Raw genomic sequence first — 143204 nt, 5'->3', positions numbered from 1 at the left:
ACAGCTGGGTCAGTCCTGATCCTACATACATAGGAGCCAACTCCAAGAGGCCAATGTCCCTTTGGCCCACCCAATAAAATATTTGAGGGGCTGTGCCCCCCCCCAAGTTGATGGGCGTTGCCTTTCAAATGGTGTGTGCACACTGTGTTAATTATGTGGGGTGGGGCTTACCTGCCCCCTCAAGTTGGCACCCTTGCTTGCAAGTGATGGTGTCTGAAGAGAAGGTCCCTTAATATTTATGTGTGGTGACAGCGTGGAAGAAACAAACCCTCTGCTCACTTGTTTTATTCCCTCTAACTGTGAGGCTTAGTCATGGCTCTGTTTGTGACAAGATAAGCAAACTGCCTGAAGTGATTTTGAGAATTCTGCCTTTCATGGACTGTGTGGATCAGGCACAGGGCATTGCAGCTGAGCCTGCAAACTCTGCCTAAGTAAACCTTGGATGACACTGCAGGTGCTTCTAGATGCAGTTTGACAGCAGTCTGCTTTGCTGCTTGAGAATCTCTGAGGTCTTTTTTAACTATATGGTGGGGCTCAAGACATTTATTTATTTATATTCATGAAACTGATATCCTGCCCTTCCAGCCAAAGGGGGCCAGGGCAGCAAGGGACACCAATACACCAAAACCAGCCCCTTAACCTTAGCCCAGTAGCTGACTGGCAGCCAGTGCAATTCTTTCAACAGTGGGGTGACCTGTTGGCAATATCTTGCCAGCTGCAGCTTCTGGACCCACCTCAAGGGCAGCCCCACAAAGAGCACATTGCAGTAATCCAGCCTGGATGTTACCAGCACATGGATGACAGCTGTCAGGCTATACCAATCCAGAAACTCCCACATCTGTCCTGTTAACTGAAGCTGGTAGTTGAAGCACACCTAGCCGCCAAGGTCACTTGGGCCTCTAGCAACAAAGATGAGTCCATGAGCCACTACGAGCTTGCTCTTTGGGGAAAGTTCAGCCCTGTCCAGAGCAGGCAATTGACCAATTATCTAGGGTTGTGAACCACCCACTCACAGTGCCTCTGTCTTGCCAGGATTCAGTTTTTTGGCTCACCACAGAGTCTAGGCATCGGCCCAGGACTTGCAAGGCCTCTCCTTTTTCGGATGTTACAGAGGAGGTGTCCTCAGCATATAGGCATGCTTAAATATAAAAATCTGTCCTGGGTTCCAGCAGTTTTGAAAGCTAATGTTTATTGAGCTAATGTTTGTAATTAGGTCTTCTTATTTTATTTATTTTTTATGTATTAGATTTATATACCGCCCTTCATCGAAGGATCTTGGGGCAGTTCACAAGATAAATGCACAAATAAATAGTTAAAATAAAAACAACAAAATGATGACCATCACCCTACAAACACATTTAAAAGGCTGTAGAAAATTAATCATCCAAAGGCCTGGTTGAATAGAAACGCTTTCCCCTGGCATCTAACGATATACTGTGAAAGTGCTAGATGAACCTCCCTGGGGAGAGCATTCTACAGATGGGGAGCCACTGCAGAAAAGGCCCCGTTCTCATATTGCCACATGGAGGGCGCACACAAATGAGGGCCTCCCTGGGTCCACCATATATGGTGAGAGAATGACTTTAGGAGAAATCCTTTTGATTTGTTACTTATTTGATTTATTAATTATTATGTTTTGTCATTCATAAGTTATAATTACCTGGCAAGAAAAACCTATGTATCTTTGAGCCGGGGAGAAGACTGGTTAGCTGTGGTTATCAGCTAGTGCAATATTTGTGGAGAAAGAAACCTGCAAGTGGCCGTAATTTGAAGAAGAGGGAAAGCAGGTGGTGGGAGGAATAGGCAGGTATGTGTCACAGATACACACCCCTGTGGCATCTTAGCTCAGGGCCCCCTTTTTAAGATAAAAGGTGTTGGGGTTTTCTTACAGACTGTTGTGTGTAATGTGTAGTCTTCTTCAAACCATGCTGGCTAGAACAACATGAAAAAAGGATGTAGGTTTTATCCAGCAATCAACTTTTCCAGGTGCGTGTCTGCCATCACTGCACACAAATATTGATTTTTATTTGTGCAGGGGTCTTAAAAGTCTAGTCTTTTTATTTGTGGAGACTGTTTTTCCAGGATTTCCAGAAGCCTATGGAGCATTTTTTTGCATCCTGCCCCTTTCTAGCACATTAAAAAACCCAGTATTGCAAATTTGATTTTTTTCAGGCACCAGGGAGGTGTTTTTTTGTTTTGGTCAGTAGGACAATGATGCTATTTTCTTTCTGCGTGCAAAAATGTTATGGCCCAAATGTGGTGGCTTTCAAGAATATTTCTCAAGAGCATGTGGATTGCATGCATCTGTGACCTGGAATGTTTGAGCTATACAGACGCCATGTGGCTCCACCATCTCTTGAGCGATGCCTATTCCACAGTGGTGCTCTTAGCCCCCAGGCTAACAATTTATTGGAATACATTTACTTATTAACATTTAACTTGGATTCCAGCAAGTAGTAGCCAGTGATTTAGCTGCAGTTTAGTGCTTTCTAATTTTAATATGCTTTCATTTCATCACATTCATGCTAATGCCTACCAGTCCTAGCTCTCTGTTTAAGTCCCTGGTGTGTTCAGCTTACTAGCCATGACAGAAGTTGTTCCTGGGCTTGGCACTCTTTCTCTCCTTCTCTGTTTTCTTTCTTTTTAGCATCCAGCCAGCATGTCTGATTGTGTCAATATGCCTGCTTCCCCACTGCTTTCAAGAGGAGGAGACTCCCAACTATAACTAGGATGCATTTATATCTCCTTACTTTTTCCTTAGTCTGAGCTGAGGTCTGCCCTAGTTTTGCACTCATGAAATTTCACTATGTAATTGCTTCAGTTTCCATTTGTAGATGGAAACTGAAACACAGAGTTAAATTCCTTGCCTTCACAGGTAGCGAGTCCATCTGGAAAGATGGACTGCTGTTTACATAATTATTCTGAAGCTGAAAGTACAATGGGCAAAATGCATCCGTATTGTGAGGCCGGGAGTGGGGTTGGTAACAGTCTTAAATTTTGCTCCTGGTCAGTATGCTGCTTGAAAAGTAGGTGCTATTTCACTGTTGCGGGACTGCAAGATTTCAAATGGGGGAGTTGCAAGGACAATGCATAGTTTGGCATAGACCTGTGAACATGGCCCTGTAGGATAAAGGGTAATTGATTATCAATCATATTGCATGTAACTATTTTTCCTGCCCCCATACAACAGTTTGGACATCTTGGTCCTTTAGAGCCATGACTGCCGTGAAGAGGAAACACAAGTGGCAAGAGGGCTGCAAGTCCTTCAGTCCTGGCGCTGTCCTTGCACAGCTCTTTCTTCTTGCTCTGACATTCAGCTGCTACATCTGAAACAGGAAGCCTCCGGTACTTGTGGATGCTCCTCATCTTCCAGGCAGTGTTAGCCAGGGGCATTTTGCGACTGGCGCTGGTTCAGTTGTGACCATGTGGAGATCTCTGGATGCTGGGTTGGCGACTGACATCTCCACCCAGAGCCCCCTCTAGCTTTCTTAGCAGGTGAGCAGAAGAGCTCGTTTATTGCAGTCCTATCGCACCTTTTTCTCCAGGGAATACACGGATCACCCACCTTCTCAGTCAATCCCTACAGCAACCCGGCAAGGTAGGCGAAGAGGTCATTCAGTGACCTCCATGACCGAGTGGGGATTTGAACCCTGAGCTCCCAGGTCCTAGTCTGACACTCTAATAATCACAACACCACACTGGCTCCCTAGAGTCTTTCTGCTAAGGGCAGCTCTATAAATTAAGTAGGTAGGTAGGTAGGTAGGTAGGTAGGTAAGTAAGTAAGTAAGTAAGTAAGTAAGTAAGTAAATAAATAAATAAATAAATAAATAAATAAATAAATATGGGAAAAGCAAAACGTCACTTAGAGAAAGATCTGAAATATTTTCCTTGAAGCTTGCAATTGCTTTATTCCGGATTGCTTTATTTGATGTTTTAATGTGTCATGAACTGCTTTGAGATTATTCTTTAAAATATAAAGCTGTGTAGAAATGCAATGAAAAATATTTTTTGCAAAACAATAAATTTCATTGCAAAAAATGACACCTAGACATTGCATTGTGGCAACCGTAACCCAGGTTTAAGGTGCCATTTGGCAATTAGCTTGTATATCTCATTTGCTAACACTGGTAGAAGTTAAAACTGCCTATTTATCCCACATGTCTGACTTTCAAATACAGGAAAGGCTGGTAGTAATGTCAGCAGTGTTGCAAAATGGTGTCCCTATGCTATCTTTCAAATCCCTTCAGCATTTTGTGAAGCAGGAATTATGTATAATCCGGACATGAGATCTGCAATCACAAATGGTGACCAAATAGATTCCATTTGGTTTTTTGTGTTATGCCCTAAATCCGAAAGCAACTAGAACGAAGTTTCAGAATAGCTCTTGGATCTTGGCTTGGCTTTCGGAGACTGATCAATTGGGAGGCTGGAGGGGGGGGTGGGGAGGGGGAAGGGAGGCTTAGAGCCACAAGTTCCCCATCCTCTGGACTCGGATCCTCATTTTTAAGTGGCTTTCCATAGCCTTAAGTGATCATCTATGTCAAGTCTTATAAGATAAAGTTAAGTATGCAACTACAATAGCAAATAGTATTAAGTCATCATGCTGAAAGGAAGTAGTAAGGAAAAGATAGCTGTCCATTCTGCTGGCAATCGCAGTGTAAGTGCAGCTCATTTTGTGGGGCATAAAGTTTCAATCCCTGAATAAAAATATATTGCTTGATTCCATTCTTTCTCCAAACACTGGAGTCTTCTGCAGGATCTTAATTTTCTGCAGCACAGAATTATTATGCATAATTTAATCAGATTTCACCAATAGACAAGTTCTGCATTTTGGTCTTTTTGACACATTAGAATCAATTTTTCCCTTCCCCTTTTCTCTCTCTTGGCTGCCATATGTCCTCTTTTTTTCCAGGACGTGCCCTCTTTCTCAGGGGTAAAATTTGTGTCTGGTCGGATTTTTTGAATTTTCTAAAATGTCCGGGAGTGGGCTACTCTTTATGTTGCCTACGCAGTACTAAAGAACCAAGTGCAAAACATATACATGCTGTGTGAGTCTTGCATGATGCAGCAAAGGACCAGGTCCTTGTTTTTGTATATTTTGAAGGGGCATTGTAGAATGTGCCCACTCCCGCATAAACGCTGACAAATGTGTCCTCTTTTTCTCTCTTCAAAATATGGCAAACCTGCTTTTGGGGTGACACCAGATTTTGAGTGTGTGGCTGATATGGTCTAGCTGCTGCTACACTGTAAAACTTTAGTCTGACTACCCATCTATAGCAGTGTTGGGAGATTAAAGGTGGTGGAGTTGGAACCAGTCTGTCTCTGAGATCAGCCCTCCGTAATAATGCCACAGAAATCTAGAAACCGCTAATTCATATATGGATTGATTTCCCCCGTGCAGCTGAATTGAAACTAAATGTGTTCAAATACTCCAGCAATGTGTTTTGCACAGGATTAGAACATTGATTGGAAGTTAGTTTATATTTAAAGGTTACCAACCATGTTTGGAATAGTAACTGCAGCACCTGAGCCTCCGAGAGCACACCTCTTTGCCAAATAAAATGAGCAGGGAACTGCCAGAAGCAGAACGTTTTAAAGTAGCTTCTTCAGGCTTCTAGAATGGTGGCAGTTTTGGGGGTGAATCCAGCATTGCAGGCTGCCTTATCTGCTCCAGCTACCTTAACAGAACTGTAGGGAAACACAATATGTATACTACTGAGGTGATGAAAGAATCCATTTATTGCTTCTAACTTATTTTATTTGTTATAGTTCTTAAAAATGTCACACCATTAGAGTTGTGTTTTCTGCCCTGGGCCACTCCCTGCGCTTTGTGAAGTACATTGCCATCTGTGGAAATCATCAAAGTGTGCTAGACACCTAAGCCATTTTGCAGGTGAAATACTCTAGGATAGGGATTTGTAACTAAATCCTGTGTAATCTAGTTAGCAGAGCTGCCCTCTAGTGCAGTGCAATCTCTTATTCTGCAAGTAGGAGGGGAAACATGATTTCTTCACTGCTTTCCAAATCTGCCCTGAGGAGAGAGAACCATTTCCAAAAAGATAAGGACATAAATCAGCCAAAGTTAGTCGTCATGACCAAGAGCCACTGACTGGTAGCAGCACTGGTAGTTACGTGGTCACAAGTCAATCACATATCGCTGCTTCCAGTGGGGTTTAATCATGGGTAAAATTTGCTGGGTGGGGGGGCCTGACATTTTGAGCATTTGTTCAAAAAAAAGTTCAAGGCCGTCGTCCTCTGTTCTTTCTTTTTTAAAATGGCTATTGCTGCCCCTCCTCCTCCACTCTTTGTGGTAGCAGGACATGCTCTCAATTCTCCCTTGTTGACCAAGTTCTGCTTGCACTTGATTTTTATTGTCACAAATTTGGGGCTGCTAGCAGATTTCATTAGAAGTCTGAGGAGCTGCCCAGGCAGGCAATGTCTTGAGAGGAAGGGTTAAGGCAGGTTTCCCAAACTTGGGTCTCCAGCTGTTCTTGGACTACAACTCCTATTATCCCTAGCTAGCAGGACCAGTGGTCAGGGATGATGGGAACTGTAGTGTAAAAGCAGCTGGAGACCCAAGGCTGGGAAACTCTGGGTTAAAGGACAGTGACAGCAAGCCTCTGTATGGCATGTTTAGGAAGGCAGGGAGGCTTGAGGACTGTGGCTGGCCTGGGGGGTATGCTGAGAGCGGCCAGCCTGTTTCTGTAGCCTGCTATGGGTAGGAAAAATGGTGACGCAGTGAGACTGTAGCAACCCTCCACCCTTGCAAAGACAACCAGGAGAACAATTCACCCCAGCGGGAGCAGAGCAAAGGTCTAGCTCATCCAGGGTCTTCTTTCTTACAGTGACTGACTGCAGTCAGCCAGGTGTTCACAGAGGAGACGGTGGGGCAGCCAACCAACATTGGGTGAAGCAAACCATGGTTTCTTTGCTAATCTGCAAGACAGATTGTGTCCTGTTCAACAGTGTATAGAACAAGCTATAGCTGTGCCATCATGTCTGAGTGTGGCTCTGGTGTCCTTGCATAGCATGTTAAGCCTGGTACAGTGGAACCTCAGTTGTTGAACATAATCCGTTCTGGAAGACCATTCAACTTCCGAAGCGTTCGACAACCGAGGTTCCACTGTATTGTTCGTTTGGTGGATGGTCCTGGAGACAACTAAAATAAATGGATAAGCATTAGAGGACATTTCTATGTTTCAGTCAGTGTGTGTTTCTTGGACAGTGTTAGGAAAACAGCAGTAGCTCTAGGCTTGAGAGTGTGTGAGGACAGCCTAAGTTTGCAGGGGGGACCTTTGTGTGCAAGCCGTAGCAAGATTCAAGAAGCAGCTGTGTCCCCTGCTGCCCCATGAGTGTGGTTGGCCCTCAGTGACCGCCGACCAAGCAAGCTGCTCATTTTCAGAAGTGCTTTTTCCATAGCAGCATAAAGGAAAGCTGGCTTGGCAAAGAACCAGATCATTCTTCTAATGTTTTGTCACTATCCCCTTGGGGACTATTCTTAGTTTTCTGTTACGTAACGCTCTTCGCCATGCCATTCTTTAGCGATGAAAGGGAAAAGAATTTATATACAGTGGTATCCTGCAGAATTAAAGTTCTCTGCAGGATACTGTAAGCCAAACAACCTATTTTTGGTTGTTGTTTTTTATTTCAAAGGTATATTGTCAAGCATCTGCGTGAGGAGGGAAAGCCTGTGGATATCACAATAAATATATGTGGTTGAGATCTTTCCCCTCAACAACAGTTTTCAAAGAATATACATTTCTACTGACTTTGGATTGATACAAATCTCCCCTTTTGATCCTCTTTTCATCTCTATTTGCTTTTTGTAGCTTCCAAACTCTTTGCACTGTTGTGAACTACAGTTGTCAATCATCAACTGAGGTTGGGAGTTGGGAAGAAAGGGTTAGCCGCTCTTACTAACAGTTTGTCTTAACTCTGTCAGTACAAGAGGCTTCTCTTAAGCCCGCCTTTAATTCAAAGTGCATTTGACATACGGTGCCTATTATTTATTTATTTCATAAAATTCATATTTCCATAAAGGGAAAAAAACCTTTCAAAGTGGTTTTCAAAAGATAAAAACAGTCAAATCAAGAAAAAAATTACAACCTCACTTTAAAGCATATAAAAGTGAAAATGCTAAAAAACAGATTTAAATTACATTCAGTTCCTAAGCATCCGGGTAGGCTTGTCTAAACAGGAATGTTTTTAGTAGGGACCAAAGGGAGTGCAGCGAAGGCACCTGCTTGATTCCAGTAGGCAGGGAGTTCGAAAGTGCAGGTGCTGCTACACTAAACAGCCAAGCAGAACGGGTATTTTGTGGCACTTGCAGTAGTGCCAATTCTGTTGAAGTGGTCAAGTGGGCATGTGTAGGGTAAGGCGACCTTGTTAGGGCTCTGTATACTAAGAGTAACACTTTGAACCCGGCCCAGTAGCAAATAAACAACCAGTTCAGACCTCTGAGCCTCACTCCTGTCAGCAATTGTGCCGCAGCATTCTGCACTAACTGCAGCTTCCAGATCAAGCACAAGGGAAGCCCTACATAGAGCACATTGCAGTAATCCAACTGCAATGGTTAGAGCATGGTGCTGATAACGCCAAGGTCATGGGTTTCATCCACATATGGGTGCATATTCCTGCATCTCAGGGGGTTGGACTAGATGGTCCAGGGACCCTTCCATGATTCTATGATTAGGCCCACCTTTTAAATATATCGTTTATGGCTCTTCCTGTTCATTGTGTGACTGTGCTGTTTTGGGATTGCTTGACTTCACAATAGTACAAATCCTGCCAAACATTCTGTTTTGTTCTGTTAAAGTCAGTCTTGGAAGATGATAAGCAGCCCAGCTGCATCTGAGCATCAGTGCTTTTTAAAATATTCATCATAATTTCCAAAATTTCTAAGAAGTAAAGCATAAACGCAAATGACTGTACACAGAGTATGCAAGAAAATTGAGTGTTTCATTTGGCAGTATGATACAGACAAAAGTGGAACCATTTTTAGCTCCCATGGATTGAAATCAGGGGTTGAAGTTAGCTTGTTATGAAACTTGCCAGGGTTTGTTTTAAACCAGGATCTTGAGTTCATATGTTAACATTCACACACACACACACACACACACACACACACACACACTTTGTTGCTTTCAAACAAAAACAAAAACATTACAGGCACTTGGCAGTGTAAAAACATTGCTGGGAATGAGCGCGTTACATCATAAATTCATTTGGGATGTAAATCAGTGTCCAAGCTTGTCTCTCCATGTGTGGCCAGTGGTTGTTGCCTCTTTCAATGAATGGAATAAAAGGATACCAAATGATGGAAATAGTCTCTTTTGTGCTTTTCTAAGCTGACAAGTTTATTTTTCAGCTAAGCAAGAGGCCAGACTCGACCATGTGTTCAGGAAAAGTCCCTGTTAATACGTCCCACTTCTAGGCGCAACACTTTCCCAATGTTAACATTAAGCAGCCAGGGAGAATCTTGAAAAGTGAAGCTAACTGCAAAAGTTGTTCTTTTAGCCACTGGTGGAGGAGCAAGGTGGAGCACGATAGTCCAATGGCGCTTTGTTCGGGCACAGTTTAGCTTTGTGTGCAATCCTCTTTGCAATATTATCACCCCATGTTATAAATAAGGTCTGGGTCTGATAGATAGAGAGAGAGGTATGTCACCTAGTAGATGTATGGTTATAGTGAGGTTTGAACTAGTGGCGTTCTGTTTCTTGGTAAAACATCTTTTCTGTCTGTTGGTCTAAGACAGAACAAAGAAATTGAGCTTGTCAGTAATGCAACCCAAAACTGAGCAAAACATCACAAGGGCATCCAATAGGATTTAAACAAAAGCTTGCTGATGTGGTGAGATTAAATGTTACCAATTGTGAGTGGGAAAGCAGAACTAGGAAGAGGTGATGGGAGCACTGAAAGTTGTGCTCATCTCATGGCAGGCTGGCTGCAGACTTTGCTTCTGGTGTAACAGTAGGAAGAACCTTCTGCTGAAAGTGTTCAAGGCTATGCAGTGTGTCACTTCTCTCCTTAGACAGAAATACCCACCTACTAGTTGGAGGAGCCAAAGCAGCAATTTCCAGGTCCAGCCTCTCTACGCTGTTGGCCTTCTCTTCCAGTTTTGTGGTCACTTGGGAAAGGGGGGTGAGTATATCTTTGAGCACTGGAAGAGCTTGTCATGCAGCCAGCACATTAATTCTGCAGGGTATAGCATGGTTAAATCAACACAAACCTGGCAGATTTCATGCTGTGTGTGTGTGTGCTTTATAATTATGTTCATGCAAATATGCATCCTCATAATTGCACAAAGGGGCTTGGTGGATCCAGGCCTTTTATTGACTGTATGATTCTGCTAGATGAGTGCATAAGCAAATACTACCAACAATTAAACTTTCAACATTGATAAATGGATTTTGTTGCTCTGCTTCAATGGCTGTATCAGAAACAAGAGCTACGAGTATGATTGCCTTGCACAGATTGTGGATATGCAGCATTTATTGCATGAACTGCTAGGTTGTAAACAATACTCTCATCCCCCACCCCCTTCCTTTCTTCATTGACGTTCTCTGACCTGTATCAACTAGCAGAATACAGTGAATCAGGAATGGCAAAAGAGCTTTGATGAAGCTATGCTATCCTTGGGCCAGAGGTTTCTCTTGAAGAATCTGAAGCCATAAAACAAGCTTCTACGGTCCTAGCTTTACTCCCTGCGTGGCTTCCAGTCCCTGAGATATAGCGAACTCTTTCTCCTCATTCTGACTGGCTTGAGAAGTTCTGTAAGTGCAGAGGAGAGTTATGTTTCCCACAGGATCCTATCTACGGTAAATGCAGATCACTAAGAGTTATCTTGTCTAGCTGTGTCAAATCCAGTACAGTATGTTACAGTTAGATTTGTAGCCTGTTAAAGAAAGGTTGTAGCTGAGCAAAGACATTCTGGGAGGTTAAAGATTTTTCAGCAGAGCAAGTTTTTGTGTGTTTACCACTTCATTACTTGATATCTGACTGGCTGCTATTTTTTCTGCCAATTGAGACATTGGCATTGCAGCTCTGCATTGCCCATGGCTCTCCTTCACCAGGCAATGCTCCCTAGCAATCTTACAATGGCACTTTGTGCATGGAGCCAGCTGCACAGTTGAACAGGGTACAGTTGCATAAGCCGTGTTGAGAAGCTTGTGAAAGAGCTCCCAGATGCTATTGGGTCCAGTGAGAGTGCTTCTCCATTTACTCCCATCTATCTGTGGAAGAAATGAATGACAGACTAAGAAATCCAGGGCAGTAACGGAGAATAGAAAAAGTATTTTACTCAATAGAAAACTGCTTGGTCTGGAATTTTGTTCTCCACAGAGAGTGAAATGGGTCTAGCCAAAGATGTAACGTCTCTTATTTCTGGGAGCCTTGTGAACCTTCCCTAAATTTGTGGTAAAAAGTGAGTGTAAATCCTTCAGAGTAATCTGGCAACGAACAAATTAGCACAGAATCTCTATAAAATGTGCGCTTAAAAGTCAGTTTCTAACGTGGCAGCATCAGCAGCACTGGTGGTTGCTAGTGGGCCTTAGTACTTGACTGATCCCGCCACAGAACTTGAAGTACGCCTGTGGCATTATTTCAACAGTTTCCGTGTGGCAACTACACATGGAGTTATACAAAACTGTTAAGTCTTTTTTTTTAATAATTAATTTTTATTCAGTTTCCAATATACATTCCATCCATGTTTAACATCCACTTCTAACATATACATCTTTTAGACTTCCCTCAGCCTATCTGACAATTTTCCATATTATCACAATTACTCACATTTCTTAAATTTATATTGCGCTTTAACAATCTTAATCTTATCATATCTTTTAAGCAACATTTCTATCAATCATTTTCACAGAGCTTCTTGAAAGCCAACAAGCATTAATTGCTCCTCACATACATTTTTGATATACTCTGTAAATTTATTCCAGTCCTCGGTGAATCTCTGATCGCGTTGGTTCCAAATTTTCCCCTTTAATTTGTCCATTTCTGCATATTCTATCAGTTTCATTCTCCATTCTTCCCTCGTCGTCATTTCTTCCTGTTTCCATTTCTGGGCCATCAAAATTCTATCTGCTGTCACTGCATACCTAAATAATTTCACATCATTCTTTTTAAACTGTTAAGTCTTGAGTGAAAGTGACAATAGAACATTTCGTAGCTGCAGTAGTTTGTCTCGCCATGTTGTAGGGATGATCAAAGTAGCAGCTGTGAAGGCAGAGGAACACCATTAATGACAAGACACTGATGACCCCTTTACTGTGATGCATAGTCCTGTTTACTGTTGCACTCCCCATGTGTTTACTGTAATTCTTAAAAGCCCGTGTGGTGTGTACTGTAGCTCATTCTCCTACTTGTCACTGGGATGAATGAGCAGTATGCTATCTATCCTATGGTCTTCCTTGATAGCAATTTTTGTGTATGTGTGCCTGTTCCACCAGGAACTGATCTGAACAAGCAGGATTTCAAACCAGTTCAACTCGGTTAAATTTCAGAGGAAAAGCAGTTTTAAAGGGTTAGAACAGGGTCTGATACAGGCCACCTTCATACAGGGGATCCAACTAGATGATCCTCATGGTTCCTTCCAACTCTGATTCTATGAAATGCAATTTTAAAGGGTTTAGATTGAAGCAGAAGGGGGCGGGGAATGAGTTAGATTTCTTGTTGAAGTATACTCCTCATGAAGAAAACTAACACAATCATCACCATTCTATCATTTATTCAATTTGTATCCTGCTCCTAAAGGAGTCTGGGATGTGGAGGACACATGAATCTGCATCTTCTCTGAAACACGGCATCATACCAAAGAGACCCAATTCACATTGCGCAAGATGCAGTCAGAATTGACTCAGCTTTTTCCAGGCAATGGTTAATGTTTTGCTAGTTAAAGGAAAACCATTTGTTACTGCAAGAATTTGAGATAATATGTAATGGCCTTTTCAACCATTGCTTAAAAGTATTGAAATCTGTATCCAAAGTTCCCAGTCTTGTGACCTGGCTCGCTGCCTCAGCTTGTCTGGAACACTCCTTCATTCAGGAAACTTCCCAAAGACTCGCAAATTTCCTTGGGAAACTTTACTGTTGCTCTGATTAACTGCACCTGAGAGACCTGCAGGACTGTAAAGCATTCCTACATTGCTGGAGTCCTAGACCTTCGACTAATTAAACGGTCTATGGCCTTGAAAACTGTGGAGGTATTGTTTTTGTTTGCTATTATGGCATGCATTTTGTGTTTTTACATTGAAAATCACCCTGTGATCTTCAGATGTATAGAAGTTTAATAAATGATAATGGTAAGGTGCAAGGTTTCAGGTTCAATACTTGTCACCCCCAGTTAGAAAGTTCTCAAACACTGCCTGAGACTTTGGTGGGCCAGTCGGAGAGGTGTCCTTGTTTAGATGGGCCAGTCCTAAGTCTGCTTCCTAAACAGAACCCTCTACTTTTGCACTGAATGAAGCTCTTTGCATTTCTGGAAGGGAAAAGGAGTCTCCTCTTCTTTATAGGACCAGGTTATCATCTGACAATTGATAACTGCAAGCTCTACACAAGAGTAGTGGCCACTTTATGACACCATGATGAACCATTTCTCTTTTTTCTTTAAATTCTGTGGTGTTCTGTTTCAGAGTAAGGGCTGCTTCTGAGTGTTTCCTTGCAAGAGTCTTATCTTTGTCTTGTGATGACACACATTTTATGTCAGCAGTGCCGGAAAGTAAATATTTTCTTCTCAAGCTCATTACCTCCAACATTTGTTTAAAAAGATTGACTCCTTTTGATATTTATTTGATGTAAATGTTCTTCTAAATAAACTTTTTCTTTTAGCCAATTAGCAGAAACAGTGATTTTTTTAAAAAGTGTCTATATGATACTAAGAGATTTATATCTCTTCCAAAAATGCACAATGTCCCATTCAAGCAGGCTGCCCATATACTGTTCCCCACCCTAGTAGATTTGGTTTGGACAAGGGAGCTATCATTATATTATTTTATTTTATTGCATCCTGAGTGCAACTTGTTAGAGTAAGTCTGCAGTCTCTGCCATCTGAAGACGGTAATTAAATGCAGGCTTTGTGGCCTCGACATCATTTTCACCCATCTCCTCCTTTCCCATTTTGCTTAACATCCAGCCCGATGAAGAGTTGTGGAGAACTCAAAGGCTTACTCATTTGTTTCCTGATATTTTGGCTGATCCTAATAGTGGAATTTCCAAATGATGGGCTTTTGGATTTTTCTGCACTCTGCTCTCTCTGTTTCTTGTATGCCACATCAATATGACCTGTTAGGCTTCAGACCACACTAACCTGTTTGATGCTGTGGTCTGATCAGTTTGCTTGATGTTCTGCCGAAATGTAAGGAAAGGATTCTAATATGACTGGCAACTATCTCAACAAAAGGCATTGGTCTGGGATGCATGGGCTCAGGAGAATTTGTTGCATTATGTTGTCCTGTCTTAAAAGACACAGAGTCATAGAATTGTAGAGTTGGAAGGGAAGGGACCTCAGGGTCATCTAGTCCAACCCCTGCAATGCATGTTAACCCATCTATCTTTCCAAACAGAATGTTGTTTCTGAGGACAGTCACCCAATTTAAGATGAGAACTCTAACCCCCGCCCTGCCCCTCAGAGTATTATAGTTATTGACATTCACCACTAAGGATAATCTGTTGTAGTATAATGGATTATTAACTACGGCTCAGGCTCAGATCTCCCCTCTAGCCACAAACTCAGCAGGTGCCAAGTGGCCTTCAATCTGACACCTTACGTGTCTGAATCTTATTTGCACATTTAATAATATCCCAGGCAAGTTTTAATAACTGTAATTTAATTAATGCAGCTGATTAAGAACAGTACCTGACTAAAACGCTGATCTATTTTTCTTCACCCTCTGCTCTGTGATCCCTGTACTAGTTCATATCAGGCCATGGCCAAGAGCAAAATGTGTACAAGTGGTGCAAATTCTGGATTGTTTCAATATATATCAACTGCTGTGGGGGGAGCTAGTTATGCAATTCGAGATGTAAGAATGCCGTTTTCCTTCCCGCTGCAGCAGTACCTGTTTATTGACTTGCACTGGCATGCTTTCGAACTGCTAGGTTAGCAGAAGCTGGGGCACAGCAACGGAAGCTCACCCCGTCACACAGATTTGAACCTTACCTTTAGTAGATAGCTCTTTACAAAGACTAATCCATTCTCATTTCATATCCATCACAGTCAGCTGTGTCATTAATTGGAGTAATCTGTGTTTCGGTTTGTTCTGGCTTGGCTTTCTCTGTAGATGAGACTTGGACTGCTCTTTGCAGTGAAACTCTTTAGCCTTCTTGTGCCAGTGCGAAGAGCAGGCTCTGGCTCCCTGCTACCCACAGTTAAGAGATGGGGGCCCAAGGGCCACACTCTTGTTTCTCTGGCGCTGCCACAGTAACAGGCATCTCTGCCATGTGAGCGAATTGGTGAAACGTGTAGAGTCAGCTTCCATTTGGGTGTTTGGGAAGCACCATGCAATGAACTTTGACAGGTTCACCCAGCATCATTGACACCAGGTGATTGACAAATGTGTTGTCCCACCCACCTGTCAAAACTGATCTACAGGGTGCAATGAGATAAAGATATGTTTTCCCAACCAACCAGCCCCCCCCCCCCCGCACATGGGTTTTACTTCCTCCCCCTTCTTAGTTATTTGGGGGAGAGGAAACAGTTCAAAATGAGAGTTTTAAACTGTCCTTGAGGAATCATGAAACAGTTTCTAAGCAACTATGGGGTTTAAGTGATCTCTGCTTCCAGGGCAAAAGTCCCAACCCTTCTCATGCTATAAATGAAGCCTTGCTCACTTTTAGAAATGGTCTTCAGGTTGATATGTTGTAGCTTAGTGTTCCTGCTTAGCTCTGAAATCTTGATTCTGTTCTACTGTTTTGGTAACAACCAGGTTCCTTTGAAGGCCTCTTGGTGGAGGGTTATTGGTGATGTGCTTCCGCTGCCCTGGACTTCTTGCCTGTCTCAAGCAGAGTACAGTGGTACCTCGCGCTAAGTACTTAATTTGTTCCGGAGGTCCGTTCTTAACCTGAAACTCTTCTGAACCTGAAGCACCACTTTAGCTAATGGGGCCTCCTGCTGCTTCCGCGCCGCCGGAGCATGATTTCTGTTCTCATCCTGAAGCAAAGTCTGTAACCTGAAGCGTATGTAACCTGAAGCGTATGTAACCCAAGGTACCACTGTAACTCTGAAAGGAATGGAGAAGTCCCTGACATTTAGCAGACATAAATCTCTCTTAATTTTTTAACATAAAAATTGAATGATTATCAATACGTTGAATATTTAATGTGGAAGTCAAAGCTACTGGCTCTAAATTGTTGCACATAAGATCATGGTTCTGCAGCCTGAAACTTGTGGGATGGGCTGCCAAATCTTATTTTTTTTTAATACACACCTGTACTGAGAGGAGAACACCCAGGAAAACTGGAAAATTTTGGGTGGGGAAAGTTTTTTTCTAAATAGAAAAACTGGAAATTTGGGGAAAATACAAAACCAGAACCTCTTTATGTGGTACTTGGTCTTTTAGAGTGAGTGATTTATGTATTTTATTAGAGTAGTGGCTTAAAATAATCCTGCTACAAAACTTGAAAACATGGTTTCAGGTTTGCTTCTTTTGAACGCAGCTTGTCAATTCAGATGAAATAAACACGCGGAAAACTCACATCTGAAATGGCAATGTCCAGAAACCAGCAGGGAAACATTTCAGCCTGCCAGGTCACTCTGAAAAAAGGAGCTTTGAAGGGAGACTCCGGCATGAAACTGCTGAATTGCCTTTTGAACAGAAACTCAATTCTAGCACCTGCAACTTGAAATGACAAGATTTTTTATTATCCTTCATGTGTTAATTAGCTTACCAATGCCAGGATGTGTGTCTTAACACCAACGCAGCCTTGTTAATCATTGCTGTAACTTGCTTTTACATAATTATTCTTTTCTGTCCTTTTTGCATTTTGTTTTCTTCTGACGTCAACTCCATTTCTTCCTCCCACCTATCCATGCAAACACTGTGTGTGCATCTATGCCTGCCAATTTATTGCAGTCTGCAGACGAGGACTAGGCCATGTGAAGAATAAATGTGAGATTTTAGCTGCAGTTCATTCATTATCAGCGTTGTATTTTTGCAGGGGTGAAACTGGGCTTTCTTTCACCCTGACACACACCTGTGCGGACACACCCACCCTTCAACACATTTGTTCTTAAAGGTGCATATTGCATAAAAAGTAGGCAATATATTGTTTGACGCTGTGTCTGTTATGGCATGGGCAGCTGCCAGAGGCTTCAGCGGAACTCAAGATTTGCACTCTAAGGTTTAGAAATATTAAGAAAAACTTTTGCCATAAATTTTGAAGCTTAAAAGTTCCCCCATGTTTAACTTGTCTTTAAAAGTAACATCCTGACCTCCGCAGCCTAAAACACGGCCAATTCTGAGAAAGGAGGGAAAAAAGGGTGTGCTAATGTTTGTTGTTTGAAAGAGGCTGGGGAAAAGTTAGTATCTCCAAATAATAATAAAATAAGAGAGAGAGAGAGAGAGAGAGAGAGAGAGAGAGTGTAGATCTCCTCAGAGAGTAATAGCTCATTTGAGGAATCGTAAGAACTCTTATGACTGTATGACCAAAGAGAAAATGACCGTCCCTTCCAATAAAAGTAAATTGTTTGTCAAAAGTAGAGCTTCCTTGTACAGCAATTGTCTATCTGAGGTTGGGTTTTGACTTGGATTTATTTAGTCAAAGGATCATTAAAAGGCTGTATTTCCATAAGATCAACCAAGACCTTCTGGTTCCCATTTAAAATGTTTTGGGGTTTGTTTGTTTTTCTGTATCTTTGAGGATTCCTTTTAATTTTATTTTTGTTTGATTAGTCATTTCAGGAGATGATGCTTTCCTACATATTAAAAAATAAAGTTTTTTTAAAAAACATTTAAAGGAAGCCATCTCTCCCATTCTTATTTCAGACATCGTGATATATTGGTATATCACGATGTTTAGCTGGTGATATATTGCGGTGTTGAAAACCAGATATCACCCAGCCCTAGTTGGCACTTTGCAAAATAAACTGGAAACATCAGCAAACTATTAATAAAAGAAACCCCCGTCTTGGAACCGAGAGAGACCCCATGCATGTGGGAGACATCTTCACTCTCATGATAGTGTAAGGAACTCCAACCTGAACCCAAAGATGTGCCCCAGTTACTGCTGTGGAATTTCCCTGCCCAATAGCAATAGTTTAACAGTGCCAGCATGCCTTTAATAGCACTGACCAATGCTTCTTCGCTTCTGCTTGCAATTCTTTGGATCCAACTCGTTACCTTTAGTCATTAATACACATCTAATGTCATTGTTACTTAACTGAAACAGGAGTTGAATGTTCCTATTCATAAACAAGGACTTAAGTGGAATAATTTTTGTTAAGATATTTCATTGCTGATAGTGGTTAAAGGTTTTGACCAGGGGCATCATCACAGCAGTTACTAGGCATAAAAGTAATTGTTTCTACATTTTGTGCCCCTGTTGGTACTAGGATAGTAAATGTGGGAAACATTTAGTCAAGCACTCTGGCTGAGAAGCACTGGTGGAATAACTACTTTGGGAGTGGCTGTCCACTTGGCTACATAGCTGGTTAACTGTTCACACCCTGGACAAGTTGCTGGAAAATGTGACCATCTATATTTCCTTGTGTTTTCACCTGATGAATTGCATTTCTCCTTTGGATTTTATCTATGCTAAATCTGAGCAGTGGTCCAAGCCAAATTGCTGGAAAGACTGATTCAGTAGTGTGAAAAGTATGTGTGTTCATGAGAATCTTGCCGAACACCCAAAAGAAATATATCCCATTGGTGGGCTGGTTATTTTGAACTAGGTAGAGTACAGAGAAGGTCCTCTCTAAGGAGGAGATCTCTGTGTCAACGTAACCTAGATTCTTGTAGCCCAAACTTACTCTGCTTAGTTCAGTGCAGTCTTGGCCATCTTGAGCACCAGCCAGCAGGATCAGTGGTCAAGGATGAGAGGTGTGGAAGGCCAGCAAGTTCTGGATTGTTCTACCCTGGCCAAAAGAAAACAGATTGAATAGGAACCATTATGTTGCTTTTGAAAGGTCTACTGGTCAAAACCGAAGTCTGCCTCTGGTCGTACTGGATATATATGGGACAGAAAACCTTCTGTACTAGAGTGACTTGAGCAGGTGTTGTAAAGAAACTTACCCCTCCTTTAACATATTTTAAAGTAAGCAATATGGTACTTTGCAGTGGGGAAACAGGATCCTATAGCCCCCTCCCAGCTTTTGCCTGATGGCTACATGAATAGCCAAAAGTAGATTATTTGAGTTTCCCCCACCCTTTCTTTGATTATTTGTTGTAGTAAAATAATACACTCAGATGTGTTTTTCGGACTATAAACTTGAGAGTGGAGAAGGAGAAGTTTTCTACAACAGACTCTCATGTCAAAGTTGGAAATGCTTAAGAGAAACCATGTTGTAACTCTTTCACTCTTTTTCTTTTCAGATTTGTCTCAAGTTGTTAAAAAAACCACCCTCCCCCCAAAAAACAAACAGCACTCTAAACGCATTGTAGCTTAAAGCTTCTGAAGAAAAATGGCACAACTCTTGTAGAGAAGATGGCCCACTAGATTCTCAGGGAAGGGCACAAATCTCAAGATGGCAGCCCAGAGGATTCGTGCTGCCAATGCCAGCGGGCTCCCACGGTGCAGATCTGAGGGGACACTGATTGACCTGAGTGAAGAATTTTCTGAAACCAGCTTCAGTTCCGTCAAAGGTGAGCGGATTTTTTGTATGTAAGTTGGAGCACCAAAACTGAAGTGCCTACAAGAGAAGGGAGTCTGTATACACCATCACAGTAAAGTCACCAAACTAACTCAGTAGTCGCCAGTCTTTTCAGACCAGTGGGCATATTTCAAATTGTGAGAGAGCACTGGCAGCACCAGTCACAAACTAGCAGCTATGGGGCAGGGAGCATGGTATAATACAAAACGGCTACCATGGGGAGCATGACATAACACCACATCAGAAAGACAGCCAGCCCTGATGACCTTTTGCGCATGCACACCCACCAATGTTGTTGCTGTGTAACGGCAACAGGGAGCATTCCACAGTACCTGGAAAAACATGCAAGGCAGCCACACCACACTGACTCTCATTTCATAGAAATTGCTTAGTAGGTTTCTGTGCATTTTGCCCCATAACTTTATGGAAGGACTAGACACTTGTTTTTTCTTCTTAAAAAATGAAAGCTTAAGAGTTTGGGACCCTTCCCAGGGAGCAGCAGTGGAAATCTTCAGTGGGGTTGGTGACCCCTGCCCAAGCTCATGCTTTTTGCTCTTGTAGCTTTGTCTTCCAGATGTGCAGCAGGCAAAGCATGGTGGGCGGGATAAGTGTAAAAGGCCTGTTTCTGGTCACTACAAGCCATGTAGCATAAGCTATGGTTTGCAAACTCATGGCTTCTGACTCTGATTTGCCAGACTATTGGAAGCAATAATTTGTCAATCACACACCACACCAAACCATAGTTACGCTTCCTTAACTGGGATTTGATGCATTGTCTGAATGTGCCTTAAAGTGTCACATGATCCTATTTCTTGATCATGCTACTTACATAATACTTCAAAGTATTGTTTTGGAATGAAAAGATTTCTGCATAAATGCTCTTCTAAAAAGTTTCCCGAGAGTTAACACCTTATGTTTAGAATAACTAAGTGTGGCATGGCTTGAAGAAGAAATTTCAGGAGCATCAGCACATTTAGCTGAATTTTTAAATTCCTCATAGGAAATGCTATGCCAGGCAGATTACGATGAAAGTATTGTGTATAGTTTCGGCAGCTATATTTGCTGCATGATTCTGCTTTGGAATTCAGTCAGTGGATACAAGATTGAGATTGACTTAATGGTTACTGAAAATAACCTTGATCCAGAGATGGAAAACTTTGGTTTAGTGAAGCGGCTTTCCTTAGCCACCTGTCCCTGGGGTGGGCAGAGGTGGGCTCTGCTACTGTGTTCGGTTTGTCTTCCCCTCTATCCACAAGAGTGGAAAGAGGATGAATAACTTCACATTACCAGGAGAAGAGATCACCCTGGCATCCTCCTTCACTCAGCATGGAGCACACCCGTTTGTTTCCCTTCTGTGTGCTTTAAATGTCTCCAACACAAAATACACTTTTTTAGCCCCTCCTGCATTTGCCCCATTAAGGCTCCATCTGCAAAACCTGCCGCTTCACGTATGTGCAGTCCCCAAGACCTAATTCTCGCTGAGGCTGCGCCATTTTAGAGTACGGGGCTTTCGTGATGACTGAATATTCTGAACAAGCAGCAGACGGGCATCTCTTTGAGAGGCCAGTTTCAGAGACTGCAGTCAAACTCTTTGGTTGGTTGCTATCTGCCTGACTTCAGGGGCAGGGTGGCTGGAGAAGACAGCCTGGTCTCATAATATGGGAAAGGTGAGCCTTCACTCACCCAGGTCACAAACCATTAGAGAGTTATGAACACAACCTTTTGCATTATGCCTGAGAAAATACTGGCAATCAGTGTAGTTGTTCACCTTTTTCACCAGCCAGGTTTTTCTGATGGGGATGGGGTGGTAAACAGCTGTTTTGTCTATACTGTCGGTGATTATTAACCTACAGGAAGTAGTAATATGCTAAGATTTTTGCCTTAGAAAGAGGCATTTCCTTTTCATCTACCAACGCCTGATGCACATTTGGTAGGAATGCAAAAGAGGGTCAGTGGAACCCCTTACCCAGAGAAGCCTGGCTAGCTCCTTCTCTGATAATGTTCTGCTGACAACAGATGGGCATTTTTATTTAAACAGAGTGCAGGCCTCTTAACTGGTTTTGATTTTTACTGGTGCCCTGCAAGCTTTGGTTTATTATTATTATTATTATTATTATTATTATTATTATTATTACCACCTTCTATACCACCTGAGGGATGCGGGGTGGTGCTGTGGGTTAAACCACAGAGCATAGGGCTTGCCGATCAGAAGGTCGGCGGTTCGAATCCCCGTGACGGGGTGAGCTCCCATTGCTCCGTCCCTGCTCCTGCCAACCTAGTTGTTCGAAAGCACGTCAAAGTGCAAGTAGATAAATAGGTCCCTCTCCAGCGGGAAGGTAAACGGCGTTTCCGTGCGCTGCTCTGGTTCACCAGAAGCGGCTTAGTCCTGCTGGCCACATGACCCGGAAGCTGTATGCCGGCTCCCTCGGCCAGTAAAGCGAGATGAGTGCCGCAACCCCAGGGTCGTCCGCGACTGGACCTAATGGTCAGGGGTCCCTTTACATTTACCTTTATACCACCTGAGGATCGCCAGGCAGTTTACAATATAAAAGTACAAAAATGCATAACGTAGTAACAAACAGAAAAAACAGTGCCCCCCCATATATGCCCCCCCCCAATGTCTGAGTGGGTATCCAAACAAAGTTGGTGTTTATATGAAGTTTGTTCAATTCCAGGAAGGGCATTAAGGTCTTCAAAGCATTGCATAATAGATGTTGAACATTTATCCTTCCATGCCTGGAGCGGAGGGTGTGTGTGATCCTACACATGTGCACAAATGAGCATTAGGATGCTATTTATGTGGCTTCCCAAAGCCAGCACACTGCATGGGCATGCAAGGATTGACATATGTCCAGGGTCATCACACACAATGCTCTTTAAGCCAGCAATACTTTTAATTCCACCATGAGGAGCCTTCTGTATAGGATGTGATGTGTGAATTGGCCTTAAGTTCTGGTTTTCTTTGAAACTGGACCCTACATTCAGCCACATATGAGAGTGTTTCCTTGCTGATTTATTGTATTGTGTCCGTATTGTTGTGGTTGGCCACCTTGAATGTTATCTGGTGGAAAGTTGGGATAGAGATTTAATATATAAACAAATGTGGACATTTGGACTGGGTGACTTTAGGGTTCCTTTAGGCCCTAAGATTAATGCGCTGTCTCCTTTAATATGCTCAGACGGTGATTATCTAGTAACCCAGATTTGTGTGCATTAAGACCTCTAAGCTTCTCAGCCGCAGATTAGTATCTTCATTTCTCCCTACTCATTTACATCAGCTCTGCTTTGGTTTGCCCTGCTCAGCAGTTATCTTCCTTAAGAATAATGGATGCGAAGCATTCCTTAAGTGTGGCTTTCCTCCTTGTCTAAGTTACCTTGAAGCATTAACGTTCTTATCATGCAGCAGCTTCCTCCCATTGTACGTGGTGTTCTGAGCCGCCTTCTGCAATGATATAACACTTTGCCTCTTTGCTATAAGATTTAATTCCACTTAAGATTCAGCAACGCGGAATCTCATATTTTGTTTTTCCTTTGAATTTATTACTGTGAGCCTTTGAGATCAGGCCACCTCACTACTTAATGTGTAAGCCTTCCTGCATGGACAAATTATCTTCCATGACTTGGATATAATTTGCACGACCATTAAGACTCTTTCCATTAGACTATTAACTCTTTCCAACCGGGAGCAACCTGCATTTCAGTACTGGAGAATGTGAAAGAATGTGAAAGTGGATGGGTCCCTCAGATTTCTGCCAGACCTTCACCTATGCAGCTGTTTGTTTAGATTTGGCTCTTTCTAGCCTGGAATTGGATTTGTAAGTTAATGAGGCAGTTGTTTAAAAAAATAACTATCTGATACAGGAGTAACTTGATGCTTGCAAATGCTTGTACAACAAAAGCCTCGTATAAGAAAGCTGAATCAGTTCATGGCCAATGTCATTCTCAATCAACTTCTTTTTCCATTGTTGTGTGCTACAGCCCACATTTAGCACAGCGTCTCCTTGTGGATCTAGTGATGAATTTGCCCACACATTAATCTCCAAATCTGCAAGTAGTTAACTCAACCATATCACACCCTTTCCCCAACAGAGATATACAGTGCAATGTATGCACATCTATTCATGTCTACTCAGAAATGAGCCCTATTGAGTTCCACAAGGCTTACTCCTAGGTAAACTTGGTATAAGATTGCAGCCTTAGTCTCTAATAATGCAGAATCCATTAATCTCTTAAAGGATCTCTTGAAAAATAATGTGTGTGTGCGCGCACACACATTTGTGTGTTTATGCATGCAAATATCCTGATTCAGAATACAAGCAAAGGAGCTACAGTATAATTATGCAATGCTGGTAGATGGTTGTTATCACCTGCAGCTGCTCACTACGTTCTGCTTTTTGATTTGCAGTGCCTTCTCCTAGTGCCTTGATGATAGACAATCCTACGTCATTTGGAAATGCAAAGGAAGTTGTAGCAATTAAAGACTACTGCCCCAACAATTTCACCACCTTGAAGTTCTCCAAGGGTGACCACCTTTATGTCTTAGATACCTCAGGAGGTGAGTGGTGGTATGCTCACAATACCACAGAGATGGGCTACATCCCATCCTCCTACGTTCAGCCTGTAAACTACCGGAACTCTTCATTAACGGACAGTGGAATGATAGACCATCTGCTTGAAAGCTCCGATGAGGGAGCCAAAGAGCTGGACCTGCTTGGAGACTGGACAGATTTAAACCTGAGCTTAGCCAAAAACAACCCTTTTATGAATAACATGCAGACTAACCCTTTTCTGAATGGGAATTTGCAGATCATGCCTGATAGGAACAAGGATTGCTCCCACCAAACCACTGTGGATTTGTTGCTGTTTGACACAGGGGTGCCCACCTTTACAGGGTCCAGTTCTGCAACTGACAGCAGTCTAGGTAACCATCTTGATGAGGGTCCATCAATGAATGGATTTGAGTTTGAGCAGCCAAGCAGGCGGGACAATCCTTTTTTCAGAAGCAAGCGCTCCTACAGTTTATCGGAGCTCTCCGTGCTCCAGGCAAAGTCAGAAAACCCAGAATCCTCAGGCTTCTTCACAGGGTTGAAATCTCCTACCCCAGAGGAATTCCAGAGTAGAGAAGACTTCAGAGCTGCATGGCTGAACCATCGAAAATTAGCAAGGTCTTGCCATGACCTGGATCTCTTGGGCCAGAACCCTGGTTGGGGTCAGACGCAGCCTGTGGAGACAAACATAGTTTGCAAGCTAGATAGTTCTGGGGGAGCAGTTCAGCTTCCAGATACAAATATTAATATGCGTCTTCCTGAAGGGCATGTGGGTGCTGGCGACACACAACAAATCTCCATGAAGGCTCTTTTGGATCCTCCTCTTGAGCTCAACAGTGACAAATGCAGCACCATCAGCCCTGTGCTAGAGATTAAGCTGAGCAACATGGAAACCAGAACCCCCATCCTGCTGGAGATGAAAATTTCAGCGGAAGTGAAGAATGACCCCGTCAGCAAGAGTTTGGTGGGAGTGCACTGCCTGCGCAGCGACATGAAGGACGGTCCATACACACCGGTGCGACTTGGCTGCTGCTATGGAGACACCATCCAGGTTCAGCTGGAAAACCTGGAGCCTTGCATGTACATAGCCATTGTGGCCCAGGGACAGAACATTCCATATCCTTACACTGTCTGGGATTACATTAGTAAAAAAATCACAATTGGAGTCTATGGGCCAAAGCACATACACCCGTCTTTTAAAACTGTGGTGGCCATCTTTGGACATGATTGTGCCCCCAAGACTCTGTTGGTGAATGAAGTTACACGTCATGCACATTGTACATCGGCAGTGGCGCTGCAGTTGTGGGGGAAGCACCAGTTCACCTTAGCGAGGCCACAAGACCTAAAGCTGTGCATGTTTTCAAACATGACTAACTATGAGGTCAGAGCCAGTGAGCAGGCAAAGATCGTGAGGGGCTTCCAGATGAAACTGGGCAAAGTCAGCCGCCTCATATTCCCCATCATGTCCCATGATCCCAACGAACTGTATGACTTCACCCTGAGAATACAAGTCAAGGATGCTAAGGATGCCATATTGACTCAGTTCTGTGTTCAGACACCACAGCCTCCTCCCAAAAGTGCTATCAGGTCAACTGGGCAGCGAAGGTTCCTGAAAAAAAATGAAGTGGGGAAAATAATCCTGTCTCCTCTTGCAACCACCAGCAAATACCCTGTCTTCCAGGATCGGATAGTGGCAAGCTTAAAATATGGGAAACTACTGAAAACTGTAGTGCGGCAAAACAAAAACCATTATCTCTTGGAATATAAGAAAGGGGATGCCATAGCCTTGCTAAGTGAGGAGAAAATCAAGTTGAAAGGTCAACTCTGGACAAAGGAATGGTACATTGGTTACTATCAGGGTAAAATTGGCCTTGTCCATACCAAAAATGTTTTAGTGGTTGGGAAAGCCAAGCCGAACTATTTCTCTGGGCCCGAGCTCACCACGAGTATGTTGCTGGAGCAAATCCTGCGGCCTTGTAAGTTTCTCACCTATATCTATGCTTCAGTAAGGACTTTGCTCATGGAAAACATTAGCAGCTGGCGTGCATTTGCAGATGCTCTGGGATACAGCAACTTGCCACTTGTTTTCTTCTGTCGAGCAGAGCTGGACAGTGAGCCAGAATGTGTGGCTTCCGTGTTGGAGAAATTGAAAGAAGACTGTAATAATTCCGACAGTAAGGATAGGAAGTCTTTCCAGAAGGAACTGATGTCAGTAAGTATTCTGGTTATTGGAAGTGTTAAATCCAGGAATGGTCACCTGGTTTCCAGCATTCTGTTGTGTTAAGAGCTCCCCTGAACAGGCTGCGGGGAAAATAACAAAGGCTGTGAAAGCTGCTGCTTGTTTCTAGCACAACTGAGCACCCAAACCAGCTCTTCTTCACTGTTGCCATATATTTAAGGACCACCCAGGTGCTCTCAAGAAACCAGGGTGCCTGAGGTAATGACTGAGCACCCCCTTGTACATTACTAACATTACACCTATTGATAGCACAATCCTACTTAGAAGTAAGTTATGATGAATTCAACAGAACTTACTTCCAGGTAAGTAAGTTTAGGATTGCAGCCTTGATTGTGTTAGGCTGCAGACCTAAACTTGGAAGTAGCTACCATTAAGATAAAGGGGGCTTACTTAGGAGTAATCATAATTAGTATTGGGCTGCTATCCATTCTGTTTTCAATGACTGAAGTGCAAATGCATGGCATTGTACAATGTGCATTTCCTTGCCATTTTTATAAACGTGTCTCAGGTGATTAAATCAAGAGACAATCACAGAAAAATCTTTGACTGGATCCCTTCCCCAGCTCAGAGGTGCATTTTTAGGATTAAGTAACCGCAGGTAAATTTCATCTTTGGGTTGTATCTCCCTCTGAAATTGCTCATTAAAACTTTGCTTCAGTGAGCAAGGAAGTGCACTGCAACCGACAAATTGAAAGCCAGGTCTCTCGGGATTTGGGCCTTCTTAATAAAAGTGCTACTTTTTTCATTACGTAAAAATGACCTTCCAGAAATCCATCTTGTGGAACCAGCTATATAATTATTTTACTTCTTCCTCAAGAGTATAGAAAACTCTGTGTGCTCAGGGAAGTGTTATACAGTAGTTACCCCCGTTTAAAGCTGCAATCAAGCTGCCCCCTTTTTTAAAAAAAGAATGTTTAAAGGAAACTGAATTGAACACTCAGCGTCTGCACAACAGATGTCATATACACAATACATGTTGATTGGTTTAATTCTTACAAGAATTCTACCTTAATGATGAAAGCTCTTTTAGAAGATGCTAAAAAGTGGTGGTTGCCTGAAGGGGAATCCTCAGGTTAAGCTGCTGTGTTACAGAATGATGAGGAAGGAAGGAAGTGGGCAAAGGACAGGAGGAAGCTCTGCTTTGCCAGCGGGAGTAGTGCAAAAGTTTGCAAAGGCATGATGGTTGTGTAGCGCCATCAACGCAAATGAATTATCAGATTACCTGGATATTCTCCTTGATTTGGCAGGATGTTAAGAAGTGTACAAATAGGGGTTGTAAACTGGAAGATACTACTCTCTTCCTGTTGGGAAATCAGCTGTTGGAGTTCATGGGGGAGGAAATGCTCTAGAGAGTCAGAAGATGAGTCGGTTGCCCATGTCCTATAGGCCTGTGAAGCAGAGCAAGAGCAGGGCAAACTCTTTCAATGGAGTTAGGGGACCCCCCCCCCCCGATATAGGGCTCATTTCAGGCTTGGTTTTGGAGATTGGGGGAACACGTAGGAGGCAGCAGGTCTGCCTTAATAAGATTAACTTCCAGCTCCCATAATTTCATACTGAGACATAAGTGTGTGGTGCCCTGACTATCACCCAGCTTTTAATGGCAGTGGTCCTACCATGGTCCTACCATGCCTAATATGTCCATACCAAAAAAAAAAAAAAGTTCCTTGGTGCAGAAACTTGCTATCACTCCACTACCTATAAGCTACTTAATATCCAATCAGCTATTTGGAAATGAAAGTTTGCCCACTTTTGAGGCATTATCTAAATATTGAAGAGTACATACCGTATTTTTCGCTCCATAAGACACACTTTTCCCCTCTTAAAATCTAAGGGGAAATGTCTGTGCGTCTTATGGAGCAAATGTGTGGTCCCTGGGGCTGGGGGCGGGGGACCTGGGCTTCTCCCACCAGCCCCAACAGGCTCAGGGAGCAGCGGGAAGGCTGCGCACAGCCTTTCCGCTGCTCCCCGACCTGCTCTTTGGGGCTGGTGGTGGGGGAAAGCCGGGTTGCCCCACCAACCCTGCCAAGCTCCTGAGCAGCTCTGGGGTAGCCCGTGAAGCCTCTGCAGGGCAGCGGGGAGCCTTCATCCTGCTGCCCTGGGGAGGCTTCGCGCGGCTATCCCTGGCTTTTGCGGGAGGTGGGGGAAGGGACAGAGCAAGGCTCTCTCACTTCCCCCACCTCCCACAAAAGCCCCCAAGAGCCGCATATTTTTTTCCTTGAATTCCCCCCCCCCCAAAAAAAAAGTAGGTGTGCCTTATGGTCGGGTGCGCCTTATGGAGCGAAAAATACGGTACATTTGAATTACATTCTTCCGGCACTTCGTTTGAAGTGTGACTTTTGAATTTAAAGTATTCTTTGGTATGCTGCCTGCTGCTTTGGTGTAAAGCAGGAACTTCAGTAAATGCTAAGGAAGAGCATTGTTACTACTGTGAAGTAATAGCCAAGTGCCAGGCAAGTGGTCACTTTAGAGCACACAGATGAGATCCACAGCCTCTTTCCCCCCAGAAATTGAAATAGTACAATTAGGAGGAATTAAAACTCCTGTTGTCAAATTTGCTAATCCCAGCAGGAGTGTAGTAATCACTTTTAAGAGCATGTGGGCTATAATGTAATTAATGCACATTATTGAAGGCCAGACCACAGGGATTCTCCTGTCTATGCTGCATATCCTGATGCATAAGCTAGTTTTGCAGTGCCTTTGCACACACATAATTAAAATAGGATATTTACATTTAATTTAATGGAATAGCAAGATCCTAGAATAGAATATCAGAATATCAGAATTGATAGAATAGAATATCAGAAAATTTGTTGAATATCTGGAGAGTATAAGTGAAGGTCAAATAACGCTAGAGGGCTTTAAAGGAGCACTGTGAAAACGTGAGAGGTATTGTTAAAAGGAAATAAAGGAAAAAGATTTAAATAATGACAATATAAAAAAAAGGAAATGCGTAAATTAATAATGACTACGAAAGATTTACGGAAAAGCTGAAGGAAGTCCAAAAAGAAAGATTTGGAAAAATTTGAATGTGAAAACAATGTATGTTTTGTTTTGTTGTAAATTAATAACAATTATTATTATTTTTTAAAAAAGAATGTCAGAATTGTAGAGTTGAAAGGGACTCTGAGGGTCATCTAGTCCAACCCCTGGAATGCAGGAATCTCAGTTAAACCATCCATGACAGATGACCATCCAACCTCTGCCTAAAAACCTCCAGTGAAGGAGAGTCTGTTCCACTGTGCATCAGCTCTTACCATCAGCGGTTCAGTTGGAATCTCCTTTCTTGTAACTTGAAGCCATTGGTTCAGGTTCTACCATCTGGAGCAGAAGAAAACAAGCTTGCTCCATCTTCCATGTGACAGCCATTTGAAGATGGCTATCATATCTGTTTGACAGTGGAACAGACTCCCTCAAGTGGTTATGGACTCTTATTCATTGAAGGTTTTTAAGCAGAGGTTGTATACCATCTGTCGTGGATGTTTAGTTGAGATTCTTGCATTGCAGGAGATGGACTAGACGATGCTTGGGGCTTTCCAACTCTCTGATTCTGTCTTCTCTCAGTCCCCCGTTTTCCAGGCTAAACACACTCAACTCCCTCAACTGTTCCTCATAAGGCTTGGTTTCCAGACCTTTGAACATCTTGGACAAATTAGTTACACACTTCTATTTTGCTTGGCTTGAGAACTAAGCATTACCTGAACGTACTCCTGTTTGGAGTATCTATATAACCAGACAGAGAGGGGAATATAAATATAAAATAGTAGTGGTTTTTCTCTATCTTCTGATCTCCTACAGAAATGGCCTGATGCTCCAGTGAGGTTGGGTGTCCATGGTTAACTTGACTTGTTCTGCATTCCTTCAGGCCTTGCTGAAAATGGACTGCCAGGGCTTGGTTGTGAGGCTAATTCAGGATTTTGTGCTTCTGACTACGGCTGTGGAAGTGGCCCAGCGCTGGAGAGAGCTTGCTGAGAAATTGGCCAAGGTCTCCAAGCAACAGATGGATGCTTATGAAGCCCCCCATCGAGACAAGAACGGAGCTGTAGATAGTGAGGTAAGAAAGCTTTCATGTAATGCATTCTGGGTTTTGCTGGATGGCTCACTCAGCGCTGTAGGTTGGAAAAACAGTTTGCTATTATGTCCAGCTCCCTTTTTGATCTTGAATGATGACAAAAGTGCACAGCAGTTTTTGTTGCATGGTTGTTGTGGTGAAAAAAGTGGCCACACAGGAAGAAATGCTTCCAGCCTTGAGTGTTATTCCTCTTCCATGGTCTTGCAGTTGTTGTATTTATTGCAAAAAGGCATCAAAGTGAAATGGCTCGCCCTTCCTAGTACTTACAATCTGAATGCTGGCCACCCTCAGATTTAATCTGTTTTCCATGTTCACATTTAGCTGGAGTGGTTCAACAGAACAGGGAAAGTTGGCACAGACAGCACTGGGTGTTTCTTTCCATCCAGCTAACTATTGCCTCTATTTGTAATGTTGAAAGAGTTATTGAAAACCCCTCAATACTTACAAGAATACCGAGCCATTTGTCAGCTGAAAATTTGAGTTAGACCCAAATTTGCAGCACACGAAGCATCTAATTTGACAGCAGGACTTAGTGTGCTGTGTCTGAGACCTCTTCCTTATTCTGTCCTCTAGCGTTTGGTTTTGTGGGAAACCCTTTAATAAAAAGAAATGTAGCTTAGCCTACTGCAGTATTTCTCATAAATTTGTTCTGATATGGTTTATTCTAGGACTGAAATTCCTGCCTTTCTTTTGGTCTAGTTCTCATTGAAGTCACAGCTGGTGTCAAGGCTGTGCCACTTCAGCCTGTATGTGTTGATTCACATGGATGAATATCTTAGGTATATATTTCAGGATTTTTATCCCACGTGTGGCCCAGTCAAAAAGTGTTATAAGAATGAGGCAGCCCTTGCTCTTGGGTCTGCAAGAGACGGTGTACACAAGATGGTTTGGTTTGGCTGACATAAATCCTCATGGCAGAGGGGTCTTGTATACTGTGTTAATGCTGGTTTCTTGTCTTTGGCAGGCAATGTGGAAACCAGCGTATGACTTTATGCTCACGTGGAGCAATCAGATGGGAGACAGTTACCGCGATGTGACACAAGAGCTGCACATTGGCCTTGACAAGATGAAAAACCCCATCACAAAACGCTGGAAGCATCTCACTGGAACACTCATTTTAGTCAACTCCCTGGAGATATTGAGGGCATCTGCCTTCAGCCCACAAGACCATGATGATTATGCTATATGAAGGGGAGCCCTAACTTCTCGATGCTTCTGATTTGTATGTTTTTAACTAAAACACAGTGGGAAGGACACTTCTGCAAAGCCAAAGTTTTGAGCAATAGTTTCTGTGCTCAGACTGCGAACTTCTTACTGTTGCCTCTCCCTGGTGCAGAAGACACTCAAGACTCTTGTTTTCTATGCTCTGTGGTTGACAGCTTTTCTTAATTCGTAACATTTAAAATGGAACTTTTTTAGGCATTTGCAGATATCAGCCTTGAAAGTTGAGATTACTTTGGAGAGCTACCATTTCTGTGTAACATGAAACAGATTTTTGCCCCCTTTAAAACTATCATTCCTCAATGAGTCATTGATATGCATTAAAGTGAAGCACAGTCAGCATTTGCAATTTCTAATGTGCCGCTCAGAAAACAGTTTATACATTAGTGTGCTAACACGCCACCCGCCATCCAGTGATCCTATCGGTCTTATAACGACTCTCCATGGTTCGCTTTTACGTACACCTTTTTGTAAGGAAGAAAAAGCACACTTCCTCCCCCACCCCCACTGAAGTGATTTTGTTACCTAAAATTTAGGACTGTGTGCTAGTCCCAAGCTGCTTCAGATCCATGATTAGAAATAACTAGAAACATTTTCAGATTATAGGACTGATCCATCCCCTTTCACATTTTAGAAAATTGTAATGGGTACCACTTATGGTCAAATAGCATTTCACAGGTTCATCCTCTAACAGTAGTGTCTTGACCATCTCTGCTGGCAGGTGACTGTCACCAGAAGTTCACATTGTATTATTTTAAATGCAGAAACAAGTATTCGGTAGTGGTTCTTAAGTGTGCCATTGTTTAAGCTGAAGTTTTAGGATTAGTTCTTTCGAGGGTCATTGCCCTGTGTTGAGGCTGCACCACCTGAAACTCACATGACCAAATGTGTCTCTATTCCTCTATTCCAGTTTTCTCTGGATGCAGAAAACTGGCTCCTCAAAGGGAAGCCTATAGTCCGCTCCCCCCCCCAAATAACACATAGAGCAGCCGTCTGCAACCTCCAAAGGTTCTTGAGCTCCATCAGCCTTAGTGCGCATAGGGATGGTGGCAGTATAGCCTCAAACATCTGGAGGACCACAAGTTGTGAAGAGCATACTTACCATGTGAGGCCCTGCATGCAGTCTGAAGTATTTTCAGCCTAGACACATTTTCCACCTTAAGTAAGAACTAGACCTACCTCTGATCAGGTGCCTAGTTGGTCACTCAGAAATGCTTGACTTGACAGCACTATCTCATTGTGTTCCCAAGGGTATTCTGTTCATTTATTAACCCTTAGGTCACTGGGATTCACCTTATGTGCTGTATGAGCATTCAAGAGCCGATGATGTCATGTACCATATAAAGCTATAGAAAGAAGTCTAGTTGTACAACTTTCAAATGAAGGTTTTTGTGAAGCCCTTTAAGTCTACCTCTTGATTCCAAAATACTTCATGTGGGAAGTGTTTTCATTTTTTCTAGTGTGTGAATTGGTTTTTTGCAAAAGAGATTTTCATAACACATTTACTAAATTTCCAAAAGGCACTGTTGAATATTAAAGGGAACATGATCACTATTAGTAATGTTTTAAACCTGTTTTCCCATTTTAGAAACGTCACAGCTTTGTTCTTTGGAACAAGCTGACCTTTTAAGCAACTTGGGTTATACAACACAACTTTCCTATCAACGGTTCCAGAATTTGAAGAAAGCATGATCCAAGCTTGTTGGAAAGGTGTTTCTATTGTTTGCGTACATCTTTAATTAATGAGGAAAGTGCTTGTCATTTATTTGCTTTCTTAGCCGGCTCCTTTTAAATGTCCTCCCTACGTACTTTCCTACTCTGTCTAATGAAAAGCACCTTAAACTTGGGGTTTTGTTGCAAGAGATTGAAGCAGATTCCTATGCAAGTGTTCACCTCACATGTTTGAAGTTGGTTAGGCTAGTGGTATTATCCCGTGCTCATGGAAGTCATTTTTCCAAAGCATGCCTGTTTTTCTCTCTTGACAAAACCAGAATCTGCACATGATCCCGAGTAGCATGTTTGAGTGTAGGGAAGGAAAAACAACCCCCTTGTATTGTGGGCCATACAAAAATATGATGCAAGATGGCAAGCCAGAGCAGTTAAGAGTAAAATATTTTTAATTGGGCTGGGGGGTGGGGCTTCTCTTTCATTGTGATACTTTTCAGAAATAAAACAAGTCCGTGGAATGGTTAGTCTCTCTCTAGATACACGGAAACCTGAGGGGAATATATTGCACATGATAGTCTAGGCTCCCCACAGATGGATGGGGATGTGAGAATGCAGGCCCCCTCCTGTGCATAAATGTTCTCACTGTATGTGCGCAATCACTGAGCTAATGATAATGTGTTCAAGGTAGCCTTATTCTGCACCTGCCTCTGTGCCAGACGCGTTTCACCCGTGAAACTTGGTTACAGTGATTGTGGACTCTACAGATTCAGTCACAGTTAGTTTGTACGCCTGTGTCTTGTAAGAGCAGAATCAAGCCACAGCAATGAGATTTTAATCAATTTTAACAGTGGGCGTTTAAAGCTGGCTATTGGCGGAGATTTCATTTCCATAAATTGGATGAAATATTCCACGATATATATATTTTTTGGGGGGGGGAGGCAGGGAAATGGTCTGGTTTGCCTTTTTCTGCCATTTTTATCAAACTACCTCAGGTCTTACACACTTTTTCATGTTTTGACTTAAGTCTAAAAGCTCCCCTGGATGATTACTACACACCACCAACACTACACTATGGAGAACTATCAAATCACAACAGCAGCTTCTCTAGATTAGTTTGATGCAATTGCTGCATGACTGATTTTCTGTTTTGACTGAAAAAAAAGGTCAGGTCCTAGCACATAGTTGGAGTGGTTTGTATGTTCAGCCAAATGCCTTTCACTCAAAGTATGTCCTTACATTGTAAGCTTGCTTTGGATTTTACATTAATACACTGTACAAGTAGTTTGTTGTACATTTTTTTAAATAAAAAAAAAACTTGTCAAAACTACAATTAAAGCAGATATTTGAACACTGCTTTGTTTCAGTGTGATTCATTTTGCGGGAGCTTGACTCAGACTTTTGTGCGTTTGTGCTTTGAAGCAATGACCACTCTGCATATTCTCATTGAACTGTCACATCGGATGTAGATTTTAGTCATTGTGAAGGCTGGAATAAAAACTATTGCAGAGACCCTTTCTGGGGTGGTGTCAGGTTCTCACCAGAACTGAATGGGCTCAGATGTTCCAATTCCCACCTGAAAGCTTTCTTCCCATAGCATCAAGGAATATACCCAAGAAGTATGACTTAAACCAATAGGAACAAACTTTCATTGGACAGGTAATTTCCTCTGTGTCAGGCGCAGCAGTTCAGCGCCACTGCTTACAACTTTGAGCTCATTTCCAAAAACAAGGCATGCCAGACGAATCTCATTTCCTTTTTTGATAAGAGTTACAAGCTTGGTGGGTGTGGGGAATGCTGTGGGCATGGTTATCTTGATTTCAGTAAGGCTTTTGACAAAATCCTGTATGATATTCTTGCAGAGAAGCTGGTAAGATGTGGACTGGACGAGAGAACGGTTAGGTGGATTGTAGCTGTTGACTGACCACCCAAAGAGTGACAACTCTCATCCTGGGAAAGTGACAAGTGGTGTGTCACAGGTTCTGTCCTGGGCCCCTTTTTGTTCAACGGCTTTATAAATGACTCTGATGAAGGTCTTGAGAGGAGGCTCATTCCATCTGCAGATGACACCAAACTGGGAGGAGTAGCCAATGCCGCTGAAGACAGAATCTGAATTCAAGATGACCATGAGAGATTAGAGAACTGGGTCAAATCTAACAAAATGAATTTCAATATGCATAAATGTAAGGCAGGAAAAACCAGCTGCACAAATGGGGGACGCCTGGCTTACTGGTACTACATATGAAAAGGATCTATGGACCAGAAACTGAACATGAGTCAACAGTATGATGCAGCAGCAAAAAAAGCTAATGCTATTCTAGGCTGCATCAACAGAAGTCTAGCATCCAGATCAAGGGAAGTAATAGTCCCACTCTATTCTGCCTTTGTCAGATCACACTTGGAGTACTGTATCCAGTTCTGGGTGCCTCAGTTTAAGGAGGATATTGACAAGCTGGAGCATATGCAGAGGAAGGTGATCAAGATGATCAAGGATCTGGAAACCAAGTCTTATGAGGAATGAGGGAGCTGGGTAAATTTAGCCTGGAAAAGAGGGGACTGAGAGGAGATATGATAGCCATCTTCAAATATCTTAAGGGCTGTCATATGCTTGTTTTCTCCTGCTCTGGACAGTAGGACTTGAACCAATGGCTTCAAGTTACAAGAAAGGAGAGTCAGACTAAATATCTGGAAGAACTTTCTGACAGAGAGAGCTGATGGACAGTGGAACGATCACCCTTGGGAGGTGATTGGAGGCTTTTAAGCAGAGGTTGAATAACTAACTGTCATGGATGCTTTAGTTGAGATCCCTGAATTTCAGGAGGTGGTACTAGATGGCTCTTGGTGGCCTGGGCGCCCTGTGGTTCACTCTAGGAGCAAAGAGACCTGGATTCAATTACCCACTCAGCCATGAAGGTTGTTGGTGATCTTTGATGAGTCACTATGTCTCCTCCCACAGGCTTGTTTTGAGGATAAAGTGGGCAAAGGGCACACTGGTCTGAATCTGCAGAAGTAGAAAATTAATTGAAAGCAGTTGTCATCTGTGGTGCACTAGGTGGCTCTCTGATGCAACCTACCTGCCACTTACCATGAGGATGGGCAACCTGTGGCCCTTCAGCTGCACTGGGGCTCCCAAATCCCTTTAGCCCAGCAGCCAGCGATGATAAAAACTGTAGCGCTGACAACATAGAGAGGCACAAAGCTTCCCATTCCCTAGCGGGCTCACACAGTTCAATAAAACTGGTGTGTCTGTCCTATAGATGGTCTTGAATGCTGGCATCCATAGCCCAGTCACAGAGCACACCTTTGACATGTTCATAATGCAGTTCCACAGGTAGGTACCTGTGTTGCGATGCGCTCAAGGGAACGGGGGCAATTGGCAGGCCCACCTGGTTCCAGCCCACCGGCCGGTTGCTGGTTGAACTCCAGTCCTTGGTTCTGCATCAAAACTGTGACTCAGAGCTTCACAAGCCTTTCAGAAGCTGAGCACGCAAGCCGGCAGAGATAACAATCTCTTCGCGACGGAAGGGCAGACAGAGGCATATGTAAAGCATATTTACGAGCAGTTTATTCAGCATAGATCAAGACAAAGAAAACATGGCCGCTCTCCTTCATGTCGAAGGGCAAGAAGCATAAGGCAAAAGCTATACACAAACGGAAGTTCCCAGCAAGCTGTGCTGGAATGTAAACAGACATGTGACATGCAACAGCTCCACACATCTGTTTAGGTGAAATGGAACATCAATATCCTAGCAACCTGCACCTGTCTTTGTCTTGGGTTCAGCATTTCGCTTACAACTAACGCCACCTCTGCTTCTGTTTCCCAACAAGGGAGCAGTCCTGACAGAAAGATAGCAGGTAGATGCAACTTCTGTAAGCAGAAAATAACATTCTACAGTCATGATCTTTTTTTTTAATGCCTGCCTTTTCTCGTTAGAATATAAGACCTGGACAATGCTTCAGGGGGCAGTATTAAACTACTGTGTCTGGTCATTGCAAGGAGGCTCTCTGTGCCCTGTGTGTGCCCTGTGCTCTCTCCAAATCCACTCCAGAGTTTAGAGGGCTGGGTGGGAACCCCAAACAGACTTTGGGGAAACTGTGGGATGAGAGGAAGTCCTGTTGTGCAAGTGAAAATCCTTGCAATGAAGGGTCCTACATTGGGTTCCACCCACCATATTTTAGTTCCCAGAAAATCTTGAGGATAGTTATGGGGCTATCCAGTCCGCGTTATCATACATGTAGACCTTTGTATTCTGAGCTGTTTGTTAGTGTACGTGCTGGAGATGTGTGTGAAAGCTGTCAGGGCTTTGTGGCTTATTTTCTGTATGTGGATAGCTTACTTATGAAAAATGATTAATTAGGGTTAGGAACTGAATCCTGGATTACAGCAAGAATCCATAAGCTTCTTTTGTAATGCATTGTATTGCATTGCAATCCTTTAATCCATAATTAAAATTAACAATTGGATATGTTGGACATAAACCACGAATCAAAATTAAGCCACATTATCCGTATTGCTCTAAAGATTTGCTCTTGGGGCTTTTATGCTGAAAGAATTATATTATTACCCTTCTTTGCTGGTATAGTCACTATGGCTTTTTCTCTTGCTCCACATGGACTTGAGCTGCTGCTTTCTGGGGGCGGCAGGAGGGGGAGGAGTTGTGAATGTGATCTTGTCACAGTGACAAGTACCCAATCTGACTTGACATGGCAATGCCCCCTGAAGGGGCAAGGGTAGACAGTTCCTGAATTGCACTGCCCTCACTCTGGGTGGGGAGGAACAGAAATGCAGCTACTCTTGTGCTGCTGTCACCTTCTAACTAAAAGGGGTAAAACTTCACAGCTCTGTTTGAAGCCTTCCCTCAATGCTCCTTTCTTTGGTTGCCTGATAAGAGACTGCAGCTCTGAGGGCCTGGCCCTGCTGATTGCAAATAATGGATTCATCACATTTTCTTTAACCAAAATAACTGACTCCTTATTTGCTTTTAGGGACCCGGGTAGCGCTGTGGGTTAAACCACAGAGCCTAGGACTTGCCGATCGGAAGGTTGGCGGTTCGAATCCCCTCGACGGGGTGAGCTCTCATTGCTCGGTCCCTGCTCCTGCCAACCCAGCAGTTCAAAAGCACGTCAAAGTGCAAGTAGATAAATAGGTACCACTCTGGCGGGAAGGTAAACAGCGTTTCCGTGCGCTGCTCTGGTTCGCCAGAAGCGGCTTAGTCATGCTGGCCACATGACCCGGAAGCTGTACGCCGGCTCCCTCGGCCAATAAAGCAAGATGAGCGCCGCAACCCCAGAGTCAGTCACAACTAGACCTAATGGTCAGGGGGCCCTTTACCTATTTGCTTTTAAGTCCAGGCAGTCGAGGTAGTTGTAGCATAAATGAAATGCAAGAGTGTTCCTTGGTTTGATGAGGGCTGGGTGTTTGTCCTTGGCATGAAACCATGTGGTGTTCCACAGGAGCACCCACATTTTTAACCTGACATGCCAGAAGACTTAAGAGAGGCTGGGTTTGCATATAATGGAGCATTCCACTTGCCCCTGTTGTCTACAAGGAGGATTGCAAAGGTACTGGAAGGATGCAGCAAGGGGATGTAAATAGTTACGCATGTACACACTGGGAAACACACTGAAAAGGGTGATGGAATAGAAGTTTCTATAGTCATGGATTTTGTTAACAAAGAGAAATCAAATGAGCATGAGAAACTAAAAAACATGTTTTTTATGCTCTTGAGTTTTAATGTGCTCTCACTGTGTAGCCAATGGGACTGTAAACCTTTTCTCTGCACTTTCATGCCTGGCTGATTATTATGGTTTGCCCTTTGCTGGCATACAGTGTACCTTCTGTGGTCTTTAAAAATGCTATTCTTTCCAATGAATCATCATGCGTATTTCAGCCAAACTTCAAGGACCATTTAAAGCCATTTGATTTTATTGTATATTCGGAGCCGTAACTGAAGGGAAAATGCTGCAGTTGAGCTCACCTTGGAAGTAGATATCTTCACTTTCCTCCTGCATTTTGAAACTAAAGTGTTCTTGTACTGTAATACTTCTAATTACCATTTTTACTGAAAAAATCTGCATCTCATTAAATGTTTCTTCCCCCACCAGAAAAGCAGGTGATGAGCATTGAGCTCAGGATGCAGATTCAAACTTAGACTTCCATCCCATATCACGCTGAAATCACCAAAATTAATTAATTAATTTTGTATACCGCCCTGTACCTGCCAGTCTCAAGGCAGCTCACAGGATAAAATCACAACATAAAAACACAAAATACACAATGAAAACAAAAACAACTCAATAACACCCCTCAACACATTTTAAAAGGGCATTGGATTTACCAGTCTGGTATTAGAAATGACAATATAGAAAAGCCAGGGGGGGAACATTTCACCTCCCAGGACAATCTCTAATGAACCTTAAAGTTCCTTTCATTGAACAAAGAATCAATTGAATTACAATGCATTACATGCAAGAGGTTTGATACTATCACTGGTGGACTAAATTCATATAATTGATTTCTATTGTGCTGCACTCAATCATTTACTTTGTTGTCACAATCCAAAAGGCCTTCTTTGTGGGCATTTTGGGACCAATTCCTGCTTCAGAACTCTTGCAATGCATTTCCATGATTCACAGGAATCAACTGATGCTAGAATTGGAATATTAGGAGCAAGCTTTTAAAATCCATTGGATGTTATAGGTGCTGACGGAGCAAATTAATTTTGGATGTTTTCACAAAAGAAGCATTTGACCTGGATTTCTGAGGCCAGATAAAGTCAATGAACCAAGGCAAGCAAGGAAATTGAAGCAAATTCTTTTTGCATACCAGATGTCAGGACCTTATCAAGGTTGCTTAAAAACCTGATAAGGGGTTTGAGAAGGATTTGGAAGGTAGAGAAACAGGCTTAATGATTTCTCTTTACCTTCTGTCTGCAGTTTCATCTGTGTTTCTTGCTTTCTTGATAAGATCATGGAGCTTACGAGAACCACTGTGGTGTGCAGGTGGTTAGAGTCTGAGGACTTTCATCTGGGATAGTAAAATTTATTTATCTACCCAATGAGGTGATTTCAGGCAAATACTGCTTTTGTAGATTCTGTTCTCTGTGGCAATAGGACTTGCTTCCAGCACAATGGTCTTGTTATGCTGCTGCAGATTCATTGTGTTGGTGTATTGTTTTGTTCCTCCACTGGCACATGGGAAGTTGGCAGAGGTGACCCTATTTTGCCCATCCAGCATAAACACAAAGATAGACTTGCTCTTTAAGAACATCGAGGGAATCTGTGGTTGAGTGCCGTTTGAACCCCACTTTTCAAACCCCAATACGCAGGGGCAATACGCAACCTGATAGCTGCTCCAGTCATCAGTCATAAGCCCTTCTCCTTAGCAGTGGTGGAGCTTCATGCTTCAGCACCAGGGGTGAGGGTGGTGGTGGAGAGCAGGCGTGGGCGGGGCTGGCATGCCGCTTGCAGGGGTGTGGTGTGTGTTCTGGGGCCTGATGTGCATCCTGGGGGTGTAGCATGCCGCCTGCAGTGGCGTGGCGCCCAGCATGGGAGGGGGGGCAGCCACGATGGCACCCCACCGGGATCGCGCTGCTGGGGGCGGTGTGCTACTCCCACACTCCTCTTCCTCCGCCAGTGCTCCTTAGTTCATAAGAACATCTAGTATCTTGGTTCTCGAACTCAATCTGTTCTGGAAGTCCGTTTGACTTCCAAAACGTTTGCAAACCAAGGCATGGCTTCTGGTTGGCTCATTGGCCCTGGAAACAATGCCGACAGCCGAAACAGATGTTCGGCTTCCAAAAATTGTTCACAAACCGGAACACTTACTTCCAGGTTTGTGGCATTCAGGAGCCAATTTGTTCGGGGGCCAAGTTGTTCGGGAACCAAGGTACCACTGTATTGTCAACTCACACCTCAGCCTACTTGCATAACCTGGTAATAATGTGGTTATTATTACCCCATTAAGTGGAAATATTAAGTCGGTCCCTTAGAGTGGAAGGAGGGGCACAAGTGATTTGCTCAGCTAAAACAGTTTTTGATGCCTAGGGTGGGCAAGGTTAAGAAAGAATGAAAAGAGAGGAGAAATAGGGAAGGGCACAAACAAGGCACATAAACACACAAAACATTGCATCATGTTCAGTCACTTTCCAAGAAGAAGATTCACCTTTTAGAAGCAGGAGCCTCACAGGTTTCTGCCATGTTAACTCTTGAAAATAATCGGGAACCAGGAACCAGGACAGAAATCTAGAGCAGGAGCCATGGGCAGCTGTCCAATCCCTGTGGATGAACCACAATCTCCTGATCCCCAGATTTCATTTTAATTATTTTTAGGAGTATTTCTAGCATTTATAGAACCTGAGATATGAGGTGTCATTCTTCTCATTCCTTCTTTTGTCACCCCCATGGGACAGCGGAGGGTAGAGGGGGACGGCTTCCCTTCCTGGGACCTCCTGAGCAGGGATGGAGGAGCCAAGGACCAGCTCTCTTTCCCTCCCCAATTGCTCCCAGGTGTGCCAAAGAACCGCCTCACGGGCAGCTGCTCTAACCAGGGATCAGTTGCAAGACAGGCAGGCTTGCTCAAGCAACAGCAGAAAGCAGCTTCACAATCTTCCACAGTCTTTAGCATTTAATTGGCCTAGGAATCGTACCCCATATTCAGTATCTCTTTGCTGATAGTTAATTATGCATTTCCTGTAATTTTGTCCTGACCGTCCCTGCATACCAGCTGAGTCTCCGGGCAAAATAAATGAACCACAGACGGTTGCTAGGCAACAGAACCTCAGGCTGAACCAGTGGATGTCAGGAGGTTTCTGCTGGCTCAGTCTCTGGCACTGAGGGAAATGTGAGAGGAAAACCACCATGCAGGCCACAGGCTTGGTCTAGTCCATCCCAGATCCTTTGCATGACCACCCTGGCGTTCCTTTCTTTCCCCCACCCTTCATGAAGGATAAGTTGTCATTTGCAGGACCTTTTTCACAGCCACCCACTTCAATTCCAGAAGGCTAGAAGGCAACAAAAGACCATCTCCCTACTGCAAATGAGGCCCTCTGCCCAATTACCAGATTTTTTTCAAGGAATCTAGGGACACTCCTCAGTTAATTTCATGCTTTATTATTTTAGGAAAGGGTTGCCCAGAGTTCTTGACCTTTTTAGGGGCAGACCCCCAAAGTTGTTGGGCGCGCACCTCGACACAAGGCCATCTACAAACACACAAACACAAAAAGAGGTTGTTGGTGGTGGGGAGAGACGTTGAGTAAAGGCCCTCGCTGGTCTTGGGAAATCGCGCATGAAAACACACACACAAGGCACCGGCTCCCGTAACCCAGAGACCGCTGGAGGGCGAGTGCAGTCTCTATGGAGATTGAACTGGTGGTGGTGGTGTCTCGTTACCAGAGGTGGACAAACAGCGGACTCACACACAACCCTCCTGAACTATACTCGGAGTCGAGAGTGGATTTCATGCTCTTTATTCAGCTCATAGTGGTGAGGAGGAACGTCTGCTTTATATACATTATTTACACAATGGGCCCCACGTGATTGGCTAATTCCGGGATTCTCCTGTAGGCCAATCAGGTTGCGGATTCACTTCCACCTGGAGCTGGATTGGGTGGCTCCTGTGGACCAATCAGACTGCGGCAATCTGGGTCCTATTGTTCTAGGACCAATCAGACTGCGGCAATCTGGGTCCTATTGTTCTAGGACCAATCAGACTGCTGCAGTCTGGGTCCTATTGTTCTAGGACCAATCAGACTGCGGCAATCTGGGTCCTATTGTTCTAGGACCAATCAGACTGCTGCAGTCTGGGTCCTATTGTTCTAGGACCAATCAGACTGCGGCAATCTGGGTCCTATTGTTCTCGGACCAACCAGACTGCTGCATTTGGATCCTATTCAACTCAGTACATAACACCTCCCCACAAGAGAGGCTGCTGGTGCCGGAGGAGGTGCCCCACTCCCTGGGGGAAGGCAGCGCAGCACCACCGGGGACAAGGGGCGCTGCAGCTCATTTCTATGCTTCTCCTCCTCTTCTTCACCGCCTCAGAGTCTTGCTCGCCCCTCCCCCAAGTCAGGCCCGCAGAGCCCACAGCAGAAGTTCAGGGTGAGTGTTGTTCGAGGAAACGAGCCAGAAGGAAGCTCCCTGGCTTGCGCCTCGGTTTAAATAGCCCCCCCACCAGTGGATTGGTTGGCTGGAACTTTGACATGGCTGGGACCTCCGGTGCTGCTCACCATGTTGCCTCGCCAGAAGTCCCCAGGCATAAATCCAGGGACGTTAATTAAAATCCAGGGACAGATTTTGTCCGGGGACAGATTGGTGAATCCGGGAACTTATGGGGAAGGGTCTGCCACTCTGTGGTGGCACCTCTGCTTTACATACAAACGGTTCAAGTTTCAAGCCTTGACCTCTCTGGCCAGGGCTGAGAAAAATTCCTTTACTCCTCTCTTCTTTAGTGACGGGTGAGGAGACCTGTGCTAAAACAGCAGGTCAAGGGGGCAGATTTCCTGAGCAAAATTCTCTCCCTGCTTTGTAATCTTATCACAGGTGGGGGGGGGGGCTTCCTCTGCCACTGAGGGGGTTGGTAGAAGATAAGCAAGAGATTCTAGGAAGGGTAACAAAATAATCTGAAAAATCTCAGCATGCAGAATCCTTTCACAAACTTGCTGTTTATTCTGAATTACCAACACTTTCTTCGTTTTTTTTTACAGGCTGCTGTCTACATGATGAAATAATTTACCTGTGGCTATGTATTTATTTTTGTACACATACACTATTACATTTTTTTGTTTGTGCCATTTTAGCAGCATGGTTTTTTATAATCAGTCTTTAATTTGCACTAAAGTCTGTGTGAGTTTCTGCAATTGAAAAGGGGTTTCAGTGCAAGGCTGTTGCTTTTTAAGCCATCTTTCCAGTCAACCTTTTAGTTAGTAACAAAACCAAAACAGTTTTAAGCACAGTTTTTACACAAGAGTGCCTTAAAATGCTTTAGCACAAATTAAATTAGTGAGCTTTTAAAAATTGATCAAAAATGGATTTTTAAATTGGCATGTTCAGAATTGGGTATTTCCTTCCAACTCAACAAGAGTGATATGCCACAATCACCAGTGTGGACAGAATATGGAATGTGTGGAAGGTCAACTGCAGTGCCAGATGCAGTTTAGAGCAACAGCTAATTTGGTATCACCAAGAGCCACCAGTCTGCACGTTCAGATAGTGAAAGCCTCCTTAGTGACATCCCACCTGGCAGCTCCTGAAGTTCCCACTTAGCCAGCTCAGTTCTGCTGCCTCTCCCTGCTGCCTGCTGGGTCCAGGAATAGTGACTATGGGCCTGTGCCGGCAGAGCTATGCCAACACACATCATTCTCACCCTGCTGAGGTTATTTTAGCATGTGCTAGAATAGAGAAAATTAGGTTTGCAGGTAGACACAGAAGGAAACCATTGGAAAAGACCCTCTTGTAGCCTTCTGCTCCCCGATTCAAACATCTCACTTAAGAAGGTTGGGGCTCTCTGTGTTGCATTTCAGATCTGTCAGCATAAAATATGCAGGGTGCTCATCAATGGTTCCTCTTCATCCTGGAGAAGAGTGACTAGTGGGGTGCCACAGGGTTCTGTCTTGGGCCCGGTCTTATTCAACATCTTTATCAACGACTTGGATGATGGACTCAAGGGCATCCTGATCAAATTTGCAGATGACACCCAACTGGGAGGGGTGGCTAACACCCCAGAGGACAGGATCACACTTCAAAACGACCTTGACAGATTAGAGAACTGGGCCAAAACAAACAAGATGAATTTTAACAGGGAGAAATGTAAAGTATTGCACTTGGGCAAAAAAAATGAGAGGCACAAATACAAGATGGGTGACACCTGGCTTGAGAGCAGTACATGTGAAAAGGATCTAGGAGTCTTGGTTGACCACAAACTTGACATGAGCCAACAGTGTGATGCGGCAGCTAAAAAAGCCAATGCAATTCTGGGCTGCATCAATAGGAGTATAGCATCTAGATCAAGGGAATTTATAGTGCCACTGTATTCTGCTCTGGTCAGACCTCACCTGGAGTACTGTGTCCAGTTCTGGGCACCACAGTTCAAGAAGGACACTGACAAACTGGAACGTGTCCAGAGGAGGGCAACCAAAATGGTCAAAGGCCTGGAAACGATGCCTTATGAGGAACGGCTAAGGGAGCTGGGCATGTTTAGCCTGGAGAAGAGGAGGTTAAGGGGTGATATGATAGCCATGTTCAAATATATAAAAGGATGTCACATAGAGGAGGGAGAAAGGTTGTTTTCTGCTGCTCCAGAGAAGCGGACACGGAGCAATGGATCCAAACTACAAGAAAGAAGATTCCACCTAAACATTAGGAAGAACTTCCTGACAGTAAGAGCTGTTTGACAGTGGAATTTGCTGCCAAGGAGTGTGGTGGAGTCTCCTTCTTTGGAGGTCTTTAAGCAGAGGCTTGACAACCATATGTCAGGAGTGCTCTGATGGTGTTTCCTGCTTGGCAGGGGGTTGGACTCGATGACCCTTGTGGTCTCTTCCAACTCTATGATTCTATGATTCTATGAAATATGGTGGGAATCTGGAGAAAGTTGGCATTCTTGATTATCCCAACCACTCTTTCAACCTGGAGCATTTCCAGAAAACCTGTTTATTGAGTATCCATCCTGATTTGTTTGCAGGGAGGCTAGATTATATTTCTGTGGCTGGGATAGCTCAGTTAAATGGGCAGCATATAAACTTCTTCTTCTTCTTCTTCTTCTTCTTCTTCTTCTTCTTCTTATCATCATTATCATTATTATTATTTTGTGGGGAGGTTCGGTGGTGCTGGATCAAGGCAAGTCATCCCAATCCTAGGTGTTCTCTAAGAGTACACCCTGATTACTCCATGGAGAAGGAGATGTCCTGAGTTCACACATGTCTAAAGGGGCACCTTATTATTTGCTATTACCACTCATGTTCCACTGCCAAATCTTGTCAGGTAAGTTTGGGGACTGAATGTCAGCCTTCAGGAGTATTAATAAAAAACTGATAAAGGAAGAATCAAGGATGTATGGTTCCAACACAGATAAAATGTATCTAAGGTTTTCACCATCATGATACCAGGGGTGGCCCATTCTGGTTCGCCATCACAGGCACACACACACCTGCCCAAACCTTGCTTATTATGGTTGCACCACTGCCGTGGCTTTCCACAGAGCTCACAAGATCTTGGCAGAAACCACCATGCAGCTCAGTGGCAGCCAGGCAGGCTGACCGTGGGATTCTGCCACTCCAGGGGGCTGCTTCAGTCTGCCTCCTGGGGGGGCCAGCCCTGGTGATACCAACATGTAGAAAGGTGCTACTTTGCGCACACAGAAAAAACAGCCAATTTTTCTATCTTTATGAGAGGTTAAGGCTATGTGCAACTCTCTATTTTCTACCTCCATAAAGAGTAAATTCTGCTAAGGGGACATAAAGATTGGCCTACTCCTTGCCGGTTTCAAAAGAATGCCAGAAATGTTCCTATCTCCTGAGGAATGCTGGCGCTGGATGGAAGTCAAGAGGTGTACATAGAATATGCTTTGATCTGAGTACAAAATATCTCCAGAGGTGCCCAAGGTTGTTTTGCCAGTTCCCAAATCCAAAACTTATAACTATTTCCAACTTGCTCTTAACCGGTTTTCTACCCCTTCCTTCACGAGCGCTGTGCTCTAGGGAAAGATGTAGCACATCAATATTTTGACGAAGTCCATAGGCCCTGACCAGCACACGAGAACCAGAGAGCCTCTTGCCTTCACAAAGATAAAAACTACCATGCAGAAGCCGACTGACATCTGTGGCAGGTCTGGTTTAGATCTCAGAAGGAGCACTGTGACCTAGAAAAAGAGAAAAGTGATCTTTAAATACCTCTGCTGACTCACCAGCCAGCACTGCACAACACAGATGTCACTGAGACAGAGGGCGGGTGTGAAAAAGGCAAGCTACAATTCTTAGGGAAAGACTTCAAATGAAATGCCAAGATTAATTTATTTGGACCAATTATCTTTACTCGCCCCCCTCCAATTTCTATAATGTGCATCTATGAAATTGGCTGAATACAGTTGTAATGAATGTTTGGAGCAAATGTATCTCACAATTTTTGTATTTTCAGTTGAGTATAACATTTGCAAATTCATTGCTAGGTTGCAGAGACCTTCCTGACAAATACTTCAAATCAAGCAGATAAGATCTATGAATTGCACCTGAGTTGAAGGTTGCTATTATATCACTTTTGGATGAAATCTGCAGGTGGGAGGACAGGAATATTTATCTTCTTTCTTGTTCATATTCTTCTCAAGACCGGATATCGGGGACGTCTGTTGCTGTGGAACTAGAAGCTGCTGCTGCTGCTGCAATGCCAGCAATGTGTCAGATGTTTATCTGTGTCTCAGCTGTTACCAGGAAACAAAATGTTGACCAAAGAGTTTGGCAGGGATGAGAGAGAAAAGAAATCAAGTGACAACTGTTTGCTTTAAGGAAACTGGAATGTTCTCTGCAAAAAACCAAAACCAAACAAAAGCCCTGGCAAAGTGAGGCAGGATCTGTGTCAGGTAAGAAGAAAGTAGTGGTGTGACTGGTGTTATTAACTCTTCTTGTGCTGTAGATACACTTCTAGGATGACCAATTAGCCAGCAGCAGCTGGGTTAAAAGTTGGCAACCCTAGGCTATGTGCCACATGGCATCGTGTTTTTAATATTCAGTTGGGAGCCGCTCAGAGTGTCTGGGGAAACGTAGTCAGATGAGCAGGGTATGTATGTATGTATGTATGTATGTATAAATAAATGAATAAAATTATTATTATTATTATTATTATTATTATTAGTTGAGTGGCCCCCCGCTGACAGAATTCCTGTGTCTTTAACAGCAACATATTAGGCATCTTTTCAATGGGCACAACTGTTTATACAAAAAAAAAAAAATCCTCAAAGCAACTTAATAATAAAGTAAAGTACAAAGAGGTAAGTTAAAGCCAAATTTTAAAAAAAGAAAAGAGCAACATACAAAGAAACCTCCTAAAAGATGGACTTAGTAGTGATTGTCACTTCACTTGCCAAGCTCATTTAGCCACCAACCCTCATCTTATCAACCCCCTTGCCCCTCCCTTTACACTTCACACCCCCAACACCCCCGACTTTGCCTACCTCTGCAGTTTGCTTGGACTGCTTGCCTACTAACCTGTCCGCACCTCCCTCCTCAGCTTCCCCCCTCCTTGCCTCACCTGGGCCACCCACTTGCTGACCTGCCCATCTCCATCCTGTGGCTCTCTTCGCTCCTCGCCTCTCATGGTCCAGCATCTCCACCCACCCCTTGCATCCCTCCTCCTAGCTTGAGCCAGCTGGCTGCTCAACAGCCTCGCTGCTCTTTCCACTGCAGGTCACAGCGCCCCCTCTCTGCAGTTGCTGTCCCTGCTCACATTGCTCACCACACCTGCTCTCCACCCCCTTGACAAACACTCTCCTCCCCCAACTCCTTCCAACCCCAACCATCCCAGCTTATCTGCCACTCCCATCCCATCCCCAATTCCCATCCTCTCAGAGTTTGTCCCAAACTCCCCTCTCCCCATCCCCCCTCAGCTTGCTCTAATCTAGGGGTCTGCAACCTTTTTCAGCCGTGGGCCGGTCCAGCATCCCTCAGACCATGTGGCGGGCTGGACTATATTTGGGGGGGGGGGGGGAAATAGGAACGAATTCCTATGCCCCACAAATAACCCAGAGATGCATTTTAAATAAAAGGACACATTCGACTCATGTAAAAACACGCTGATTCCCAGACCATCTGCGGGCCGGATTGAGAAGGCGATTGGGCCAGATCCGCACCAGGCCTTAGTTTGCCTACCCATGGCCTAGATGAACTCAGTTGTGTTTTTACTATTGTGAACAAAAGCCGATTGTCATCCGTGACTTCTTTTCCTGACCTGTGGATGAACCTGCATTCCTGACAGTCCCTGGATAGTATGAATGCCAAAATTTGGGATTCCCTCCAACCCGTGCCAATGTTTTGCAGCCATTTTGCAGCCCCCCCCAACAGAAATTGATCCATCAAACCAGGGTTCGTAGTTAACACCCCAAAACCCAACAGCGTCCAAATCACTTCAAACCAGGGCCAAAGTTTGGCAACAGTTTTGCCACAAAAACTCCACAATTTTCAGCCCCCCCCAAGTGAGTAATTTAAACTGAAACTGAAGGTCATAGGTATCACCCCCAAACCCAACGTTGTCTGATTCACTCCAAGCTATTAGCCAGTAGTCCAATAGCAGTGTTTTTCAGCAAATACCCTAAGTTTGCAGAGCCCCACCAATCTTAGTAATTGATACTCAGACTTGAGGGTCATCGGTATCAAGCCAAAGCCCAACACTGTCTGGTTCTTGTAAAAACATGCTGACTCCTGGACCGTCTGTGGACCGGATTGGGAAGGCGATTGGGCCGTATCCGGACCATGGGCCTTAGGTTGCCTACCCCTGTGTCTAATCCCACGATCCGCCGCTGCTCACTCTGCCTGCTCATGCTGCCAGGCTGCCTGCTTTGCACAGTTGCTCTGCCTGCTATTGTCATGCTGCAGTTTGCATAGTCACCCATGAGAAGTGCAACATGGTGACACCTGACATTTCTATGTACAGTGGTGCCCCGCAAGACGAAATTAATTCGTTCTGCGAGTTTTTTCGTTATGTGAGTTTTTTCGTCTTGCAAAGCACCACTGTGTATTGACGGTTTCCCATAGGAATGCATTGGAAGTTTTTTAAAAAAGGTGCAAGATGTTTTCATCTTGCGAAGCAAGCCCATAGGGAAATCCGTCTTGCGAAGCAACTCAGAAAACGGAAAACTCTTTCGTCTTGCGAGTTTTTCGTCTTCCAAGGCATTCGTCTTGCGGGGCACCACTGTATATAGAAATGTATATAGAAAGTTGTAATTACACACACACACACACACAAATTCACACACACATCTATATTTCTTAGTTCCCTATATATATAAGGTACATGGAGACTAATAATAATAACTCTGGGCGGCTTCCAACAAAAGATTAAAAATGCATTAAAGCAGTGGTGTGTAGAAGGTGACTGTGTTCCAATATGTCCCACAGGGCTCACACATATTTAACTTGAAAGGGAAATTTATTGCTGTAGCTTGTGAAGTTGCAGCATATTGGTTACAAAATGTAGTCATATGCCAGGCTTATGAAGGGTTCACATAGGTATGAATGGTTTTTATTTTTCTAAGCAAACATGAGAAGGGCCCTGATCCTCTCTCAGTCATTGCAAACAAATATTTTGAGTGAGTGGGGCAGGGTGATGGGGGGAACTCATACAAGTAACAAAACCCTGTGGCCTTCATAACTGATGCATGAGTCCAGGAAAGCTTTTGCAACAATAACACTCCATTGCGTTATCTTTCTTGCGATTGAGATCCCAGAACAGTTTTCTATGTCTATGTAGTCTGAACCACTGTAGAGTGAACTGGAAATTGAAAAGATTCTTTGACCTTTCCTAGGATAGCAGAATGCATTGTTTCACTGCTTCAGATGGAAGTCAAATGGGATACTGAACCTGAACCAATTGTGGATTGATTAGCAATGTTAAGAGTTGGTTTACTTTGCTTTCACTCATGCTTAACAATCCAATTTCTTGACAGACCTATCAGACCTATCAGAAAGTATGTTCTTACATGTTTATCTAATGTACACATAGATACTTTTTTTTAGTTATAAATAACTAGATTTGATGTGCTCTGTCTGGGAGCTAGCCTAGACAGCTCAGTTGTGACATGCTGCACACTTTTTAGCACATTTATCCACAGCAATCCTCACTGAGGTCAGTTTCAGACAGTCTGTTGACTGAGCATTCATCCTGATATGTTGTCTAACCTCCCTGCAAACACATCAAGCAATTGTCTCAAACTTTACAGTGCATTTTCCTGTCACTTTCCTTGCTACAAAAGTCTGGGGTTTTGTTTTGTTTTTTGTTGGAAGGTGGTTTGTAGCTCAAGAGCTCCAAATTCAATTGAACTGTGCAACCTCAGTTTGCCAGTGTGATTGAAACCCACCCACAAAATAGGAACAGTCTCTAAGTACCATGAGTTACAGGGAGCTTACTCCCAAAGTAAAAACACAATTTACCAAAGCTGTTTTTAACCGAAAAGAAAACTAAGGGCCATGTCAAACATGAAAATAATTTCACTACTTGGAAAGCAGGAAAAGGTGGGCAAACCACATGTAGTTCAGCACCTGTGATGATCAAGGCACATCAGTTTTGCTATGTGTACATGTACAGCTTGTATACAGGCAGAGAACAGACATATACCAACATTATGCGTGGTGCGTGGTATGTTCATGCTTTTCCCTACACCTAAGTATTTTGAGGAAGCCTTGCTTGTTTTTAAAGCCACATTTTGCAAAACTGGGAAAAGCAGTGTGCAACTGCATACCTGAATTTTTTTAAAAAATTACCTCTACCACCACCTACTGGACATAGTAAATAGTGTAGCATTATTCTTCAACGACAAATGCATCCACCAGAGCAACTTTTTCATTTTCCACATAGATATCTCTCTCTCTCTCTCTCTCTCTCTCTCTCTCTCTCTCTCACACACACACACACACACACATATATACACACACACACACACACACACACATGGTCTTGGTCCATGGGAGTGATCCGGCCCATGGCCACTAAACCTTGCTGACCCCTGGTATAGCTCCTACAATTGAAGGGCAATCAAGACCTTGTCCTTTTCAAGGGACCAATAGTTAACTGCAGGAAATGGAGAATGACTGTTCATACTGGGGGAAGGGGCTATAATACTGGATCGGGGTGCATAGTATATAACCAAATAAAGAAAGGAAAAGGTAAACTTAAAAAATGTTCTTTTCCTGCAACAGATGAATTAGTGGAAGTAAAAGCATTTGTGCTCCCTGCAACAATTGAAAAAGATACACATGCATTATAGAAGCTGTTCCTTTGGCAATCTGTGCTTCTATTGTGTTCTGACTGGATATCAGATCTGTCACTACCAATCCATACATGCTCCCAGCCACCATATTTCAAGCATTCAACATGAATGATCTGTCATGCACGCTTCAACTTAAGGAAAGAAGAACTACACAATATTATTTGAGATTTATTTGCAGAACAGCAGTCACAGAGATCAGCAGAGTTTAATTAATTAGCATGGCACAGTGATTTCAAATGGGGGAGAAACTCTCACTTTGAAGGTATGTTAAATACAGTTAGGAGACTGATTTATCTGAATAATACTTGCATTTGGTCATTTTTCTTCCAGGTGACCTAGCCAAGGTGCAACTGCTGGCCTAATTAGAGTTTCACCTGGCTTGCTAGTCATATATATGAAAAGGATCTTGGGGTCTTAGAGGACCACAAGCTTAACATGAGTCAACAGTGTGATACAGCAGGGGGGAAAAGCTAGTGCTATTCAAGGCTGCATCAACAGAAGTATAGTGTTCAAATCAAGGGAAGTAAGAGTACCACTCTATTTTGCCTTGGTCAGACCACACCTGTGCCACAATTTAAGAAGGATATTGACAAGCTGGAACATGTGCAGAGGAGGACAACCAAGATGATCAAGGGTCTGGAAACCAAGCCTTATGAGAAACGGTTGAAGGAGCTGGGTATGTTCAGCTTAGTAAAGAGGAGACTGAGAGGAGATATGATAGCCATCTTCAAATATCAAGAGCTGTCACATGGAAGATGAAGCAAGCTTGTTTTCTCCTGATCCAGAGAGTAGGACTCAAACCAATGGCTTCAGGACACAATAAAGGAGATTCCAACTAAACATCACAGATTCTTAGAGTTGGAAGGGACCCCAAGGGTAATCTAATCTAACCTCCTGCAATGCAAGAATCTCACAAAATTATTGTTCCAAGTTTCTGAATATCTGTCTCTGTCTCATAAGACTAGACATAATGGACACCTAATGAAGCCAAATGTTGGAAGATTCAGGGCAGATAAAGTATTTGTTCTCACAGCTCATAGTTAAAGTATGGAATTCCCTCCCCCAAGAGGCAGTGCGGCCACCAACCTGGATGGCTTTAGAAGAGGATCAAACATGTTCATGGAGGAGGAGGAGGAGACTCCCAATGGCCACTAGCCATAATGGCCCTGCTCTGTCTCCATGGGTGGAAGCTGTAATAATTCTGAATACCAGTTGCTGGAACCCACAGGAGGGGAGAGGGCACTTGGGCTTGGGTCCTGGCTTGCCAGTTTCCCACGGGTATCCAAAGTGACCACCATGAAAACAGAATGCTGGATTAAACAGACCACTGGCCTTATGTTTCTATGTACAGGAGGTTTCTGAAAAGGGCCCCTTATAGACAGCCAAACCGGCAGTATTAGTAAGGTGCTCACAAGGATGTTCACTGTCTTCTTAATATTACAGGAGATGCACAACAACATTTCTGAAGTAGGAGGGGAAACAGGAGTTTGTTCTAATGTTCTAATTAACACTTGCAGCCAACAAACATGGCTGTGCTGCCATTTCAAAGGGAGAGGGTCGTCTGTGACGGCATTTATGTTTTGAAAGTGCTTGGACTTGGATTGACTTTAGACACCAGTAACCCACTCAACAAGGGATGCAGGTGGCCCTGTGGGTTAAACCACAGAGCCTAGGACTTGCCGATCAGAAGGTTGGCGGTTCGAATCCCTGTGATGGGGTGAGCTCCTGTTGCTTGGTCCCTGCTCCTGCCAACCTAGCAGTTCGAAAGCACCTCAGAGTGCAAGAAGATAAGTAGGTACCGCTCCAGCGGGAAGGTAAACGGTGTTTCCGTGCGCTGCTCTGGTTCGCCAGAAGCGGCTTAGTCATGCTAGCCACATGACCCGGAAGCTGTACGCTGGCTCCCTCAGCCAGTAAAGCGAGATGAGCGCCGCAACCCCAGAGTCGGTCACGATGGGACCTAATGGTCAGGGGTCCCTTTACCTTTACCTTTAACCCACTCAACTAACACGGGAACGGCTCATGTATGCCATTAATAGCCAACCTTCTCAGGTCCACCAGCAAAGCAGGTTCCACTTTAAATATATTGCATATGCCTGTCCTCCTTCTCCTTATATTTAGTGGCATTATAAGGCCATACCTTGTTCTTCTCTTTCCAGGATGAGGGGGCAGGGGGTTCCTATGGAAGGCGGCATTCCCATAAGCAGCTTTTATCAACACAGCGCTCCACTTGTCAGAGTCCACTCTCTCACTCAATTGTTAAAGGTAGCCCAGCTTCCTTTCTCTGCTATCTGAACATTGTGTTTTCCATCTCTCTCTCCCTGTTAAAATAAACCTCCCTCAAAAACACTGGTGGCACCACTGACCCCATGTGTGGACCTCGACCCATCAGTTCAAGATAAGTTATGCAAACAATTGATTCCCCAACAGATCAATTGACTACAGAACTGTGGGATTTGTATGGAAGTTCACAGGTCCCTTGGCTATCAGATTGCTTGTTCATTGACTAAAATAGTTTGAATTCATATATAGGCATGGAAGTGACATTGCAAATCATCATGTTTGTGTTTTTAAGAGCTCCTGAAAATTGGGAGGGGTAGACAACACAGTGCCTGCCAGATATTTTGTACCACAGCTCCTGTCATCTCTGACCATGCTAGCTAGGTCTGATGGGAGTTGTAATCCAAAACCTCTGGAGGACATCATGTTGGCTACCTCTGCCTTCTGAACCCCAAGAGCAGGACCCAGTTTCTTCTGTTCCTCTTCATCTTACATGCTCCACCCCATTTCAGTGTGATTTTGATTTGCTTTTCTTGCTCATCCTTCCACTTTTACAGCAACACTTTCTGCAGCAAAACAGGCAGCACTTCAGTGAGATAAATAGGGCAAGGAGTACAACAGCCAGGAGGAAGGCAACGACGTCAATAGAGTGATACTGGATCCAGTTGAGGTCATGTGCTGCCGGCCTCAAGTGGGGAGCCCCCTTGTGCTTCATCACAAACTCCACCCAATGCACCGCAAGGTCAAGAGGTTCAATGGGCCTGTCCAGGTGGAGAGCTGAGAGACGCTGGATGTTCTCTTTATACCTAAAAGAAAAGAACCTCTTTAGGAAATAAATATTACAGGGAAATAAAACACACAGCATATAGGAGCAGATTTCCAAAGCATTTGAAATCCAAGTGGGGTTGATACTCTTCTGAGAGACTGGGGACCTGGGATGCAAACCCCTCCCCCGTTCCTGTGGGTGCAGATGCACACACTTCGGGATATTCTGTATGCAGCTTATACAGGGTGACTGAGGCCAGAGTTCCAATGCTTTTAGTAGCTGAACCCTAATTTTTCTCTGGTGGATCTTTCACATAGCTGATCTGTCTCCAACGTGACAGCTGCTGCTAATCACAGGTCCTTGGAGATAAAAATGGAGAATGATGCCGTGTCCAGGAACTTCTGTGGGGCAACTGATGATCCTGGTGACCACCAGCAGGTGGCAGTTGGAGGAGGGATGATCTCAGTCAGTGTCTCTTAAAGATAGAATGTGGCCCGCTGAGGGAAGCAGGAGCTGGTAGGTAGTCAAGAACAGGGCCACTTCCCAAGGTGGAGGGAGATGCCCCCTGCCTTCACTGCTGCTTCCTGACATTTCCTCCAAGGCCATCCTTTTCCAGTCCCTTCAGTTGCCCCACAGTGACTGTGTAAACTGGAAATAGGATGGTATGAATCAGCAGAGGGTATAATAACAAACAGCAGATTTGCTGGCTACCCTTGGCAGAAACAGCATTGCCAAGGAGCAGAGATGGAATATTGTGCAGGACAGTGGTTTGCGACGGATGTGGAATGTGGAATGCTTTCCAGATCAACCTGTCTGTGAAGGAACCCCTGGAAACTCCTGCGCATTATGGAGGATTTTGGAGAATACTCCAGGGCACTTGGCTCACCTGGAGCACTGGCGCGGCTTCTTGGCCCTCCCCCCTGCCCCCACTTATTGCCCCCTTGGGGGAGCTAGCACTACGCGTTAGAAGATACTCCAAACTCCCTTGCCGCTGCTCATTGTAGGGAAAGCTTTCTTTTACGGAACCTTGCCGTTACTTAACTTTTCTTTGATAATGCTCTGATTAGCTTCTGAAAATGCCACGGTCTGACAGAATACATTTTTAAAACCACTACTGTAGAGGACCCAGAGTCCCAATAAAGAATCAAAGCAGTAAAAACAGAGGGGTTGTTTAGAAGAGACTTTCTTCTTCACCTGTCACCAGCAGCCGTGTAGCGACCCCCGCTGATTTCAAGCAGTGGCTCTGCCCCCTTGCAGGGCCCGAATCACCAAGCAACCGCGGTGCTGCCCTCAAGCTCCCATCCCACCAGGAAGTCCACCCCCAGCAGCCACCCTTTAGACCCCCGTGGCATCCTACAACCCCCCCCCCCACGCCCGGTGCAGAACGCTCCCCCCGTCCCTGCCTAGCTACACTCCTGGTCACCAGACATTATTTTATTTCCTCTGAATAACCAACAACTGCCAGTGAGAAAGACAACAATGCACTGAAGCAAAGAAGAAAGTAAATTTCCATGGTATACTTCCTTGAAAATTCTGATTTTAAATGTACTTTGGGCCAACCCTAAAATGAGTTTTGTACCACTCATTTTGTACCACTCATTACTCACTTTTTATCATAAATAACAGCCTTCAGTGCATCAGATAAATCCTTGGAAGTCATTTCCACTACATTCAGAGTCACTCCTGCTCCTCGAGATTCCATCCGCTTTGCATTGTCCATCTGATCTCCAAAAAGCGGCATCAGCACCATTGGTACTGCATTGCAGATTCCCTCATAGACCCCGTGGGAGCCAGCATGAGTGATAAAGGCTCTGGCCTTTGGATGAGCTGTTGAGGAAAGAGCAGGAGGTGGAGAAATAACAACAGGTTTATCATTCTGCTAATGACAACGTATCTAGGCCAAGTTTTAAAATTGCATTTTTACGGAAGCAGCCAACTGAAGTTCAAATTAAACAGCCACATGATTAAGCTGATCTCCTTGGACAGTTATGTACAGTCTAGCAAAATGTCTTTCAGAAGGATGGTACAGAACTGTGGAGGAGAGAAGTGGCCCCCTTCTAGGCCATCTAGGCCAGAGGTGGGGACCCTCTGTCAGCCAAAGGGTCACCTTCCTTCATGGACAGCCTTCTAGGACTCCAGACCAGTGATGGGTCCTGCCACTCTCCATCCAGGCAAGGAAGAGGTGCTATCACAGTTCAAGGGCCCAGTCCAGGCAGGTAGGGTGCAGAGTAGGGCCAGTGAAGGATGTGGCCTAGGGGGCATGGCCTGTGCTGAGTCCTGAAGGTCAGATAAAGAGGCCTGGGTTCTCCATCCCTGATCCCTCAATTCAATACAAAGGGTGGAGACCCTTTGGCCTGAGAGCCAGAATTGACCCACCAGATTTGGCCCGTGAGGCTGTTTTCTTCAAACCACACCCACCTGCCCCATATTTGACACCACATGTAATGTCAGATGTGGGACACTGAACATCAAGTGATGGACAGGGAGTCCTGTCCTCTTGGGACCAAGCGTGCACCTGTAGAAAGCAGGATATCAGCTGCCTCCAGTATCCTGTCTAGTTTAGTGCTAAATTCCATTAAAGCCAATGGTACTTTGGTCAGTCATTGTTTTCAACAGAACTGAATGCAATTTTCACTCCAGCAAGTGGGTGTGGGTAAGGATGAGCAAATCAGTCAGTTTTGGTTTCTCCCAGTTTCTCATCTTACCAGTCTTATGTTCAGTTCTCCATACTTCTACGCCAGTTTGCAATTATTATTATTATTATTAGTTACCACGAAAACTTGCCAAAGTTTTAGTGTGAATTTCTCCTAATATAATGGATTCCTGTAGGTTATTTTTACTACTTTCAGCATTTTTATGCATGCCTCACCATAGTATATACATTTTGTACATTACCTGCATTGCAGAATACAGAGCCGTGTGAATTTTGAAGGACGGCTGTGATTCAGTTCCCAGATTGTTTTGGATAGTGCGAATGAAGTAAGCTTGCCTTTAAATGCGAACTGAATGAAATTTCCCCCTCACCCCTATTTCATGGCTCACATTTTGGCATCTGTGCCCACTGTCCTTTCAACCATTTCCTTAGTTTTTTATGCACACTATGAGCATAAAGCGCCAGGCAGGGTTTTCTTTTCCTAGCCCACCTTTTGCAGCTACAGGGCTTTGCTATGAGTGTACATGACCAAGAGCAATGTCCACCCAACATCACATTACTTTACACTTTGCTAAACAGTATTTAGATACACTCTCTCATGGTATTGTTAAGAGGCTAATGGCATTGAAGCAGCACTAAGGGCTGGTTATAGACAGCAACGTAATTCCTGTCCCAGACATACCAAGCAGATCATTTTGTGGCAGCCACTTCACAAGCTTTGTGTTCTTTGCAAGATTCGGGGGTGTTTCTCCTGTATATCTCCATAGCACCTTCACGAGGAAGGAAACACATAGATTAGGAAATGTATCTTTTCACTTCGCTTACAAAAACTTCAAATTGCACTTGAGCAAGCATTCTCTCATATCTCTTACGTAAGGTGCAATGCCTCTTCAAAGAGCCCCATTAGTTGGAAAGGTGGGATATTGGTTAACAACAAATAAATAAGGTACTGCCTGTATGTAAAAGAATGAAAGTGCACTTGTATATAAATTCATCAGCTTACCCAAGGTGCTGGAGGGATGTTCAGAAATTGGGTCATACATCCACCTATGGCGGGGTTGTGTTAGAGTGCAAGAATTTTCAGCAACAGCATTCAGAGAAATGGATAAGATCTTAAACCGCCACATTATCCTAACATCTCAATTAGCCCTTTTATTTTTACCCTTATATTTGAGGGTAATCAAAATTTACACCATTTGCACAAAGTTCTGATAGTACAGCTGCTTATTGCCGCTAGAATGACCATTACAGTTTGGGGGGGAAATAGATGGAGCCAATCTTACTGTGTGATGTTGCGCTGCTAGAAAAACTAACCAATAAGCTGAGAGTCCTTAGGGGCCAAAGAAAGAAGGAAGATTTTGTATTTGTTTAGTTTGACTTCATTTCAGTTGCAAGCAAAGAGAAACATGGCCAAGGACACCCTCAGCCTAGAAATGAATATGGCTCAGTGACTCAGGGCATTTGAATATTTTAATCACTTTCCCTTGGTATAACAGGGTCTACGTTTTGTAACTTTCTCTTGTTTAACCATTATGTCTGTGCTATAAAGAGCTCCAGTCACTACCTCCCACACATTCACTTACCTGTAGTTTATTTATTTTGGTTTTATTTTATGTTGGTTTTTGTCCAACAGTGATCTATGATTTTATAAAGAATTTGTATATTTTCATCAGATCCTGTTTGGTAACACTGTATTTTGTAGAATTTTGTAAAACATTTCTTTCCTTTTCTTTTGAAACTTAACAAAAAATTAAATAATAAATAATAATAAATAAATAAATAAATAAATAAATAAATAAATAATCCAGGCACTGAGAGAGCCTATTTTTATATTACCACGGCAACATGGTTTCTTCCACACCACCGCGATGCCCTCCAGCTGTTCTGAACTACAGCTCCCATCTTCCCTGACCACTGGCCACGCTGGCTGGGGCAGATGGGAACTGTAGTCAAAGGCATCTGGAAGGCACCAGGTTTAGGAAGTCTGAGAAAGGGCAACATGATGGAGGCCGCTAAAGCAGCGATTTCTTACTTCCAAGAAGGATGAGGAAAGCTTGGGAAATCTATTTACTATTGACTCCTTTCACTTCTTAGCAGCGAAGGAGCTGTATTCTCAGAGGAATGAGAAAAGAAGTCTCATGTTATGGTAGCAAAAAATGCAGAGGAGGCAAAATTTCACCAGTTTCTGGACTGGTAATTGATTAGCTGACATGGCTATACTACAATCTATCATCACTAAAACTTTTTCCAACAGATGTCTCTAGCCTCTGGATTTGAGGTGGTGTGCATGGATAATCTTTTAGCCCACCCTCCCCACTTAAAGAAACAAGACCTAGTCCATATGATCTGAAATTTAGTTGCAGAATGTTGGTTATGAAGATCAGCAGGGTTTTCTGCATTGTTCCACTTGCGGTTGCTGTACAATTAGGGGAACCCGCCGAGGGCTCAACTCTGGCAGCTTTATCTGGAATGCAGCCAAACGTGACAACTGTCAGGGAACTATTCACATCTTGTTCCCCTGTTGTCTTCTTGCAGCAATATCAGCTGTAGCTTTTGAGCAGGGTCTGAGCCAGCAGCTGGCATCTAAATTACCATGGCAATATTTCTAAAGAGCTGTATGTGAACAGCTTCCCAGTTCATGCTGTGTCAAGCTGCAAGATTGCTTGTTGGACTGAGGCAAAGGGTTGTGTGTCAACTTCAGCTTCGGAGCCACTTTTAAAGCAGACAGCAAAATGAACCAAAATATTTAACATCCTACGTGAATACCATTTTTCCTTCTTACCGTCTGAGGTATTGTTCCAAACGCTTCAGCAATTTCCATAGCTTTTTTCATTGGAATTTCAGAAACCATTGAACCCAAGGAAAACACCACAATGCCATGTTCACCAGAACTGTTTACGATGGCTTCAAATTCCTAGGCAAAACAAACAAAGAAACTTTTGGTCAGAATTCTGCGTCACGTGGGAATATTTTCATCTCTCCCAAAAAGCTAAATGAAAAAGTAACCTTTGCTGGGTAAATGTGTGTGTGCGTGTGTGAACATTAGACCATTTCTAGGACCAGATCTGTTGGGGGGGGGGGGCAGTGTCGGATCCAGAACAAATCCTTCTGTGTAGGCCCTCCAGTTGCCCCCATTTCTCTGCCCCTCCCCAGCAGGGACTCTTCCTCTCCCTTCCCCTTACTTTTGCTGTTGTTGTTTTGCACTACTGTAATAGTGGCAGCCTCTCCTCTTCCTCCTCCTCCTCCTCCTCCTCTCTCCTCTGCCCTGGCTTACATTTTTCTTTTGCCCCTGAGAAGAATTGTCCTAGACCAGCCTAATGGTCTACCTGCCCTCACATTCAGTCTTAGACATTGGTCAGGATATTGAACTTCAGGAATCTCTGTAACAACATATCATATGCGTTCATTCATTTAGGATATTTCTAAATTGCTCTTCATCCCAGAAGTCATCACAGAGCAGGTTACAACAGAAAACACAAATGCAATAAGTACAGCAACCAATAAAAATCATACACAATAAAGTTTTCCACATCAGCAAAGCAAGTTAGCAGACTGACATAAATATGATATAATAAGGCGGTTCGCTAAACTCAGCTAAGGTATTAGGCATTAGGATTTATAAGCCCAGGGCCTGTGTGCATATTATTTTAAATCTGCTGCTTGGTAATTGCATTGTGCCTCTTGATTCCAATATTAAGTCTCCCTTCAAGTACTAACCAGGTCTGACCCTGCTTAGCTTCTGAGTCCAGACAAGATCGGGCGTGTTCAGGGTAGTATGGCTGCAGACATTATGATATTATGTCAAAATGGCACCATGCTATTAACTTTTCCAATCTACTGAAATATCTTAGTCCTAATCCCTTTCTCAGCCTCCATTTTTAAACTTTTGAACCGTCTCAGTAAGGGGGAGTGGAGAGGTGGATTCCGACCTGAGTTAGTGGATTTTCCTTTGCACAGTTTATACCCCCAATGAAGACCATGTTGGGCATGATAGGCCTGGGATATTCAAAAACAAAGTCATAGCGCAGAAGCCAGATTGACGCTTGACTATAAAGGTCTGTTACTGTCATATCTTGGTGCAGGAATTCCTTGTTCAGTGTTCCATAGGGTGAATAAAGAAATTGGCATATCATGAATTCCAGCGAGCCGATTAAAAAATTCTTCACTCTCTGTTTAAAGTTCATGTGATCTGTATTGCCCGAGAAAAATTTTGGGACATAAGAATGTGGGTTTGGACACTGTGTTGCCACAAAGTCTAAACCACATGGAATTCCCCGCAAGTAGTAAACAGAAGGAAGGGATAAATACTCAGCCAAGATCTGCCCACATGGAAACACTGGATCCATAAGTACAACGTTGAATTTGGTTTCTTTAAGGTAAGAAATCAGCTCTTTGTTGTATAAAAGCTGCTTGCAATTATTATGTAGAAGCATTGTAATATTTCTTATTCTTGAAAATGTCCCAGTCATTCTTTCCAGGAAAGGCTGACGTGCAAAAATCCTGTGACCAAGCTTTTGGAATTCTGCTTTCAAGTATTCCTTTGAGTAGGGCACGGCAAATGTTTTCAATGTATAATGTACAGATGACTTTATCCATAAGTTCGTCTCAGGAGCAACGACAACTACTTGGTGTCCTCTCTGCTGAAGATGTTCCATAACTGGATGGATACTGAGCCAGTGACTGCCATCGTGGGGTATTACCAACACCTTTCCTCCATCCGTAAGGCTCCAGAAAAAGAGAGTAAGCAAAACAGAAATGCCTTGACGCATAGAAATCTTCTTGCTGCTTGCATTGTGGCATAATTCTAACCCGAAATGAAATGAAGGTAAAAAAACCATGGCGAACAGCACAGGAAACAAAGCCTCTTGTGAGCCTTTAGCCCGATCTTCTTCTGCAAATATTTATTTTCTGTGACACATTTATTAAGGCAGTGTGGAATGTTTAAATCTTGGTCAAAGGTCGGTTTTGCAAACCAACCTGGATTGGGTGATAAGGAGTCTGCAGGCTAGCCTGTTGCATAAGCGTCTCTACTGCCACTTCTGTACTCAGCCAGTGACTTCCATCCTGTGGCATCACCAACAGATTCCCACTTCCAGCACAACGCCACAAACAGAACCAAAAGGCAAGGCCAGCAGCAGCTGGATCAGACCTTGAATTCATCCTTACAGACTCCGCGAACCCAGAAATAGTGCTTCAGGTTAAGCACTTTGCTTCAGGATGAGAACAGAAATTGTGCTCCGGCGGCGCGGCGGCAGCAGGAGGCCCCATTAGCTAAAGTGGTGCTTCAGGTTAAGAACAGTTTCAGGTTACGTACGGACCTCCGGAACGAATTAAGTACTTAACCCGAGGTACCACTGTACTCAAACTAAAAAAATACTAAGAATAAGCAGTACAATCCAGAGATCATTTGGGAAATACTCAAACAAGGAATGCTCCACACAGGAGTTTACTGTCAATTTTCTGTTAGTCATGTGTATTAGTAGAGTTTTTTGCAATCTCCATTTGACATCATTCTGAGCCAAATCCAGCACCATCCCCCCAATTTCCATTTAATCTAGATTTCCCACTTCCTAAATAATTGGATAAGTAAAAATGACCAAGTACTAAACCACAGTTGCTGACGGCGTGGAAGCTCCTTACTGCACTTGGGTGGTTTCCTTATCACTGCTCACCTGAACAATTCTTGGGTTTCAAATAATGATGACTACGGTTCTTGAAGGTAGATTAGCAAAGATACCATACATATGTTTCGCCTCTTGCAGATTGGATGACCTTCCTCACTATCTGTTCAGTTGTATACAGTAAGTCCACAGTTTACGCAGGGGTTATGACTCTCAGAAAGAAAGAAAGAAAGAAAGAAAGAAAGAAAGAAAGAAAGAAAGAAAGAAAGAAAGAAAAAAAATACCTGCATCACTGTAAGCAATGCTAGGCTAGCATTTCTGCTTCTACCTTTGCATCTAAGCAACAGCTCAAAACTCCTTCTAGCAATGTGGGGGACTGTTTCTCCTATCCAAACTCACTTTCTGTTTTTCTCACAGCAGATTTCATGAACCTTCAGCTTGCTGCATGGCGTTTTCAGCAGTTAGGTAGGTGATCAGTACAGCAAAGGACAGTACCATAGCTCAGGGGCAGAACAGATACCTGATGGGGAACATGTCTCCGGCTCAGTCCGTGGCGGTTAGGGGGTAGAACTCAGCTGTAAAAGTACCAGCCTAACCAGTTTCTTCCTTGGGCCCTTCAGGCGCAATTCCCTTCCCCTGCAGGTCTGAAGCAACATGGACACTCAAGAAAGCAGTAAAGCTAACAGGCTTTTCAGTTCTGAACAATTAATTGGAACAACAGAGTTTTTGGTGCATGAACGAAAAGGAAAGTGCCTTAGCTCTTCTCTAAAATTATTATTGCTGGAATCTACCACTTCATTTGCACTAAAGAGTTGGTGGTAATGAAGAAAAAAAAGCTTTGTTCCATCAATGGAGCAACTAGGATGTCTATGTCCTAACACTTAAGTAGATGCACAATAGGAAATATCATTCATGAAGGATAAGGCAAGTGCCAGTAGGTCACGAAAGGCAGCAAATAAACAACAATTTCACCATAAAGAATTGCAAACCTTGGATAATGGCTTCTTCTGGGCACAGTTAATCCCTCCAATGAAGACCATGTTGGGCATCACCGGTCTGGGGTAATCAAATGCAAAGTCTTGTCTAATTAGCCAAATGGATGCCTTACCAAAAAGTTCTAAGAGTGTAATTTTCCTTGGCAGAAATTCAGTTGCCAGATGTTCGTATTTTCCATAATATGAGTAACAATATAAAGAAGCTAACATCGACATTAAAACATTCTTCACACGCTCAATAAATGTCATATGATCCGAGTAAGTTGTAAAACCCTCTGGGATGTAAGAGATGGGGCTTGGACACTGAGCAGCTTGGAAGTCCAAATGACATGGAAGTCCACGCAAGAAGTAGACTGTAGGCAAAGAAAGATATTCAGCAAGGATTGGAGCGCAAGGCAGCACCGGATCAGAAAACACAGCATCAAAGTCGCTCTGCTGGAGGAACTGGATGAGTTCTTTGTCGTATAAAAGATGCTGACAAGCAGAAACAAACATGGTAGTAACTTGAGATATGTTTATATACAACTGTACCACGTTCTCTAGGAAATTCAGATTCTTAAGAGCATGCTCCGTCATCGAACTCAGAAGTTCATTCAGCTTCTCCTGGGTGTAAGGCACGGAATGTGTTCTTACAGTAAAATGCTCAGAAGACGTTTGCATGACCAAAGTGTTTTCTGGCATCACAACCACAACCTCATGTCCTTTTTGTGCAAGAATCTCCACTACCACTTGCATGCTCAGCCAGTGACTTCCATCTTGAGGCAACACCAACAGCTTCCCACTTTCGGCACAATGCCACAAAGAGAACCAAAAGGCAACTCCAGCAACCAGTTGAGACCTTGAGTTCAGCCTGGCCATCGTGATATCAAGAAGTCCTGACTTCCTTACACGCTTTGTGCCTGATATATGAAAGCAGATGTTGCAAGTATAACGTTGGTGCAGCCAATGGACTCACTCATACTAAGCATCAAGTAAATGTTTAATGTGTGACCTCCACTGACGCGACTTTTATCAGGACCAAAGGCTGCGCATGAAATAATATTGAACAGATAAGAACAGGGCCAACCAAGTTCATGTTGTACGTTGACAACAACAAAAAAGAAAACTATTCAGCCACAAGAGTTGTAGAAGATGATTTAGCACAATTATGTGGTGTGCTCTGTAACCCTCAGATTTTAAAATGTTAACTAGAATAAGCAATGATGATCTACCAGTCAAGTTGGAACATGTCCAGACAAATAAAGGGCTTCTCCCCATGTCCGTTTACTGTGCATTTGCTCTTAGTTATGTGAGCAAGGTTTTTCAATGTGTACACATCATCCTTAACAAAATGGCAGCCCCAAATTCCTACACATTTAATCCAGATTTTCCCAATCCATGGATAATCCACCGAGGAAAAATGGCCCAGTACAAAAATGTAGTCACTGCTGACAGGGAAGCTTCTTTGGTGGAATCTGCACACATATAAAAACTGTTCTGAAAATGCTTTTTGAAAAGTTTTTTATAAAATACATTGAATTTTCCATAAGGCTCACTATTGCCATCTAGTGTGACATTGTATATTACACTTAAAACACACTTAAACATTTTATTTGCAGCTGTATAGCTGAGTCTTTGGTGCACTTTATTTTGGGGGGAAGGTAGTTTGTCATGTACCCCTGTGGGTAGGAGGGGCTTTTATTTTCATACCCCTGTATATGCTGCTCAGCTGAATACAAACTAGCCATTTCATTTCCAGTGACCAAAATGCTGCTGCACACTGAAGGCACAACACAACACATCTAAAGGCTATAACTACTGTAACAATATTCAACAACAACAATAAGAGCACGGAGGTCTTGTGCAGGCCTGCCCTGGCACAGGAAGCCAGTGTTAATTCTGTTTAAAAATATACACCATGTCTCTGCAAAAAGAAAAGAAAAACACCCCACAAGCCTCTATTTTGCCCATCATCAATTGGCTTGAGTTGGTATTTATCTGCCCCCCCCCCCAGTTTAGCCATCTGTCCCCTCCCCCCTTTGCAGCCACCACAAATCAAGAGCTCTGTGACTTTGCTGCTGCCACTCTCTGTTCCACCTCCATTCCGCTGAGCAGCAGCACTGCCACTGCTGGGAGGGCACTCCCCCCCCCCCAACACAACACACACAGCAAAATAAAAAAATTCCTTCCAGTAGCACCTCAGAGACCAACTAAGTTTGTTACTCGCATTCTGAACCAGGTAACTACATTATCACTAATTTCAAAAGTTATAGCAACCAGTTAGTAGACATGTTTGTTAAAAAAAAAAAGTTGGATTTTCAGATCGTCAATTTGTTGTAATTGTTTAAGCTGGTCATCTCTGTGATTTTTTTTTTAATTGCTTTGATTTAAACCAGTCCCCTCTGCATTCAGGTCGGTAGTTCAAGTTTGTGAATAGCTATGTGAGAAGGAAGCAATCCTCCCCATCAAAATTATCCACCTATAAGCAATTGTCCTGAAGCAAAATATTTGGTTGATGAATTCAAATAAATCTTTAATGCATGTCTTCCTGAGATCCCTGCCCAATTCTGTGGGTTTCCTGCAACATTTCCCTTTTGTATCCAAAAGGGATGTTGAATCCTCCACTGATTCAGAATCCTAGAGCTCCTGCTCCGTGGCCTCAGGAGCGCCACCTTGCCTCCCACATGGAGGGGGCCCAGTGTTTTGTGATGTCACGTCATGCCCCCCTCTGCGTGTCCCACAAGTGCTCGCCTGGAGGTGAAGAACAGAGGGCACAGAGGGCAATCTTCACCCTCTGTGCGACCCCCCCCCCAGCACTGTTTTGTCTAGAAAAAAAGAACTGCATAGGAATCTCGATTTACTGAGTAAGACCTCGGTTCTGTGTAGCTCAGTATATTCTGCATGGATTGGAAGCTGCTCTCCTGGGCTTCAGAAAGGGGTCTTTTCCTGCCCTACCTGGAGATGCTCCAGGGGACCTGGAATCTTCTAATGGAAAGCTCTACCACTGAGCTACAATAAATTGCTGTAGTTGACATACAGAAAGACAGAGGGCGTAACACCAATAAAATAACTTCAAATGTCTTGATAAAGTGTTACAAACCTTGGATAATGGCTTCTTCTGGGCACAATTAATCCCTCCAATAAAGACCATGTTGGGCATCACAGGTCTGGGGTAATCAAATGCAAAGTCATACCTCAGCAACCAAAGGGATGTTTTACTAAAAAGTTCCAAGACTGTAATCTTCCTCTGCAGAAACTCAGTAGCAAGCTGTTCATATTTTTCATAAAATAAGTAGCAAACTAAAGAATTGAACTGAGTCATTAAAACATTCTTCACACGCTCAGTAAAGGTCATATGATCCGAGTAAGTTGTAAAACTCTCTGGGATGTAAGAGATGGGGCTTGGACACTGAGCAGCTTGGAAGTCCAAATGACATGGAAGTCCACGCAAGAAGTAGACTGTAGGCAAGGAAAGATATTCAGCAAGGATTGAAGCGCAAGGCAGCACCGGATCAGAAAACACAGCATCAAAGTCGCTCTCCTGGAGGAACTGGATGAGTTCTTTGTCGTATAAAAGATGCCGACAAGCAGAAACAAACATGGAAACACTATGAGATATATTTCTATAGATTTGAACAACCTTCTCCAGGAGGTGAGCATTATTAAAAATATTCTCACCTATTGCCCTGTAAAATTCATCCAACTGCTCCTGGGTGTAAGGCACGGAATGTGTTCTTACAGTAAAATGCTCAGAAGACGTTTGCATGACCAAAGTGTTTTCTGGCATCACAACCACAACCTCATGTCCTTTTTGCGCAAGAATCTCCACTACCACTTGCATGCTCAGCCAGTGACTCCCATCTTGAGGCAACACCAACAGCCTCCCACTTTCGGCACAATGCCACAAAGAGAACCAAAAGGCAACTCCAGCAACCAGTTGAGACCTTGAGTTCAGCCTGGCCATCGTGGTATCAAGAAGTCCTGACTTCCTTACACGCTTTGTGCCTGATATATGAAAGCAGATGTTGCAAGTATAACGTTGGTGCAGCCAATGGACTCACTCATACTAAGCATCAAGTAAATGTTTAATGTGTGACCTCCACTGACGCGACTTTTATCAGGACCAAAGGCTGCGCATGAAATAATATTGAACAGATAAGAACAGGGCCAACCAAGTTCATGTTGTACGTTAACAACAACAAAAAAGAAAACTCTTCAGCAGCAAGAGTTGTAAAAGATGATTTAGCACAATTATGTGGTGTGCTCTGTAACCCTCAGATTTTAAAATGTTAACTAGAACAAGCAACACAGAACAAAAAGGCAAGGCCAGTGGCTCATTGAGACCTTGAATTCCTCGTTCCTGTCATGGCAACAAGAAGCCCTGACTTTGATATACTGTATGCCTAACAAGAAACCACAGAGCCTAGGACTTGCCGATCAGAAGGTCGGCGGTTCGAATCCCTGCGATGGGGTGAGCTCCCGTTGCTCGGTCCCTGCTCCTGCCAACCTAGCAATTCGAAAGCACGTCGAAGTGCAAGTAGATAAATAGGTACTGCTCCAGCGAGAAGGTAAACGGCGTTTCTGTGCGCTGCTCTGGTTCTCCAGAAGTGGCTTTGTCATGCTGGCCACATGACCCGGAAGCTGTATAAAGCGGCCAATAAAGCGAGATGAGCACCGCAACCCCAGAGTCGGCCACGACTGGACCTAATGGTCAGGGGTCTCTTTACCTTTACCTTATGCCTAACGCACAAAATCAGATGTTGCTGAGTATAATATTGGTGTAGCCCACAGCATCACTGATTCCAAGCATCAGGTAAATGTTTAATAAATGTCCTCCGCTGATCCTATGACCGGGGCTACATTCAAACTTACTAAATAGATAAGAATAGAGCCAAATGAGTTTATGTTGTACATTAACGAAGCAAATCTCTTCAGTAGCAATATTTGCCTGCAGATGATTCAGCATAAGTTTGTAGTTTTATCCTGTAGCTCGCGGAGGTCAGGCAGTATAGTTACCATAATGTCATATATTGTACTCTTTTTTGTGAGCACTTTATTGGTGCTAGAAAGGGGACCTCCCTAAACCCGATAAATTAATAAATGGTAGAATTCTGATTATTTGGGATATGAAGGCAAAATACAAGCCGCAGAAGTATTCCTGGGCTAGCTTGTGCAAAATAACCTGGCAATGTAGGGCCATTAAAAACAACACAGGGCCATTGGCAAGGCAAGAGTTCTCTCCTCTGCCCTGAGGTGTGAACAGATATGGGGAGGTGGGGTTGGAAGGTTGACAGGGTAACTGGATGTCAAAGGAGCCAGCCTCTGCGGAGGATTGGGGGCTATGCAACATTGTGCAATGTGCTGATGTCCCAAGTGCAACATCATCTGAATATTGAGGGTGGCTGCCCCCTGAAAAATAAATAAATTCAGGGGGCTGAAACTGCCTTGGCCCCTAGAAGTTGGTGCCTATGCTGGGTGTGATGTCACAGAAGAGTTTGGGGCCTTTGGCACAAGGCTTGGAATAGCTGAGAACAAAGGACTGAACCATTTGGGCAGGCTGGCTGAAGGGAGGCTGGAAGAGAGGCCTTTGACTCTAGAGCTGCGCTGCTGTGGGGAACAAGACTCTTTTGACATGACCATACTATAAGATCTGGACTCCCTCCAGGCAGACTGAAGGTGTAAATAGGTGAATAAACCATATTTCTTAAAGCTACGACAGCCTGCAGTGCGTCTTCAATTCCCCAAAGGAGCACAGACCCTGGTTTAGGGCCAAGACCCCTGGAATCCTGTGCATGGCTCAGCAGGAATTGGGGTGGCCGGTAACAATATTAAAGAAAACATAATCTCTTTTACATATTTCTATGTAAAAGAGAGGACAAGTGGAGCCGGAAGATCTTATTTCTGATATCAAGCGTTACAGTTAGCAGTGTGACTTGTATTCATTCTTGTGAGTTTCCTCATAGAGAGGAAAGGCAGAAATTAAAGGTATTGTACAGCCTACCCCCATGACCACCCAGAGCGTGACAGAGTGCAGAGGCAGCAGCCGATAGGCCCAGCATCAGCACCAGGAGTAGCCAGTGCCAATTGCTGCATCATCCTCTCTTGTTACTAAAAAAACAACAACATTTTCTTAGTCAGATGGCAGCAAGCCAGTGTAGCATATGGTAACAGACATTCATTTTAATATTTTTATTTTAAATATATATTGAGATGTATTCAATTCTCCCTCTGTTTGCTTCGTGCAATGAGTGCAATTTCCTGTTTCCTCTGCTTCCCACATCCATCTCCAGAATATGCAACAGAGGGACTTCCAACCATCTGGAGTTGATTTTGAGGGGATTTTTGGGGTTGGGCTGGAAGGGAATAGGAAAGGATAGAGTTCCACTGCCTGCACAAAGTCCATTGCACTGGTGAAGCTTCAGCATTGGGTATCACCCACTATCCTTTTTTTACTTGAAAATAGTGCTTAGCTCCAGATAAACATGTTTGGCATCAGTGGAGTAGAAACAAAAGCAAATCAGTTTGTCAAGGATCCCAACATATTGAGTAGAGTTGCTGCCTCCTTAATAACACTAGTCAAGGCACAAATCATAGCATTATGCAGGTGACAGAGGTCCTGTAAAATTGCAGATATATAGTAATTTCATGAGAAAGTGTTTCAAACCTTGGATAATGTCTTTTCTGTTCAGAGTTTATCTCTCCAATTAAAACCATGTCTGAGGTAATCAAATGCAAATTCATACCTCAGCGACCAAAGAGATGTTTTACTTTTTTTAAAAAATCCAAGATTGTAATCTTCCTCTGCAGAGATTCAGAAGCAAGATACTCATATTTTACCAAAAAAATTAATAAAGTGCAAAATAAAGAATTTAACACCATCATTAAAATGTTTGTCACATGCTCAGTAAATGTCATATGATTTGAATAAGCTGTATAAGTTCCTGAGATATAAGGTAGGGGGCTTGGATTCTGGGCTGCTTCAGAATTCAAACCATATGGAAGTCTATGCAAGAAGTAGACTATAATCAAGGAAGGATATTCAGCACAAGGAGCACGGGATCCTAAGATATAATAATATAATAATAATAATTTTTATTTATACCCCGCCCTCCCCAACCAAGGCAATAATAAAAACAAGTTGAATGAATACAACTTAAAAACAAGATTAAAATACAACATTAAAATATTGAAACATTAAAATATTAAAATGCAGCCTCATCACAGAAGGAGAAAGGAAAAAGAAAGAGAGGAGGGAATCAAATTGGCTCCAAGCCAAAGGCCAGGCGGAACAACTCTGTCTTACAAGCCCTGGTCTCATGAGGCACAGCATTCCACCAGGCCAGAGCCAGTGTTGAGAAGGCCCTGGCTCTGGTTGAAGCCAATCTAACTTCCTTAGGGCCCGGGACCACTAGGGTGTTGCTATTTATGGACCTTGAGGCTCTCCGTGGGGCATACCAGGAGAGGCGGTCCCGTAGGTACGAGGGTCCTAGGCCGTGAAGGGCTTTAAAGGTCAAAAGCAGCACCTTAAATCTGACCCTGTACTCCACCGGGAGCCAGTGCAGCTTGAAAAGCACTGGGTGAATATGCTCCCATGGCAGAGACCCCGTGAGGAGCCTCATATATGATATGGCATCAAAGTTGCTCTGCTAGCTCTCTGTCATACAAGTAGAAGCAAACATGGAAATAATCTGAGATATGTTTTTAAATACTTGAACAACCTTTTCCAGAAGTGAGAATTATTTAAAACATTCTCACCTACTGCACAGTAAAATTCACCTAAGCAGGTGGGGGCGTGGTGCGTGCCCTGGGGGCATGACACGTTGCCCCCAGGGGCATGGCGCGCATCCCGGGGGTCTGGTATGCCGCCCGCGAGGGCACGGTGCACCGCCCGCAGGGGCGTGACAGACATTCTGGGGGTGTGACACGCCACCTGGGGGGCGTGGCACCTGGCGCACACGTGGGGATGTACGGCGCGTGTCCAGGGGGCGCCACGATGGCACCCTACCGGAATAGTGGTGCCGGGGGCAGTCTGCTCCCTCTGCACTCCTGTTCCTCTGCCAGTGGCCCTGAACTCATCAAGTAAATGTTTAATGTGTCGACTCTGCTGAACCTATAGCCACCAGCATTAGACCATTATCTAATCATAAGAATTCCAGTTGGGTTATTTACATTAACGAAATCTTAAGTTACTACAGTTATAGAAGATGATTCATCACAGTTAAACACTTTGGTTTTGTAACAAGCGGAGGTCATAAAAGTTCATAACTACTTGTTGAAGATGTTAAAGGTTACTACATTCCAGCAAGATGAATATTTTGTTCTTTTTTTCTTTAAAGTTTATTAAGTTTCTCGCTCCTAAATTTTTCGTCATGTACATGGTGATGTCTAGGTGGTGCTTTTTATCACCACACACCTTCTGTGCGCTGCTCACCTAAATACAATCTAGCAACAACTCAACTCAAATGATCTTAATTCATCTATTTCAGGGGTCAGTAACTATTTTCAGCCGTGGGCCGGTCCACCATCCCTCACAGACCATGTGGTGTGTAGGACTATAATGAACAAATAAAATAATGAACGAATTCCTATGCCCCACAAATAACCCAGAGATGCATTTTAAATAAAAGCACACATTCTACTCATGTAAAAACATGTTGATTCTCGGACCGTCCGCGGGCCAGATTGAGAAGGCGATTGGGCCTCATCCAGCCCATGGGCCTTACGTTGCTTACCCCTTGTCTATTGCCGCTGACTGATGCTCACTGAAGGTATGCCCAAAAGATCTTTGGGGACTGTAACTGCAATATATATGTACAACCCTTAAATAATGTTTTTAACACAGAGGTCTTCTACAAGACTTTTTGCACAAGTCCTTTGTATTATTTTTATTTTAAAAATATAGATGCCATTGCAAAAGTTGCAAGCTTCTGTTTTGCCCATTAGCTATTAGCTTGATTTGGTATTTATTTCATCTTCTTTTTTACCTACAGTTTAGACTCAGTGGAGCACATGCTCCTTTTTCTGTTGCTGTTGAAAAAACCAACAAAAACAGGGAGAGAGGACCGGTCTCCCTCTCAAATTGCTTTCTTACAGAATCAAGAGTTTAAGCTTTTCTATCTGGCTTGCTTGGTTTTTTTGAGAAACAAATATAATATAATGGATTCTGGTAGGTAGTCTTGTATATCTGAAGAAGTGTGCATGCACACAAAAACTTATACCAAGAACAAACTTAGTTGGTCTCTAAGGTGCTACTGGACAATATAATTGAATGCTGTAAGGTTTTTTGTTCTTTTAATGCTTTAGTTTTAGTGACATACATTGCAGGTTGGGAGCACCAAAGCTTTTGTGTGTGGCCAAGTGCCCAACGTCAGCACCATGGCCTCCACATACTGTAGCACTAATTTTCAAACCATCCTCAAGGGTAGCTTCCCACAGAGCACATTACATTCACCCGAGCCCATGTACACATTTGATCAGAAAGGGAATGTAATCACCTGGTGCCCATTACTGGATTTATATAAAGTCACTCAGATTTGGGAAGAGGTAGACTCCACCATGGGAGCAGGGCCGGGGCAGGAGAGTGCTAGAGTCCTGTCTCGTCTAGTTGCTTGGGATCAATTCCAATCTGTTACCACTGAGGATGTGGACAGGCTGCTTGGACGAGTGAAACCAACCACCTTGATCCTTGTCCATCCTGGCTTATAAAAGCTAGCCAGGAAGGGCTGGGCGATGGGCTTCACGGGGTGGTGAATGCTTCTCTCTGTGAGGGAGTCTTCCCAGATCCGCTGAAAGAGGCGGTCATTAAACCGCTTCTTAAAAAAACAACTCTAGACCCGGCCAATATGGCCAACTATGGCCCAGTCTCAAATCTTCCATTCTTGGGCAAGGTGATTGAGTGAGTGGTTGCTGAAAACTCCAGGCACACCTGGAAGAAGCGGACCATTTGGATCCCTTCCAGTCAGGATTCAGGCCTCATCATGGGACTGAAACTGCCTTGGTCGCACTGGTTGATGATCTCCGGCAGGCTAGGGACAAAGGTGAGTGCTGTTTCCTAGTTCTGCTGGATCTCTCAGCAGCTTTTGATACCATCGACCATAACATTCTTCTGGACCGTCTAGAGGGGCTGGGAGCTGGGAGCACTGTTATACAATGGTTCTGCTCCTTCCTCCTGGGCCGTGTTCAGAAAGTGGTGGTAGGGGATGAGTGTTCAGACCCCTGGGCTCTCACTTGTGGGGTGCCTCAGGGTTCTGTCCTCTCCCCCATGCTTTTAAACATCTACATGCAGCCGCTGGGAGAGATCATCAGGGGGTTTGGGTTGGGTGTTCATCAATATGCGGATGATACCCAGCTCTACCTCTCTTTCAAATCAGAACCAGTGAAGGCGGTGAAGGTCCTGTGTGAGTGTCTGGAGGTGGTTGGAGGATGGATGGCTTGCACCAAACTGGTGATTGACTAGAAAGTCTAAAAATCATGCTTCTACTCATAAAAGAAAGTCTACAGAATTCAGAATCCTGTCATAATAAATTTAACAACAACAAAAATAAAATAATCATAATAATAAGCAGCAGCAGCATTACCAACCTGAGATAACGGCTTCTTCCAGGCACAGTTTACCCCTCCAATTATAATCATATTTGGCATTAGTGGCCTTGGATATTCAGCCACAAAGTCCATTCTCATCAGCCAAATGGATCCATGACTTAGAAGTTCTGTGAGACTCAGATCTCTCTCTAGAAACTCTGAAGCAAGACTTGCATAAGGAGAGTAGACAAAACTGCAGAGGAAGTATTCTGCCAGGTGGAACAGCATATTTTTCACCCGCTGGGCAAACGTCATATGATCTGAGTTTCCTGTCATACCTCTTGGGACATAAGAAGGAGGCCTCGGACACTGCGCAGCTTCAAAGTCAAAACCACATGGTATTCCTCGTAAGAAAAAGACAGAAGGGATGCCAAAGTTGTCAGCAACTATCTGGCCACAAGGCATCATAGGATCTGTAAAGAGAGCATCGAATTTGCTCTCCTTGATATAGCTCATCAGTTCTTGGTTGTATAGTAAATGTGTGCAAGCAGCTAAGAACATAGCATTTGTCTGTTTCATTCTCTCAATTGCTCTAAAAAACCTGACCAAAAAAGGAAGCTCTTGAAAATTGTCATTTCCAAATTCTTTAATAGAGGTATCCATTTCTTCTTGGGTGAAGGGCACTGGATAACTTTTCAAAGTATAAACATCATCTGACGCTTTTATGTGCATATTGATTTCAGGTGCAACGACGACTATCTCGTGCCCATTCTCCTTGAGTTGGTTCAGGATGGATTGCATGCTGAGCCAGTGGCTTCCATCCATGGGTACCACCAGGAGTTTCCCACCAGAAACAAAACTCGAAGAATATAGAAGCAGCATGAGGATGGAAACGGATGCCTGGGAGCAGGCCATGGGAGCCATTTTTTGGGTCTGTCTGCTTGCTGCTCTCTCAGAAAGTATCAGGTGTATGCTCCAAGCCGGCCCCTTATATACTGGAGTGCAAAGTCTGACCTTGTGTGCTCTCTTGAAGTAAACATTTAACTAAAAGCCAAGGCTTCTAGTTAAACATTTACTTTGGGAGGTGCTAAAGCTTATAAAAGGTACTACTGGAATTATACAAAATGTTTAGCCATCCTTCATTTTCTTGTTATTGCTTGCATTGTTACAGAGAATACTTTTGCAGTCGTTATGTTTAATGCTTGTCTGAAAACAATAAAAACTTTCTATTGTAATTATAATAAAAGAAGTGAGCGAATGAGTAGTGGTTAGAGCCTGCTCAGCTAAGGAACAGGCACAGAGTCAATGCAGTATTTAATCCCATCCTTGCATCCATCAGATGCCATTGTCATAAATGATGCCAGCCGATGGGCAAGTACAGCTGGTGGGCATCTGAGAGATTCAGGAAGGGGTTGCACTGAAATCCATGCTAAAATGAAGGGGGAATACTTGTTTTACCAGCTTCTTGCAAGGTGCTTTTAAGTCTCAACTTCAGGACTTCAAAGCACCTTGCCCACAGGGTCAACCCTGAGAAGGATCAGGCCAGTAGAAGCAACCCTGCTAGGAATTTATCAGTGTGGACTTGATAGTTCTTGTTTTTACGTAATGAATCCTATTTATTCTTCAACTGAAAACATCATTGCTCTATAGGATTGTATTTGTGTGACATGTTATTTAATTTAAATGTTCATATTAAATAAACTTCTTGCACAGTTTCATCACCACCTAATATAACACTGTGCTCTGCAGGAGTTTTTCAGCTTCTGAGCTGACTCATCATTATCTGAGCAGTGATAATGTGAGATTTTATCACCAATAGCCTCAGATTTACCCATAATTCCCCTTCCTACTCCTCACAAAGTCTGATATATTTCTTTTAATTGTGTGGTGCCAGGGGAGCAGGTTTGGGATGCAGTTATGACAGCGACACCGCCATTGCCAGCCTTATCACGAGCCATGCTGAGCTACATCTCTCTTCTCCCCATTTGCTCCTATCACTCCCCGCTCTTGCTTTCCTAGCCAGCTGCCGGTCTGACACCAGGGATGTGGGAGCTCCTGCTTTCACCCTGAGGAAGGGAATGCTGGACTTCTTTAAAGAACCCATTTATCTTAGCCAAATGGAGCTGTATCACAAACATCGGAGATATCTTAGGTGTGAGTTTGGGTGCTAGTAAGGAAAAGAAGTAATAATTCAGGTTCTGTTGAATCAAAGTCAGGCAACACAGAGGTCAGATAAGGCAAAATTCAAAGAAAACATAGTATCGGCATCAAATTTTATTTCGGTCACAGACCAGCAAAGACAACATAGCACCTTGGATAGCTCCTTGTGACTCTCAGGCTGACAGAGCAAAATCCCCTGGCAGCAAGATCCACAGGGGCAGCAGATTCAGCCTCCGAGAAATGCATTGCTGGCTGCTACTTGGAGGCAGATCTACCGCCTCCTTAGCAGCCCAGGCCACTCTACAGAGGTCTCTCTGCAAAAATGAGGCACTGCTCATCTCCCACCCATAGCAAGAAAATGGTGAGGGCTGCCCTCTGGGGTCTCCTGGGTTCTGCACCCCCAACACAAAATAGTCTTTGATTCCCACTTCAACCATTGGGTAAGGCTGATTTGATTTCCCCCCGCTCTTGCTGTAGATCTTTACTTCCTCCTTGTTCTCTACGAGGATCTTTATTACCCCTCTGTTCTTGATCTTCACTCACCCCTTCTTCCCTGGTGGATTGGGGGGGGAGAGCCATTTTTTGGTTCACCTCAGGTGACAAAATGTCTTGGGCCAGCCCTGGCTCTAACTTATTTCAGGAGCAGCTGAGTGATGGTGCTGGGACATCCAGACAGGAGTCTGTTCTGCTGGGACATCCAGACAGGAGTCCAAGGATGGCAAAGTGGTCTTCTGGGGTTTCAAAGGTGCTGGCTAAAAGGCTCCTCCTGTACTGGAGTCTCCAGCACACAAGAAGGGCTTGTGGCCAGTTCAGATCCTCAAGCAGTGAGAGTGATGTTCTCACCTGATGAGGTTTTGCCTTTCCACCCCTCCCAATGAGACAAGAGGATCTGAAACCAAGCTTATTGTACAAACACCAAAGAGAAATGTGCATGTAACTGCAAATGCAAACAACCAATACTGTAACTTTGAGCCTTGGCAATGTTAACATAAATATGGGGCATCTTGTAAATAAATGTATAGATTCTGAGGGAGGATGAGAATGGCTAAGACCAACATTTGTTCCACAGAGACTCCTGACACTGAAGCGGAAGACTTTTCCCAAGCAAAAGCTCCACTTTAACAAAAAGAGGATACTACACAAATATGCCTCCATAAGAACGGAACAATGGGAAGCCATATACATTTACAAAACCACTGCCAAGATCTGTAGCCAGACTCTGCTGCCAGAATCTAGAGCATGGGCAGAGAACGTTTTTTAAGTCACAGGTCACAATCCTTTCACAGGCAACTGCCTCATGCCAGTGGTGGGCAAGGCCAAAATCAAAATAAGTTCCAGTTAACACATATTTATCCACACATACATGCTACTTTCAGAAAACTTTTACCCATCAGCATCCTCCCTGCCTCCCTTCCAATCACAGCAATCTAAAACTCCCTTCCACCTCACTTATTCTTTGTTTATTTCTCTTTTCTTTCATTTTCTCCGCCTGCAGTTAGTCTTTAAAAAAAGGTCACATTTCCCCATTAGTCTAATTGTTCTGCAGGAAGGGTGTGATTTTGGAGGTAGCTGCCACTGTCTCATAATCCTGTGCCTCATCCTGGCCCAGCAATTTGGGGGAAGTTCCCATGTACTGAGACTAATTGCCAAGTGGGGTGCAGTTAGGGGGAGATGGCAACAAATGGGGAGAAAGTTAAGGCTTTTCTCCCCAGCTGCAGAAAACGTGGCCAGTAGACTAGGAGAAAATGTCCCACCCACACTTCTTTGGCTTTCATGCTTCACTTTACACTTGCTTACATTGAATGCAATCTCTTTTGGTTTTCATCACACTGAAGATTTTGTATCATCAGCAAACTTGCCTATTTCACTGCTCCTTCAATGACCCTCAAAGCACATGTTCTCCCACCTTGTGGGCTCTAAGTATGCACAGCATAAGCCAAGGGATATAGCCCCATTTGATTCTCCTGTATATTAAGCCCACAACTTACTCACATTTAGCTTATGCGCATTCAGCTTAATTCACTTGGCAATGAATGAATAAATAGGGGGCAGAGGGAGGGAATATAAAGGGGAGGGAAAAAGTACTTTGGCAATACCACCTGCCATTGTATATTGACTATTCATGGTTTTAACTTTAGGCACAATCCCTGAAATGTACCCCTGTGTAAGCTGCAGGCCTACTGTATACTGGTGTGCTGTGACTGGGTGTCAAGTTGCACAATATCCTATCATCCATCATAGTAACACATGCAGGAATGTACTGGCAGGTAGTGGGGGCTGTCACTCCTAATCAGGGCATTAAGTACTTGCTACCACAACTCTTTAAACCAGAGCTTTCCTTATCGGGCACCTGATTCGTGAGTGATGTAACATGATTGGCCGACCCATAGTAGAGGCTACAGGTCTGCAGTTAGGCTGCCAAAGTCTAAAATAAAAATTTGCCCCCATTTTCTGTTCCTTCTCACACTATCCCCTTGGTTCACAATTCTCTGTTTTATCTGGAAATGATCCCCGGCAAGAGCTAACAAGTTAGGACAGGATGCATTTCTCAGTTCCAGTCAACACCCCCTACTGAAATGCAGAGGAGAATGCCCCAGACTTTTTCTGCTGACTTGACAACTGAACTTGGAAGAGCTAAAGTCATGTGTTCCCTGTTTGATAATTCAACCAAAACCACACTGTATCACTTATCAGTTGGCTACTGAAACCTCTGTGACCTCCCAATAAGGCTGCAAACACAATTAAAGCTCCCCTCACAAAGAATCCTGGGAACTGTAGTTTGTTAATCACAGAGCTACAGCTCCCAGCACACTTAATCAATCACAGTTTCCGGGTTTATTTTTCCGGAGGGGTGGGGGTGCTTGAAATGTACACATCCATCTAGAGTCAAGCATTGCCTGTTGTCAAGGACATCTCATTAATTCTTTCCTTTTCTGCACCTTGATACTTCATTGCAAATGCATTTAGTTCGTTTGTTTTTTCTTTCTAAGACTATAACTGAGCTTAGACTTCTGAAACCAGTGTAATTTTAGGGGAGCAGTTAGTGGCATAAACCCAGGCAGGCTGACTCTCTTGTGTCTCCTTCCTTTGAGCCCCCATCCCTGTAGCTGCTCATCGTGTGATCCTTGCCCAGTAAAACATTGTGCTCAAGGAATGCCTTCCTCTTTAGATTCACCCAGGCACTCTTGTCCCCCCTCCATTTTGACATGTTTTTCATATAGTTTGTAAAAGAAGGCCAGGGATATAACTGCACACATACCCATTTCTTCTATTTCTCTCTCCTCCTTCTCCCCAGCTTCTACTACACTGCTCTTTTTAATCTGATCCAGTTCTCTGTGGGGGTGTTGGTTTGTATCATACTCAAATAACACCTTTTTCATTCCCCCCCCCACCCTTAACCACCCTTCCTGAATAACAGTGTAGCTTGCATGGGGCCTATTAAAGAGGTTGCAACTAACTTGTGACATAAAAATATAATAACAGTTAAAAGTCACAAATGAAATGGAAAACAGTAGATATAGCTTATACACTATCCCTCAATGTCAACAAGCACCAGAAAGGCAATTTTGACAAACCTCTGCTGTAACGAGTCAATACGGCCATGTTTCTCAGATCAAATAATCACAGGACCAGCCAGTTTTCTTTAAGCAAAGGTTTATCTCCACAACTGCTGAGCTACAGCCACAAATGTCCCATCTCATGCCCCTACCAAACTTGTTTTCAAACAGGAGTACAGAAATCAACATCTCACTATGATAATTCATTCAAGTGTGGCTGTGTTTGTAGCAAAGAGCATGGTAGCAACACAGATCTAAGCTCAAAACCATTGATACATAGCACCTACCTGTGGCAGGATTTTGCCCTCTTCACAGTTAATTCCTCCAATGAAGACCATATTTGGCATCACAGGTCTGGGATACTCAAATACAAAGTCATATCGTAAAAGCCAGACAGAGCCATTTCTGTAAAGTGTTGGTAAGTGAATGTCTCTCTGAAGGAGTTCTGAAGCAAGCTCTTGGTAAGAACTGTACAGTCTCTTAAAAAGTGGCGTCTCTAAGAAGCTAATGAGCTGGTTCAACACTCGCTGGGCAAATGTCATGTGATCAGTGTGGCTGCTATAGCATCTTGGGACATAAGAAACTGGGTCTGGACATTTGCTGATAGCATTCTCTAAATTGCATGGGAATCCACGAAAGAAGTACACAGAAGGGATGGAGAGATGTTCAGCGAGGATGACTCCACATGGCAAAGCTGGATCTGTGAAAAGTGCATCAAACTGAGTCTCTTCCAGGTACTTCATGACTTCTCTGTTCCTCACAAGGCTTTTGCAATTAATGAAAAACATCTCAACGAGATGCATTAAGCTCCTATATGCTCCTAAAATCATGGCAGGAAAAGAGACTTCATCAAAGGGCTGGTTGCCAAACGAACGGAAACGCTGGGAAAGATCGTCTGCTGTATATGGCACAGCAAATGTTTTCCTTGTGTAATACTTTGATTCTTTCATGAGCAGATTAACTTCTGGAGCCACCACAACTATCTCATGCCCTCTTTCACTGAGCTTCTCCACTACAGCACGCATGCTGAGCCAGTGGCTTCCATCCTGAGGTATCACTAGCAGCCTCTTTGCCTCTCCAAAGCAGAGGAGAACAAAGACAAGACAGACAGCGCTGCCATAAAAGCGAGGCCCGGCGGAATCCATCTTCAATGACAGCCTATATTTGTTATGTAACGCTACCTTTTAAATCCTGAGCAGCGCCGTTAACCTTGGATTTACCTGCCCATCTTGTTAATGATTGGTATAAAGCCAAGGTTGCTGATTAATGAGTGTCACTTTCCCCAGTGACACTGGTGAAATACTTGCACTGGATCAGTTAGAAATTTGGCCTGATTTTGTAGCTCGCACAAAATCTTCTTCAAGCATGGGTGCCCAAAAGTGCTAAAATAATGTACCAGACATAGCTCCTTAATACAGCATGCATCTCTTCACATGTTTGTGGCGTGATCTGCTTGCTGTTCCAAATCAATCTCTGAGGGTCAAACTGCAGGCAGCACTACTCATACATATGCTTGCATCAGCTTTTCTGCTTTGCTTTGTTTACCAAGTGATATTTGGTTGTTTACCAAGCGGTATGCCACATGTCAGTTACATGAATGATCAAACAAGAGTAATATGAACCAACTTTATTCAAACAAACTTGCTTTCAACTCCCCAACTCTCTCTATCCCCGGTCTGTTTCTGCTAACTCACTTCCTGGTAGCTGTTCCCTTACAGTTATCTCCCTGACTGCTGCCCTAAACCCTCTTTACTTAGTTCCATTATGCACTTGGAAGCTTTAAATCTGGAGCAGGAAGCTGCTCTCTCTACCCATCAAGCAGGAGTTTTTCTCTCTCTCCATGGAGTGAAAAGCAAGTTGTGGGTCATTTCGACTGGGAAACGGCATGTTAGTATGGCCATCTTTTAACTCCAAGTAGCTGCATATCTATGGCTGCTTTGCACAAAAATCAAAAACCATTATGGAATTCTAACTGTCAGTTAATTTAACCTTAAGGCTGTACATTCACTGTACTGGGCAGAGGTGGGAGAAAAGTGAGAATGAAAATTTGCCATCAGGACCTTGGAGCCTTTGCAAAGGAGCAGCTGCCAGAGGAACTGGCCATTCAAAACAGTTTCTTGTTTCCCCCCAAACTTAATTTCATCTAATTCTGAAAAAAAAGTCATAGCCTTAAAAAAGAAGACCATAGTAAAGAGGGAAGTGTGATGCTTCAGTTTTCCCAAATCAAGAATCAGAATCTGACCCAAGCTGAACAACAGAACTTCTGAATTGGGTCAGTTCAAATTGGGCTATTTCAGAAGTGCTGAATCAATCAGGGTCAAACTGAATAATAAACTCCTAATTTATTTATAAATTCATCAAAACTGGCTTAGGATATATTTCATCCATCGGCAGTAAAATACCAACAATCCTCTATTATTTTTTTAATTTATTAAATTTGTATACTGCTCTCAATCAGGGCGGTTCACAGTATTTACAAATGCAACAGTCATCTTTTGATGTCTGAACATGGATTACATCGGTTTCTAACCTGAATGTGAAATAAAGGTTGTCTTCTTCAGTTAAAAACGCGGTTTTCTTTTTTGTGCCCACAACTCCAGCTTAGGAAGAATAAGAAATCCATGTAGAATGAAAACGAAGCCCACTGAGTCATCAAGTCCAACTGCTGAACGCCTGACCTACAGTAGGAATCCAACCTATACCTTATCAAAGGAATAAGAACCACAAAGGAATACAGGGCATACAACTGGAATCATTTTAGCATTTTTAAGTCAATCATATTTATTCATTTCACGTTTATTAGTTCAGAATGTCACTGCTGTTTAGCTAGGCTGTATTTCCCCTGGGGCCAAAAACCCAGTGTGCACCCACCCACCCAAGCATTTGTGTACACACACACACACACACACACACACACACACACACAGGCTGGGAGCCTCTGTGGTGCCCCTCTGGAGCCTTCACCTGGGGCAAAACACCTGTCTAACCCTGCTGCCCCCCTCTAGCTATGGCTTTAGGTACCTTTAGCATTACCATGCTTATCACAAGAGATCAGGACTGGCATGCTCCACCTAAAAAACCCTCAAGCCCCATTACCTAATTTGATTAAGATATTTATATTTGATCACTTTGACTGTAATTGGAGAAAGGGAGCCAGAGGTAACTGCAAAGTGGATAGATCAAGAAGTATTAGATCCTCTGTCAGTAACAATGGAAATCGGTCCTTTAAAATGTGTGTTTGCAATGGAATTTGTATGTCAGTATAATTTGTATCTTCTTCATGGAAACCCTGTAGATGTATCTAATGGACATTAGACTTGCAGTTTATTAGGAATTCCAGATGTTCACCGTTGCCAGAAACAGGCTGGTAGCCAGTGGAGCTGCTGTAACAAGGGCCATATGCTCCTTACTACCAGCCCGTCAACAGTTTGTCTGCACCTCTTAGGGCCAGTTGAAGTTTCTGACTACATTTCAAAGGCAACCCCGCAGTAATCCAGACAGGATATAACTAAGATGTGTCATTGTGGCCAGATCAGCCTACAGGAATGGGCACAGATTGTGCACAAATTTTAACTGTGCAAATGCATTTCGGGCCACCACAGAAACCTGGGTATGCAGACCCAGGGCTGAATCTACTCATACATCTGGGTCCACATGCTCAGGTCCAGCCGGCTGCAACACATCCAACAAAACATACTCCAACAGCACAATATGTCTATTCAGAAGTAAGTCCCATTGACCTCTCCCAGCAATTACGCAGAAGACCCTAGCAACTCTGATATAGGTTCTATGCAGCCAGTCACCCATGCAACTATAAACCAGGCTTTTACCTAGTTCACAAAGTGTAATCAGAGCATTCTTTTATAATATACCCCTAGCATCCTATGTGTGTTTACCTGGAAGTATGTTTCACTGAATTAAATGTAACTTGCTCTTGAGTAGGTGTGCATAAGACTGCAACATTAGTTTTGGAGCCATGTCTTAAATTCTATCACTTGGTGTATTCTAAACGGCTTGATTTCATTTGCAATGTTCACTGGATGATGTTCCATTCATTGTGGAAATAACGCAAATGTAACCCTCATGATTGACATTCGCAATGTGCAATTTATTATTCATATCCTTTACATGTACTATTACATGCATAAGCACTTCTCACTTAAATGCAATTTTTATCCTTAAAGAATTTGTGAATAAAAAGTAATGGACGTACCTGTGGCAGGACTTTGCCTTCTTCACAATTTATCCCTCCAATGAAGACCATACCTGGCATCACAGGCCTGGGATACTCAAATACAAAGTCGTACCGTAAAAGCCAGACAGAGCCATTTCTGTAAAGTGTTGGCAAGTGAACATCTCTTTGTAGAAATTCCGAAGCGATATCTTCATACTTATTATACAGAGTTTTAAAAAGTGATGTTTCTACAGAATTGACAAACAGATTAATCACACGTTGGGTGAAAGTCATTTGGTCTGTGTACCTGGTATAGCATCTTGGGATATAGGAAGTTGGGTTTGGAGATTTACAAATTGCATGCTCTAAACTGCATGGGAATCCACGAAAGAAGTACACGGAAGGGATCGAAAGATGTTCAGCGAGGATGACTCCACATGGCAAAGCTGGATCTGTGAAAAGCGCATCAAACTGAGTCTCTTCCAGGTACTTGATGATTTCTTTGTTCTTCAGAAGGCTGTCACAGTTGTAGAAAAACATATTTATTATATACATGTTGTTCTGATATTCTTGAAGAATTGTGTAAGGAAAAGAAACCTTACGGAAAAGGTTGGAAGCAAACTTTCGAAATCCAGCATCAAGATCTGCCTTTTTGTATGGCACTGGGTATGTTTTCTGTTTATAATGCTTTGATTCCTTTAAGAGCAAATTAATTTCTGGTGCCACCACTGTTACCTCGTGACCCTTTTCACTGAGCTTCTTGACAACAGCATTCATGCTGAGCCAGTGGCTTCCATCTTGAGGTATCACCAGCAGCTTCCCAGTTTCAGCAAAGTTAATGATAGCAATCAAAAACAGAAGCCATGCAGTCAAGTGGATAGGCCGATGAAAAAGATAAGCCATCTCTTCATCCAGAAAAAGTCTGTCAATAAGAGGAAACCCTTGTGTATTTCTGTATTGTGTACTTGTTTAGCGCAGGAATAAAAAACTAATCTTGCTTTAGTCTATAAGCCAGATATTCTACCCGTCTGCATTAATCATTAGTCCAACATGCTGAAAGTTCATGGCCATGAAAGCCCTCCTGTTTGCCCTGAGAATGAAGCACCATAAGCAATGGTGCAATGCTACAGCTCATTTATGAACTAACAAAAGGCCCTGATTAGGAAGGATCAGGAAAGGAAGTGATAGGCTAATCTGAAGTGCAAAGTAGTGAAAACAGGTTTTGTAACAGCTAGGGAAAGCTGCTGATAAGAGACATGACAGTTCAGAGACCAGATCAAAATGTGATTATAAACTGTGGTTTTGTCAGAAGTCTGTAAAGGAAGGGGGGCTGGATGAGAGCCAACAACCTGGAGCTCAGTCTGGATAAGATTGAGGCGCTGTTAGTGGGCGATTCCCTAAACCAGATGGATAGGAGGCTGCCTGCTATTGATGGGGTGCCTTCCATCAGCTTCAGCTGGTAGCCCAGCTGTGCCCCGATCTGGACAGAGACAGCCTAACTCCTGTTGTCTGTACTCTAGTTAGTGTCTTCTTCATTAGATTATTACATGTTATACGTAGGGCTGCCTCTGAAGACGGTTCAGAAACTTCAGAATTTGGCAGCTAGGTTGCTCACCAGGGCAAGATGGCTTGAGCATATTACACCAATCCTGGTCCGACTGCGCTGGCTGCCAATTAGTTTCCAGGCCTAATTCAAAGCCCAGCTTTTGGCCTATAAAGCCTTAAAGGGCTCAGGACTGCAATTCCTCAAGGACCACGTCTCCCCATATGAACCAACCCAGACCCTGAAATCCTCATTTGAGGCCCATTTTTGTGTGCCCCCTCCATGAGATTTGTGGAATCTTTAGGCACCAGGCAAAAACGCTACTCCTTAACCAGGCCTTGGGCTGCTTAACATTCTAGGCCCTTTTAAGTGTGGGATGGGAGTTATTGGTTTGTTTTTCTTATGTATTTTATGCTCTCATTTTGTATTTCTATGTTCTGAATCGCCCTGTGATCTTCCGATAAAGGACGGTATACAAATTTAATAAATAATAATTAAAACATAGCTTATGATCACCGGTAGCAGAAACTGTGATTTTGAATGCTGGTTTAAACCATGTTTTGTGCTTACTTTGGTCGGGTGAAATATCAGAGTCATAGCTGTCAACTTTCAGATTTGAAAATAAGGGATCAGCAGCCTCACCTGTCCCGGAGACAGTCTATGGGATATCTAACAATCCGGGATAGCAGCGGAAAACGGCGCTGGAATAAGGGAATTTCCTGCAAAGAAAGGGAAGGTTGACAGCTATGATCAGAGTTGATAAGCCATAGTTTTGTCTGTTGGTCTGCCTCTGTGCTAAGAAACTGGAGTGTTGCACAGACAAAAAGCTGTTAACTATGGACATGCTCAGAGGTTAGCTTAAACTAAACTAAGTTCTGCTGCAAAATCAGCTCAGCCCAAGGGCCAAACTACACATGACAATGGGAGATTTGACACACTGGAGATGAGATGTGTGTGTGTGTGTGTAAAACCTAAGCTATACTTCTCAAAGTTTAGTAATCTAAACTGGATTTTGAGGGCTCAGGCCTCACTTCAGAGTAGTTGATTGGGCTTGGTGTGCTTATGTAAAAGGAAGTAGCTCCCCAGAATAAATTAGATTACCAGTATGGAGCACCTATACGCATACAGCTAACTTGTCACTGAATGTGTATGTGTTATATATGAGCAGTGGAGGCAGCAGGGCACATAACCTCAGGGGCTATATTTCTTTCTTCATGTGTAGTAAACATGTGGAAGCAAAGCTTAAAAAGATCTATATAAAAGTTAAGCAGTCTTGAATTTGAGTTAATGAAATTTCATGGAGTCTAGTGTGTTTTGTGTGCCATGAAAGTAGAGAGATTTCTGACTCCTGCCTTTTCGCTCTTAAAATGGATCTTCTGCATGATATTAGAGGGGAACTACCTACCAATTATACTAGCTAATAGGGCTGTGCATAAATAATAAAATAAATACCGTATTTTCGCTCTATAACACGCACCCAACTATAACACGCACATAGTTTTTAGAGGAGGAAAACAAGGAAAAAAATATTCTAAACGAAACAGTGGATGTATGATTTTTGTGGTTCATACTGTGGCCACAGACATGTGATCTGACGGTGAGTTTGGGGCAGCCCAGTGCAAAAATCCTGAGGATCCATGTGGATCCGTGCTTTGTAACCACGTTTTTGCACCACTGCGGCCCCAGGCAACAGTGGGTGCGTGATTTTTTTGGTGGAAGCTGTAGCCATGGACATGCTATGTGATCTGATGGTGAGTTTGGGGTGACCCAGTGCAAAAATCCTGAGGATCCATGTGGATCCGTGCTTTGTAACCATGTTTTAAGTGGGGAGGGAAGGAAAAGCACTCAAGGGACAAGGAACACGTGTGGGGTGGGTGGAGAAGGATGCTGTTAATAATGCAGAAGAGGGGTATAATAGGAGAAGGCTCTTATAAGAGGAGTGGGGAGGAGAGAGAGAGACAGAGAGCCTGCTTGAAAAAACGTTGCTGTTATTTAGCGAGTGGGGAGGAGAGAGGGACAGAGAGCCTGCTTGCCTTAAAGGAGCCAACCGGACAGGACCCGCTTACACTCGTGTAAGTGGCTCATCTCCTCTCCCACTTTGCTCCTTTAAAGCATTCAGGCTCTCTGTCTCTCTCTCCTCCCCACTCAGCGGCTCTTCTCCCGCCTTGCTGTTTCAAAGCAAGCATAAAGAGGAAGGAAGGAAGGGGAACCATGGATCCTCTGCTCACGATTGCAGCAGATCCCCCCGCCATCCGTAGGCATTTGCCTCATAACACGCACAGATATTTCCCCTTACTTTCTAGGAGGAAAAAAGTGAGTGTTATGGTGCAAAAAATACGGTATATTCACCTTCGAACTCACTTTTGTTTGCTCAGATAACAGGTTGCTGAGATGACTGGTTACCTCAGCATGATTTGACATTATGTGGTTTGCATCTGAGGTGAAATGTCACCTCGTTTTCAGATGTCCTGATTACTTCCTCCTGGACTATAATTGGAAAACTAATAAATATTTATAAACTTACAACATTTCTGATAGAATTGGATGAAATTTGGAGCATAGTACCCATTCAGACAGAATGAAGCCTGTCAAATTTCATATTAATAGGTGGGTTTTTGTTGCTGTACAGGACATCTTTAACATTTGTGTGTTACTTAAAGGGAGAAAGCAATTAATTCCTTTTTTTTTAAAGTAATATTTATTAGAAGTTTATAGTTACAGAAAAAGAAAGAAAAAAGAAGCAATAAAAAGACAATTTAACAAACAATATGAAAAGTGAAAGAAAAGAAAAAAACAATACATCAAAACAGCAAGAAAAAAACAAAAACATTTAAAAACACATCCAATATTTCCATACCTTTACCTTTCATTCATTTGTTTCATCGACCTCCTCACACTTCCCTTTTTTGTATTCTAGTTCAGTTAGCTGTTTCAGCAAATCCTTTCCATCTTTCTCCATTTTTTGTTCTATTTTTTACCTTAACACAATCTAACTTTAAAGTTTCCACCTTAACCCATTAACAATCGGTTTTTGCTTAATTCTTTATAACATTTCTGCTAAAACCATATAACTTCATTCCAGCATTCTTCTAACATTCATTAATTTTACAGTGTTTCTGTAAATATACTTTGATTTTTTTCCAATCTTCTTCCATCGACGGGAAAAAGCAATTAATTCCTATAACATTTTTATTTCGTGACAAAATTATTAGAAATAAATAGAAGTTTTTGTGCTGGGTTAAGTGCCTTTAACATTTTTAAAGGGAAGTGACTTTCCCCCCTGTGATCAATGTTATGTTATGTGACTGCTACATCAACATGCAGTGTTTTAGTGTACACAATAAAAATTAAAAATAGCCCTCCTCACTTCTAAGCCTGAAAGCCCCATCTACCTACTCTCATGATAAAGGTGTTTTGGTCTTCATTTCTTAGCCAAGGTTATTTTGAGCTATTTCTAGTATCTCTCTCTCTGGCGATCCCACTCTCTGCCCTTACCTGCCTGATAGGTCCAGAGGTACTGAACACAGGATTAATGCATTCAAGTTTACCTCTGCATCAATTACTACAGGACAGTATTTTGTTTTTCCCATTACCATCATCTACTCCCTCTTTTCTGCATTTACTGTCCATGTACACAAGTCGTACAAGTGATACTTCCCAGTATAATTGCAATCCTAGTCATTGCTTTCCAATGTCTTCTTTCCAAGTAAATATGCACAGGATTGGGCTACCATGTTTTAAATACTGTCAAGGAGATAAAGAACAATGCAACTTTTAGAAGACACCTGAAGGCAGCCCTGTGTTGGGAAGTTTTTAATGTTGGATGTTTTATTTTGTTTTATATATTCTGTAAGCCTCCCAGAGTGGGGAAACCACACTTGGGCAGGATATTGTTGTTGTTGTCTTTCTAATCCTGTCTGTCTTCTGTTGGCCAGCAATGATGAAGAGGACATGTCTTAAAAATAAAGCAGCTTAAAACAAACTGTGCATTAGGTAAGACTAAATTCTTGAAGTGACTACAGTATTTTGCAGAAGAAGCCAGCAGTTTCTGTATCTGATTAGTTAATATCAATCGTTCGTACAAATGGGAGCACATGGCTGGTCCAGAACATTTTGCTGCCTGAATTGAAGGGCTAAATGGCACTCTCTTCATTCATGCTGCAGAATAGGCACAAAAGTTATAGTTCTTTTAAGGTGAGCATATTTCAAAGGAACGGATTAAGATTAAAGGTACAAGAGTCCTGTCCTCTATTTACCTCTGACTGTATTAATATCTGACTAGCAATTAAACATTGGTTAGATATCACACTGTTGCCTTGCATCAGGACTTTAGTAGATATCTCCCTGAAATTGGATCAAATGTTAAAACAACAGACTTTGAACTGCTTACCTCCCTATGGATAGGAAGAAATGCATTTAAAATTCAAGCTGATTGTGTTGATTCATGCTAGGTTAATCTGTTAACTCAATTTTATAGTGGCTGTTCTCAAGCTATATTAACTAGAACTTGTTCTTTCATCATCCTGTTCTTTATTGTTTTAAACAGCTTTTGTAAAATGTGCTAAAGTACCTTCACCTCTAAACTGGGTAAACAAGCTAGCTCCAGAACTATATTTTATATCCAACACCCCACCAACTGGAGATTGTTAATCAGTAAGAAATTGTACCAGAGTTCTGAGAAAAATAAAAAAAGTTGCTGAATATTTTATATACTGTATAGAAAAAGAGATGTCCAAGTCTCAATGCTATCTAGAAACAATGTGCTCTGATCTGAAAGTCCTGAATGACTTCACTGCCATGCAATAAGTACAGCCAAGAGCACCAAGTAGGGTGCCCCCCCCCATATTTTCAATGAAGGGGCTAGGCCCTTTCAAATTTATGTGGTGACAGAACAAGGCAGCATGCATGGGTACAGCCAGGGCTTTTTGGGGGGCCATAACTTGCCAGATCTCAGTTCCAGCACTTCTCAGCTGAGCGCCATTGCCATTCTAATTACTTTACAGTAATTACTTTTTACATTTTTTTATATCAAAGATTTCTGGGTTTACAAAGGTATGCCTAATGTCTCTTTTTTCAAGTTACATTTAGAACAAGGGTGAGTTCATGGTGAGTTCTGGTACCTCTTTTTCTAGAAAAATTGTTATGTACTGAAGTTCTCACCCTGGGCCAGCAGGGGGATACTGTAGATAGTTTTCACTCAGGTCCACATATGCAAATAAGGGATTGAAAGTGACGTTCAGTGATTGGATAGTTACAGAAAGTGGTTACTTTTGCGTTGTAGTGGAGCTCTATATAAGCAGAACCCTTCAGTTCAGTTCTGTTCTGGCCTGTGAAACAAGAGCTGTTTGAAGAATCACTGTGTCGTCTGATATGTTCGCCCACAACTTAACAAAAATAGCACTGGATGCAGCTATATGATCTAGTGTGTGTCTGAACAGCTTCACATGGAGTCTTTCACTTGTGCTCTAGCTTTAAATCAAGCATCACTCAAGCAGAATGCAAAATGCTGGTTCTATCCCGGTGTCTTTTTGCACATGAAAAATGTGTTTTGAATTTGAAAGGGAAGAAACAGTATCCTACTATAACAACCTTGTAATGTAATCCACTACTAATACTGCGGGTAGGAGGTGGTCTGGAGTTAAGAGGGAGAGGTTTTCATCCACCCTGTAATGTGTTTCAGGCTTATTTTGTACCTTCAAACACACAGCTACACTTTCCCACAACAGGGTTGTCCTCCATTTACCCACTCATGGGAAACGTGTGTGTGAGGGGTGGAGTAAGGTAACATGCAGTCTTGTTCTGGCCAATTCAAGGTAGCCTCTTCATGGATATTGAAGTGTCAGCCCCAGACCCATCTCCAACCTGCAGTATTTACATTACAAGGTAGTCAGAGTCTCTTTCAAAATAAAAGTACATTTTTTTCATGTGCAAAAAGACATTAATTAGAAACAGCATTTTAAATACTGCTTCTTAGTCGAAACACTACCCCAAACTCTTTCTATAATGTTATGAGTTTGTGGGTTCTAGACTCCCCAAAATTCCTGGGTCCAAAAAATGTTTGAAGTTAATCAATGCTTGGAGTGTTAAAAACTGGCTGCTAGAAACTGGATTTAGCAGTGTTCAAAGACAGCCCAAACCAGCTTCCCATGTGCAGAAAATCTCCTGAGGTGACGGGCCATTAGATAGAAGACAAAGAAAAGGTGAGGAGCCCTTAGGAAAGACAAAAAGAAGGGACTCTGGGCCAGATGACAAATGGGAACTAACTCAGAGTTAGTTTGAAAGACAAAGAACAAAGTTTGAAGCAGAATTAAGTTTAGGACTGGAGTTTGCAGGGTGTGACCTAGGGAAAAAATGCCACAAACTGGAGAGAGGGTCCTATTTTTGGAGCATGTTTGATTTCTGTTTGAACCCAGGGCTGTAGCTATAGGAGAATCAAGATCCTCTTGGAGTTTTCATGCTGTGAACCTCTCCATCATAGGCTCAGGTTGCATATATGTGTAAATAAACCATGAATCATGAAGACAACACATTTTCCGCTGTTTCATCCCCCCCAAAGAAACCTGGACTCTGGGTAAGCATGCCTGGAATCTTGCACCGCTTGGAAATTTGGGCTGTGTATAACAATATGATATGGCATCTCTTTATTATTTATACAAGCAACCGCAACATTCTCGAGAATAATGTGTGTGTGTGTTTGTATACACACACACACACACACACACACACACTTATTTTTCTGAATCTGGACTCTGACACTCAATCCATGGACAAATGTACTTATTTTACATACCTAGATATTTGTTTTGTTTTTCTGTTCTGTTTTTGATACTCTGTTTCAGCTGTTTCTCTAATTTTTAGATCCACTAATTTTTGCAGACCAATAACATGCAAGTCTTGATAACCAATGCAGTAACCAAAATTGTTCAGCAATAAAAGTAAAATATATCAGAGACAGCTAGTATCAATATAACATCCTTTGTCAGGTGAACATCATACATCCATTATAAATTTGCTCTCTCCCCCGCCCCCCACTTTATTTGCACCTCTACACACAATCACACACCATGTTTAGCTATACCTGGAATAGCTGGAGAAAAGAAAAATAACGAGCGAAACTGGGGGTGGGGTGGGGGAGGAAGCATTTTTACCCCACCAGAAGCCTGAACTAGCTTCGTGCCACTTACTAGTTTTTTTGCTTCTAGAAATTTATACACCGCTTGATTGTAAAAATAAAAAACCCTCAAAGCGGCTTGCAAAAAAGCAAAGCAAGGAAGTCGAGAAAAATTCACAGCCATACTTTGAAACACACAAAAGTTCAAATACTGAAACAGATAGAATTACGTGAACCGGCTAAGCACTTGGGAGAACTACAACTCCCACAAGCCATTGCGGCCCGCCGGCTCGGCGGCGCTCGGGCTAGAAGCCGGGGGGAGACTACAGTTCCCAGCAACCTCTGCTGCAGGTTCGAGGAAGCCCAGCGGCCTTGGGGCGGCTTTCGGGCTTCTTCCTCAAGGCGCCGTCGGCTCCGCAGGCGAGAGGGAAGCGGCCGGGCTGGGCCGGTGGCGCTGGCACTGCTGCTGCTGCTGCTCCTGAGGTGCGCGGCTGGGCTGCGGGCGGGGGGTGGGCCGGGGGGAGCAGTGCCTCCGCCGCGGGCCCGTGACACGGCCTTTCAGAGGGCCTAGTCCTCTGTGAGGTGCTTGCGCCGGGCGCCTGGGCCCCACTTCTTCGGGCGGTGTGTTGTTTGCTTGTCGCTTTTCACGTGACCGAGCATTCGCACGGAGAGGAAACGCGTCAGGGAGAAGAGTCCCGCCGGATCCTTTCCCCCCTGCGCCTCCCGGCCCCTTTGACAACGGGACTTATTTGCTCCTACAGGCAGCCGCGAATCGGGGCCCTCGCGTCGCCTCTTGCGTTGCCCGGGGAGAGGAGGCCGCCTTCCTGAGGCGCCTCGATTTCGGACCCAGGACCGTTTCCCCGTGTGAACGCGCAGGGCAGGAGCGCGAGGGGGATCAGAGGCAGGTTTCTTCTCCAGTGTTTTTGGGCCTGATACTTGCACGGGGCCAAAACTGACTTGCGCATGTTGCCCGTGTGAGTAACCCACCTGCTTTCCCCTCCACACCGCAGAGGGCAGCCGGGCTGGGCGTTAGGCGGGTCCCGATCTGGGGCGTGGAGTGTTTTCACAGGCAGGTGCTGCCCTGGCTTCTCCTTTCCTTCTGCCTAGTTGCCCTTGGGCTATGCTGCCTCCCCCCTCCTTCTGTTTCCTGATGGAAATCTCCAAAACATGTCTTCTCCCACTTGGAGCTGCTCAGAGTTGCTTCACAGTGTGGGTATAAAGGACTTTCCAGGTACGGTGGACACTCAGGTTGCGAACGTGATCCATGCGCCGTGTCTGTGCACACACGGGTCGCAATTCAGTGCTTATGCGCAATGCACGATTTAGCACATCTGCACATGTGTGAGCGCCGAAACCCGGAAGTAACCCGTTTTGGTACCTCCGGGTTCGGCACGGTGTGCAACCCAAAAACACACTACCTGAAGCATCTGTAACCCAAGGTATGACTGTAATTGATAACTCTGTCCTAAGTGGCGTATGTAATGTCCTGCCAATGTATATGCTGGAGGAACCACAGCCAGCTCCCTTAGTGTCTCCTCTCTCCTCCCCACAACTGCCACCAAGGGGGCAAGTCTAAATAGCCACCGTGTCCTGAGGGGGAATGAAAAAGATGCAGTAACAGCTTTTTCTAAACAAGTTAATCCCACCCTGCCATTTCTGTTGTAACTTTTTTAAAGCAATGCTTATCATTGTATTCACTTTTTGAGGTCTGCCTGAAAAGTATATGAAATAAGTAAATAAAATAAACAGATTAGGATAAAGCTGCACTTTAAGTAGAAATAGGTTGGTTAGTGGAGTTGTAAACTTCCTCTTGCTGTATGTCAAGATATTACAGATGATCAGTTTACCAGGTACTTCCATATATGTCTTGATAAGTTAATGCTTAGTAAAAAACAACAACCGAAAGCCATTTGTATTCACCAGTACATTTATTCCCATATGGGGTGGGGCTCTATACAGGGCCCATCATATGTAACAAGAGATATGTGGTGTAAACTGGACTAACCACTTTCCTTGACCAGTCATTCTGTCCACTGTTTCTTGATTTTCATTCCATACTTATATCTTTGAAATCTATGCATAGTTGTAATTTATCCCCCCCCCCCAATGTTGTGAATGGAGTCATGTCAGAAGGATAGGAGTCTGAAGACTTCCAGCCATGTAAATGGCAATAATTTCCTCCAGTCATTAGCAAACCTCAACAAAGACATTCTTTCAGTGCTATCGTTGGCTATTTTCAAAGGACAAATATTATCTAAGCATCTTTCTCATGGTTTTAATTGTACTTTAAAATATGGATATTTTTTCAGATAACACCAGTGTAACATAATTGATGAAAATAGAAAGTTCTGTAGTAAACAATTATTTTATCTTCTTCTTTAAAGGTCTGTGTTATAATTTCACAATGTTTGGAAATTTATTTGATGAAGACTTCTCCTTTTTGTCAAACAATCAATGTGGGAAGCAAAAATCAAAACACAAAGATGCTGAGCTGCTTGTTCCTAGAGAAAGCACCAATTTAAGTGGAATAAAAAATCAGGGTGGAACCTGTTACCTTAATTCACTTCTTCAGACTCTACTATTCACACCAGAATTTAGAGGTACTGTACAGTATTTTAACATTTTAAAATAGCTTTTTCTGAATGCCGGATTTTGTGTTATTTCACACAAAGTAGTTTACCTTACTATATAGTAATATAACCTAGGAATGAATGAATAAAATACTTCCAAAATTTATTTCTAAATGTTGTATTGGATTATAGACCAGAGTATCTAAGGATTGAGTAAAATCTACAATGAAAGATACAAAGGTTGAAAGTAACAAAAAAGGCTTGTGTGGCATAATGAAAGTTAACAAATGTATACTCTGAAAAAGTGTATTTGGGTAAGACTGTTGATATTTTTCCAGCATCACATATTAGGCTAGATGGCTAACTGTTGATCCAGAGCTGTAGCATAGACTTATTTTATTCAGAATTGATTTGAGGTTTTGCCTGTTCATGTAAGTTGGTCATCACCACAGTGCCTGATCCTGAATCCGAATAATATTTCTGTTTCATGTCTGTGTGCCTCAGACTTAGCTTTACCTTATTAGATCATCTCATCTCTGTGGATGAATGGGCAGGGCCCGCTTGCTTCCCACTGTATTAAAATGGTCCTTTTTGTCTGATTTCTTTGAACAGACATTAAACTCTGCAATCTCACTATTTTTTTGAAAAGCCAAATTGTGCAAGGACCAACACCGACAACTTCCTCAGAATAAATAAACCTTTTGTCCCATGGGGAATGGACAAAAGCAAAATGGTCATGCTAGCTGGTGCCAATGGAAATTGTGATACAAACCCATTTGGAGGGCAAAGGAGCAAAATGAAGTCTGATTTAGAAAGTTAACATTTCTATTTGCACCCTTCTTTATAATTGTTGTGTTGGTAGGAGATTTGTTCTCATATTGGTATTTTTCATTTTTGTTGTAGAAGCACTGTTTTCTATAGGCCCTGAAGAACTTGGTTCTTTGGAAGACAACAGTAAGCCTGAATCAAAGGTATTCACTTCTATACTTGAATCAGCTCAAGGGTTTATGATGTTCACTAGGTTAGCTTGGGCCACTCATTCGCAGCCTAAACTACATCACAGGATCATCATGAGGATGAAATGGGGAGACGTCTGTATGCCACCTTGATCTCTTTGGAGGAAAGGTGGGGTATAAATGCAATAAATAAATAAAATATTTATGAAGATGATGAATAATGTATTTATAATGCAAAGATGGGGATGCACACATTACTTCATGTGCTCATATAATCTGCAAAGCAGGGATTTTCCTGCATAGGTTCTGGTGCAGTGCTTTCAGAATACACACAGGTCCTGTTGTGCAAACACTCATTACACAAACCTTTAGTTATTTGCACATGAAGAATTTCTACCCTAACATCACCACATGAACATCTACTTTAGATATCTGAGCATGTTAAACAGTGAGAAGTTGTTCAGTGTCTAAAAAGATTCTCTGACCAAGCGCATTCTCTGTAGTTGGTGTGACTAATCAATATAAATAATATCAAATCTGTCTTAGCCCTGTGCACTTAAAAGCTGTGAGACATTATTACCATGCAGAGGGGGAAGCCTGGACTGTCCCTTGATATATTCTTAAGAAAAGTAATTAGGTGGAATTGGGTTTAAGCAAAATTATTTTTATATAGTTGTTTCACATGGAAGAGAGAGCAAGTTTGTTTTCTCCTGCTCTGGAGGGTAGGACTTGAACCCATGGCTTCAAGTTACAAGAAAGGAAATTCCAGCTAAACATTTGGAAGAACTTTCTGATGGTAAGAGCTGATCAACAGTGGAACAGAGCCCCTCATGAGGACTCTCCTTCCTTTTTAAGCAGAGGTTGGATGGCTGTCTCATGGGTGCTTTGGTTGCGATTCCTGCATTGCAGGGGGTGGACTAGATGACTCTTGGGGTCCCTTCCAACTCTACAATTCTGTAGTAATTACTTGTAATCAGATACCTCATTTATATTTGTTTAGTTATGTTTGTTACAGGTTATAACAATTTCCTTACTGATTAGCCAAACCTTTTCTTCATTGAAATGAAAACATTTAAAAAGCACTTTGAGGCTAAATGTTTTAATATGGCTATTGAATAGAGATGGGGAATCTGTGGCGCTTCATATGTTAGGCTTAAACTCCCATCATACCTGATCACTGGCCAGACTGATGGAAGTTGTAATCCTAACATCTGGAGGACTACAGGTTTCTCACCCTACTATATAATATTCAACTAACCAGATGTAGCAGTTTGCTAAATGCATGATGCAGCCAAAGCTAAGCAGACTTCAGCCTAATTGATATAAATGGAAGAACGGAACTGTACTTAATTCTTTCCCACTGAAATCAGTGTAAGTTAGAAATCTGGTCAAATCATGCCCTAATATTTTTTGAGGAAGCACAGTTAGTTATACCATAGCCTGCAGAGGTTCATCTTGAAGCAACTTGGGGGAGGGCATTCTTTGTTGTGGCTTCCAGGCTGTGGAGGGCGCTCCCCACTGAAATACAGCAGGTATCTACTGTGAACTTCTAATGGCTGCTTAAAATATATCCATTTACTCAATTTTTGCCTCATCTCTGATAACAGCTCGAAGATTCCTAGCTGCTGTAAATGTGATGTTTTGTTTTTATTAGATTTTTTTATTGTACGTTGAATTGTTTGAATTGAATTGTGTTTTTGTATACTGACTTGGTATTTAATGAAAGGCAGTACAGTGGTACCTCGGTTTACAAACACTTTGGGTTACAGACTCCGCTAACCCGGAAGTAGTACCTCGGGTTAAGAACTTTACCTCAGGATGAGAACAAAAATCACGCACTGGCAGCAGCGGGAGGCCCCATTAGCTAAAGTGGTACCTCAGGTGAAGAACAGTTTCAGGTTAAGAATGGACCTCCGGACTGAATTAAGTTTGTAAAAAGAGGTACCACTTTGTGTAATTTTTTTAATTTAATAAATATGTTCTTTGAAGGTTAATGGAAAGTCAGCTTCTTAAAGTTTATGATCATTTCTGTTTAGGTTCGAATAATCCCATTACAGCTCCAACGGTTGTTTGCCCAACTTTTGCTCCTAGATCAACATGCTGCATCTACAACAGACCTCACTGACAGCTTTGGATGGAATAGTAACGAGGTACAATATAGTATTCATTGATAGCACTGCTTGCCCTTAAGGTGGTTTTCCCCGTGTTTCCTTTTCCTTCCAGAAAAAAAGGAAATAAAAACGGTATATTTTGTCAAACTACTTTTGTTCAGAGCTTCACTGAAGGTAAGTATCAGTTTCCTTCACTACATTTGCCAAATAATTTATTAATAATGTTGAGAATTTTTAAGACCTTTAACATTTGTATGAAATCCCTCCAAAGTATTTTACTAGCCTGGCTGCCTATATTGTCAGACATATATTAGCCTAGGGTAGGGATGGTCCACAGCTCTGCTTCTTGACCCACACCCCTATAATCCACCCCATTCATCATAGTCTCCTGACCCTCAGGAGAGGCTCGGGGTGGCAAGATACTGGGAAGGATCCAACCCTTTGAGGTGGTTCCTCCCTCCTTCCTGGTTAATATTTCATAGGTCTTCAAACTTTAATTTAATTGGTAGTTTATTAATTTTAATTGGTAGGCATATAAGTTAAGGGCATAATTATTTTTGAAGATTCTTTTGTTTCAGGTATGTTTTTGTAATAGGAAATGAAAGGCAAAATATTAAAATTGTATAATTTCCCAACAATTAGTGGTAGTTCATGACATGTTTGCTCTCTTAAAATGCTTTCATATGTTGCTTTCAATATAGCTTCATCTCACCTTTCGAACGCATGAAAGATGCTCAGACAGTTAAAATGGGAATTGTGCTTTTGGCCACAGTTCCATTGCAGACCATTCTAGCACAGGAATGGCTAGTGTGATCCGCTCCAAATGTTACTAGATTTCACCTCTCATCAGCCCCAACCAGCATGGCTAACGGCCAAAAGCCAGTGGGAATTGTAGTCCAGCAACACCTAGAGGTCACCACATTGGCTGTCCCTCCTCTAGTAGATATGAGGACATCCCATAATGGAAGTTCAAGTTATATAGCTATCAGTTGGAAAGCCCACAAAGATTCCAATTTGGTGGGTGTCCCTGACACCAGAAGAACAAAATAAATGACAGGTAAAGGTAGCCCTGCCCGTACGGTCCAGTCGTGTCTGACTCTAGGGTTGCGCGCTCATCTTGCTTAAGAGGCCGGGAGCCAGCGCTGTCCGGAGACACTTCCGGGTCACGTGGCCAGCGTGACTAAGTGGCATCTGGCGAGCCAGCACCAGCGCAGCACACGGAAACACCGTTTACCTTCCCGCTGTAAAGCGGTACCTATTTATCTACTTGCACTTAGGGGTGCTTTCGAACTGCTAGGTGGGCAGGAGCTGGGACCGAACGATGGGAGCTCACCCTGCTGCGGGGATTCGAACCACCGACCTTGCGATCAGCCAGTCCTAGGCACTGAGGTTTTACCCACAGCGCCACCCGCGTCCCACATAAGCAACCACAAAAAAGACACTGCTGGGTTAACATGACATCTGTGAGCACTGCTGTGGCAAGAGCTTAAGGGACGTTGTAAATTAGGTTTATTTGCGTAACTAGATCTTAATTGAAATGAAGAGGGAAACTCTTTTCAAGCAATGTCAATTCTTTTTTAAAAAAAATAATCTCCTATCTTGCAGGAAATGAGACAACATGATGTGCAGGAGTTAAATCGGATTCTATTCAGTGCTTTAGAAACCTCCCTTGTTGGGACCTCTGGTCATAATCTAATAAACCAGCTATACCACGGGACTGTCGTTAATCACATTGTCTGTAAAGAGTGCAAGAATGTCAGTGAGAGACAGGTAATTCCATGGGCAAGTTTCAGAACAGTATTCTGTGCGCTCTCTTGTGTTTCCAGTGACAAATTTTTAACCGGGAGTCCCCTGCAGCTTCACATTTAGAAATGCAGTCCTGATAGAAATGTGCAGATCAAATTTTAGACAAGTTAAAATTTCTCAATACAGCTGTCTGTTGCTCAGAACTCAATGTGATTATGAGAATTAGTAAAGTTTTTAAAATAAACATTGTGGTACAAATGTAATCTTAGAAACTAGTCCAGTTCTCAACCTTTGCCCAAAATTTCAAAGATCTTTGGGATTTCAGTGCAAATCACAATTGTATATTTTTAACTTTTGCTATGCATAATTGACACAGCTTTTGAGCCAAAATAACCTTCCAATAAGCCAAGGTATGAACAAGTCTTTCACCCCACACAGCCCTAGCAAGCAGAAAAACAGGAAAATTTCCATTTAACAGTAGTTTCCTATTTTATCGTCACCAGGAAACTGGTTGCCATATTCAGAACAGGCCAGGATAGTAAATCAAGGTTTGAAGTTAGCTTGACTTGTTCTGAACCTGTTAACCATTGTTTCCTGGCATTGGTGGACTCGGGTTGTAGTTTTCTTATGAGCTGTACAAATAAGTCCATAATGTCTTTAAAATACATTTTTAAAGGAGGGCTTTCCTCTCTGCTCGGCTTTGTAGGAGGATTTCTTGGACCTAACAGTTGCTGTCAAAGATGTATCTGGCTTGGAGGAAGCCTTGTGGAATATGTACGTGGAAGAAGAACATTTTGAGAAAGATAACTTGTATCGATGTGGAGCATGCAATAAATTAGTTGAAGCCACAAAGGTAGTATTTTACAGTATTGTTTATTCAGATGTTGAGTATATAACATCCTAAAATAAGGCTAATTATCTTCTGCGCAAAATTCATTTAAATATAAAATCCATTCATTGTGTCATTTGCTTGGATGGTTGTACTCTAGATGATGGAAACTTATTCTTGTTGTAATTGGGAGAAATGGCCAGTGAAATGTTTTGTAATCATGTGCAGAGCTATGGTAATTCTTCCAAGATGCTCAAGTCAGCCCTCTTCAAAATGGTGCCCTGGATATGTTTTGGAGGGCTTCAGGTTGGGGGAGGCTGACATAGATCGTGGGAAGGGCAAGTATTCTATTGCATTTCTGAAACTCCTACTTCCCTTGAAATTTAAAGGAGCTTCATGAAGTACGGTAAATATATTGCAGAACTATGATCCTCCTGCAAATGTAGGGACTTGGTGCAGACTTGCTTTCAGTTCTTATTGTCGAATATGGATTACTAGAGTGTGAAAATATGAGATGATTTTAACTTTTCCAGAACGTTTAAAAGATATTCTCTTGTTAAGTACTTTTAATGATTATGAATAAAATCTGTATGTTTTAATTTATATATTTTTTCTTATATAATTTTACCTTGCAAAATTAGGCTAAGCTGTCTTCTCTTTGGATTCCCCCCCCCTGTGTATTTTGTCTTATTCATGGACTGTCATTATATTTGTAAAATTTACATTTCACCTTTCCACCCAATTGTACTAGTAGCAATAAGATACAAATATAATAAAATGCATTAAAATGGGAATAAAATAAAATAAAAATTAGAAAAACATAGCTTTGGTCACCAAAATATGATCACTTTCCTAAAAACGTTTTACTTATTTTACAGTCTGCTAAACTACGCAAGTTGCCTCCGTTTCTCACAATCTCCCTCTTGAGATTTAACTTCAATTTCGAGAAGTGTGAACGATACAAGGAAATAAGCAGCTATGCATTTCCAATCCGGATAAACCTCAAGCCTTTTTGTGAGCAGGTTGAACTATTTTTATGTGTCTAAATTTTCATCACTTTGAATTATTAATGTTTTGTGCTGGGTGATTTGGGGGTAATTGCAGAAGCTGTACTCTTGTTTACTGGTACAATCTTCACTAATTCTATGTCCAGTTTCTTACTGTAAAGGTTAGAAGAGGTACATATCTTATTATAGTATCCCTTAGGGCTGCTTGGTCAAACATTTATTTATTTATTGCACTTACACCTCACTCTTTTCTTTAATGAGCTCAGGGTGTTATACATGGTTCTCCGCATTTAATCCCTACCACAACTGTCTGAGGTAAAGGTAAAGGTACCCCTGACCATTAGGTCCAGTCATGGCCGACTCTGGGGTTGCGGCGATCATCTCGCTTTATTGGCCGAGGGAGCCGGCGTACAGCTTCCGGGTCATGTGGCCAGCATGACTAAGCCGCTTCTGGTGAACCAGAGCAGCGCACGGAAACACCGTTTACCTTCCCGCCAGAGTGGTACCTATTTATCTACTTGCACTTCGTGCTTATGAACTGCTAGGTTGGCAGGAGCTGGGACCAAGCAACGGGAGCTCACCCGTCGCGGGGGTTCGAACCGCCGACCTTCTGATCGGCAAACCCTAGGCTCTGTGGTTTAACTCACAGTGCCACCCGCACTGTGCCACCCGCAAAAAGACAGTGACTGTGCACAACCGTGCAGGAGTCTAACCTGGAGTAAGTAGGTTGTCCACACCATGGAGGAATGGATGAAAAGAGTTCCTGATGGTGGCTATTTATATTATAAATGGTCAAGTGCCCCAAAACACTCAGCTGTATCTCTCACATTGGAATATCCATGTAATGGCCTGTACTTTGATATTTCCAGTTTAATGCCTTCTGTTTTTCTTGCTCTGTCTTTGATTGTTTTTACCTTACTTGTGGAAATAGCTTTTGATTATTGCTGTTTTTGTTTTTTTTAAAGACTGAAGTGGATGATTTCAAATACATGTATGAGCTCTTTTCTGTTATAATACACAAAGGTGGCTGTTATGGAGGACATTATCATGTTTACATCAGAGATATTGATGAACTAGGAAACTGGCAGGTGCTAGTAAGTTGATTTCTTTATGTGTATACTTCGCAAATAAAGAATTGAGGCATTTTTATATGAACACACACTGGAGTGAAGCATAAATCACCATTCCTCCAAGGAGCTGATGACCACATATTTGGGAATTATCCCATTGTATCTTCATGCCTAAAGCATTGCTTGGAAGAGAGTTATGACAAAAGACTGTTAGATGCAGTTCCTGTCGCAGTGTATAGATGAGTTTCCCCTTTGTTATTTTCTCAGTTACTCTATATAAAGAGCTGAGATCATATACGTTTAGATTTGATTATTTACTTCCCTCCTAAAGCATCTTATGTGATTATTTAGAGAAGTATAAATGATTTCTAGTATTTAAAAGTTCTGAGTTCTCTGTATCAGATTTTACATGATTTCAGGACCGAAACTTCATCTCTGAGGCCAGGCATCTCATATATGTTGCATTGTAGAGCACAATTTTACATGAAGGTTCCATAGTAAGCCTGGGGAAAGCTCTTGGGAGGAATGCTATAGGAACTGCTTAATCAGTGCAAGCATTTTAGTTTGTTGGAATGATCCCCCTCTCCTCCCCTGCACACTGATTTTTGGGGAGTCTCCTGACACACACCTTTAGCCAGTATGGGGGAACACAAGGGGAGGAAGCCCTATTGCACTGGTGGAGGTCTTTGCATGGGCTTCCACTAGTGGGAGGCATTAGTTGAATCCAGTCCCTTGAAGCCACAGAGCTTCTGCAGGTCACAATGAACAGCACTAGTTAAGAGGAACCAGTAGCTTAAATCACTGTCAGGCTCCTGTTAACATGCATTTATATTATGTTTACTATTCAGTGGAATCTGCTATTGTGCAGAACTATATGCCAGAACCACCTGAGATACACAAAGCCAAGTTTATTTGGTGAATGAAAATGAACACCAAGTAGTTTCTCTAACACATATAATCTAATATTTGCAATCTTTAATCTCATGTTGTGGGCTGCAGCTAATGGCAGAGGAGGAGGAGGAATGGTGAGAATTGGTATTGATATACATTAATAATAAGTTTAATAAAAAGCATGAAATGACGACAGTTGAGTACTACATGATAATCAGTGGGAGGCAGATAGACGTTTTAAAAATGCTAGCCTTCCTTTGGCATAACAGAATGCACAGCTCTGTCTTTCTAGTTCTTTTTTCTTTTTTGAAGTTATTTTTCATCTCTTGGAGGAGGAAAGCAACATGAATGATGAAGATAAGGATTTGAAAGATATTGAAAATGCAAAAGAGAAGGAAAATCCGTTACGAATTTTAAGAAACATCTTATTGGAGGTAGAGTACGCCAGAATACCTTTCATGCTCCTTAATTATATTTAAGCTGATATATGTTTAAACTGTACATTTCAACACTGCTGTTTTAAGTTCAGCTCTGAGACTGAACATTTCAGATTTTTCTTTTTAAATATTGAAGTTCAAGATCTGCTGGAACTTTATGTGTGTTAAAATAATTTTCTTTATGTGTGTTAAAAAATTTTTTCTGTGTTACACAAGTTAGCAAAACTGAGAAGCAAACACAAGTTTTGTCTTTGAAACAATTTCCCACTTGTGTCCTTCAGCTGTTGACTCTTATACATGAACAAGACAGTCATGGAGTCAGTAGTTGGCACATAAAGAGGAACTTTTTTAAAAGCCACTTTGGTGCTCACAGTGAAGAGGGTGTGTTAAAGGATCTGTTTGTGTTTGGGAGTGATTAGGTGAGCTGTATTATAATGGGGGAATGGACCATGTTTGGGACCCGATTTGGCCCCTCTGCTAGCATTTGCCTGTCCCATTTTGAGTAATAATTAATTTTAGTGTCTGCAGTTCAGTCAATAGTTATCTAATCTTGTAGGAAGAGTCTAAGGAAATTGCTGTGGATCGGTTGGCGCAGAAACTTTTGGAGAAAAAAAGTGTGTCCTGGAACAAGAAATACCGTAAGCAGCATGGACCAATACGGAAGGTATTTGAAGATAATTCTGTTTTATCTCTGTTGGCTTTAATCCTTTTGCACTTTACAATATGTTCAGCATAGAAAGTGATGCTACCTGAGTTAGTGGTGGTTTTCCTGTGGCATGAGTGGCCATCCTATTGTTTTACACTTCCCAGCAGGTCTTGCTCCTACAGAGCAGTTGCCAGGACTGAAGGTCTCCGCCTTCCACCCTTTCTCAGGCTCCTCCTCTCCCAGATGTTTCCCAAGCAGACTCAAATTGTGTCTGCACACCTCTGGTTTCTGTTCTGCCCTCCTCAGTATTCTCTGTGTTCTTGAAGATCAGGGAGGAGGGGAGTTTGTTGCAGCGGGAAAGTCCCTGGATTCTTCAGCAGCCTCTTGACCCCGCAGCCTCGGTGTCAGCCTCAGTGTCTGAACTGCTCCCTGTCGCCGGCTCTTCCTGCTCACTGAACCCTGTTGCTCCTTCAGCATCCAGCCCCTCCTCCCAATCCTCTCCCTCTGACCTCTTCTCTGTGTCCCACTACCAATCCTCTGGCTCTGAGCTTTTGGGCTTTGGGCTTTCCCTTGGTTCCCCAGCTGGTGCTTCCCACCACCCCTCTTCGTCTAGCCATTCCCTGACAAATAGGTATGCCAGAAGCATTGATTTAGCTAAACACAAAGCTAACATATTTGATTTTTATATAGGGTGGTGTGATTTTTACATTGTGTGCAAACCAGGAGCATATGCTGCAACACTGAACAAAGATTGTTAGCTCTTGTTACCTTTGTTCCTGTGAAGCTGTGATCTATATTTTGTTTTTTCTTTAATGGTTGGTTGACCATATTGAATATTTGATTGACTGATTCTATCAAAGCCTTTCGTCAGATTATGGAAAAGAGACTAAGTACAAACTAATATCACAATGAAGTACACAGGAAATCTCCAAGTTTCCAATGGATCTTACATATGCTTCCCTACATATAAAGGGAAAAAATATATTAAACACATTGTCTTCCATTAGTAATGATAGGTAAATAAAAGTTGGGGAAGGCCAATATATGTTGAACGGCCCTTTTCTTTGCACCTCATAAATCTTAGGAATTGTTGGGAGATGGAAATTTTGCCTTTCTTTTTGACTAAGCAAAAGTTAGCATTAACACCCAAACATGAACAAACTAGTTAGGCATAACTATGATTTTTTTTTTTAAAGCCAGCTTCAAATTTGGCTTAAAACAAATTTGACTTGTTTTAGTTACTTTAAGCTGCAGCTAATTTTTGATATGGGATGCGGGTGGCGCTGTGGGTAAAAGCCTCAGTGCCTAGGGCTTGCCGATCGAAAGGTCGGCGGTTCGAATCCCCGCGGCGGGGTGCGCTCCTGTTGTTTGGTCCCAGCGCCTGCCAACCTAGCAGTTCGAAAGCACTCCCGGGGGCAAGTAGATAAATAGGGACCGCTTACTAGCAGGAAGGTAAACGGCGTTCCGTGTGCGGCTCTGGCTCGCCAGAGCAGCTTCGTCACGCTGGCCACGTGACCCGGAAGTGTCTTCGGACAGCGCTGGCCCTTGGCCTCTTGAGTGAGATCGGCGCACAACCCTAGAGTCTGTCAAGACTGGCCTGTACGGGCAGGGGTACCTTTACCTTTACCTTTAATTTTTGATATTGTTAAGGGTGTAACACCAAATACAGTAGCAGAAAACAGAAGAGTGAACTTCTGAAGATACAATGCGAGAGAATAGGTGGGAGCAGCTCATGCAGCCAAATTCAGAAAAATACAGTTCATATCTGAAGGAAGTTAATTAATTGATAGTAAGTATAATTAATTGATAGTTGTAACATTTTAAACTGGATTTTAATAACACCTTTTTGTCACCCCCTTTCTCTTTTACCCTTTAGTTTTTGCAGAGTCATTATCCAACGTTTCTTCTAAGTTCTGATGAAAGCAAAGTTAAGCTGAATGATAATCATAAACTCCATTTTGGATCCGCATCCCAAAGCAACCCTCAGAACCATGAGGTAAAGATGTCATCAGAAAAAGCAACAACAGGTTTACGGGAATATTCATCCGAATCCCATTGGTTTGATTTGAATGACTCCAAAGTCCAGCCAATCAGAGAGCAAGAGATTGAGAAACAGTTTCAGGGGAATGAGAGTGCCTACATGTTGTTCTATCGACAATCCCAAATGACAAGACCATCTGAAGGTACAAAAAGTATAGTGTGTACTTGGGGTCTTCATATTGCTTTTGGTTATTTCCTCTTTATTAAACAGTCATGAATTACCAGTTTGTACAGGGCCTAAAAAGACAAATTTTTGGAGACAAATGTTGAAATAACGTAGATCAGAATGTCCCACTGACTTCAGTAGCAAAACTTGTTATTAAGTGTTGTGAGGAATGTAGTCTTTCCAAAACAGTTGTTGTGTTCTGAGCAGTTCGCTTTAGGGATTTCTATGATCCTTCAGCATCTTTTTTGAGGAATGGAAGTTTTTGAGTGACTTTCTCTTAGTTTGTAGTTTAATAAACTGTAAGCCAGAGGAAGAGTACCCTAGTGGTGTAAAAAGGATATGCATGAAAATCTGAATTTCAGCACTTCTTCTCCCTTTTAATATGTGTTTTCAGTTATTCAATTAATCAGTTTATTTTGACACAGCTCGAGGAAATCCAAGATACCGGGTCCCCACCCATCTCTTGAATGAAATGGATGCCGCTAATATCAAACTGCAGAAGAAGAGGTAAGTCTGCTCTGAAGGCAAACGTGTGGTGTGTCGTTCATGCAGGGCTTCTGATCAGGATTTCAAAGATCATACAACCATCTTGCAGTCTTGGAAGGCTTTTTGTTCCGGCACAGGCTTCTATGAAGGGAAGGGAGGTGATAGTTGCAAAAACAAGCCACCCACAGCTTTCTTCTGCAAGCGCCCCCCCCCCCAATCCCTTGCCATTTTCCATGTTGTTCCAGAATCTCCCCCAATGCTCTTGAGCAATTGGATATCTGTGCAGGGGTGCAGAAGGAATGGGGAATCAAGCAAATTACCTTTCTCCGTTGTAATCACAGAAGTCTTCACTGGATCAGAGAGCCTTCTCTGATCAGAGAATCAATTACACTTTTTGAAAATATTAAATTCATTATAAAATTCTTGCACAGTGCAACATGCATAATTAGTAAAAAATAAATAAGACTTTTAGAATGACATTTTATGAAGTAAGATACAAATCAAAGAACTTGTCTTTACTGTGGGAAGTTTCTGAAGGTATGATTTGTAAGAAAATTAAGATTTTTGTTCAATTGTGCTCAGATTTTTCACTGAACATACTTTTCTGTTAATACTTCTTAAAGGGCAGAATATGACTTGGCAAACAACAATATTGATTTACATCTCCATATATTTTCTCACTATAAATTTTACAACGGAGCTCTGCACCCAGCAGTTTCTCAGAAGGAAAGTGTTCTAGATCTTACGATTGATAAGAGAAAAACACTGGGGGAACTTCAGCAGTTGGTATTTCAGGTATTTGCTGTTATTCTGTTTCCCCAAACTTTCACCCGAGAAAAGGGAAAAGTTTCTTTAGTAATAATAGGCTTGTAGAACAAGCAAGATTGTTTGCCTACATACTTTGATATGTACTTTAGTAACTTGTAGAGTGGATTACTATAAGATGACCCTTATGTATTATAAATTATTTAGTACTAGGGCATCCTTCAGGAGAGCCACAGCTACTTGTGTGAATCGTTTATAAACAACATGATTTACATAGCCATATCTGCACTTCTGAAATATATTCCCTTTTTGTGAATAGTTGTTGGAATTTTGGGAAGGAAAACTAGTTCTCAGCCTTGCAAAGCCTCTTCCAGCTGGACTGCATATATACCAAACACTTGAAGGTAGGATCTTTAAAATTACATACATGTAATTGTAAAAACAATCCCCCACTCCAAATACTTGTGAGGAGATTATACATATTTATTGGATTATGCTGGAGTGACCAATTAATACTTTATTCAAAGATACGTATGCATCAAAAAGTGTAGACTGTTCTGTAAAGTGTAACGAAGTCAAATGTTGTTGGAGATTCTTTAGACAGAATTGGCTTATATAATTTTAAAGGGCCTTTTTACTTTTCAGTGTGTCTTTTTGGAGTTAAAAAACTATTTTGTTTGTCAGGGGATGATTCTACGTTGAGTGGCATTGGACTTTCTGATGGAGCCAATATATTCGTGTGGAATGGAAAAGAGGTACAAAACTGTCTACCTTGTGAATGGGACAAACACATTTTGTTGTTTTTAAAGTTTATTTTCACTTTAAAGCTTATTATTTGTTGAATTGCATGCCATATCTTAATTAATGGCTAGAGTCTGTTTATGCCTAGAAGAAACATTGGTTTCATTTCCTTGTGGCAGGATCTTGTTGTTCTGCTATCATTCTTGTGTCATTTGCTTTTCTTGTTAGGAGTTTGCTTACCTGTGCCAACTATGTGCATATTATTTCAGTTTTCGCAAAGCTCAAAAATTAAATGATAGCCACAATAGTTTCCTACACAAGGGTGCAAGCACACACAACTGGATCTCCCTATCAACCCTGTCGTCCCTTCCCGTGTCCCCGTCCCCCCCCCCCAATTTTACTATTGCATAACTAACACTTTTTCTCAACTAGTGGCTAAATGCATTTTTTATGACCGTTCTGTGTTTTATTTTGATTTGTGGTTGAAAACGGACTTTGTTCATGCTATGCGTTTTAAACATTTGTGGTGTGATAATGTATTACGTTTTTACCTGCAAATTACCTAGAGGCATTTCACCCCCTTCTGAATAGTTGCATATGAATGGATACTAACATCTATTTGGATGCTTTAGTTAAGATTCCTGCTTTGCAGGGGGTTGGACTAAATGACTCTGGGGGTCCTTTCCAACTCTTAAGATTCTATGATTCTAAGATCTGACTTGAATGATTTACTACTTTGTATGTTCTATGAACGTATAGTGATTTAATAAGAATACAGTAAAATTACCTGCCTTTGAAATCAATTAAATATTTCAACACAGAGGCTTGCCAACTCCCTGATTAAAGCCTTCGCATTTCATTACACCTTAACAAATTTTTGAATATTAATCAAGGATATTGCTCAAAGTATACTGCTTGTGGCATACAAGGAAGATCATGGTTTTACAGAAACCTTCACTTGAAGCATTAACTAAATGTTCTCTCAGCTCGTTATCTGTGCCCAAATAATTCTGCTTTGTTTCTATAGGTTGATGGAGTGGAAGTTCTGACTGGCATTGACCATGAACCTGTTCTTATAAACGTTCTTCGTTTAGCTGGACATAATGAAGGACGAGTGGGACAGCAATTTATGGAATCCCAGCACGTATTTCCATGTAGTTCAAACCTGAGAGCTATTTGTGATGCTTTAATGTCACCTGAAGGGATTGTCTTAAAGAACCATTCAGGGTCTGAGAAAGACTCTGAAAACTGGAAAGTCATTCCTGAAGAAGATATGAAACAGACGCTCAGAAATATTGGGCTCAAGAATGGAAGCTCAATCCTAGTTTTAGACAGCCATGACCAAAGGTAAATCTTGTGAATTGAATTGAGATTAAGTATTTATTCTCCTTTGATGTTTCATTGTGTAATTCAGTGGTGGAAAGCTATATGACATGCCAGTTATGTGTTTGGTGATTTAAAAAAACCTCTAGGACCCATGCAATATTGAGGGCAGTTTATGAGGAAAGAATGGGAAATGGCCACCTCAGGGCCCACTCATACAGGTGTCTCTTGACTGTGATCCAAGTGAGACTCAACAGAGGTCCTAATTTTCCTGTGAGGCAGTTTTCCCTAAGCTACACCCACCTGCCCTATATTTTACCTAATATGTAACATTAAGTGTGGGACAGGTGTTGATGTGACGGCAAAGAAACTTCCTATAGTTTCTTGGCAAACTGGGTTTGTTATTGGTGCGTTTTAAATTTGGCACCAAATGCAAGCCGTACTGGGATTGGTTCCACTTGGGAGCTCCTGATCAGAATTCCCAAGTGCAGCCAATCCCTGCCAGAAGGAAGGTTTGTAGGGATTTGTTGGTGATACCTGCAATCCCCATTTTGATAGGGGATTGCAGCCTGTCTGGAGTTTAAGCCAGACTACAAAGGAAGAAAGGAAAAAAATAGAGCGCACTTAAAGTGCCGTCCCAATACTTTCCTTTGAAGATTGGCCACCTGAAGCCATGGTGGCACCAGGTGATTGACAGGTAGGCACCCCACCCACCTGTCAAAGTGGCCCACAAGGGATGAAGGAGCCTTACTAAATCCCGTTTAACCCTAAAGAGGCTATTAGGGTTGGGGGGCTGTGCCTTGCACTGTACCCTGCATTGCACAAGGAGGCTACAGCAGTGGGAGAGGACACTTTTCTTTTCCTTTCTTGTTCTCTAGAAATGTCTTGCTCCATCCTGCTAAGGCTTTCAGGTTCAAGCTGACAGTGACAGGTTGTCTCAGAAGAGTGAGAAATGAAATATTTCAACCCTTTCTCCTCCCGCTCCCAGTTTTTTCTCACCTCCCCCTCACCCCGTGTGCCCTGAAGAGTGCTGCAAGGCACCTATTCCAGGTTACCTGGGACCATGAACAGGAATTCTCCTACTAGTGGCTGTGACAGTAATGCTTTTTTTTTTTTTTTTTTTGCACATGCCACCACTTTATAAATATCTTTGATATAATTCAAGTGGGATTCTGTTGTCCTACTTCTACCACCACCTCTTTCCACTGTCTCAAGGACTCACAGCTGGTAACAATGTTTTTGCAACCAGAAGCATAAATATATTGAGCAAGGTCCATCAGTCTGTAGCTGCAGCCTGGTGTACGGCTCAGTGGAGCCCCTTTTCTTTCCCTCCTCTCTCACACGATTTAGGTCAAAGAACATGTAGGCAAGAGATTTGTTAGTATTTGCTAAAAGTCATGCCAGCTGAGAAGTTTTATATGAAAAAGATTTATCACAGTAAATAATTCTGAATGTGACTGGGATGTGTATTTCAGAATCTGCTTTCCTTTTCAACATTTCCTTTTAATCCTTTTGTGCTGGAGCTCTTTTTCAAGATGCCTAAATTACACTGCCGCCTTCTTTTCTGTCCCTTTCCATAGATCCACTTCTGTGAGAGAACCTAAATTTAATTAGTTTCATTCCCACATTTATTACCTAAACCCACCAATATTGAGAGTTCTTGTATCATTTTGTATAGTTTCATTTCTGTTGATGTGGGAATGCATATTTCCAGTGTACTTTGTTAGAGATTCTGTGTTGGCCCCATCACATTAGTACCCATATACATGATGCCAGCAGGCTTTGACTGGATCTAGGTCCTGGATTATGTGCAGTCAAACTGGAATTTTAAGGCACCTGAAGGGTTTCTGTGGGAATAGGATTCATAGGACATACTTTAAGAAATATATGGGTGGATGTTCCAGTATAGGAAATTAACATATAGACAACGTTGAAGTGTTTTATCAGCTGTGGTCTGAGCTGGCCATAAAAATGCCAGCATTGCATCCTGAGGTATAGCAGTCCATCAGATTATCCAAAACTAGTGTTGTTAGTTTCGCAGCAAATATGGCTAAAAATCGCCACCAGCAGATTTAAACCATAGCTACCATGGATGGGTTCCAAAGCTTCTGCAGGTTCACTCAAGGACGCTATGCCATATCAAAAACTGCTTTTGAAAGTCTCACTGATTTCAAAAGATGATTGCTCTGCACCACACTTTTCAAGCAGTCAGAAGCACCCAAACCCTTTGGACCCAGAATTCTAAGGGATCTGTAGCCCATGGGTTGAAAGGTTTGGACGGATTTGCACTAAGCATATGTATGTGCAACTGCATTCATCTTGATATGCAGCTGGTTATCTTTTTTCTTTGGGCTAAACTCTACGTTGAAATCTGCTTGGAGCAGACATTAAGGCACTAAGATTACTTAACTTAGAAGTGTGCCATACATATTCATTGCAGTGTTTGAGTAATTAATAAATAACCAAAAGAGGAGAAGGATAAAGAACAAGAAATCTAGTAGGCACATGATACTGACTAAAATCAAATTTACCACCTGGTGTTGTGACTTCTGACACTTGCATGTCTAGTACTGCCCACCACAGTGTCTCCTTAATGACAATGGGGGATTGGGGTTGTGCTGTGACTGATATTTGCAATATTAGTTTATTACATAAGAACGAGACCCTACCTTGTTGGGTCATTTAGTTGCTTAGATTAGTACCATTGTTTAGAATTCATTTCCCTGCATTTTGTCTTACATGTGGTGCACAATTATGCATTCTAAGCATGTGTTGTTTGCAGCATGGTGAATGTGGCAGGCGGCAATTTGACTGCTTTTACGCATGATATCAGCTGGTTACAAGTAAAAAATTTCTGTAGATTGGAGGCTGAAGAGATACAAGTTAAAATTACTGCAACTATTGAAACAGTAAGTAAAGCAACTGTGATTGCACGGCTCTGAGAGATTCCATCTCCACTGATTCATTTCCTTCCATTCAATTCAGCTCATCTACTTTGTTTTGCTTTCCATTTCCAAATTGTCCAAGTCCAGAAAGCTGTTTACCTTGTTACTTTGGCCTGCTTGTGTTTTAGATGCTTATAGGAAAGTAGGAAGATGTGTATATATTTGTAACACCCCTAGTGTCAGCTGTGAATGTGAGGACTGATTCACACATTGCTTTTTAAACTAGGGCACAGAAACACACGTTTAAAGTGCTAAACACATATGGTAGATATACATTCAAATAGCTTTGCTTGTCTTCAATAAATGGATTGTACTCAGTACAGTGTTAAACAGATAGTACATCAGCACAAGAATTTCTCCTTGCATGGCGGAGCAGTCACCCCCTCTCCTCCCTGTGCACCCCCTAAATCTGTTGTGGGGTTTCCTCCACCCTCTGGAGCAGTTCAGGGGATGGCGCAGGGGCACACACAAAGGAAGGAGGGGAAAACCACATTGTGCTAGCACTTTGTGCTGTTTAGTTGCATACAACCTGAAGTATTTATGTATTTACTGTTTGTACTTGGGCACATATGTTTGGTATTTGCAGCTGACTCCTTGCATAATTCCAATACATGTGTTACTGGACATCTTGTCCTTTACCTGCATGCATCTTAAGAACACAAGTTGGGAAATGTGATGTAGTCTATTACAAAAAAGGACTGCAATGCAATTAAAATAAACAAGTTCCATATTACACACTTTTTGTGTCAAGGAAGTTAAAAATGTTTTAGTAATAGCTCATTAGGTTATGGAGAAACATAATTGATGCAAGTTGGGGAGATTCTTTTAAAATGCAAATAGCTGCATTTTATGGCCCAATAATACATTTAAGTCTATATTCATAGTCAACATACCTGATTGACCTTTCTATATAAGGTTTTTCTTGTTCAGCTTATTCATCTGAAAATATACAAGGTTTTATAGGAGGAAAAGAAATGCAGTAAAATGAAATTTTGGGCTGCTAATAAAAATATTTCAGCCATCAGCTGTTAAGGGGGTTAAGTACTAAAACATAAACATTTATGAAATCTGCATTCCTTTGCTGAATCACATTTGCATTTAATTAATGGCTTTTATTTTAGGTGATGGCAGACATCAGGATTAAAGCAATAGAAGAAATGCAGTTGGACAAGGAGCTAGGTAAAATAGTTCTACAAAATTTAATTTTGTGTAGTTGGTTATTTCAGAGTTGGTGTTGAAGATATCAAGTGGTATCAGATCCAACAAAAGCTGCTACTGGGGGAATTTTCCTCCATTTCTTCCTTACCTCTGTGGCAGCTTTTAAGAGGATATAGGAGGAAGGATGAGTAGGTGAAAACAGCCTCCATTCACCCTGAACCGCATTTCCTCCAGCAGGTGCAACCTTGGGAGCAGAATTATATGCATGGGACATGTTAATCCAACCCATTTATTCTTTTGTTTAAATCGTAGATAAAACAATAGGCATGTGGGTTTCTATCAGTTCTAACAGAAACTGCTAACAAAATGTATTTGTGTACATACAAAAGCTATCAAGGGAAGATGTTTGGTATGGACAGAATAAATAGTAATTGCATATTATTATACAGGCATGAGAGCACCTGTGTGATTAAGGCAGAGGGATCAAGCACAGTCTACAACATACACAGGGGTTACATTCTGAAGATCACACCTAAAGCCAAAATCACAGAGACAAAACTCATTAGATTCAGTGGCAGGTGGGATTGCCAAAGTCATCTTTCCCAGAACCCTGCCCCCTTTCCATTTATATTTTTGCCACAAACATAAAGCTGAATGTGCACGAGTTAAATGCACATAAGTTGTGAGCTTACTGTGTTTCAAAGACTGAACATTATAATCGTTCTAAAAATAAGACAATTTGCCCCAACCACACAGTTCATTTTCTGGAAATGTTTACACATGCTCCTGAACATCACATGTATCTATTTTTGTAAATGTTTCTAATCTCAAATTAATTTAATCTCATTGTTTGAAATTTGTTTCTTTATTTTGAAACACATATACTCTGGCCTGGAAGGGATAGCTCAGTCAGTAGAGCATGAGATTCTTAATCTGTAGGTTGTGGGTTTGAGCCCCACACTGGGCAAAAAGATCGCTACAGTGGTTGGACTAGATAACCCTTGTGGTCCTTTCCAACTCTACGATTCTGTGATACTAAGACCCTGATGTTGGGAAAGATGGAGGGCACAAGGAGAAGGGGACGACAGAGGACGAGATGGTTGGACAGTGTTCTCGAAGCCACAAACATGAGTCTGACCAAACTGCGGGAGGCAGTGGAAGACAGGAGTGCCTGGCGTGCTCTGGTCCAGGGGGTCACGAAGAGTCGGACATGACTAAACAACAACAACAACATTTTGTTCTGCATTCCAACCTGGAGGAGCAATTGGCCATTCAATTAAATTGTCTTTCTATTAATGAGGTGAAGAAAAATTCAGGCAAATGAAACTTCATAGATTTGTATTGATTCCATCTTTATTCTCTTTTTTCATGCTGCAGTTAACAATAGCTGTCTCAGGCCCATTAGCAGAAATGGAAAACTTCTTTGTCCAGGTAAGCTCACATATCAGTCCTCCAAATACAGCTTAATGCAGCTGTATGTTTATGGTTGTGCTATCGTTTTTTTAAACAGAAGAAGTAGGGTTTATGATCAAGCAACCATTTGTTTTGTCTATGTTATTTGCAGCTTTTTTAAATTAGACATCAGATTCAGCTATACAGCAGCAGATAAAAAGTTTAAAGCAGGAGCCAGCCAACTTTTTCACCCGGGGGCCGGTCCACTGTCCTTCAGACCTTGGGGGGGGGGGGGGGCAGGCGATATTTTGAAAAAAAATAATGAACGAATTCCTATGCCCCACAAATAACCCAGAGATGCATTTTAAATAAAAGGACACATTCTACTCATGTAAAAACATGCTGATTCGCAGACTGTCTGCGGGCCGGATTTAGAAAGTGATTGGGCCGGATGCGGCCTCCAGGCCTTAGTTTGCCTACCCATGGTTTAAAGTGTGTTTTGGGTGCAATATACAGTGTGACACTAGATGATGGTGGTGAGCCTTATGGAAAATTCAATGTATTTTTTAAAATGCTGTAAAAAAAGCATTTTCAGAACGGTTTATATGTGTGTAGATTACACCTTATGGTTGCATTGCATATTATATCATAGAAATGTAAAGTTGGAAGGGACTCCAGGGGCCATCTAGGCCAACCCCTTTCACTTCCCTTCACTTTGCCAAGCTACATAGACATTAGTTTATTCTTGTTGGTAAACAGGGGAAAGGGTGTTTTGATTTTTAAACTTTTAACATTTGCAAGGGAATAAAGACTACCCACCCCCACATGGCACTGGGTAAGAAAGAGGGGATCAGTGTTGTCTTTTACTGAAGCCAGGAGGCTAAGCATGAGAACAGAAGCTGGGGGGGGGGGGGGGAGAGAAGCAAGAATTGCAGAATGTTTTAGCTGGAGGATCAGCATAAAGGGAATCTTTGAACTGTTGTGAATTGCTTTCACAGAAAGAGGAAATGAATTAAATCTGGAGAAAAGGATCAAAGGATTTGCCAATAACAATAAAACAATTGGAACTTTGCATTTGCATGTTACCAGGGGATTAAGTTCTTTGAAAGAATAATTATTTTAAACTAACATCTATGTAGGTTGGCAAAGTGAAAAGTAGTTATATTGGATTTATCAAAAATACCTTATAGTTAAATAATAGTACGAGCACTAACTGAAATATGAACAGCCAATCGAAAAGAATAAAGGAAAAAATAATTAATGATAAAATGTTAAACTATTTCAAGTAAAGGACTGAGAAGCAGAGGTTCCTGGGTGTATCAGTGCCAACTTCCATGGTGTTATTAGGTATCATCTATAGCAGGCATGTCCAACAGGTAGATTGTGATCTACTGGTAGATCACTGGACGTCTGCGGTAGGTCACTGGTAGATCATTGTCTCCTCCAAAGAAGCTGAACAATTGTGACCCCCCTAAAAGCAGCTCAACATTTTACCTCCTCCCTGAAAAAGCTCAACAACTTTGACTGCCAGTTTTTAACTCTGTGAGTAGATCGCAGTCTCTTGTGAGTTGCCCCACCCCCCAAATCTATAGATAGGTTTCAAGGTGAGTTCCATTCTTTTGGCTGAGATGGATTTAAAGGGAGGTTTAGACTACAGTTTGGTCCATTGGGTAGGGTCGTGCTAAACTCAGTGCCCTGCACCCCTGCCTCCGGTGAAGTTTTCCACCTCCATTGACGGCAGAAGCTGGCTGCAGACGGCATCCACGGGCTCACATCGTCCCTCCCCTCCAAATTCCGGGGGGGGGGCTCCTCTGGCCCCCCTCCCTCCCTCAGGCTTTGGAGAGCCTCAGGGGAACTATGTTTGTGGCTAGAAACAGAAGTCTAAACCCAGTCTTTCTAATTTGTATGAGGTGCAGTGCATTTTGGAGTTTCCTGATTAATTTTTACATTACTGCTTTAAGAAACAAAGCATGATTCTTTGTTCCTGTTTTGGGCTACTTAAGTGCCTGAGGATTATACTGTTAAAGAAGCCGAGCTGAAAATGGGAAGCCTTCTAGGACTGTGCTCTGGAAAAGCTCCAACAGCCACTGAGGTAAGACAAACTGTATAAGAAGGTTTCACAAGGGCTTTTGGAAACATTTGTCACTATTTTTATTCTTGTCATTTTGTTGTTGGCACTGTTAGTGGCAGAATGAGATAAGTGTACCTTTGGGTGAAGCCCACGCCTTGCTGAAGTTTTGTTCCCATGGATTCCTCCACTAAAATAAGCTGAGTGGAGGCAATTTTCTTTCATCCCCCCCCCCCCCCGATTCAGTTTCTTCACCACCTTCCATGTTGTTGTAGAGGGTCTCTAGCTCTCTGGAGCAGTTTTGCAGAGGGCTGCAGTGGGTAGGGTGAAAATCACCTAGCTTCCTCTTACATAAGCAGAAGCTTCTGTTGGATGAAAAGCAGTCATGCAAGCAGAATGGTTGTGTTAGATTCCACCCACAGTGTGTTTAAGGCATGTCACTGCATTGTTCACAGCTAGTGTACTGAATATTACTAGTTTCCTTTGAAATTTCCTTAAATCCCAGTGCTGGGTCAGTCTTTTATTAGCAATCAACAGAACCTTTGGTTTGTTTGGGTTCAGAAAAACTGTGATCTTATAAGGGGTAACAGTAATGTATTGAGCCATTGCTCCCTAGTTATTGAACATAGAACTAAATGAAACTTACACTGTCAGGGTTCAAAATAGTAGCCTGAATGACTAGCATCAGCTCCCAATAGTGTCTGGAGGGGGGAAGTAACTCTGAACCTTCTGCTTTAGATCCTTTAACTGAAGATACCAGAGAATGAACCTTAAATCTTTTGTATATGTGCTCTGCCATTAACCTATGCCCCTCCCAAACTAAAAATACAGTTGAAAAAAGGAATTTACAGAGCCATCCTATTGAGTTGGGGAGAGGGAGGATCAGTGGTGGATGAGCAGTCATACACTAAGCTTTGGTGGGCTCAGGCTGGCAGGGTGGAAGGTAAGAGGAAGGCATATTTTCTTTCTGGTGCAGTGGAAGTGAAAATAAATGTACTTTCTTCCAGCAGTGTGCTTGGCGTATGTGAGAGCTTTGGATCCAGTGGATTTGATCTAAGCCTTGGGAATGCCTCCATTGTGCCCTCTGTGCCATTGGAGCATTAATGGCAGGGAAATACAGATGGTGGTTCCCCCCCCCCCCAAATACTGTCATGAGAGGGGGCTTACAAGGGCAGATCATCCAGTCTGCAGGTGGATCTCCTCCACCACCACCACCACCTGTGGAGAGAGAGATCCACTAAATTCTGTAGCCCTTGGGACGCCATCCCAAAGAACATAGGATTGTGCACTTACACTTGTTTTCAGGCACATACTTTCATTTTAAATTCATTTACATTCAAATATTCATATTTCAGACATAGAAATATTTCCCCTCCCCCCAATCACCTGTGATAAGCAACATTCTTCCCCAGAGGATTAAACAGGGGAGCTTTTGTTAATTGAAAGACTGTTTTGTTACTGTTTTAGGTCATTGATATGTCACTAAATGCCAAACTTTACAAAAATTACAAATTGATTTGATGACTTATTTTCATGGCTGCCATATTCCATATTGGATTATGAGTCCATAAAATGCCTTAATCTTAAAATGTGAAGTATGCTAAGCTTAACTGTATATGGAGCAAGAAACCTGATTAATCATCTTTCTTCTAGCTTTTTCTGTATTATATTGTGGGCCATGAGCTTCAGTCTAGTCCAGAGATGGAGATAGTGGTGGAGGAGACTACAACTGTAAGAGAGGTAAATACAGGAGCTATAAATTCTGTGTAAACACATTGCTGTCGAGATATTTCAAAATTCTGGTATGGCCACTTTGTACTCTCGTACTACCACTATAGCACTGTAGTGCTGTTGTAGACAGTGGTTCAGAATTGAATGTTCCTCTGGAGAAACCAATCTTAAAATGCAAAAATGAATTGGCTTTTTAGGTTTACATTAATTTGATCAGTCTAATCAAAGATTAGCAAACAATAATAATAAATAAATAAATAAATAAAATGAGGCTGTGAGCAAATGACATATCTATTTTGTTCTGTGTGGTGTAATAGGGAATGAAAAACAAAATCTTAAACATGGCCTTTTTAAGGTTGAAGTGGTAGTTTTTAATTTAAATTGTATGTTTGCTGTTAAACTTATGCAGACAGTTAAGAATACATCTTCCCACAATACTGACCTAATTCCTGGTTTTAACATTTTATGTGTGTGTGTTTTTGTATGGTTCTATGTTCTGTTTCCTAGTTCTTCTGGATCTCTCAGTGGCGTTTGATACCATCGACCCTGACATCCTTCTGGACTGTCTAAAGAGGCTGGGAGCTGGGGGCACTGTTATACAATGGTTCCGCTTCTTCCTCCTGGGCCGTGTCCAGAAAGTGGTGTTGGGGGATGAGTGTTCGGACCCCTGGGCTCTCACTTGTGGGGTGCCTCAGGGTTCCGTCTTCTCCCCCATGCTTTTTAATATCTATATGAAAACGCTGGGAGAGATCATCAGGGGGTTTGGGCTGGATGTTCATCAGTATGCAGATGACACCCAGCTCTACCTCTCTTCTAAATCAGAACCAGTGAAGGCGGTGAATGTCCTGTGTGAGTGTCTGGAGGCAGTTGGAGGATGGAAGGCGGCTAACAAATTGAGGTTGAATCCTGACAAGACAAGTACTGTTTTGGGGGGATGGGGTGGGCAGGTGTGGAGGACTCCCTGGTCCTGAATGGGGTAACTGTGCCCCTGATGGGCCAGTATGCAGCCTGAGAGTCATTTTGGACTCACAACTGTCCATAGTGGCACAGGTCAGTTCTTTGTCCAGGGCAGCTATCTACCCTCTCCGTCTAGTACAAAGGCTGAGACCCTACCTGCCCATGGACTGTCTTGCTTGGACTACTGCGATGCGCTATAGTGACCCGGAAACTACAATTAATGCAGAATGCGGCAGCTAGACTGGTGACTGGAAGTGGCCGCTGAGACCGTTTAACACTGGTCCTGAAAGACCTACATTGGCTCCCAGTACGTTTCTGAGCACAATTCAAAGTGTTGGTGCTGGCCTTTAAACACCCTAAATGGCCTCAGCCCAGTATACCTGAAGCAGCGCCTCCACCCGCCATCGTTCCGCCCAGACACTGAGGTCCAGCTCTGAGGGCCTTCTGGCGGTTCCCTCACTGCAAGAAGCCAAGTTACAGGGAACCAGGCAGAGGGCCTTCTTGGTAGTGGCACCCGCCCTGTGGAACACCCTCCCATCAGATGTCAAGGAAATAGACAACTCTCTTGACTTTTAGAAGACATCTGAAGGCAGCCCTGTTTAGGGAAGTTTTTAACGTTTGACGTTTTATCAGGGGTTTTTAATAGTTGGGAGCTGCCCAGAGTGGCTGGGAAAATACTTAGTTGAGAAATATTTTTATAAATAAAATAAATTGTCATGATGTACCACAGTGAGTGCTGTTCATCAGTATTTAAATTTTATTAACTTTGTTTATGGTATATTTTTCTTTCAGTGTTTAAATTTAATGTTGAAGAAGTCTGCCTTAGCTGGTTAGTATAAATTTATTATAAATGTTATTATCTTTATTTTAGTTCTTTATTGTTATTAAATATTACTGAAAATTTTGAAGCCAACAACAAGAATTGTGCCATAAAGTGGTCTTTACAGTGGCAAAATATTGCTCGTGATTTTAGTGCGCTTTGGCAGGAATCTAAAAGTCACCTAGTCTAAGGAAAAATCCCCCACATCTAATTATTTGCTAAGTTGGTATAATTGAAATACAATATTCTCAAAATGGCATCTCTCTTGCTACACCACCTCAGCCCTTTATATTGAGTGATAACCCCACATTAGTCATACTCTGAGTAGATCAATTACATTTAATAGACTTAAGTAACTTAAGTGTTGATTATCAACAGATGCTCTCTGAGTGTGGCTTATGAGGCAATGCAAGCCCCAACTGGTGGGGCTTCACATAGCAGGAGGGCCACCCCTACACCTGCAGCCCTGCTCTGTACAGCAACCAGGGATGAGAGAGGGTGAGCAGGATTATCCAAGCTGGAATAGTGATGAGGTCTGCAGATGCCAGCTCAGACCTTCCCTGCCTCTGGAACACTGTTTTTATTCAGTGGGCAGAAGGGGAAGCTCTGCACATGACTCTGGAGCCACTCTGGTGGTGGCAGCCTGCAAGATGCCAGCCGAAGAGAGTGAAAGGACATCTGCTCAATCGCAGTGTCCCCTAGCCCAGCACAAGGAGGATTTCGATTGCTCTGCCCGCTGTATTTAATAAAATGATAAATATGCAGGAACAATATTCATGATGTGATTCTTGTTATTTTTTATGTTTCACTTTGATGATTTCCTGGTTTCTTTTGCAGGGGACAACTGGCACTTGAGAAAGATTGACTGGTGCTATGAAGTTGGGGATGCGTTAAGTGAGGAAGTAAAAAAGCTAATTTTTTGCATTCATTTACATAAGTATTCCTTTTGATATTACTTCTATAGGACTTTGTAAATACTGTATAAAGGTTATAGCTCCTGTGAACATACTTGTTAGTCCAAAATACATGTGCAACTGTAGCTCCATTATTTAACCCATTACTACTTCAATACTTTTAGTGCCCTTTACAAATTGGAAATCAGTTATTTAAAAATGGCATTGAGATTCTGCTATAGGCAGATAGGGTATACTGCTTACATTCCCCTCCCTTCTTTTTATTTATTTTTTCTTGTGTGAGCTTTGGTTAGGTGCACTCCTTTCTTTTGTACACAGGTGGGTAATACCGTTACTGGGACAACCAAAAGGTCACCAAAAATGTGGCAAACTTTCAGGCTTTCTAGAGCTCTTTGTCAGGCAAAATATTACATAGAGCAGGATGTAGTGCAAGAAGGAAAACTGAAATGAAAAGAAAAGTAGGAAATGTAAGTTATATCTTGCAACCATGAAAATCAGCATGTAGACTTCGTTCCAAGATGAAAATTGCAGGTTCAGTTAGCCCCTCTCAAAAGTAATGAGTAGTATTAACCATTAAGTAATACTACCATATATGACTTCAATTGACTATTTTACCTAATACAGCAGGCTTCCTCAACCTCAGCCCTCCAGATGTTTTTGGCGTACAACTCCCATGATCCCTAGCTAGCAGGACCAGTGGTCAGGGATTATGGGAATTGTAGTCTCACAACACCTGGAGGGCCGAGGTTGAGGAAGCCTGAAATACAGCATCCAAAATCAACCCCTGGCTTTGCCAAGGCTACAATGTTTCTCATTACTTCTGCAATCTTCTTACCCAGGAATCTGTGTATTTTCTTTAAGATGTGGGTCAGATCAGGAATACAAGTCAGACTGTGTTTTCTCAGACCATGCGAAAGGGCTTATTCCAGAACCATAGGACGGCTGCGTGGGACCTAGCCTGCAATTTCCATCATGGACCTGAGTACATGTTGACCTCACAGCAACAGCATCTAGTCAGTGGGTGGGAACAGAACCTGGCAATGACCTGGATGCTCCACTTTATCACCTCCAGCAGGCCCACCTGTTAATCACCTAACACCACCCTGAGACAGGTGGCCCAGTCTACCTTTGCAATGCAGCTTGAGTTGAAGCCACTCTGTAAAGAGAAATCCTAGCCAATCCAAGCAGGACTTGAAGTCCCTGATAATCAGCTGATTGGCACTGACTTTGAAACCTCACTTTTGACAAGAATCAACTCCACTCAGGATCTCGGATTGGAATTTCCTGAGTGGAACTAATCCCAGAGGGGTTTGCATTTGGTGCCCTTTTTTCTCTTAGGTGTATTGTTCTAACCAAAGACTTGTAGCGATAGTATTAATAAAATAATACAGAACTTACACCTGTAATATAAGCCAACATCTATTTTGGAAGAGAGAGAAGAAACCAGACACCCCAACAAGCACTATAAATATGCGCCCCGCTTGCCAAGGAACAATCAGGAACACATTTTAGGGTTCCCAGTTGTTCCTTTGCAGCCATGTTGGTACCCACTCCACACCTGAGTCGTCGGGGGGTGGGGGGCAGGCTTGGGGCGGAGGATTTCCCATTGCTGAAACAAACTTTGGAGGGTTTTCCCCCTTATGGATAAAACATTGCTATCTTTTGCATTTTCTGTATTTTCTTACATGTTTACTTTTGTTTCCTCAGGCTGCCACACTAAAAGAACTAAATATCTGCAGTGGGGATATACTGAATGTTGCTGAGGGGAAGCTTCCGCCAAAGGTGAAATAACATTTTTTTTGTATTAAAGTGTAGTATTTAGGAAGCTGGCCTTTCAGTTTCAGGAAAGCAGTGACAACAGCATGCTGAATTAATGTAATCAGTTTTCCCAGAGAAAACCTGATAGTTAAATCTGGGGAAATATGCTTATTTTCAATAAAGGCTGGGGGAGAGACGACTGTGTGCAATCCTAACGCTCCATCCCTCAACCTGGGGCAGGGCATTGGGATTTATCTGCAAATCATAGACTACTGAGCACTCTGCATTGTTTTTGTTTAATCCTTTATTCAGAAGTATTACAATTAGTATCTGTTCTAAAACCAACACTATTTGTTTCTTTGTAGCAGTAAATTATAGAATGTCTTTCATTAATTCCCAAAGGGGTTCCTGAAAGTGTCTGTCTGGTGGTACAAAGCCTTCTCTCAGTCAAGGCACAAAAGGAACAGGCAAGACCAAGGAAACTCTGTCTGCAAAAAAATGGAAGCTCTGGAACTGTCCACATCTGGAGGTAAGTTATAGGTCTCCAAGCAATACACAGAAACAAACAAACAAACAAACAAAAACTAAATATATTTACAGCCCTGGAAGTAGCTATTTAGCCATCCCCATATCACCATGTCAGCAAGAGTTTGTATCTGAATTATTATTATTATTAATTATTTTTTGAAGTTCAATGTAAATAATCATTTCTTGGACCAGACACTTAAAAAGAAACAGGGGAAGCCCTTGTAAGGCACTGAGATAGGGCTATTTATATCTCTTTTAATTAGGTGAGGGAGAGCACAGAGCTTGGAGCTCCATTTTAGTTTAGTTATTGATAACACAATTCATGTTTTACTAATTGTGTAACTGAAGAACTCTAAATTTCATTAAACTCTGACTCTTGATGTTCTTTAAAGATACACCAACATTTCTACAAAGTGAAGTTGACCTATGTTATGTGGGTGATATAGAAATCTCAGGAGACGCTTTCCTGGAAGACCTAAAGATGCAGGTTAGATATTACATTTTGTTAAGCGAAGACAAATCTACTCATTAAGTAAGATCTATTAATATATATTTTTTATTTCCTTTCCTCTGTCTCCAGTATGTTCTGATATGGCATTTGCTTAGATGCCATTTTCAGTGGTAAGTACAACCAGGGACTTTTGAGACACTTCCTAATATCCACTGCTAGCAGTTTGTCATCTGTTTCATGTGTCCTTAGCTGCAAGACTCATGTTACACTTTCATCAGAATTACAATTTCTGTATGTGAATGCAGAATATGCAGTATCGCAAGAACCACTCTGCATTTTGACACGAGTTCCTTTATTAATGGTTTTTGTGTATGTGTCCTTCGTGTGTGGGGTGTAATAGGTTGGTGGTAATATTTGTGAAATTAACTAACGGGAAACTTTTAGGTGAGGTGAAACATGAGCATAAACAATAGCTTCATAATGAATCAGGCCATTGCTCCATCTAGTCCAGAACTGCCTTCTTCAACTGACAGCAGCTTTCTAAGATCTCAGACAGGGCTTTTTCTCAATTTTGCTATCTGAAACCCTTTTTAATAGGTTTAATCCTGGACACCTTTCCAAGGTCTTTTGCGTGCTCTACCACTAAGTTCCTGAACAGTAACCGAATTCTTAAAGGGGAAAAAACAAGACATACAACTTTCATTGAGATTTCACTGCATTGACAAGGAAAATTGGCTGTAGCCCAGTTAAGACATAGTTTAATACAAACTATGTTTTAATATGAGTTTTTCTCCAATCGAATCATAAATGTTAAAAAGTTCTGATCTTGGCTTATCACTATAAATTGTTTGGAGAACAGAAACCATAAGCCCCGTTTGGACAACAGATTCTGGCCTCTGGCATGGCAGGAGGGGGGGTTTGCACAAACCCCTGTTTGTGATTAGTTTCTTCCAAACAAACAAAGCCATGTTTGGATGAAACAAGCCATGAGCTAGTTTTAGGCAACACAACAAGTCAAGACTCCGGTTTCTTTTTCTGCAGTGTAGCAGGAGCAGGTGAGAAATGCTGTAGAAATTTTTGAGTAGCCTGCAATGGCCTGCTACTCATTTACATTAAACTGCAGTACAGTGGTACCTCGCAAGACGAATTCCTCGCAAAACGAAAAACTCGCAAGATGAAAGAGTTTTTCGTTTTTTTGAGTTGCTTCGCAAGACGAATTTCCCTATGGGCTTGCTTCGCAAGACGAAAACGTCTTGCACCTTTTTTAAAAAAACCGTCAATGCATTCCTATGGGAAACGGTCAATGCACAGTGGTGCTTCGCAAGACGAAAAAATTCACAAGACGAAAAAACTTGCAGAATGAATTAATTTCGTCTTGCGAGGCACCACTGTATCATGTAATGTGACGGGTGAACCAGGCCTGTGTTACATCCCAGAGACAACAGTTGTTTGGTGAGACTAGTGTGGATTAGTAAAGGAGCCTCTATGAGCCGCTACACACTGAGATGACTGGGGGAGGGTTTTGGACTAGTAGACCTTCCTCTGCCTTTCCTTGTAACTAGAAAGTAACGTGAAAGCCAGTTGTGTACCGAAGTTTCCATGCTCAAATAAGCATTGTTCCACCTGATTCTGGTGTTAAGCTTTAGGCATAAAAATAGAGTCTGAGATCCACTCCCAGTAGCACTGCATATAGAGGTTGCAGTGTGGGGAATTATCTTTTGAAGATTTTATGCGATGTAGATTTTGACAGAAAATAAAAAATTCCCTAGGACCCTCTACAACATTGCATTTCAATAATATTGGGGGAAATAGTAAAGTTATTAAAAGAAATGTGATGTGGTGGTTAAAATTTATGCTTACATTTGTAGTCCTGCAAGTTAGAAAATTACTAGTTTTCTGAGCTTAAACTAACATTTATTCTAAAATTGCTAGCAAAGTACTTTTCTTTTCAGGTGATGACTTTGCCATTTTCTGAAGAGTTTAGTATTCCACTACCTGAGTTTCTCCGAGTTTGGACAATGGAAAATAAGTGCCCTTGCAGGCTTTTACGAAACAATAAGCAGCAACTCCAGTAGGTTTCTATGTATAACATTCAGTTAAATAAATGTTAATGCAATATATTTTTACCATTATTTTTAATTAACACTGCAATCCTACACACTTAACTAAGAGTAAGTCACTTTGAATGTGGTGGGATATACTTTGAGACGGAAATCCTGTATCCAATTTCCTAGAAGAAAGTTTTCAGTAGGTTTTACTTTCCGGTAGGCATGTGTATTGTTGTCCTGCAAGCATTCATTCAGTTGTTCTTTACTATCGTAAGTAATTAAAACAAACTAAGCATCATTGATTGTGGCCTAGACCTCTTTTTGATTAATTCTTTTCAGGAAGGTAATCTGTTCTGTCTGTATAAATTAGGTAGAGGATTTCTAACTACCTTGTGTAGTTCTGGCAACAGTTAAATTGACAGTCTATGATATTTCAAAATCCAGCTTCTAAATGTGGAACTTGTATTTTTTTAAAATTATTTATATCCTGCCTTTCCTATTCTGAATTAAAAATATTTACTATGTTTCTTTTTCAGTAAATTCAAACTAGGAAACAGAGTGGAAATTTGTATAGAGCCTTTACACAAGGAAGAGAATCTTGGGTAAGATATTCAGCCACAATTCATCAAAACAGGTTTTAGAAAACCTTGTAAAATATTTCTTTGAAATCCCAATTATTCTGAATTTTCCTTCTATAGTACTTGTTTTTTAAAAGAGTAGGGAATCTATGGAGTCTCCGTGACATTAATGTAGACATATATTTTGAGAATGTTAATTGCATTGTGTATGTTTCTTATTACAGACCAAAGGATTTGCTTCTGCGAGTGCAGATGGGCATCCCAGGGGAAAGAGATTATTACCATCCTGTGGATTTGGTATGGGATATCTCCAAAGAGTGCACAGCATGTGCATTGAGACAAAGAATTGCTTCATACTATTCATTACCAGCGGAGCAAATTGAAATTGCTAAATATTCTCCTGAGAAGTTTGAATGGATACCAATATGTAGTTGGGTAAGCTAAGAGATGCCAGAGACATGGAACAATATTGTCAACAATTCTTTGAATTGACATTTCACATTATCTAAATAAAAGATGCCTGTGTAACAATGACATTTAACACAGGAAGGGTTGAAAGACAGAGAAATGGGATAAGTTCTTTTAATATTATTCTTACCTGTTCTTTGTGCTGACTGACACTACTGTACTTACACGTAATGCGCCATCGAATTTAATGTGTACCCTAAATTTTGCAATGTAATTTGTCAAAAACAGGTGCACATTATATTCTTTCTTCCATCTGATCCCTCTTCCTTTCTCTCTGGTCGGGAAGGGAAAAGAAGGAAGGAAGGAGGGAGGGAAAGGAAGAAGGAGAGCAGCTGCGATCTGGGCTGGAGAGGGAGAGATGAAGGGGGAGAGAAGAAGGAAGAGAGCAGAGTAGTGCAGTGGGCAAGGAGTGCCGCTGGGCTCAGGGAGCAGAGCACCAGGAAACAGGGCAAGCAAGGCACTCTAGGCACACACACACTGGCAGACGCAGCCAGCTCCTCTTTGAATTGTTGTGTCATCCTCATCATGGTAATTAGTAGTAATATAGGGGTGGTTTTCTTCTTCTTTTTTTAAGAACAATAATGCACCAAAAAAGAGAGAGAAAAGATTCACAATGTAGGGGTAAAAAGTTAAGATTAGGTGATGGAACAGTCAAGGAAAATTAACATACTATATTTATTCAAATGTAACGTGCCATTGAATCTAATGCGCACCCTAATTTTCATAACGTAATTTGGCAAAAAAAGGGCGCCTTACATTCAAATAAATATGGTAATTCACTGCCTTTTCTCTTTCCCTGGTTTACAGCTTTGGCACCACTTCTTTTTAAAAACAAACAAACAAAAAAACCCCTGGCTTTCTTCGTGAGGTAGTCTCATCCTGTCAGTCATAAGTGGGTGGCGCTGTGGTCTAAAGCACTGAGCCTCTTGGGCTTGCCGATCAGAAGGTCGGCGGTTCAAATCCCTGTTACGGGGTGAGCTCCTGTTGCTCGGTCCCAGCTCCTGCCAACCTAGCAGTTCGAAAGCACGTCAAAGTGCAAGTACAGTGGTACCTTGGGTTAAGAACTTAATTCATTCTGGAGGTCTGTTCTTAACCTGAAACTGTTCTTAACCTGAGGTACCACTTTAGCTAATGGCGGCCGCCAAGCAATTTCTTTCCTCATCCTGAAGCAAAGTTCTTAACCCGAGGTACTATTTCTGGGTTAGCAGAGTCTGTAACCTGAAGCGTATGTAACCTGAGGTACCACTGTAGATAAATAGGTACTGCTGCGGTGGGAAGGTAACGGTGTTTTCATGCGCTCTGGTTTCCGTCAAGGTGTTCTGTTGCGCCAGAAGTGGTTTAGTTATGCTGGTCACATGTCCCGGAAAGCTGTCTGTGGACAAACGCCGGCTCCCTTGGCCTGAAAAGTGAGATGAGTGCCACACCCCATAGTCCCCTTGGACTGGACTTAATTGTCCAGGGGTCATTTACCTTTTACCTTACATTTTATTACATTTATGTTCTGCCCCTTTTCCAAGGAGCTTGAGGCAGAGAACGTGTTTTCGTCTCAAAACAAAACTGTGCGGCAGGATAAAGACAGTGACTAGCCCAAGGTCACCCTGTGAGCTTCAAGGCTAAATGGTATCTCCCTGAGTCTCATCAGTCCTAGACTTAACAATCTAACTGCTACACTACACTGGCTTTTAATGTGATGCTGTCATCATCATCCTCATGCAGCCAATCATATTTGTGTATGTGATAAGATTACAAGCCAAATGGGAAAACCCTGAAAACCCCCACTAAAATGGGAAGTGGCACATTTTACATGGGGGCAAAATGTTTCTCCCCTCCCCCATTTGTATGTGTTAAAAAAATACCTCCCCTCCCCTCTCTCTCTCACACACACACACGTATGTGCTTAATATTTGAGACATGGAAAATGACAGTGGATGAGATCCAATGTGGTGTGAATGGATTTCTGCTCATGAAGTGAGACTTGAGCTTCATCTCCTCTCCTTCACCCCACATCCCCGAACCTGTTCTGGAGGGTTGTGCACCCCTCTGAAGCAGATTTTGGGGTGCCCAGTAGACTGGAGGTGTGGAATAGAGAAACAAAATCCCATTGCACAAGGATTTTTGTTTTGCAAAAGCTCAAGATGGAGAACGTAATCTATTTCTAGTGCTCCTAAGCAGGGAAGCATTTACACTTAGCAATAAATATGAATATTTATCCTCAGAAGTTTATTGAGGACTTTTTTTTTTTTAGTAAAGCCATATATCTTCACCCCTAATCAGTTTTTGTTTTTAAAATTTTAAATTACCTTTCAGTCGTAAAAACATGTTTTATTTTTTACCTGGAAATACAGGGAATTTAAAATATTCTCACTCTCTGCACCAAAATCACAAGTAACCTCTGTTAGTTTATCATGCTTTTTTCATGTTAGTTCTCATTTGCATTCAGACACAGCAAGTTTCAAAGCGAAAAAAGAAGAAGAAAGGTGACAGTTTACAATTAAGCCCCTACAACCTGAAGGATGGAGATATTATTGGTGTGAAGGTAAATAAACTGATTTATCAACAAAATTCCTCTGCTTAATTCCAAGTGATTTCTCCACCACCACCACTGCATCCCCAGATAACAGCCCACAAGTTTTAGCAGGTTTTCATGAACCACTGAAAGAGGCTTTTCAGGGAGTACAAGTTGCTGCAGGCAAAGTTGGAAAAGGGAAAGCTCCACAGTGTTGGATCTCCATACAACCCACATTTAATAAGCTGTGAATTACAAAATCTAGACGAATGTGTGCAGACGTGCACAATGCTTTTGAGCCCCTAAATTATGTGCTTTTAAATTGTGTTTTGGTGTATCTTGCAGCCGTAGATAATGAGGCCAGTTCATTTATGGTAGCCTATCTTTTGTTTTACTTACGATTTGAGATTTGGGAGATCTGGTTTTCCATCACTCCCCATTTCTGTCAGGGGCATTCCTATTCTGCTTATAACTTCTAGCTGTGTTAAGAGGTTTTGATCTGATAAAGCAGGATAGAAGTTTTATAAATAAGCACTGTGGGGTAGCTTTGTCCTCCTTTCCAACTGAGGAAAGTGCTTTCGCAAGAAACGTTTGGAAGAAGGTCATGTAATTTCTTTTCTTTGTAGTGAAGAATAGCGAAGAACTTTAATTCTTAATAACATCACTTAATGCAGTTTAATGCCATTAGTAAAAAATACCACTTGTAAAAATGTATTTGCCTTTATAAGGAGAGTACTATTAGGAATTGTTTTCACAATTATTTCATTAATTTGCACAACAGAATCTCCTGCTTGATGACAGTAAAGACTTCAGTACCACGAAAGATGATATTGGAAAACAAATGCAGAAGCAACTTGCTATGGAAAAAACAAGGTATATCTTAGTTTTTTATAGAATTTATACCATGCCTTTCTCTCAGCAAGAAGCCCATATAAATTGTCTAAACATAGAAAGCAGTAAAATGAATCCAGTTGTGTCCTCAAATGTGGTGATTGGATTATTTTATATTGAATTGGAATTGGCAATTGGAAAAGAGGCCTGATAACAAAATGAAGAAGCCCTTGTTATATAGAAATGTTTCGCATTTCTGTTGACTGGCCTCTGCACATACATCTGTTCTAGAACAATGTAACTCTGGTTGTTGTCTCACTCTCTCCAAAACATGTGTTATTCAAGACAACAACATGGTCTGGAAGAGATGTTAGAGTTACAAATGATTATTGTAAAGCATCTACTTGCTTGCATTGTTGGGCAATGGCCAGTTTGGCATCAGGGAATATGCAGGGCTAGAAAACAACTCAGCTCTATTTCCATAGGATGTTCAATGAGTCAAATGAAAGATTTAATTACAACAAAGTATTATCTCAAAAGTTAGTAGGATGAATTATGATTTAGATTTTAATGCCATAAATTCAAGGGCTATTCAGTTGCACTTGTTTGCACGTTTGGTCTGCTGCGAGGTAATAAAATTGATTTTGAAAGAATGTGAATAATTGAAAAATGAAATTTTAAACCACCATATTATAGGACCTGATCTAGTTAAAGTTAATCATAGCCAGCATTAACTAACACCACATGAATGTGCTGGTCTATTTTTGTTTGAACTCTGGGTTTGAAGGAATGCTTCTATGGCATCAACCAAGGAGCAGAACAGGCTGTTTTTATCCAACCCATTGATCTGTAGTGACCTTGCCTTTTTGGAAATGAACTCATTTATCCACTATGATATGCTGGGATTCTGCCCAATTTTCTAATAGAGGATTCAAGTTTATGTGTCTTACAGCACATTTAGGATACTAATTATATACACTTCAGGGTTTGCATATTACAAATATGCAATAAAGAAAAACCCTGCAGAAAGAATTTATTTGCAATGGATTTCTATGATTCACCTCCCAGAGCAGTTCATCAAGATACTATCCCACATTTCTCCTCAGTAGAAATGCCCATCAAAATAGCCTGCAATTGCTGGGAGAGCTCAAGCTGTGGTCCTTCCAGCCAGATCCTGTTACTCACGCCAGCTTTAAGGAGCTTTGTGTTCCAGACTCAGGCTTGCCTTGCATATATTTCTAATACTTGATTGACTAACTTTAATAGTGTATCTGCTTTTTGTTTCCCAGTAGCCAGAAGCCTGACTGTGTGCAGAATGATCATTACTCTGAAAAAAAGATGGCTAAGAATCGTAAACCTGAAGCAGCACTCTCCATCAGTGTAGGGGTTTTCAGCTGACTCCCTGGGTCTAAACAATCCTTGTATCTTACTGAATAGAATGGAGTTGCCTCAGTTTGGCTAGCCAAGGAACAGTCTTCCTTGAGACAAGCGCTCTATCCTATTGTGGAAAAGTGCTTTAACTCTATTATAGTTCAAGCACTTACTATCAGGGTGGGTATCTGCACTTTAATAATGAGAACATATACGAATATCTTAATCTTTCAGTGGTTGGTTGTAATAACCATGTGCTTTAATCTGATCATATGCAGTATTATCACTGCAGTGATTGCTTTTCCCCTCATGGATTTATGTACGTGAAAATATTTATGAAAATGTAGCCTGAAAAGTTAACATGCGCAGTGAATTCAGAAGGAAACTTTTGTCACCCATGGGAGTGACTCTTCAGACAAAATGTGAGAACTATTAGTTGAATTTAATGCAAACCCCCCCCCCCTTTTCACACCATTGATTATGGCTGGAAAATCTCTGAGCTGCAAAGCAGCCTATGGCAAAACAATTACGTGCTTAGAGAAATGCTAAATTTAAAATTTCAAAACACACTTTTCTGTGCTGTAATTTGGCCATTAAGTATTAACTCCAAGCTTGATTAGCTACCAAGTAATTAGATCCAAGTTTATTTTGGGGGGATGCCAAAATTTACAGGGTTAGTCTAAAAAACAATATAACACGCAAAAAGAAATAGCTGCAGCCTGTGGCTTGGATCCAAAGTTCCCACTGTTCAAGTGAAAGACGTGTCTCTCTCTCTCTCTGTGTGTGTGTGTGTGTGTGTGTGTGCGCTTGCATGCATGTGTGCACATATGTGTATTGCATATCCCCCTGCCCCTTTGTTCTTGTTTACCATATATTTTGGCCTGGTTCAAAATACACCAGCCCAAACATCTCTCTATGCACATTGGGTGAAGTGAGATTATGTCTTTTTAACCCAACTCAGAAGGAATTCCTCTCCCACCTGATAACCACATGTGGGAGAAAGGGTGGAATCGGTGTGTTGGGTGGACTGTGAGGACAATATACTCTTGCTCTTCTCCACGTATGAGAGAGAGAATGGAGGAAAATATGGTCTAAACCAGGCCTTTGTGGAAATAGATTTTTCTGCCAACATTCTGTGCAATCCTATATAAACAATACGGAGTTCAGAAATGTGGTGTACTACTGAAGTAAACAGAGATTTAAATAAATGGGGAAAGGGTACAGGTAAATATTAGGATGTTTGCTGACCTTTTTTGTAAATCATTTCCTAAGAGGCAGCCTGTATTTCTCATGTCAATGTATGTCTTTTATTCATATAATTTCTGAAATGCCTGTTGGGAACCATATATCCTGAATGAACAGAATCCACCAGGCTATATTTAACATTATAGAAACATTTCTCCAAGAGTCCCCCAGAATCATTTTTTAAATGATTTAGGAAAAAGCAAACTGTTCCAAAAAATGTTTTTGTCAATAGTCCTCCATAACTTATTTCCATAAAGTATTTGTCCCAATGCACACTGTACATTTTCACCCCAGTATGAACTCTAGCAAATAATGGTCTAACCTTAAAAATTGGTATTTGAATACATATTTTGGAGAACAGGCCTGGGAAAGAAAGGCCACTGAGAGTGTAAATTGAAATTGAGATAGAGGTAACTGGGATTGGGCAGGAAGAGGCAGCTGTTTGTGTAAGCAGACTTTGTTGTCATGGTTTCAGTTTACTAACTGATAGAACTATTAGCAAGTTATCCCTGTTCATTGGGTTTTCACATTTTGAAGGCCATTTTGCTGTTTGCATTCTTAACTGAAGTATAGATTTAAATTTATCACCTATCCAGACACTGTACTGACATAGGATTCTCCAGAACCAAGAATCTTAACTGACATATTAAAAGATCTAGTGTGTCGCAAGACGGAAACACAAGTCATAGCATGCTGTATCAGAGGGTATAAATAAGTTTAATAAAGCTTGTACCATCACACCTGGGGGTGGGGAGGATGCTCCTTAATCCTTCATGTAGTGATCACTTGGGATTTGAGCAAATGCTGAATCTTCAGCATCTGTCCACCTGCTATGGAACCCCGATCGCAGAACAAAGAGGCACCCAAGATGTAGAAAAAGGCTGCTAGTTGAGGAATCTGGGAATACTGCCTCATAAAGCAATCCCATGGAAGATTTTTTTAAAAAATTATGATGTTATTTAATGAACATGAGACTCAGACACGTTTATATACGAAAAGGAACTATGTGCCTTTAATAAACTGTAATGCAGCAATGGCTGCAGGAAGCCAATACCAAGTTGCTTGTGATGTTGGCTTGATTATTTTGTTATAAAATTATGGGGCGTTCCACAATCGAACATTTTGTGAAAAGTTATACCTTTATAATGGAATGTCCAGGATTCCGCAGTTCTGGTTGTATTACAATGCAAGTAATTTTTTATAGTTAATTTTTAATAAGTCTGATTTTTCTTGTACTTGCAAAAGAAATAAAGAGTTTAAATGTTTTGTTTGTACTGTATTTATAATAAGGTATTTTTATTTATTTTTTAATTGTTATGTCAAATCAAACACTACAAACAATAAACATAAATAAATATCAAAAACAAACTTATAGACAAAACCCCCCGACATACCTTTTCCGCAACTAATATTTCACCCACGTGACTTCCCTCTACCACAACTTTACACCCTTAAGCCAGTATTTTTATTTTATTTTTATCATCATCATCATTCCCCAGCCAGCCACTCTGGGCAGCTTCCAGTACATATGAAAACATTCTTAAAACATCAGACATAGTTATTTATCTCCTTGACATCTGATAGGAGGGCATTCCACAGGGAGGGTGCCACTGCAGAGAAGGCCCTTTGCCTGATTCCCTGTAACTTCACTTCTCACAGTGAGGAAACTGAATCCCAATTGGAAGGGATCTAAATGGTTCACATCCTCTAGGCGTGCCTGGAGTTGATCAGTAATCACGCAATCGCCTCGCCCAGGAATGGAAGATTTGAGACTGGTCGATAGTTTGCCATAGTGGCCGGGTCCAAAGAGGTTTTTTTAAGAAGCAGTTTGATAACTGCTTTAAAAGCAGGTCAGAAAAAACTACCTCACAGACGGAAGGATTCACCACCCCACAGCCCATTGCCCAACCCTGCCCAAGCCACTTTTTATGAGCCAGGTGCTTTGTTTCAATAATAGATTAACAACTGCCTTTTTAGGTAAAGGTAAAGGGACCCCTGACCGTTAGGTCCAGTCGCAGACGACTCTGGGGTTGCGGTGCTCATCTCGCTTTATTAGCTGAGGGAGCCAGCGTACAGCTGTGGCCAGCATGACTAAGCTGATTCTGGTGAACCAGAGCAGCGCACGGAAACGCTGTTTACCTTCCCGCCAGAGCGGTATCTATTTATCTACTTGCACTTTGATGTGCTTTTGAACTGCTAGGTTGGCAGGAAACTGCTTTTTAGGTTGAAACTATTTATTTGATAGTGAAGTATGTGCAAAAGAAACCATGAAAGGATGGCAAAATCAAATTTTGAAGAAAATGTTAAAGTGCAAATGCACAATGTTAATACTACGTTGTGGTACGTTGTGGACCTAATAGTCAAGGGTCCCTTTACCTTTTAACCGATATATATTTCTTAACAGATATGCTTAAAAATGTTCAGCAGAATTCACAATTATTCTTCACTAGTCTATTTTATGTCTTTTTTACTTGCAAATGGTGTCCTGCACAATACTTTCCACCAGGTATTGTGATGCTGTTGTTTTAAAAAAACAATTTTTATGGAGGCATAATGGTGGCTGCAACTGCACAAAACAACTCCTGAAGCCAGCCAGAGTAAATGGCTCTGTCTGGCTGACTCCCTGGCTCCCAGGACTGCTGCCACCAGCACCGCCAGCCTAGCGGAATCGGGGGTGCCTGGTGCGTCTATCAGAGGAGCCAAAACCCCATGACCTTGATTGAGCCGGGAAGGCACCCGGCCACCCACCAACAGCCCAGAGGATCTCTCCCAGTCCCACCAGGAGATGCTGGGGACTGAGCCTGATGCCTTCTGCATGCTAAGCAGTTGTTCTACCACTGAGCTATGGCCCTAGCTCACAATATTGCTGTCAGGATAAAATGGAGAAGGTGGAGGCTGAAGTGTGTATGCTCTGTGGAGGAAAGGTGGGATAGAAGTATAAGAAGGAATAAAGTATGTAAACTAGCCTAGAAGTGAATAAACTACAGTATATTTTTAACTTACTCTCCTAATAATTTGTATATAAATTATAAAAGTGGTATATAAATTTTGTTAAATAAAAAAGGGGAAATGTTCAGACTTTCAAACAATGTGTTATGCCTGAGCCTTCATTGCTGAAACTCCCAACAGCATTTTCGTGCTCACAAACACCTGATGAAGGAACCATTGTGACATAACCCATTCAAGGAGATATAAGGGGCAACAGGCTGTCAACAGTGGCAGTAGTTGGGTGCTCCCAGCTATTAAAAAGCCACAGAAAGTCTTTTCGTACTGCCTGAGGAATTAATCCCTTATTTAACGTTCAGAATTGCTGGATCGATTTAACAGGACTGGAACTAACAGCTTGGATTTGGCACCTTTGATAGGGAACTGCCTGCTGCATCCTCCTCTTTGAAGTCGCCCTGTCTTTGGGCCTCCAGCACCTTCTTCATCATGTCCAGCCCATCTAAGAGGCGTATGATAATAGTGTTCCACTGGATTAGGAAGAAGCCCCCGACAGAGGAGCCGTGCTCTACCACCTCGGCCAGACCTTCTGCCTCTGCACCGGCTTGCAACACTCCTCACATTTCCCCCTACTTCACGAGGAGCAAGGCACAACCCGCTCCGCTCAGGAGGTCCAGCAGGCACAAGGTGCCGCGATTGCCAAATCTCCCCGACCCCAAGTATTTAAGATCGGTCATTGGCAGCGTTGGCCGGAAGAGAGCCCGCAGGCGTGGCAAGGCAAAGAAGGCTCCAGCGGGAACAGGAAAAGGGGAAGCGGCCTCCTGGAGTCGCCATTGACATACACTCTCAGCCAGAGCCAATTTGCCAAGCAGAAAAACTCCCGGTCGGCAAGGACAAGGTCCACGGCCAGGCCAAGAACCAGCCAGCAGCCCATCTGGGAGGAAGGGAGATCGCCCTCCGGGAGGCCTGTGCAGGAGCGGGGCCAGGGGACAGCGGCGCCTGCGCAGTGAGGGGGCGAGCGGGCTTCCCTGACGAGCTCCAGGGAGCTTACAGAGAAAAACAAGCTCAAAACACAGGAGGAAAACCATTTTTAAAATAATAAGAATTGAATATGGGTAGACTTTATAGGCTGTGAACCGCCCCGAGGGCTCCAGAGGAAGAGCTGTATATAATAAATAATAATAACATACATAAATAATTACAATAAAAACATAACAAAAAGTACGTTCCCTGTTTTGTTTTATATTTTTATCTGCCCCCCTTTTCCTTGACAGGAACTCAAATTCAGCGCCTCAGGAGGTCCAGCAGGCGCAAGGTGCCGCGATTGCCGAATCTCACCGACACCAAGTATTTAAGATCGGTCATAGGCAGCGTTGGCCAGAAGAGAGCCCGCAGGCGTGGCAACCAAAAGCAGACTCCGAGACTTCTGGTTTAACCGCGGACATCGTAGAAGCGCGGAAAAACCTCTCTGAACCTTTCCTAGCGGCGCAGGGGCTCTGAGGGTGGCGCAAGGGCACTGCGCACCTCCAAACCTCAAGGGGATCATCCTTGGGGGACTGGGGCACCCAGCGGCGCCACAGCTGCTCCCCTGTTTTCTCGGTTTTTTTTTTTAAGGCCCGAGAGCGGGATGGAGTGGCAGGCGCGAAAGGGAAAGCACACAACCCCACCCCACCCCGTGCTGTCTCTAGAAATGTATAGAAATGAAGAAGAAACTGTAAGAGAAGATGTATATTTAGAAAACCGGAACTGGGAAGGAAGGAAGTCGAGGTGTGATTTTACGCAATGTAAATAAGATGATATTAAGAAGGATTGTAAAGACTGTTTTATTTTGTTTGTGGAAAAATTCAATAAAAAGTATTATAAAAACAAAAACAAAAAAAACAAAAGAAGACTCCAGCGGGAACAGGAAAAGGGGTGAGGGCTAGGCTAGAGGCATGAAGGCTCCAAAGCTATTTGCGGGGTGGGATTGCTTTGGAAGATGCCTTCTCACAATCTCTACCCTTGAACCACGTAAGGACATAAGAGGTGCCTGCTGGATGAGGCCACATTGGCCTGTCTAGTCCAGCATCCTGTTCTCACAATGCCCAACCAGAGGCCTGTGGAAACAAGAGCGTTCTGCATTCCTATACTTTCCATCAACTACTATTCACAAACATTACTGCCACTGACTGTGGAGGTAGAGCATAGCCATTGTGCCTAGTGGCCGTTGATAGCCTTCTCCTGCATAAAACCATCCAAGTTGGTGGCCGTCACAGCTTTCTGTGGGATTGAGCTTCCAGAGGGGTACCTGAGCATGCCTGCTGCAGCAAAAACAGGAATTAAAAGCACATTTCTCCCAAAGAATCCTGGGAACTACAGTTTGTAAAGGGTGCTACAAATTGTAGCTAGGCAGTAGAAGGGTAATAACAGTTCCTAGGATTCTTACAGGGGAGAAGCGATAATGCTTTTAATGTATGGTGTGTACACAGCCTCAAATTAGCTACGCCAGCTCTGTAATACTAGAGCAAAGATTATAATGCATACTGTTGTACTTTTATAAATATTATAAAACCCATTCCTGCAAGCCATGTAGTCTGGAATAAACTCAGTCACCTCTCCCATCATTAATTGTAGTCATAGGAGTTCCTACATGCAAATGGAGTTCATTAATAATAACTAATAACGACTTGGAAAAGAACCTCCTGAAGCTTCGGAAAGACCGGAAAGGTTAGTTGGTATGCTGCAGGGACGGCCTCTAAAGGTGTGTGTGTGTGTGTGTGTGTTTGTGTAAAGGTGTGCATGTGTACTGAACTTAATTACCCAGCAGGTGCCCTTTCGCAAAGTCTTTTTTTGTTCTTTTGAACAACAGCCATGGAAAAGTTGCGAATTTAAGAAGAAAGACGGGTGAGAGGAGAGGTTGCTTGACCCTGCGCCCTCCTGGCATTTTTCTGATTCAAAACCTCCCACCAACACCGCAGGCTGCTTTTCTACTAGGTGGGGAGGGGTGTTGGATCTGCTTCCCTGCCTTGAAGAAAGGCGCAGGTCAGATGTGTGCCCAGACCTGGCCACGCTTCGCAAGAGAGGTGTGTTGGTTCAAGGTGGCCACGCTGCCTGCAACTTCCACTCCTTCCTGACATGTCTTCCCCAAACCCCTTCTTCCAGAGGCTGTGCTGAAGATCTCCATCACGTGGAACACAAACTCGCGGAACTACCTCGAGGCTCAGGCAGTGGTGGAAACCCTCCTCAAGCATGAGACGCCAGAGAGCCTCTTGCAATACGAAGGGATCAAAGCAGCTGTGGAGTCTCTCCTACCATACACGGCACTTCCAGAGGCTGAGCCGGTTACTGCAGGCCTCCATGTTCCTCGATTTCATGTGGCAAAACATGAAGCTGCCTGACGCTGCCAAGTGGGACGAGGAGATGGACACCTGATGAACTTTGGGTGCCAGCGGCATGCGGGGCAGAAGAGCTGGACACTCCTGCCAAGTTGGCACTGCTCTCACCTGTGGAATATGTTGAATTGGTTTGTTAAAAAAACTCCCACAAATGCACGTTTTTCATTTTGTAAAGGCATAAATCTCCCAAGAGTGTCTTTCTACATAAATCCCTTCCACATCCCCGTTAAAAATGAAATAAAATTATTTAGCATTTTTTTAAAGAAACCATTTTTATTAATTTTTCAGTTTATACATCTCAAAATAAATTTTTGGCATAATATGATGTAACAATTGACTTCCCTCCTTCCCCTTTCATGGTTCATTTTACTTATCAACATTCCTGCATATTTTACTATAGTAAATCTAATCATTTCTCCATTTGACATCCTTCAGATATTTACCATACTGTTGAATTTATCTAAACACTACCAGCGTTTTCAATTGTACACAATTGTTTTCTAAATATTCAGCAAAATTTTTCCACTCCTCTTTTGACATCCTTCAGATATTTACCATACTGTTGAATTTATCTACAATTGTACACAATTGTTTTCTAAATATTCAGTAAAATTTTTCCACTCCTCTTTGAATAAAGATTCTTCTTGCCCTCTTATTCTATGTTAATGTCCATGGGCCACACTTGGCACAATGACCAGACCCCCCCCCCCAAGTTAAATAGGCTGGCGTACCACATTTTAAATTTCATTCTGAAAACTCAGTACGCTAAATAATTTTATTTCATTTTTAAAGGGGATGAGGAAGGGGTGTACGTAGGAAGACACTCTTGGGAAATTTCCCAATGCTCCAGATATTTTGGATATTCTTTTTCTTAGGACCTGCAAAAGCAGGGTTCAAATCCCAACTCAGACATGAAGTCCACTGGGTGACCTTGGGCCAGTCCCTCTCTTTCTCTCAGCCCAAGACAGAGTAACACATGAAACCGGTCCATTCAGTACCGTATTGTCTACACCACTGGTCTTCAGCTGGTGTGTTGGCACCCACTAACATGCTGCTGAAACGCCCAACAGTATTTTCATGCTCACAAACACCTGATGAAGGAGCCATTGTGACATAACCCATTCAAGGAGATATAAGGGGCAACAGGCTGTCAACAGTGGCAGTAGTTGGGAGCTCCCAGCTATTAAAAAGCCACAGAAAGTCTTTTCGTGTTGCCAGAGGAATTAATCCCTGATTTAACGTTCAGAATTGCTGGATCGATTTAACGGGACTGGAACTAACAGCTTGGATTTGGCACCTTTGATAGGGAACTGCCTGCTGCATCCTCCTCTTTGAAGTCACCCTGGTCTTTGGGCCTCCAGCACCTTCTTCATCATGTCCAGCCCATCTAAGAGGCGTATGATAATAGTGTTCCACTGGATTAGGAAGAAGCCCCCGACAGAGGAGCTGTGCTCTACCACCT

The 143204-nt window shown here is 42.5% G+C and overlaps 4 protein-coding genes and 2 long non-coding RNA genes across 25 annotated transcripts in view; 3 read left to right on the top strand and 3 right to left on the bottom strand.

The window, feature by feature from the left end:
- Positions 1–34907, top strand: part of SH3BP4 (SH3 domain binding protein 4) — a 37588-nt gene extending 2681 nt beyond the window's left edge. The window contains exons 2-7 of one of the 6 annotated variants that reach the window (XM_083401157.1): positions 1247–1569; positions 10031–10140; positions 19533–19802; positions 24216–26569; positions 30459–30647; positions 31630–34907. In XM_083401157.1, the coding sequence (XP_083257283.1) occupies positions 19685–19802; positions 24216–26569; positions 30459–30647; positions 31630–31854 (2886 nt within the window). In that variant the 5' untranslated portion in view covers positions 1247–1569; positions 10031–10140; positions 19533–19684 and the 3' untranslated portion in view covers positions 31855–34907. Of the gene's footprint in view, positions 1–1246; positions 1570–3214; positions 3496–10030; positions 10141–19532; positions 19803–24215; positions 26570–30458; positions 30648–31629 lie in introns of those variants that run through there. The other 5 variants (XM_083401158.1, XM_083401159.1, XM_083401155.1 and 2 more) reach the window with 5 other exon arrangements.
- Positions 34908–46349: 11442 nt separating this feature from the next.
- Positions 46350–48890, bottom strand: LOC310659664. Its single transcript, XR_014502919.1, has 2 exons — positions 48786–48890; positions 46350–47958 (listed from the first exon to the last, which is right to left on the bottom strand). It is a non-coding gene; the product is annotated as an uncharacterized lncRNA (long non-coding RNA).
- Positions 48891–52670: 3780 nt separating this feature from the next.
- On the bottom strand, positions 52671–82528 carry LOC310659048 (UDP-glucuronosyltransferase 1A6-like). Of its 5 annotated transcripts, none has more exons than XM_083401963.1 (6): positions 81332–82528; positions 60994–61125; positions 58894–58981; positions 57166–57385; positions 54513–55598; positions 52671–54140 (listed from the first exon to the last, which is right to left on the bottom strand). In XM_083401963.1, exons 1-5 carry the CDS (start codon positions 82187–82189, stop codon positions 55301–55303), a joined length of 1596 nt encoding a protein of 531 aa, XP_083258089.1. In that variant the 5' UTR covers positions 82190–82528; the 3' UTR covers positions 52671–54140; positions 54513–55300. The 5 variants fall into 5 exon arrangements, with proteins under 5 accessions (XP_083258089.1, XP_083258086.1, XP_083258088.1 ...); XM_083401960.1 differs by lacking the exon at positions 81332–82528 and adding an exon at positions 75388–76297; XM_083401962.1 differs by lacking the exon at positions 81332–82528 and adding an exon at positions 67907–69045.
- LOC310659379 (UDP-glucuronosyltransferase 1A6-like) lies at positions 81611–87277 on the bottom strand. 4 transcript variants are annotated; one of them, XM_083402732.1, is made up of 3 exons: positions 85258–87269; positions 83575–83722; positions 81611–81744 (listed from the first exon to the last, which is right to left on the bottom strand). In XM_083402732.1, exons 1-2 carry the CDS (start codon positions 86119–86121, stop codon positions 83606–83608), a joined length of 981 nt encoding a protein of 326 aa, XP_083258858.1. In that variant the 5' UTR covers positions 86122–87269; the 3' UTR covers positions 81611–81744; positions 83575–83605. The 4 variants fall into 4 exon arrangements, with proteins under 4 accessions (XP_083258858.1, XP_083258859.1, XP_083258860.1 ...); XM_083402733.1 differs by lacking the exon at positions 81611–81744 and adding an exon at positions 81793–81864 and having other exon boundaries at positions 85258–87270; XM_083402734.1 differs by lacking the exon at positions 81611–81744 and having other exon boundaries at positions 83589–83740; positions 85258–87277.
- Positions 87278–94221: 6944 nt separating this feature from the next.
- USP40 (ubiquitin specific peptidase 40) lies at positions 94222–136704 on the top strand. Of its 8 annotated transcripts, none has more exons than XM_083400554.1 (32): positions 94222–94773; positions 96257–96472; positions 97346–97413; positions 99435–99548; positions 101115–101279; positions 101962–102108; positions 102963–103106; positions 104057–104185; positions 105385–105486; positions 106046–106153; positions 108012–108318; positions 108767–108848; positions 109451–109622; positions 109912–109996; positions 110277–110347; positions 111361–111680; positions 114439–114565; positions 115723–115780; positions 117137–117190; positions 119155–119243; positions 120873–120959; positions 122700–122736; positions 123565–123629; positions 125349–125423; positions 125802–125928; positions 126320–126414; positions 128331–128449; positions 128963–129028; positions 129229–129439; positions 131913–132008; positions 132760–132851; positions 134099–136704. In XM_083400554.1, exons 2-32 carry the CDS (start codon positions 96277–96279, stop codon positions 134205–134207), a joined length of 3717 nt encoding a protein of 1238 aa, XP_083256680.1. In that variant the 5' UTR covers positions 94222–94773; positions 96257–96276; the 3' UTR covers positions 134208–136704. The 8 variants fall into 8 exon arrangements, 7 of the variants coding, with proteins under 7 accessions (XP_083256680.1, XP_083256683.1, XP_083256677.1 ...); XM_083400557.1 differs by having other exon boundaries at positions 94245–95722; positions 134102–136704; XM_083400551.1 differs by having other exon boundaries at positions 94245–95722.
- Positions 136705–139665: 2961 nt separating this feature from the next.
- On the top strand, positions 139666–141996 carry LOC310683894. The gene is made up of 2 exons (XR_014514553.1): positions 139666–141108; positions 141141–141996. It is a non-coding gene; the product is annotated as an uncharacterized lncRNA (long non-coding RNA).
- The last annotated feature ends 1208 nt before the right edge of the window (positions 141997–143204 follow it).

This window comes from Podarcis tiliguerta, assembly GCF_965153285.1.
Source record: "Podarcis tiliguerta genome assembly, chromosome: 1".
Lineage (NCBI taxonomy): Eukaryota > Metazoa > Chordata > Lepidosauria > Squamata > Lacertidae > Podarcis > Podarcis tiliguerta.
This window is presented reverse-complemented; position numbering and strand designations above follow the sequence as displayed.

Bases quoted from the DNA above. Each gene is read 5' to 3' on its own strand.
- USP40 (XM_083400551.1), top strand. The intron at 117,191-119,154 runs GTAAGCTCACAT...GGGCTACTTAAG, and splicing joins TGGAAAACTTCTTTGTCCAG to TGCCTGAGGATTATACTGTT. The intron at 129,029-129,228 runs GTAAGATATTCA...TTCTTATTACAG, and splicing joins CACAAGGAAGAGAATCTTGG to ACCAAAGGATTTGCTTCTGC.
- LOC310659379 (XM_083402733.1), bottom strand. From the start codon at position 86,121: ATGGCTTATCTTTTTCATCGGCCTATCCACTTGACTGCATGGCTTCTG. The intron at 83,723-85,257 runs GTACGTCCATTA...TTCCTACTGTAG, and splicing joins AAGGCAAAGTCCTGCCACAG to GTCAGGCGTTCAGCAGTTGG.
- LOC310659048 (XM_083401964.1), bottom strand. From the start codon at position 63,049: ATGGTTTTTTTACCTTCATTTCATTTCGGGTTAGAATTATGCCACAAT. The intron at 58,982-60,993 runs GTAAGAAGGAAA...TTCCTCGTGAAG, and splicing joins TTGGAACAATACCTCAGACG to GTGCTATGGAGATATACAGG. The intron at 57,386-58,893 runs GTATGTCTGGGA...TTTCCTCAACAG, and splicing joins GCCACAAAATGATCTGCTTG to CTCATCCAAAGGCCAGAGCC.